Source organism: Solanum dulcamara, chromosome 5 (genome assembly GCF_947179165.1).
Source record: "Solanum dulcamara chromosome 5, daSolDulc1.2, whole genome shotgun sequence".
NCBI lineage: Eukaryota > Viridiplantae > Streptophyta > Magnoliopsida > Solanales > Solanaceae > Solanum > Solanum dulcamara.
Genome location: NC_077241.1, coordinates 452,803 through 596,573, shown reverse-complemented (window position 1 = coordinate 596,573; position 143,771 = coordinate 452,803). Strand labels below are relative to the sequence as shown.

At 34.2% G+C, this 143,771-nt stretch overlaps 16 protein-coding genes and 1 pseudogene across 21 annotated transcripts; 10 read left to right on the top strand and 7 right to left on the bottom strand.

Moving 5' to 3' along the window:
• Positions 1-33,673: 33,673 nt before the first annotated feature.
• LOC129888644 (uncharacterized) lies at positions 33,674-34,909 on the bottom strand. Its single transcript, XM_055963589.1, has one exon. It carries the CDS (start codon positions 34,864-34,866, stop codon positions 33,814-33,816), a length of 1,053 nt encoding a protein of 350 aa, XP_055819564.1. The 5' UTR covers positions 34,867-34,909; the 3' UTR covers positions 33,674-33,813.
• A 5,586-nt stretch (positions 34,910-40,495) lies between these two features.
• On the bottom strand, positions 40,496-42,358 carry LOC129888317 (protein DETOXIFICATION 18-like; the record flags this gene model as incomplete). Its single annotated transcript, XM_055963318.1, has 6 exons — positions 40,496-40,690; positions 40,821-40,939; positions 41,063-41,301; positions 41,500-41,556; positions 41,639-41,725; positions 41,931-42,358. Coding segments are annotated over 6 exons (1,065 nt in total), but the record flags the coding sequence as incomplete, so codon positions are not given.
• A 1,377-nt stretch (positions 42,359-43,735) lies between these two features.
• On the top strand, positions 43,736-46,099 carry LOC129889661 (protein STRUBBELIG-RECEPTOR FAMILY 2-like). The gene is made up of 6 exons (XM_055965064.1): positions 43,736-43,865; positions 44,353-44,438; positions 44,537-44,784; positions 45,217-45,348; positions 45,429-45,612; positions 45,791-46,099. Exons 1-6 carry the CDS (start codon positions 43,736-43,738, stop codon positions 46,097-46,099), a joined length of 1,089 nt encoding a protein of 362 aa, XP_055821039.1.
• A 1,298-nt stretch (positions 46,100-47,397) lies between these two features.
• On the bottom strand, positions 47,398-58,136 carry LOC129888640 (serine/threonine-protein kinase BLUS1-like). 3 transcript variants are annotated; one of them, XM_055963585.1, is made up of 22 exons: positions 57,633-58,136; positions 55,114-55,368; positions 54,900-55,024; positions 54,759-54,803; positions 54,437-54,518; positions 53,956-54,024; positions 53,657-53,827; positions 53,516-53,581; positions 52,914-52,982; positions 52,739-52,810; positions 52,366-52,427; positions 51,469-51,747; positions 50,838-50,968; positions 50,625-50,719; positions 50,405-50,464; positions 50,137-50,238; positions 49,914-49,965; positions 49,757-49,809; positions 48,551-48,615; positions 48,408-48,459; positions 48,047-48,146; positions 47,398-47,944 (listed from the first exon to the last, which is right to left on the bottom strand). In XM_055963585.1, the coding sequence occupies exons 1-21, from the start codon at positions 57,795-57,797 to the stop codon at positions 48,078-48,080; spliced, it is 2,139 nt and encodes a 712-aa protein (XP_055819560.1). In that variant the 5' UTR covers positions 57,798-58,136; the 3' UTR covers positions 47,398-47,944; positions 48,047-48,077. The 3 variants fall into 3 exon arrangements, with proteins under 3 accessions (XP_055819560.1, XP_055819559.1, XP_055819561.1); XM_055963584.1 differs by having other exon boundaries at positions 48,035-48,146; positions 57,633-58,132; XM_055963586.1 differs by lacking the exon at positions 57,633-58,136 and adding an exon at positions 56,231-56,320 and having other exon boundaries at positions 48,035-48,146.
• Positions 58,137-61,869: 3,733 nt separating this feature from the next.
• On the top strand, positions 61,870-63,455 carry LOC129888641 (methionine gamma-lyase-like). Its single transcript, XM_055963587.1, has 2 exons — positions 61,870-62,691; positions 62,777-63,455. The coding sequence occupies exons 1-2, from the start codon at positions 61,947-61,949 to the stop codon at positions 63,394-63,396; spliced, it is 1,365 nt and encodes a 454-aa protein (XP_055819562.1). The 5' UTR covers positions 61,870-61,946; the 3' UTR covers positions 63,397-63,455.
• Positions 63,456-63,666: 211 nt separating this feature from the next.
• Positions 63,667-67,120, top strand: LOC129888643 (ubiquitin-60S ribosomal protein L40). Its single transcript, XM_055963588.1, has 5 exons — positions 63,667-63,898; positions 64,002-64,088; positions 64,383-64,485; positions 66,769-66,835; positions 66,931-67,120. Exons 1-5 carry the CDS (start codon positions 63,796-63,798, stop codon positions 66,955-66,957), a joined length of 387 nt encoding a protein of 128 aa, XP_055819563.1. The 5' UTR covers positions 63,667-63,795; the 3' UTR covers positions 66,958-67,120.
• Positions 67,121-81,505: 14,385 nt separating this feature from the next.
• LOC129890293 (transcription factor MYC3-like) lies at positions 81,506-83,335 on the top strand. Its single transcript, XM_055965865.1, has 2 exons — positions 81,506-82,115; positions 82,545-83,335. The coding sequence occupies exons 1-2, from the start codon at positions 81,518-81,520 to the stop codon at positions 83,312-83,314; spliced, it is 1,368 nt and encodes a 455-aa protein (XP_055821840.1). The 5' UTR covers positions 81,506-81,517; the 3' UTR covers positions 83,315-83,335.
• A 3,918-nt stretch (positions 83,336-87,253) lies between these two features.
• LOC129888639 (probable lysophospholipase BODYGUARD 3) lies at positions 87,254-91,352 on the bottom strand. Its single transcript, XM_055963583.1, has 4 exons — positions 90,489-91,352; positions 89,793-90,121; positions 89,449-89,648; positions 87,254-87,730 (listed from the first exon to the last, which is right to left on the bottom strand). The coding sequence occupies exons 1-4, from the start codon at positions 91,057-91,059 to the stop codon at positions 87,400-87,402; spliced, it is 1,431 nt and encodes a 476-aa protein (XP_055819558.1). The 5' UTR covers positions 91,060-91,352; the 3' UTR covers positions 87,254-87,399.
• Positions 91,353-93,915: 2,563 nt separating this feature from the next.
• On the top strand, positions 93,916-96,922 carry LOC129890291 (GDSL esterase/lipase At5g41890). Of its 3 annotated transcripts, none has more exons than XM_055965862.1 (5): positions 93,916-94,213; positions 94,695-94,825; positions 94,911-95,168; positions 95,791-96,049; positions 96,643-96,922. In XM_055965862.1, exons 1-5 carry the CDS (start codon positions 93,949-93,951, stop codon positions 96,879-96,881), a joined length of 1,152 nt encoding a protein of 383 aa, XP_055821837.1. In that variant the 5' UTR covers positions 93,916-93,948; the 3' UTR covers positions 96,882-96,922. The 3 variants fall into 3 exon arrangements, with proteins under 3 accessions (XP_055821837.1, XP_055821838.1, XP_055821839.1); XM_055965863.1 differs by having other exon boundaries at positions 93,917-94,213; positions 94,926-95,168; XM_055965864.1 differs by lacking the exon at positions 94,911-95,168 and having other exon boundaries at positions 93,919-94,213.
• A 932-nt stretch (positions 96,923-97,854) lies between these two features.
• LOC129888638 (beta-carotene isomerase D27, chloroplastic) lies at positions 97,855-99,327 on the top strand. Its single transcript, XM_055963582.1, has 6 exons — positions 97,855-98,371; positions 98,441-98,533; positions 98,611-98,672; positions 98,769-98,875; positions 98,950-99,045; positions 99,130-99,327. The coding sequence occupies exons 1-6, from the start codon at positions 97,973-97,975 to the stop codon at positions 99,180-99,182; spliced, it is 810 nt and encodes a 269-aa protein (XP_055819557.1). The 5' UTR covers positions 97,855-97,972; the 3' UTR covers positions 99,183-99,327.
• Positions 99,328-99,436: 109 nt separating this feature from the next.
• On the top strand, positions 99,437-101,233 carry LOC129888637 (protein CANDIDATE G-PROTEIN COUPLED RECEPTOR 7-like). The gene has a single exon (XM_055963581.1). The coding sequence runs from the start codon at positions 99,693-99,695 to the stop codon at positions 101,016-101,018; it is 1,326 nt and encodes a 441-aa protein (XP_055819556.1). The 5' UTR covers positions 99,437-99,692; the 3' UTR covers positions 101,019-101,233.
• A 424-nt stretch (positions 101,234-101,657) lies between these two features.
• On the bottom strand, positions 101,658-103,337 carry LOC129890290 (NAC domain-containing protein 12-like). Its single transcript, XM_055965861.1, has 3 exons — positions 103,071-103,337; positions 102,674-102,963; positions 101,658-102,448 (listed from the first exon to the last, which is right to left on the bottom strand). The coding sequence occupies exons 1-3, from the start codon at positions 103,240-103,242 to the stop codon at positions 101,855-101,857; spliced, it is 1,056 nt and encodes a 351-aa protein (XP_055821836.1). The 5' UTR covers positions 103,243-103,337; the 3' UTR covers positions 101,658-101,854.
• Positions 103,338-105,737: 2,400 nt separating this feature from the next.
• On the bottom strand, positions 105,738-108,315 carry LOC129890289 (laccase-15-like). 2 transcript variants are annotated; one of them, XM_055965859.1, is made up of 4 exons: positions 108,228-108,315; positions 107,271-107,693; positions 107,034-107,162; positions 105,738-106,943 (listed from the first exon to the last, which is right to left on the bottom strand). In XM_055965859.1, exon 4 carries the CDS (start codon positions 106,717-106,719, stop codon positions 105,892-105,894), a length of 828 nt encoding a protein of 275 aa, XP_055821834.1. In that variant the 5' UTR covers positions 106,720-106,943; positions 107,034-107,162; positions 107,271-107,693; positions 108,228-108,315; the 3' UTR covers positions 105,738-105,891. Both variants share the same exon structure in this region, with proteins under 2 accessions (XP_055821834.1, XP_055821835.1).
• A 5,837-nt stretch (positions 108,316-114,152) lies between these two features.
• On the top strand, positions 114,153-118,521 carry LOC129888636 (pentatricopeptide repeat-containing protein At5g64320, mitochondrial). The gene is made up of 2 exons (XM_055963579.1): positions 114,153-114,585; positions 116,128-118,521. The coding sequence occupies exon 2, from the start codon at positions 116,278-116,280 to the stop codon at positions 118,438-118,440; it is 2,163 nt and encodes a 720-aa protein (XP_055819554.1). The 5' UTR covers positions 114,153-114,585; positions 116,128-116,277; the 3' UTR covers positions 118,441-118,521.
• Positions 118,522-124,855: 6,334 nt separating this feature from the next.
• On the bottom strand, positions 124,856-126,009 carry LOC129888634 (photosystem I reaction center subunit N, chloroplastic). The gene is made up of 3 exons (XM_055963578.1): positions 125,631-126,009; positions 125,133-125,258; positions 124,856-125,054 (listed from the first exon to the last, which is right to left on the bottom strand). Exons 1-3 carry the CDS (start codon positions 125,913-125,915, stop codon positions 124,965-124,967), a joined length of 501 nt encoding a protein of 166 aa, XP_055819553.1. The 5' UTR covers positions 125,916-126,009; the 3' UTR covers positions 124,856-124,964.
• Positions 126,010-127,705: 1,696 nt separating this feature from the next.
• Positions 127,706-129,857, top strand: LOC129888635 (soluble inorganic pyrophosphatase PPA1-like; annotated as a pseudogene).
• Positions 129,858-138,455: 8,598 nt separating this feature from the next.
• On the top strand, positions 138,456-140,334 carry LOC129890288 (B3 domain-containing transcription factor NGA1-like). The gene is made up of 2 exons (XM_055965858.1): positions 138,456-139,621; positions 140,119-140,334. The coding sequence occupies exons 1-2, from the start codon at positions 138,658-138,660 to the stop codon at positions 140,166-140,168; spliced, it is 1,014 nt and encodes a 337-aa protein (XP_055821833.1). The 5' UTR covers positions 138,456-138,657; the 3' UTR covers positions 140,169-140,334.
• Positions 140,335-143,771: the final 3,437 nt, after the last annotated feature.

Sequence of the window (143,771 nt, the reverse complement as noted above, 5' to 3'; positions counted from 1 at the left end):
GCAAAATCGCCTAATTTCTATTGGGTCGCCAAAAAAATTTTCCTTAACCCCTCTAAAGTGTCGTCGGGGCTACTAGAGTCGTTCCCCAAGTAATTACGGATGATACTATGGAAAAATCCAAGAAATTTTGACTCGAACCCCTGGAACCTAAAAAATCGATGCACTAACACACACTAAAAACTGGCAAAATCAACTAATTCATATAGCGTCGCCAATAAAATGATCCTTAACCATCAAATGTGTTGTCGGGGCTACTGGAGTCATTCCCTAGGTCATTACGGATGCTTCTATGGAAGAATCTAAGAAATTTGACCCAGACCACCAGAACCAAAACAATCGATGCGCTAACACACACGAAAAACTGGCAAAATTGCCTAATTTTGATTGCGACGCCAATAAAATGCTCATAAACTCCTCTAAAGAACCTCCAGGACTATTGGAGTCATTTCCCAAGTCGTCAAGAGTGCTACTATAGAAGAATACAAGAAAATTTAACCTGAACCCCCGGCACCTAAAAATTCTATAGGTAATACACACGAAAAACTGGCAAAGTCGCCTAATTCCTATTGCGTCGCTAGTAAAATGCTCTTAAATCCCTCTAAAGTACTGTCGGGGCTACTGGAATCATTCCGCAGGTCATTATTGACGCTAATATAGAAGAATCCGAGAACATTCGACCCGGACTCTCGGTACCTACAAAGTTTGTGGGCTAACACACACGAAAAATTGGCAAAATCGCCTAATTCCTATTGCGTCGCCAATAAAATGCTCCAAAACCCCTATAATGTGCCGCCAAGGCTACTGGAGTCATTTTCCAAGTCTTTACGTATGCTACTATGGAATAATCTAAGAAAATCCGACGCAGACACCCGGCGCCTAAAAAGTCAATGGGCTAACACACACAAAAAACTGGCAAAATCTCCTAATACCTATTGCGTCGCAAATAAAATACTTTTAAACCCTTCTAAAGCTCTATCGGAGCTACTGGAGTCATTCCCCAGGTCGTTAAGGATGCTACTATGGAAAAATCAAAGAAAATTTGACTCAGACCTTTAGTACCTAAAAAATTCATGGGATAAAACACACAAAAAACTGGCAAAATCGCCTAATTTCTATTGTGTCGCAAAGAAAATACTCTTAAACCCCTCTGATACCCCACCGGGACTACTGAAGTCATTTTCTAGGTCGTTACGGATGCTACTATGGAAGAATCAAAAAATATTGACCCAGACCCCCGGCTAACACACATGAAAAACTAGCAAAATCACTTAATTCCTAATGCATCGCTAATAAAATGGTCCTAAACCCTACTAAAGCCCAACCGGGGCTACTGGTATTGTTCCCTAGGTAGTTACGGATTCTAATATCGAAGAACTTAAGAAATTCCGACCCAGACCCCCGGCACCTAAAAACTCTGTGGGCTAACACACACGAAAAATTAACAAAATCGCCTAATTTCTATTGCATTGCCAATAAAATGCTCCTAAACCCCTCTAAAGTGTAGTCGGGGCTACTGGAGTCATGCCCTAGGTCATTACGGATGCTACTAATAAAGAATCCAAGAAATTTCGACTCGGACCCCTGGAACCTAAAAAATACATGGGCTAACACACACGAAAAACTGGCAAAATCGACTAATTCATACAGCGTCGCTAATAAAATGATCCTTAACCATCAAATGCGATGATGGGGTTACTGGAGTCATTCCCCAGGTCGTTACAGATGCTTCTATGGAAGAATCCATAAAATTTTGACCCAGACCACCAGCACCTAAACAATCCATGAGCACACACACGAATAATTGGCAAAATCGCCTAATTCCGATTGCAACACCAATAAAATGCTCCTAAACCCCTGTAAAGCACCGCCGGGGCTACTGTGGCCATTTCCCAGGTCATTAAGAGCGCCACTATAGGAGAATCTAAGAAAATTTAACCCGACCCCCCGGCACCTAAATATTCTGTAGACTAACACACACGAAAAACTGGCAAAGTCACATAATTCTTATTGCGTCGCCAGTAAAATGCTCCTAAATTCCTCTAAAGCGCCGTCAGGGCTACTGGAGTTGTTCCTCAGGTCATTATTGATGCTAATATAGAATAATCTAAGAAATTTCGACCCGAAGCCTCGGCACCTAAAAGGTTTGTGGGCTAACACAGGTGAAAAACTAGCAAAATCACTTAATTCCTGTTGCGTCGCCAATAAAATGCTAATAACCCCTCTAATGTGCCACCAGGGCTACTAGAGTCGTTCTCCAGGTCATTACGGAATCCACTATGGAAGAATCTAATAAAATTTGACCCAGACCACCGTCACCTAAAAATCTTTGTGCTAACACACACGAAAAACTGGTAAAATTGCCTAATTCCTATTACATTGCAAATAAAATACTTCTAAACCCCTCTAAAGCACCGCTGGGCTACTAGAGTCATTTTCCAGGTCATTACGGATGTTACTATGAAAGAAGCAAATAAAATTCGACTCGGACCTCTAGCACCTAAAATATTCGTGGGATAAAATACACGAAAAACTGGCAAAATCGCCTAATTCCTATTGCGTCGCAAAAAAAATATTCTTAAACCCCTCTGATGCCCCCACCGGGACTACTAAAGTCATTTTATAGGTCGTTACGGATGCTACTATAGAAGAATCAAAACAATTTGACCCAGACCCCCGGGTAACACACATGAAAAACTGGCAAAATCGCCTAATTCCTGTTGCATCGCTAATAAAATGGTATTAAACCCTACTAAAGCCCTGCCGGGGCTACTGGTGTCGTTCCCTAGGTAGTTACGGATGCTACTATAGAAGAATTCAAGAAAATTCGACCAAGACCTCCGTCACCTAAAAAATCTATGGGTTAACCCACATGAAAAACTAGCAAAGTTGCCTAATTCTTATTGCATCACCATTAAAATGCTCCTAAATCCCTCTAAAGCATCGTCGGGGCTAATGGAGTCGTTCCCCATGTCATTACAGATGCTACTATGGAAAAATCCAAAAAAATGCAACCCATACCCCCGGTATCTAAACAATCTGTGGGCTAACACACACGAAAAATTGACAAAATTGTCTAATTCCTGTTGTGTCGCCAATAAAATGCTCTTAAACACCTCTAATGCGCTGCCGTGTATATTGTAATTGTACCCCAGGTCGTTACGGACGCTACTATGGAAGAATCAATGAAAATTCAACCAGTCCCCTTAGCACCTAAAAAATCCATAGGTCGACACACACGAAAAACTGGCAAAATCAGCTAATTCCTTTTGCATCGCTAATAAAATGCTCCAAAACCCTTCTAAAGCATCTTTGGGGCTACTAAAGTCGTTCTCCATCTCATTACGGATGCAGCAATGGAAGTTTCCAAGAAAATATGACCCAGACCCCGGCACCTAAATAATCTGTGGCTAATACACACGAAAAACTAGCAATGACGCCTAATTTCTATTGCATCACCAATAAAAAGCTCCTAAACCCCTCTAAAGTGCAGCTGGGGCTACTGGAGTCATTCCCTACTAAGGAAGAATCCAAGAAATTTCAACTTGGACCCTTGGAACCTAAAAAATCAATGGAATAACACATGAAAAACTGGCAAAATCGCCTAATTTCTATTGTGTCGCCAATAAAATGCTCCTAACCCCCTCTAATGCACTGCTAGGGCTAGTGGAGTTATTCTCTAGGTCATTAAAGATGCTACTATGGAAGAATCTAAGAAAATTAGACCCGGACCACCGACATCTTAAAAATCTGTGAGCTAACATACACGAAAAACTGGCAAAATCGCCTAATTTCTATTGCGTCGCCAATAAAATGCTCCTAAACCCCTTTAAATCACTTCTGGGTCTACTGGAGTCATTCTTCGGGTCGTTACAGACTCTACTATGAAAGAATCCTAGAAATTATGACTCGGACCCCTGGCACATAAACAATCTGTGGGCTAACACACACGAAAAACTGACAAAATTGCCTAATTCCTATTGTGTCGCCAATAAAATGCTACTAAACCCCTTTAAAGCACTGTTGGGTCTAGTAGAATCATTCTCAAGGTCGTGACAAACTCTACTATGAAAGAATTAAAAAAAAATCGACCCTAACCCCCGGCACCTAAAAAGTTTGTGGGCTAACATACACCAAATACTGGTAAACTCGCATAATTCTGATTGCGTTGCTAATAAAATTCATCTAACCCCCTCTAAAGCACCATCGGGTCTACTAGAGTCGTTTCCCAGGTCGTTACGGACGCTTCTATTGAAGAATCAAAGAAAATTCGAACTGGACCCCCTGCCCCAAAAACTTCTGTGGGCTAACACACACGAAAAACTAGCAAAATCGCCTTATTCATATTACATCGCCAATAAAATGCCTTTAAACCCCTCAAAAGTATTGGGGGGCTACTGGAGTCATTCTCCATGTCATTATGGACGTTAATATGGAAGAATCCAAGAAAATTCGACCTAGACCTTCGGCACCTAAAAAATCATTGGGCTAACACACAAAAAAAACTGGCAAAATTCCCTAATTGCTATTGTGTTGCCAATAAAATGCTCCTAAACACCTATAATACGTTATCGGGTCTACTAGAGTCGTTCCCTACGTTATTAGGGATGCTACTATAAAAGAATCCATGAAAAGCCGACTCGGACCCCCGGCACCTAAAAAATCAATGGACTAACACACAAAAAAAACTCACAAAATCGCCTAATTTCAGTTGGGTCGCCAATAAAATGCTCCAAAACCCTTCTAAAGCATTGTCGGGGCTACTGGAGTCGTTCCCCAGGTCGTTACAGATGCTGCTATGGAAGAGTCCAAGAAATTTCGACCCAGTCCCAGGCACCTAAATAATTCGTGGGCTAACACACACGAAAAACTGCTAATGTCGCCTAATTTCTATTGTGTCGCCAATAAAATGATCCTTAACCCCTCTAAAACACCGCCGGAGCTATCGGAGTCGTTCCCCAAGTTGTTATTGATGCTGCAATGGAAGAATCCAAGAAAAGTTGACTCGGAACCCCTGCACCTTAAAAGTTTATGGGCTAACACACACTAAAAACTGGCAAAATCACCTAATTTCTATTGCGTTGCAAATAAAATACTACTAAACCCCTCAAAAGAGATGTCAGGGCTACTGGAGTCATTTCCTAAGTCGTTATGAACGCTAACATAGAAGAATCCAAGTAAATTCGATTTGGACCCCTGGCACCTAAAAACTTTGTGGGCTAACACACATGAAAAATTGGCAAAATTACCTAATTCCTAATGCGTCTCCAATAAAATACTCTTAAACACCTCTAAAGCACCGTTGGGCTACTAAAGTCATTCCTCAGATTGTTACGGACCCTACTATGAAAGGATCCAAGAAATTTTGACTCAGACCCCCGGCACCTAAAAAATCAATGGGCTAACACACACGAAAAATTAGCAAAATCAACTAATTCATATTGGGTTGCTCATAAAATGCTTCTAATCCACTCTAATGTGTCGTCGGGGCTACTAAAGTCGTTCCCTAGGTCATTAAAGACGCTACAAGGAAGAATAAAAGAAAATTTGACCCGGACCCCCGGCACCTAAAAAATCTATGACCTAAAACACACGAACAATTGGCAAAATCGCCAAATTCCTATTGCGTCTCCAATAAAATGCTCCTACACCCCTCTAATGCATCTCTGGGGCTACTGTAGTCATTTCCTAGGTAGTTACGAATGATAATATAGAAGAATTCAAGAAAATTCGACCCCGACCCCTGGCACCTAAAAAATATGTGGGTTAACACACACGAAAAACTGGCAAAATTACCTAATTCCTATTGCATCGCCAATAAAATACTTCTAAACCCCTATAAAACACTGCTGGGACTACTGGAGTCATTCCCTAGGTCGTTACGGATGCTAATATTGAAGAATCCAAGAAAATACACCCCGTACCCCCGGCACCTAAAAACTATATGGGCTAACACACACGAAAAACTCAAAAAATCACTTAATTCCTATTGCATCGCCAATAAAATGCTCCTAAACCCCTCAAAAGAGCCACCGATGCTACTGGAGTCATTCCCCAGGTTGTTACGGATGCTACTATTGAAGAATCCAAGAAAAAACGAACCGAACCCCCGACACCTAAAAAGTTCTTGGGCCAACACACAAAAAAAACTGGCAAAATCTCCTAATACTTATTGCGTCTCCAATAAAATGCTCGTAAACCCTTCTAAAGTGCCGCCGGGGCTACTGTAGTCACTTCCCAGGTTATTACAGATGTTACTATGGAAGAATGTAAGAACAATTGACCCGAACCCCTAGCATCAAAACAATCTGTGGGCTAACACATAGAAAAAACTGGCAAAGTCGCCTAATTCCTATTGCATCGCCAATAAAATGCTCCTAAACTCCTCTAAAGCACTGCCGGGGCTACTAGATTCATTCCCAAGGTCGTTACAAATGGTAATATGGAATAATTCAAAAAAATTCACCCAGACGCCCGGCACCTAAAAATTCTATGGTCTAACACACACGAAAAACTAACAAAATCACCTAATTTCTATTGCGTCGCCAATAAAATGCTGCTAAACCCTTATAAAAGCGTCGATGGTGCTATTGGAGTCGTTCCCCAGGTCATTACAGACGCTACTATGAAAGAATCCAAAAAGAAATTCGACCCGGACACCCAACACCTAAAAACTTCATGGGCCAACACACACGAAAAATTGGCAAAATCACCTAATACTTATTGTGTCTCCAATAAAATGCTCCTAAACCCCTCTAATGCGCCGCCGAGGCTACTGGAGTCGTTCCCTAGGTCATTACGGACGCTACTATTAAATAATCCAAGAACATTTGACCCGGACCCTCGACACCTCAAAAATCCAAGAACATTTGACCCGGACCCCCGGCACCTAAACAATTTGTGGGCTAACACACACGAAAAACTGCTAATGTCGCCTAATTTCTATTGCGTCGCCAATAAAATGATCCTTAACCCCTCTAAAGCACCGCCGGGGCTACTGGAGTCGTTCCCCAAGTTGTTATTGATGCTGCAATGGAAGAATCCAAGAAAGGTTGACTCGGAACCCCTGCACCTTAAAAGTTTATGGGCTAACACACACTAAAAACTGGCAAAATCGCCTAATTTCTATTGCGTTGCAAATAAAATACTACTAAACCCCTCAAAAGAGATGTCAGGGCTACTGGAGTCATTTCCTAAGTCGTTACGAATGCTAACATAGAAGAATCCAAGTAAATTCGATTTGGACCCCTGGCACCTAAAAAAATTGTGGGCTAACACACATGAAAAATTGGCAAAATTACCTAATTCCTAATGCGTCTCCAATAAAATACTCTTAAACACCTCTAAAGCACCGTTGGGCTACTAAAGTCATTCCTCAGATTGTTACGGACCCTACTATGAAAGGATCCAAGAATTTTGACTCAGACCCCCGGCACCTAAAAAATCAATGGGCTAACACACACGAAAAATTAGCAAAATCAACTAATTCATATTGGGTTGCTCATAAAATGCTTCTAATCCACTCTAATGTGTCGTCGGGGCTACTAAAGTCGTTCCCTAGGTCATTAAAGACGCTACAAGGAAGAATAAAAGAAAATTTGACCCGGACCCCCGGCACCTAAAAAATCTATGACCTAAAACACACGAACAATTGGCAAAATCGCCAAATTCCTATTGCGTCTCCAATAAAATGCTCCTACACCCCTCTAATGCATCTCTGGGGCTACTGTAGTCATTTCCTAGGTAGTTACGAATGATAATATAGAAGAATTCAAGAAAATTCGACCCCGACCCCTGGCACCTAAAAAATATGTGGGTTAACACACACGAAAAACTGGCAAAATTGCCTAATTCCTATTGCATCGCCAATAAAATACTTCTAAACCCCTATAAAGCACTGCTGGGACTACTGGAGTCATTCCCTAGGTCGTTACGGATGCTAATATTGAAGAATCCAAGAAAATACACCCCGTACCCCCGGCACCTAAAAACTATATGGGCTAACACACACGAAAAACTCAAAAAATCACTTAATTCCTATTGCATCGCCAATAAAATGCTCCTAAACCCCTCAAAAGAGCCACCGATGCTACTGGAGTCATTACCCAGGTTGTTACGGATGCTACTATTGAAGAATCCAAGAAAAAACGAACCGAACCCCCGACACCTAAAAAGTTCTTGGGCCAATACACAAAAAAACTGGCAAAATCTCCTAATACTTATTGCGTCTCCAATAAAATGCTCGTAAACCCTTCTAAAGTGCCGCCGGGGCTACTGTAGTCACTTCCCAGGTTATTACAGATGTTACTATGGAAGAATGTAAGAACAATTGACCCGAACCCCTAGCATCAAAACAATCTGTGGGCTAACACATAGAAAAAACTGGCAAAGTCGCCTAATTCCTATTGCATCGCCAATAAAATGCTCCTAAACTCCTTTAAAGCACTGCCGGGGCTACTAGATTCATTCCCAAGGTCGTTACAAATGGTAATATGGAATAATTCAAGAAAATTCACCCCAGACCCCCGGCACCTAAAAATTCTATGGTCTAACACACACGAAAAACTAACAAAATCACCTAATTTCTATTGCGTCGCCAATAAAATGCTGCTAAACCCTTATAAAAGCGTCGATGGTGCTATTGGAGTCGTTCCCCAGGTCATTACAGACGCTACTATGAAAGAATCCAAGAACAAATTCGACCCGGACACCCAACACCTAAAAACTTCATGGGCCAACACACACGAAAAATTGGCAAAATCACCTAATACTTATTGCGTCTCCAATAAAATGCTCCTAAACCCCTCTAATGCGCCGCCGAGGCTACTGGAGTCGTTCCCTAGGTCATTACGGACGCTACTATTAAATAATCCAAGAACATTTGACCCGGACCCTCGACACCTCAAAAATCCAAGAACATTTGACCCGGACCCCCGGCACCTAAACAATTTGTGGGCTAACACACACGAAAAACTGCTAATGTCGCCTAATTTCTATTGCGTCGCCAATAAAATGATCCTTAACCCCTCTAAAGCACCGCCGGGGCTACTGGAGTCGTTCCCCAAGTTGTTATTGATGCTGCAATGGAAGAATCCAAGAAAGGTTGACTCGGAACCCCTGCACCTTAAAAGTTTATGGGCTAACACACACTAAAAACTGGCAAAATCGCCTAATTTCTATTGCGTTGCAAATAAAATACTACTAAACCCCTCAAAAGAGATGTCAGGGCTACTGGAGTCATTTCCTAAGTCGTTACGAATGCTAACATAGAAGAATCCAAGTAAATTCGATTTGGACCCCTGGCACCTAAAAAAATTGTGGGCTAACACACATGAAAAATTGGCAAAATTACCTAATTCCTAATGCGTCTCCAATAAAATACTCTTAAACACCTCTAAAGCACCGCTGGGGCTACTAAAGTCATTCCTCAGATTGTTACGGACCCTACTATGAAAGGATCCAAGAAATTTTGACTCAGACCCCCGGCACCTAAAAAATCAATAGGCTAACACACACGAAAAATTAGCAAAATCAACTAATTCATATTGGGTTGCTCATAAAATGCTTCTAATCCACTCTAATGTGTCGTCGGGGCTACTAAAGTCGTTCCCTAGGTCATTAAAGACGCTACAAGGAAGAATAAAAGAAAATTTGACCCGGACCCCCGGCACCTAAAAAATCTATGACCTAAAACACACGAACAATTGGCAAAATCGCTAAATTCCTATTGCGTCTCCAATAAAATGCTTCTACACCCCTCTAATGCACCTCCGGGGCTACTGTAGTCATTTCCTAGGTAGTTACGAATGATAATATAGAAGAATTCAAGAAAATTCGACCCCGACCCCTGGCACCTAAAAATATGTGGGTTAACACACACGAAAAACTGGCAAAATTGCCTAATTCTTATTGCATCGCCAATAAAATACTTCTAAACCCCTATAAAGCACTGCTGGGACTACTGGAGTCATTCCCTAGGTCGTTACGGATGCTAATATTGAAGAATCCAAGAAAATACACCCCGTACCCCCGGCACCTAAAAACTATATGGGCTAACACACACGAAAAACTCAAAAAATCACTTAATTCCTATTGCATCGCCAATAAAATGCTCCTAAACCCCTCAAAAGAGCCACCGATGCTACTGGAGTCATTCCCCAGGTTGTTACGGATGCTACTATTGAAGAATCCAAGAAAAAACGAACCGAACCCCCGACACCTAAAAAGTTCTTGGGCCAACACACAAAAAAAACTGGCAAAATCTCCTAATACTTATTGCGTCTCCAATAAAATGCTCGTAAACCCTTCTAAAGTGCCGCCGGGGCTACTGTAGTCACTTCCCAGGTTATTACAGATGTTACTATGGAATAATGTAAGAACAATTGACCCGAACCCCTAGCATCAAAACAATCTGTGGGCTAACACATAGAAAAAACTGGCAAAGTCGCCTAATTCCTATTGCATCGCCAATAAAATGCTCCTAAACTCTTCTAAAGCACTGCCGGGGCTACTAGATTCATTCCCAAGGTCGTTACAAATGGTAATATGGAATAATTCAAGAAAATTCACCCCAGACCCCCGGCACCTAAAAATTCTATGGTCTAACACACACGAAAAACTAACAAAATCACCTAATTTCTATTGCGTCGCCAATAAAATGCTACTAAACCCTTATAAAAGCGTCGATGGTGCTATTGGAGTCGTTCCCCAGGTCATTACAGACGCTACTATGAAAGAATCCAAGAACAAATTCGACCCGGACACCCAACACCTAAAAACTTCATGGGCCAACACACACGAAAAATTGGCAAAATCACCTAATACTTATTGCGTCTCCAATAAAATGCTCCTAAACCCCTCTAATGCGCCGCCGAGGCTACTGGAGTCGTTCCCTAGGTCATTACGGACGCTACTATTAAATAATCCAAGAACATTTGACCCGGACCCTCGACACCTCAAAAATCCAAGAACATTTGACCCGGACCCCCGGCACCTAAACAATTTGTGGGCTAACACACACGAAAAACTGCTAATGTCGCCTAATTTCTATTGCGTCGCCAATAAAATGATCCTTAACCCCTCTAAAGCACCGCCGGGGCTACTGGAGTCGTTCCCCAAGTTGTTATTGATGCTGCAATGGAAGAATCCAAGAAAGGTTGACTCGGAACCCCTGCACCTTAAAAGTTTATGGGCTAACACACACTAAAAACTGGCAAAATCGCCTAATTTCTATTGCGTTGCAAATAAAATACTACTAAACCCCTCAAAAGAGATGTCAGGGCTACTGGAGTCATTTCCTAAGTCGTTACGAATGCTAACATAGAAGAATCCAAGTAAATTCGATTTGGACCCTTAGCACCTAAAAAAATTGTGGGCTAACACACATGAAAAATTGGCAAAATTACCTAATTCCTAATGCGTCTCCAATAAAATATTCTTAAACACCTCTAAAGCACCGCTGGGCTACTAAAGTCATTCCTCAGATTGTTACGGACCCTACTATGAAAGGATCCAAGAATTTTGACTCAGACCCCCGGCACCTAAAAAATCAATGGGCTAACACACACGAAAAATTAGCAAAATCAACTAATTCATATTGGGTTGCTCATAAAATGCTTCTAATCCACTCTAATGTGTCGTCGGGGCTACTAAAGTCGTTCCCTAGGTCATTACAGATGCTACAAGGAAGAATAAAAGAAAATTTGACCCGGACCCCCGGCACCTAAAAAATCTATGGCCTAAAACACACGAAAAATTGGCAAAATCGCCAAATTCCTATTGCGTCTCCAATAAAATGCTCCTACACCCCTCTAATGCACCTCCGGGGCTACTGTAGTCATTTCCTAGGTAGTTACGAATGCTAATATGGAAGAATTCAAGAAAATTCGACCCCGACCCCTGGCACCTAAAAATATGTGGGTTAACACACACGAAAAACTGGCAAAATTGCCTAATTCCTATTGCATCGCCAATAAAATACTTCTAAACCCCTATAAAGCACTGCTGGGACTACTGGAGTCATTCCCTAGGTCGTTACGGATGCTAATATTAAAGAATCCAAGAAAATTCACCCCGTACCCCCGACACCTAAAAACTATATGGGCTAACATACACGAAAAACTCAAAAAATCACTTAATTTCTATTGCATCGCCAATAAAATGCTCCTAAACCCCTCAAAAGCGCCACCGATGCTACTGGAGTCATTCCCCAGGTTGTTACGGATGCTACTATTGAAGAATCCAAGAAAAAACGAACCGAACCACCGACACCTAAAAAATTCTTGGGCCAACACACAAAACAACTGGCAAAATCTCCTAATACTTATTGCGTCTCCAATAAAATGCTCGTAAACCCTTCTAAAGTGCCGCCGGGGCTACTGTAGTCACTTCCCAGGTTATTACAGATGTTACTATGGAAGAATGTAAGAACAATTGACCCGGACCCCTAGCATCAAAACAATTTGTGGGCTAACACATAGAAAAAACTGGCAAAGTCGCCTAATTCCTATTGCATCGCCAATAAAATGCTCCTAAACTCCTCTAAAGCACTGCCGGGGCTACTAGATTCATTCCCAAGGTCGTTACAAATGGTAATATGGAATAATTCAAGAAAATTCACCCCAGACCCCCGGCACCTAAAAATTCTATGGTCTAACACACACGAAAAACTAACAAAATCACCTAATTTCTATTGCGTCGCCAATAAAATGCTACTAAACCCTTATAAAAGCGCCGACGGTGCTATTGGAGTCGTTCCCCAGGTCATTACAGATGCTACTATAGACGAATCCAAGAACAAATTCGACCCAGACCCCCAACACCTAAAAACTTCATGGGCCAACACACACGAAAAATTGGCAAAATCACCTAATACTTATTGCGTCTCCAATAAAATGCTCCTAAACCCCTCTAATGCGCCGCCGGGGCTACTGGAGTCATTCCCTAGGTCATTACGGATGCTACTATTGAATAATCCAAGAACATTTGACCCGGACCCCCGACACCTAAAAATTTCGTAGGCTAACACATACAAAAAACTGGCAAAATCGCCTAATTCCCATTGCGTCGCTAATAAAATACTTCTAAACCTCTATAATGCGCCGCCAGGGCTACTGAAGTCGTTCCTCAAGTCGTTACGGATGCTTCTATTGAAGAATCCAAGAAAATTCGCCTCAAACCCCCGGCACCTAAAAACTCTGTAAGCTAACACACAAAAAAAACAAGAAAAACCACCTAATTTCTATTGTGTCGCCAATAAAATGCACCTAAACCCCCATAAGAGCGCCGTTGGTGCTACTAGAGTCGTTCCCCAGGTCATTACGGATGCTACTATGGAAGAATCCAAGAAAATTCGACCCGAACCCTCGGCAACTAAAAATTCTGTAAGCTAACACACATGAAAAACTAACAAAGTCGCCTAATTCCTATTGTGTCGCCAATAAAATGCTCTTAAACCCCTCTAAAGCGTCATCGGGGCTACTGGAGTCGTTCCCCAGGTCATTACAGACGCTAAATGGAAGAATCCAAGAAAATTTGACTCGAAACCCTGACACTTAAAAAATATGTGGGTTAACACACATGAAAAACTGGCAAAATAGCTTAATTCATGTTCCATCGCCAACAAAATGCTTCTAAACCCCTCTAATGCACCACCGGAGATAATGGAGTCGTTATCCAGGTCGTTACGGATTCTACTATGAAAGAATCTAAGAAAATTCGACTCGGACCCCTGGCATCTAAAAAATCTGCGGACTAACACACACGAAAATCTGGCAAAATTGCCTAATTTCTATTGCGTCACCAATAAAATACTTTTAAACCCCTCTAAAGTGTCGTTGGTGCTACTGGAGTCGTTACCCAGGTTACTACGGATGCTACTATAGGATAATCTAAGAAAATGCGACTCGGACCGCCGGCACCTAAAATATTCGTGGGCTAACACATAAGAAAAACTGGCAAAATCGCCTAAATCTTGTTGCATCACTAATAAAAAGATCCTAAACCCCTCTAATGAGCTGTCGGGGCTACTGGAATCGTTCCCCAGGTCGTTACAGATGCTACTATAGAAGAATCCAAGAAAATTCAACCCAGACGACCAGCACCTAAAAAATCAATGGGCTAACAAACACGAAAAACTGGCAAAATCGACTAATTCCTATTGTATCACCAGTAAAATGCACCTAAACCCCTCTAAAGCACCGTCGGGGCTAGTGGAGTAATTACCCAAGTCGTTACGGAAGCTAATATGAAATAATCCAAAAAAATTTGACCTGGACCCCCGGTACCTTAAAAATTCATGGGCTAACACACAAGAAAAACTAGCAGAATTGCCTAATTCCTGTTACGTCGCCAATAAAATACTCCTAAACCCATCTAATGAGTTGTCGGGTCTATTGGAGTAGTTCTCCAGTTCGTTATGATTTCTACTATGGAAGAATCCAAGAAAATTTGACCCGGACCCCAAGTACCTAAAAACTTTGTGGGCTAAAACACACAAAAAACTGGCAAACTCGATATTGTGTCTCCAATAAAGTGCTTTTAAACCCCTCTAATGCACCACCAGGGCTACTGGAGTCGTTCCCAAGGTCGTTACGAATGCTACTACGGAAGAATTTAAGAAAATTTGACACGGACCCCCGGTACCTAAAACAATCCATGGGCTAACACACACAAAAAACATGTAAAATCAACTATTTCCTATTGCATCTCCAATAAAATGCTTCTAAGCCCATCTAATGAGCCGTCGGGGCTACTAGAGTCATTCCCCAGGTTGTTACTGACGCTATTATGAAAGAATCCAAGAAATTCACCTCGGACCCCCGGCACCTAAAAAATCCATGGGCTAACAAATACAAACAACTGGCAAAATCGACTAATTCCTATTGCATCGCCATTAAAATGCTCCTAAACCCCTCTAAACACCGTCGGGGCTATTGGAGTCATTCCTCAGGTCGTTATAGATGCTACTATGGAAGAATCCAAGAAAATTCAACCCGAACCCTTGGCACAAAAAATATCCGTAGGCTAACACACACGAAAAACTAGCAAAATTGCCTAATTTCTATTATGTCACCAATAAAATGCTCTTAAGCAACTCTAAAGTACCGTCGGGGCTACTGGAGTCGTTCCCCAGATCATTACAGATGCTACTATTGAAGAATCCAAGAAAATTTGACTTGGACCCACGACACCTAAAATATTTGTGGGCTAACACACACGAAAAATTAGCAAAATTACCTAATTTCTGTTGAATCGCCAATAAAATTCTTCTAAAACCCTCTAATGTGTCGTTGGGGCTACTAAATTCATTCCCTAGGTCGTTACAGATGCTACTATAGAAGAATACAAGAAAATTCGACACAGACCCCCGGCACATAAAAAATCTGTGGCATAATACACACAAAAAACTGGCAAAAATGCCTAATTCCATTTGCGTCGCCAATAAGATACTCCTAAACCCCTCCATAGAGCCGTTAGGGCTACTGGAGTCATTGCCCAGTCATTACGGATGCTAACATGGAAGAATCCAAGAAAATTTAATCCTCCCCCTGTCACCAAAAATATATGTGGGCTAACACTAATGAAAAACTGGCAAAATCACCTAATTCCTATTGCATCGCCAATAAAATGCTCCTAAACCACTCAAAAGCGCTGCCGGTGCTACTGGAGTTGTTCCCCAGGTTGTTATGGACGCTACTATTGAAGAATCCAATAAAACGCGAACCAAACCCCCGGCAACTAAAAAATTCTTGGGCCAACACACACAAAAAACTGGCAAAATCTCCTAATACTTATTGCGTCTCCAATAAAATGCTCCTAAACTATTCTAAAGTGCCGTCGGGGCTACTGAAGTCGTTCCCCAAGTCGTTACAGATGTTACTATGGAATAATTCAAGAAACCTTGACCTAGACCGCTAGCATCTAAATAATCCATGGGCTAATACACACAAAAAACTGGCAAAGTCGCCTAATTCCTATTGCATCGCCAATAAAATGCTCCTAAATTCCTCTAAAGTACAGCCAAGGCTACTGGATTCATTCCCCAGATTGTTACAAATGCTAATATGGAAGAATCCAAGAAAATTCACCCCAGACCCCCGGCACCTAAAAACACTATGGTCTAACACACACAAAAAACTAACAAAATCACCTAATTTCTATTGCGTCGCCAATAAAATGCTCCTAACCCTTATAAAAGCGCCGAAGGTGCTATTGGAGTCGTTCCCCAGGTCATTACAGACGCTACTATGGAATAATCCAAGAACAAATTCGACCCGGACCCCCGACACCTAAAAACTTCATAGGCCAACACACACGAAAAATTAGCAAAACCACCTAATACTTATTGTGTCTCCAATAAAATGCTCCTAAACCCCTCTAATGCACTGTCGGGGCTACTGGAGTCGTTCCCTAGGTCATTACAGACGCTACTATGGAAGAATCCAAGAACATTTGACCCGGACACCCGGCACCTAAAGAATTCGTAGGCTAACACATACAAAAAAATGGCAAAATCGCCTAATTCCTATTGCGTCGCTAATAAAATACTTCTAAACCTCTATAATGCGCCGCCAGGGCTACTGAATTAGTTCCCCAAGTCGTTACGGATGCTTCTATTGAAGAATCCAAGAAAATTCGCCCCGGACCCCCGACACCTAAAAAGTCACTAAGCTAACACACAAAAAAACTAGAAAAACCACCTAATTTCTATTGCGTTGCCAATAAAATGCTCCTAAAGCCCCATAAAATTTCCAGCGGTGCTACGAGAGTCATTCCCCAGTTCGTTACGGATGCTACTATGGAAGAATCCAAGAAAAAATGAACTGGACACCCGGCACCTAAAAAAATTCATAGGTCAAAACACACAAAAAACTGGAAAACTCTCATAATACTTGTTGCGTCGTCAATAAAATATTCCTAAACCCCTCTAAAGTGCTGTTGGATCCACTGGAGTCGTTACCCTGGTCGTTACAGATGTTACTATGGAAGAATCTAAGAAAATTTGACCCGAACCCCCAACACCTAAACAATCCGTAGGCTAACACATATGAAAAACTCGTAAAATCGCCTAATTCCTATTGCATCGTCAATAAAATGCTCTTAAAAACTTCTAATTCACCACCGGGGCTACTAGAGTCATTCCCCAGGTCATTATGGACGCTTCTATGGAAGAATCCAAGAAAATTTGACCCGAACCCTCTGCACCTAAAAAAATTGTAAGCTAACACACATGAAACACTGGATAAGTCGCCTAATTCCTATTGTGTCGCCAATAAAATGCTCTTAAACCCCTCTAAAGTGCCATCAGGCTACTGGAGTCATTCCCCAGGTCATTATGAATGCTAACATGGAAGAATCCAAGAAAATTCGACCCGGAACCCCGGCACCTAAAACATATATGGGCTAACACACATGAAAAACTGGAAAAATAGCCTAATTCCTGTTCCGTCGCCAACAAAATGCTTCTAAACCCCTCTAATGCACCGCCGAAGCTACTGGAGTCGTTCTCCAGGTCGTTATGGATCCTACTATGAAAGAATCTAAGAAAATTCGACCCGAACCCCCGGCATCTAAAAAATCTATGGACTAACACATACGAAACATTGGCAAAATTGTCTAATTCCTATTGCGTCGCCAATAAAATATTTCTAAACCCCTCTAAAGTACCATCGGGGCTACTGGAGTCGTTATCTAGGTCACTCGGATGCTACTATGGGATAATCTAAGAAAATGCGACCCAGACCCCTGGCACCTAAAATATTCGTGGGCTAACATATAAGAAAAACTGGCAAAATTGCCTAAATCCTGTTGCATTGCCAATAAAAGATCCTAAACCCCTCTAATGAGCTGTCGAGGCTACTGAAATCGTTATCCAGGTCATTACAGACGCTACTATAGAAGAACCTAAGAAAATTTGACCCAGACGACCAGCACCTAAAAAATTAATGGGCTAACAAACAAAAACAACTAGCAAAATTGACTTAATCCTATTGTATCACTAGTAAAATGCTCCTAAACCCCTCTAAAGCACTGTCGGAGCTAGTGGAGTCGTTCCCCAAGTCATTACGGACGCTATTACGAAATGATCCAAGAAAATTCGACCCGAACCCCTGGCACCTAAAAAATTCATGGGCTAACACACACGAAAAACTAGCAGAATCACCTAATTCCTGTTACGTCGCCAATAAAATACTCCTAAACCCCTATAATGAGCCGTCGGGGCTACAGAAGTAGTTCCCCATTTCGTTATGGATGCTACTATTGAAGAATCCAAAAAAATTCGACCCGTACCCCGAGTACCTAAAACATTTGTGGGCTAACACACACGAAAAACTGGCAAACTCGATATTGCGTCTCCAATAAAGTGCTCTTAAATCCCTCTAATGCACCACCGGGGCTACTGGAGTCTTCCCTAAGTCGTTACGAATGCTACTATGGAAGAATTTAAGAAAATTTAACACGGATCCCCGGTACCTAAACAATCTGTGGACTAACACACACGAAAAATATGCAAAATCAACTAATTCTTATTGCGTCTCCAATAAAATGTTTCTAAACCCCTTTAAAGAGCAATCGGGGCAACTGAAGTCGTTCCCTATGTCATTATGGATGCTAACACGGAAGAATACAAGAAAATTCAACCCAGAACCCCGACACCTAAAAAATCTGTGTTAACACACATAAAAAACTGGCAAAATTGCCTAATTCCTATTGCGTCGCCAATAAAATGTTCCTTAACCCCTCTAAAGTGCCGTCAGGGTTGCTGGAGTTGTTCCCCAAGTCATTACGAATGCTACTATTGAAAAATCCAAGCAAATATGCCCCGGACCCCTGGAACCTAAAAATTTTGTGTGCTAACACACACGAAAATTTGGCAAAATTGCCTAATTCCTATTGCGTCACCAATAAAATGCTCCTAATCCCCTCTAAAGTGCCGTCGGGGTTGCTGGAGTCGTTCCCCAAGTCATTACAGACGCAACTATAGATGAATCCAAGAAAATTCGATCCAGACCCCCGGCACCTAAAAATTCTGTGGCTACCAAACACGAAACACTGGCAAAATTGACTAATTTCTATTGCACTGCCAGTAAAATGCTCCTAAACCCCTTTAAAGCACCGCCTAGGTCGTTAAGGACGCTACTATGAAAGAATCCAAGAAAATTCGACCCGGACCCCCGGCACCTAAGAGAATCACCTAATTTCTGTTGTTTCGCCAATAAAATGCTTCTAAACCCATCTAATGAGCCACCGCGGCTACTGGAGTCATTTCCCAGGTCATTACGGATACTACTATAGAAGAATCCAAGAAAATTTACCTAGGACCTCCGTCACCTAAAAAATCCATGGGCTAACAAACACGAAAAACTGGCAAAATCGACTATATCCTATTGCATCGCCATTAAAATGCTCCTAAACCCCTCTAAGGCACTGCCGGAGCTACTGGAGTCGTTCCCCAGGTCGTTATGGATGCTACTATGGAAGAATCCAAGAAAATTCAACCCGAACCCTTAGCACAAAAAATATCTGTAAGCTAACACACACGAAAAACTGCCAAAATCACCTAATTTCTATTATGTCGCCAATAAAATGCTCCTAAACCACTCTAAAATGCCGCCCGGGCTACTGGAGTCGTTCACCAGGTCATTACGGATGCTACTATTGAAGAATCCAAGAAAATTTAAATTGGACCCACGACACCTAAAATATCTGTGGGCTAACACACACGAAAAATTAGCAAAATTACCTAATTCCTATTGAATCGCCAATAAAATGCTTCTAAACCCCTCTAATGTGCCGCTGGGGCTACTGAATTTGTTCCCTAGGTCATTACGGACGCTACTATGGAAGAATACAAGAAAATTCAACACGGACCCCTGGTACCTAAAAATCCGTGGGATAATACACACAAAAAACTGGCAAAAATGCTTAATTCCATTTGCGTCGCCAATAAAATGCTCTTAAATCCCTCTATAGAGCCGTTAGGGCTACTAGAGTTATTGCCCAGGTCGTTACGGATTCTAATATGGAAGAATCTAAGAAAATTTGACCCGCCCCATGGCACCTAAAAAACATGTGGGCTAACACACATGAAAAACTGGCAAAATCACCTAATTCCTATTGCGTCGCCAATAAAATGCTCCTAAACCCCTCTAATGCACCGCTTGGGCTACTGGAGTCATTCTATAGATCATTACGGATGCTACTATGGAATAATCTAAGAAAATTTGACCCAAACACTTGGCACCTAAAAAATCTGTGGGCTAACACACACGAAAAACTAGCAAAATCGCCTAATTCTTAATGCATTGCCAATAAAATACTTCTAAACCCCTCTAAAGCGTCGCCGCGGCTACTGGAATCGTTACCCAGGTCGTTACGGCTGCTACTATAGAAAAATCAAAGAAAATTCTCCCTAGACCCCCGGCACCTAAAAAATCCATGGGCTAACAAATACGAAAAACTAGAAATATCGACTAATTCCTATTGCATCTCCAATAAAATGCTCCTAAACCCTCTAAAGCGTTGTCGGGGCTACTGAAGTCATTCCCTAGGTCGTTACAGATGCTACTATGAAAGAATACAAGAAAATTCGACCTGGACCCCCGGCACCTAAAATGTTGTGGGTTAATACACACGAAAAATTGGCAAAATCGCTTAATTTCAGTTGTGTTGCCCCTAAAAATCCCCAAAATGTTGTAGAAGCTCCGTCGAGGCTACTAGAATCGTTCTCAAGTAATTACGTACGCAATTAAAGAAAAATACAACAATATTCGACCTGAATTCCCAATACTTAAAATATCTATGGGCTAACGTACAAAAAATTGGCAAAATCGCTTAATTCCTATTGTGTCTCCCATAAAATGCTACTAAACACCATAGATTAATGGATTTGTTCCCAAGATTGCTACGGACTCTACTAAATAAACATCTAATAAAATTTGAGCCACACCCCCACCACCTAAAAACTTTATGAGCTAACACACGAAAAAATAGCAAAATCTCCTAATTCTTGTTGCGTCGCCCCTAAAATATTCTTAAACATCGTAGAAGTCCCACCGAGGCTACTAGAGTCATTCCACAGTTTGTTACGGACGCCATTAAAGAATTAGCCCATACACAAAAAATTAACAAAATTGTCTAACTCCTGCTACGTCGATCTTAAAATGCTTCAAAACGCCGTAGAAGCCCTCCAGGGCTATTGGAGTCATTTCCAAGTCATTACAGACGCTACTAAAGGAGAATCCAAGAAAATTTGAGTTAGACCCAGGCACCTAAAAAATTCAAGGCTAACACAAACGAAAAAGTGACAAAATCGCTTAATTCTTATTATGTAACACAAAAAATGCTCCTAAACACCGTAGAATCCCCGTCGAGGCTACTGAAGTCATTCCTAGATCATAACAGACACCACAAAAGAAGAATCTAATAAAATTCAACTGGACCACTGGCACCTAAAAATTCGTAGGTTAATACACACGAAAAACTACTAAAATTGCCTAATTCCTGTTGCATCGCATAAAAAGCTTCAAAACACCATAGAAGCCCCGCTGAGGCTACTAAAGTCGTTCTCAGGTTATTACGTATGCAATTAAAGAAAACTACAAAAAAATCGACCTGAACTCCCGGTACCTAAAATATATGAGGGCTCACACATAAAAAACTGGCAAAATAGCCTAATTCCTTTTGCGGCTCCCCTAAAATACTACTAAAAACCGTAGAAGACCCTCCTGGGCTAATGGAGTCATTATCCATGTCGTTAGGACACAACTAAAGAACAATCCAAGAATATTCGAGTGATACCCCCGACACCTAAAATATTTGCGAGCAAACACACGAAAAACTAGCAAAATCTCCTTATTCTTATTGCGTTACCCCTAAAATACTCCTAAACATTGTAGAAGTTTTACCAGGGCTACTGGAGTCATTCCCTAGGACCTTATGGACTCCATTAAAGAAGAATCCAAGAAAATTCAACCCGAATCCCCGGCATCAAAAAAACTCTATGGGATACCACACACAAAAAATGGACAAAATAGCCTAACTCTAATTGCATCGCCCTTAAAATGCTCCTAAATGTCGTAGAAGCCCCGCCAGGGCAACTAGAGTCGTTCTCAAGTCATTACGGACGCAACTAAAGAAGAATCCAAGAATATTCAACCCGAACCCCCAGCACCGAAAATCACCTAATTTCTGTTGTGTCGCCCCTAAAATGCTTCTAAATATCATAGAAGCCCTGTCGGGGCTACTAGAGTCATTCCCCAAGTCGTTATAGACGAAACTAAAGAATAATCTAAGATAATTCGACCCGTACCCCTGGCACCTAAAAAATCTTTCTGCTAGCACGCATGAAAAACTGGCAAAATCACCTAACTCCTATCGCGTCGCCCCTAAAATACTCCTAAAGGTCGTAGAAGCTCCGCCGGAGCTACTAGAGTCGTTACCCAGGTTGTTACGTATGCTACTAAAGAAGAATCTAAGAAAATTTGACCTGGAACCGCGGCACCCAAAATATCCGTAGCTAACACACATGAAAAACTGGCAATATTCCTATTTTTTGTTGCATCACTCTTAAAATGCTCCTAAATGCTGTAGAAGCCTCATCGGGGATACTAGAGTCATTCCCAGGTCGTTATGGATGAAACTAAAGAAAAATCCAAGAGAATTCAACCCAAACCCCGGCATCTAAAAAATCTGTGGACTAACACACACAAAAACTGGCAAAATCGCCTATTTTTTGTTGTGTCACCCCTAAAATGCTCCTAAATGTCGTAGAAGCCTCGCTGGGGCTACTAGAGTCGTTCCACAATTCGTTACGTATTCTACAAAATATAAATCTAAGAAATGTCGACCCTGACCCCTCACACCTAAATAAATGTGGGCTAACAAACACGTAAAATAGGCAAAATCACCTAATTCGTGTTGTGTCGCCCTAAAATGCTCATAAATGTCATAGAAGACTTGATGGGGATACGTAAGTCGTTCCCTAGGTAGTTACAGACACAACTAAATAAGAATCCAAGAGAATTTGATCCGGACCCTGGCACCTAAAAAATTTGTGGGCTAACACATGAAAAACTGGCAAAATTGTCTAATTCTTGGTGTGTCGCCCCTAAATATTCTCCTAAACACTGTAGAAGCCCCGTCGGGGCTATTGGAGTCATTTACCAGGTCGATACAGATGCTACTAAAAAAAGAATACAATAAAATTCAATCCATACCCCCACCTAAAAAATCTGTGGGCTAACACACATAAAAACTAGCACAATCGTCTATTTTTTGTTGTGTCGCCTCTTAAATGCTCCTAAACACTATAGATGCCCCGTCGGGGCTACTAGAGTCTTTCCCAGGTCGTTAAAAACTCTGATAAAAAAGAATCCAAGAAAATTCGACCTGGACCCTCGGCACCTAAAAAATCTGTCGGCTAACATATACGAAAAACTGGTAAAATCATCTAATTCTTATTGCGTTACCCCTAAAATGCTCATAAACGTTATAGAAGCCCAACCGGGCCACTAGAGTCGTTCCCTAGGATGTTATGGACGCTACTAAAGAAGAATCCAAGAATATTTGACCCGAACCTCCGGCACCTAAAATATCCCTAGTCTAACACACTAAAAACTGATAAAATTGCTTAATTCTTATTGCGTCACTCCTAAAATTCTCCTAAACGCTGTAGAATCCCCTCCGGAGCTACTAGAGTCGTTACGGAATCTATTAGAGAAGAAACCAAGAAAATTCGGCCCAGACCACCGACACCTAAAAAACCCATGAGCTAACACACATGAAAAACTGGTAAAATTGTCATATTCTTGCTGTGTCGCCCCTTCTGGTAATTTTTTTATTAAACATATATGTGACCCTCCATAAGTTTCCAAGGAATCAATATGTATAGACTAGAGACGATCCACGGCGTATTCATAAAATTTAGGGGCCACATAATCGAAATTAGATAATTTTCTCATTTTTTGTGTGTGTTAGCTTATGAATATTTTGATGAGCGGCTTTGAGTCAATTTTTTTTAAAAACCTATATGGGACCCTCTGTAAGTATCTGGGGGATCATTAGGTATAACATCGACACGATCCACGGAGCATACATAGCATTTAGGGGCCACACAAGTAAAATTAGGTAATTTTCTCATTTTTCGTTCGTGTTAGCCCATTAATATTTTGGTGAACTGACTTCTAGTAAAAAAAATCTGAACCCTATATGGGATCCTCCGTAAGTACCCGGAGATCAGTACAAGCAGTCTTGACACGATCCTTGATGCATTCATAACATTTAGGGATGCACAAGCAGAATTAGGCGGTTTTCTTATATTTCTTGTATGTTGGCCCATGAATATTTTGTTGAACTGCTTCCGGTCAATTTTTTTCTGAAACCTTTATGGGAACCTCCGTAATTCCTAATATATTTTTACGTGCAGTATCGGCACGATCCACACCGCATTCATATCATTTAGGAGGCGCCAAGCAGAATTAAGCAATTTTTTCATTTTTCATGTGTATTAGCCCATTAATATTTCAATGAATTGGCTTTCGATTAATTTTTTTATGAAATCTTTATTGGACCCTTCATAAGTATTCGGGGATCAATACTTGCATCCTCGATAGGATTCACGACGCATTCAGAACATTTTGAAGTAGCACAAGCAGAATTAGACGATTTTCTCATTTTTCACATATGTTAGCCCATTAATATTTTGGTGAATTGTCGCAGTCAGTTTTTTTTTTGAAACCATTGTGGACCCGCAGTAAGTACTATGGGAATCAGTTCGTGTAACGTCGGCACTATCTATGGTGCATTCATAATATTTATGGGTCGCAGAAACTGAATTAGATATTTTTTCTCATTTTTTGTGTGTGTTAGCCCATGAATATTTTGGTAAACTGCTTTTCGATAATTTTTTTCCTGAAATTTTTATGGGATACTTCATAAGTACTCGAGGGATCAGTACGTGCAGCCTCGGCACGATCCACAGCACATTTATAGCATTTAGGGCCACCAAGCGGAATTAAGCAATTTTCTTATTTTTCGTGCGTGTTAGCCCATGAATAGTTTGGTGAACTGGCTTCCGGTCAATTTTTTTCTGAAACCTTTATGAGACCTTCTGTAAATACCTAGAGAATCAGTATGTGTAGCTCAGAATGATCTACGGTGCATTCATAACATTTAGGAACCGCACAAGCAAAATTAAGCAATTTTTTAATTTTTCGTATGTTTTAGCCCATTAATATTTTGGTGAACTAGCTTTCGCTCAAAAAAAATTCAAATCATTTGGGACCCTGTTTAAGTACCCGGGGATCAGTACTTGTAGTTTCGATAAATACATGACGTATTCATACCATCTAAGGACCGCACAAGTGGAATTAGGTAATTTTCTCATTTTTCATGTGTCTTAGCCCATAATATTTTGGTGAACTGGCTTCCGATCAAAAAAAATTCGAAACCTTTATGCGACTGTAACATCCCCTAAAAACGTTGTATACGATGTTTCAATTTTTGCCTAAACATGATACAGCCTCTGTATTTTGGTCATAACTTTTCATAGGAATATCCAAATTGAGTGATTCAAATTTCTGGGTAACCACAAGATCATTACCTACAACTTTTATGAAGACCATATTTTAAGATTCGGAGGTTAAGTAGGTCAAATAAATTAATCTTTGTAAGGTAGGATGCTGTGACGGAAATGAGTGTTTATAGAAGAAAAATCATATCTCACTGTAGGTTTATCCAAATTGGTTGATTCTTGAACGATATGAAACTAGACTTCCATATCTACAATTCTTATGAAGACACCAAATCCTAATAAGGAATTTATCTTATTCAAACGTAGCTCCCAAAAAGAGTATTCTGTCAAAGATAACTCATTTCACCTACCATAGAAAGATCTAGATACATTTGACATCACTCATGACATAAATTGTCCTCCATTTAACATCATCCATGACATCAATATATTCCACTAAATTTTCAGATTTTTATTTATAATTATTTTATTTATTGTTAGGTCATCTTTCCCACCTATAAATACCCACCTTATTTCCTCATTTTATTCATCAAGCTTTCTCAAGCAAATCTTCTCTCTATACACATTCTCAAATATAGTTTTAGTTCTTAGTAGTGAAGAAATACTATTCCGGTGATTCATATATTTCGGGTAGTACACAAACGTTCCGGCAAGGAGAGAAGCTAGGACTCAAGAGTGTTCATTAAGTCTTCCGGTACCAACTAAAGCTTCGGTTTCCAGGTATGTAAGGCTTCAATGAGAGTATTCCTTCCACTCTCATGTCTAAATTATTTTGATTATATGATAAATTATATTTATTTTCTCTAATCTCTACTCTAAGTTATGTGGGTATTTATCCATGGGTTCTTCCACCCATGTAGTCCAAAAACTCTTTCAATTAAGTCTCTTGATTTCAAGTAATATTTTCTTATGGTAATTCTTAATTTTACTTAAAAATATGAATCATGGTTAAACTAATGATTATTGCTCTATTTTGATGCAACATAATTTCATATGTATGAATTGATGGTTTACAAGTAATTCTTTTATTTATCTATTTAAAGGTTCTTGAAATTCATGGTGGGTTGTTTAAAGCATAATTTTTAATTAATGGATTTCAAAGTATTTATGTATATTTATTTACATACATATTTACAAGTTGAAGTGATTTGAACCCACTTAGTTTTACTATGTTTTTAATAAAGTTTGACTTGAAAGCTTTGACTCCAAATAAATATTTATGAAAGTAATATCTATGATCAAAAAGGGAGTCTTATGAAATGAAAGAATGATGAAATGATATGAATCATGGATTCTTTATGCAATAAGGACAATTCTTGCATATTTGAATTATCAAATGTTTTAATGAGCTATTCTACCGAATATGATGTTTGAATTCTCAAGTTATATGCTATGAATATTTTGAAGTATTAAACTATTCCGTGGGATTGACTTAGCACCGAATGAGGCATTGAGGTGGGATTCGGTAAGGGAATCCTAGTAGCAACCCCTTGTCTCATTAACTATGTGCCAACATAGGAGCCCTTGTAGGCTTAGGCTAATGGATCCATAAATAGCCCTTAAAGTTAAAGTTAAAGAAATGAATGAAGTTGACAGAGTTCTACCTGGCAAGTAGTCTCCCCGGCCAACGTAGGGGGTTATATTGGATTCCATGTAATAGCTCGCATGGTCTTAAATGTCGGTTATGGTTAGCTTCCCACAAAATGAATGTTTTAAAGGATATCCATATGATTTATTATGCATGTATTACATTATGTTCCATATTACATAAATGTTATAATATTTTCTCAATGTTCATGCATCCTTACATACTTAGTACATTCAAAGTACTAACGCATACTCTTTTGCCTACATGATATCACCATGTAGGGATCGGTGCTCCTCCTCGTTCTCCTCCACGTGGCTAGTTGATATTCCATCGAAGACTACTTTTGGTGAGTTCCCATGTTCCGGGAATAATACTCCTTTGTCTTTCTAGCTTATGATATGTTAAGATATTTTATTATGGCATTTCTTCTATTATGATTGAGGGTGAGCTAGGAACTTGTCTTAGCCCCATTAAATCTAATAGTTAGAGGTATTGTTGGACATATGTAAGTTGAATATTTATTATTATGATTTCCGCTTGTCTATTTATCATCATTACCTATGAAAGGCTAAAAGAATGCTAAGAGGCTTGTTTGAGGTACTTTCGGGTTCCTCATTCGCTATGTCACATCTAGGCCCTAGGCTTGGGTCGTGACAGCGACCCTCCGTAAGTACCCGGGGATCAGTTCGTGTTGCATTGGCACGATGCATGACGCATTCATAGCATTTAGAGATCGAACAAGCGGTATTAGGCAATATTTTATTTTTCGTGTTTGTTAGCTCATGAATATTTTGGTGAACCGACTTCTAGTCAATTTTCTTCTAAAATATTTATGGAACCCTTCGTAAGTAACCGATAAATCAGTAAGTGTAACCTCGGCATGATCAACGACGCTTACGTAGCATTAAGGGATCCTCTGTAACGACCTGGTACAACAATACGTATAGACTCGGCAAGATCCGCATCATTTTCAAAGATTTAGCGACCAATCAAAAGAAATTAGATGATTTTCTCAGATTTTTGTGTGTGTTAGCAATGCATTTTTTTGGTGATATTGCTTCCTGTCAATTTTTTTGCAAAATATTTATAAGATCTATTATAATAAGTTGGGGGAACAATACGTGTAGATTCAACATTATTAGCGTCATTTTTATGGCATTTAAGCACTAAAGAGGATTTAAGCGATTTTCTTAGTTTTTTGTATGTGTTAAGTCATGAATGTTTTGGTGATAGCGCTTCTGGTCAATTTATTTACAAAATCTTTACAGGATCCTCGATAATGACATGGGAGAATAGTACGTGTAGTTTTAGCTGATCCGCGTTATTTTCGTAGCATATAGGGACGACCACTTAATAGAAATTAAACGATTTTCTCAATTTTTTGTATGTGTTAGTCTATGAATTTTTTAGTGATATGACTTTCGATCAATTTTTTTTTGCAAAACCTTTATAGACCTTCTGTAACAACCAGGGGGGACATTATGTGTAGTCTCTTCATGATACATTAAGGAGCCACTCAACATGAATTAGATATTTTTTTAAGTTTTTCGTGTGTGTTATCCATTAATTGTTTTGTGATATGACTTCTCATCAATTTTTTGTAAAATATTTACAGGACCCTCCGTAATGATCTGGGAGAACAGTGTGTGTAGTCTCAGCATTATCCCCGCTATTTTTTAGCATTTAGAGATAACGAAATAGGAATGCAGAGTTTTTTTCTATTTTTCGTGTGTATTAACCTTTGAATATTTTATAAATATTATCATTTGAAATTATTTGACACTGTAATTTATAGGACCATTTTTAATTACCTATTGAATGATATTAATAATTTCTATAAGATCTACACCACTTTTTTAGTGTTTATGGATCATGAAACAAAAATTCAATATTTTATCTTAATTTTTGTGTTAATTAGCTTTTGAATATTTTGTAAATATGACCGCTCGAAACTTTTTGAACCCATATTTTTACGATCATCCGCAATTACCTATTAAATGATATTTTATAGTTTCTATAGGATCCACGCCAATTTTTTTAATCGTTTAAAGATCACGAATTCAAAAAAATTCTCAATTTTTCGTGTGTATTACTCTATCAATATTTTGTAAGTATGTCCGCTCGAAATATTTTGACCCCAAATTTTGTAGGACTATCCGTAATTACCTAATAAATTATATTCATAATTTTTGTAGGATTCGTGCTCCTTTTTTAGCATTTCAGGGTCACGTAAAAGGAATTCAAAGTTTTTATTAATTTTTCGTGTGTATTAACCTATGATATTGTAAATATGACCGTCCACCAGAAGTGTTTGACTCCTAATTTTTTAGGACAATCCGTAATTATCTAGTAAATGATATTCATAGCTTCTGTACCATCCACGTCACATTTTTAGCATTCACGGGTCACGAAACAAGAATTCAATATTTTTTTAGTTTTCATGTATTAACTTTTGAATATTTTGTGAATATGAGTGTACGAAACATTTTGATCTCATATTGTATAGGATCACCCATAATTACTCAGTGAATGATATTTATAACTTCTATAGAAATTCATGTCATTTTTTTAGCGTTTCGGGGTCACAAAATAAAATTTTGATATATTTCTCAATTTTTAGTGTGTATTAGCCTTTTTTGGGTCAAATACTCAAATATTAGCCTTTGAATATTTTTTAAATATGACCGTTTGAAATATTTTTAGGAATATCCATAATGACCTAGTAGACCATTTTCATAACCTCTACATGATCTACGACATTTCTTTTAGAATTTGGGGGTCACAAAACAAGAATTCAATATTTTTCTCAATTTTTCATGTGTATTAGCGTTTGAATATTTTATAAATATGATCGTTCAAATTTTATTTTTTTAAGGATTATCCGTAATGACCTAGTAGACCATTTCCATAACCTCTACAGAATCTACAACATTTCTTTTAACATTTGTGGGACACAAAATAGGAATTCAATTTTTTCTTAGTTTTTTGTCTGTATTAGTTCGTGAATTTTTGCGATATGGCTGACTAGCTATGTTTGGCCAATATTTTTAGGGCCACCCATAATGACCTAGTGAATCATACCTATAGCTTCTAAAGAACTCACGCCACATTTTTTGAAGTCACGAAATAGAAATTCAAAAATTTCTCATTTTTTTGCGTTCGCTCATAAATTTTTGGGTATAAGAGCTTGTTTGGATAAGCTTTTTTTAAGGTGTTTTTTTAAAAGTTGGAAATCTCATCTTTTCACTTTCAGCTTTTTAAAGTTATTTTGCCTTAAAATGAGTGTTCAAAAGCACTTTCTTCATTTACTCAAACGTCATAAAAGAGCTTAAAAGTTATTTTAACTTTAAAAGTACTTAAAATAAGTTTATCCAAACAGGCTCTAAGACTGATCGGCTATGTTTGGCCCAAAATTTTTTAGGATCATAAGTAATGACCTAGTAAACCATTCTTATCTATACTATATTAAAAGCATGAATATCCTTAATAATATTGATTGAACTTTTTGCCATTCATTAAAAAAATTCGCTTTAGATAAAATCGTCTTTTCATCATTTTCCTTCAATTATTATTAATTATTGAGTAAGAATAAAATTTCTAATGACAAAAAAATAAAAAAATAAAAATACAAATAGGTTATTTGAGATAGAAGTCTTCTAAAATTAATTTTATTCTAAGACAGTGCAAAGAAAATTATTTGAGATAAAATAAATCTCCTAAAATTACTTGTACTCTAAGATTAATATTTTTGGTTAAATAACAAGGAAAAAAAGTTGCTAATGAAATCATTGTTGGTATAATAATGAGGCCATATTCGTATAGGTTTAGTTTATGAACCCATGTTATTTTGGTAAATTATTTATGGAATAAAAATAAAAAATTCCATATTGAAGTATCTACTTTTTGGAGAATTTTTTTTTAACTTTTATAAATTGAGTATTTTTTCTTTTATTATATAATAGATAAAATAGTCATTTATTATGTTATTTAATTATTTTTTAATATTTAACACTTTGAAATCAACTCAAATTCAAAAAATATGTTTTGCTATAGGTAATGGTTGAATTTCCATATATAAACGTGATATTCTGAATATGAAATCAATTTAAATTAAAATAATATCCTTTTGTTGGACCAATCTACATCAACCAAATAATGATTTTAAATAAACACACAATTCTATATTACATAGGATTTTAAATATCCAAATAATATTTTCTTTATTATTAGATTCTTACCTCTTTCTTTTTTCGTAGTATCCATAATTAGGATTCTAAATAAACAACAACTCTCTATTACATCGGACTTTTAGTTTATAAACATATTTTCTTTATATTTGCTTTTTTCCTCTTTCTTCTTTTGCAGTATATATAATTCATTGACCATAATTAGTAGAGTTTTATATAAACACATAATTCTACCTTCTTCTTTCATTGCTTATAAAAATAGATATCACATGTTTTTATTGCGTTGTTCGGATTTGATTTTACACTTCTTCGACATATTTGTAATTTTGGCCTTTTTATTCAACTTTAGTTTGTTGAGTTTTCATATTAATTTTCATAATGACGTTCTAATTATGCAATTGAGGCTGCAAGTGATATTAAACATTAATTTTAGGTTAAGATTTGAAATTTACTTTCTAGGCATATCTATTTTATTTGTGATTCAGTCAACAACTTCTTATTTTCATCTTCTTTATTGCCTCTTTTAGTTGATAGCACATAAACTACACAATATGGAAGTAAACACATGCCTTTTGCTTTTGATTTAAACGAGAGAAATTTAAAGGTATGTTTATGTAGTATAATTTTGTATTACTTTAAATTTTATTTTATAGCTTAATAGACATTTTGTGAATATTAACTCAATTAATATCTTATTACTATTTCTAAAAAATATATTTTAAAAGTGAAAAATCTCATTAACATGTTTGTATATTTTAAAGTTATTTATTGTTAGAAAAGATCAGGAAAAGGTAGCGAAATAATACTATTATTTTTTTGATATTTTGTGTTCTTTTTTTTTTTCAATTATGTTATAACAACATTATTCTTCATTAGTGTTTTTTAGGTGGCACTATTATTTATCGAAATCAAGCTAGCTGAAAGAGTAAAATCTAATGTAAGTATATTAGTTTATATATATAACATATAATGTAAAGTCTCTTGGTAGATAAATTTCAGTTTTTATCCATTGCAGCTTTGGATTGTAATCTTTTGAATTACCAAAATCCTTTCTGTTAATATTAATTTGTTACAAGTAGTTGTGTTATATTATTATGTTCATATATAATGTAGCTTGTTTTTCTCTTTACCTTATTGTTTAGGCTGTGTTTTTGTGTATCAATACTAACATAATTTTGACTTTGGATATTAATGATGAATTTTGTTCACTATATTTAATTTGCTCTTAATTGTTAATGTGATGGTGAGTTATCATGTTCCTCTTTAACTAAACTTTTTATCTTAAACTTTTTATGTTATTCTAAAAAAAAAATGTACTTAATAATATAGCCCACACACAATAAGTTATTATTTATATATATATTTACTATCAATTAACGCAATACACGCGTGTAAAACACATACACTTAACTAATAGTATTTTAATGATCCACACCTCTCTTTTTTTAATATTTAGGACAAAATAAAAATTGAGGATTTTCTAAAGTTTTTTTTACCCAAATTTGTCTAGGATTATTCATAATGACCTAGTAGTCTATTCCCATGAAGTTTTGGGAATATAATTGATCGAATCTTTTTGATATTAATATCTTTTGGACCAGTCCATCTATAATGAGTAAACGATATTCAATTAATTCATGAATTTTTGAAAATATGATAAACAAATCATTACTAGAATCAAGACGAAGCAGAAAATAAATCTTCCAAAATCTACGACGAAACCGAGCAAAGGGACTTTATGATGCTTTTGATCCCTCAACCAAACTCATTTAAAACTTGTTCAAATCCTCTGTAACCTCCCAAACTTGTCCAACAAAGAAGCAGAATTTAACCAGCTAGCTAAGTATCACTTATGCTCTTATCGATTCCGATCAAGTTGAATTAAGCCCTATATATGTTATTAGTTACCCATTTCAACTATTAAAACAATCATATGGAAAAATCAGGGAAAAAACGAAAAAAGAAGCAATCAACCAAAGTGTTGATGAGACAAAGAGAATAAAAAACTTGAGCTACTCCCAATACTCAGAATCAAGAAAAAGCAGAAAATAAATCTTCCAAAATCCGAAACCTAACAAAGTTCAATTCTTTATCCACTCAAGTACTTCTCTTCACCGTCTTTCCTATCCTTTTGATCGTTATCATATTCAGACCCATCACCATGCTCATATTGAACTTCATACCTTCCACAGCAGCTATTCTTAAGTATTATACATGATGTAACCTATCATGCCGAGACTGATTGACATACTCAAATTCTCCAACAAATAAGTAGAATTAGACTAGCTAGCAAATCAACCAATTTCAACTACTAAAACATTCAAGGAAAGATCAACTGAAAATGAAAAGAGAAGCAATCAATGAAGGTTTTGCTCAGAACATAAAAAGGCTCTATTGCATAAGTGGTTGAAATTCCAAACTTAAGTTAATCCCAAGACTCAGAATCAACAAAAAAGCAGAACATAATACTTCAAAAACTAGCATGAAATCTAACAAAGTTCAAATTTTTACTCACTCCAGTACTTCTCTTCACCATCTTTATGATCTTTTTGATCGTCGTCATCTTCAAATCCTTTAACCAAACTCATCTTAAACTTCTTCACATCCTCCACAGCTGCATTTCTAAACATCCCAATATCTACTGCTCCTGAAACCATATGGTACCCTCTTGATTTCAAATTCTCAGGACTATCATGGGGCATTGCAAATCCAGATAAATACGTCCCGCCGTCAACTGGTTTCTTCTTCAACACTCCCTTCTCAGCTACATTCATCATCTCCTTCACCTTTTTATTCCCTGGATCCCACAAGTACCCTAAACTCGCACTCAAATCCAATGGTCCCATTTGAATACAATCAACCCCTTCAACTGCTGCAATTTCTTCAATCTTCTTCACCCCGTCTACACACTCTACTTGACACATGATCAGTAGATCATCCTCGTAATTACTCAAATACCCTTCATCAATTCCGTAGCTCGAAGCCCGAACAACCGTGTGAGCAGATCCACGTACGCCATTAGGCGGGAAACGACAGTAAGACACAGCCTTTCGGGCTGATTTTGGGCCGTCAATCATCGGAAACATAATGCCCTGCGGACCGAGATCGAGGGCTTTTTTAGCCCAAGTAGCGGAGGATTCCGGGATACGGAGGATAGCTGGGGTTTGAGTAGCGGCTAATGCATGAAGACAAGGGAGTGCATCGGAGATACCTCCGTGACCATGTTCCATATCGACGACGGCGAAGTCGTAGCCGGCGAGTCCGGCGATCTCAGCGAGGGTTGGAGAGAAACTGAGGAGGAAAATACCGTAGAGGGTTTCGCCATTTTCCAAGCGAGTTTTGAGGGAGTGTGTCACTTCGGCGGAAGCGGCGGTGGCGGACGAAGATCGGCTTGGTAGGAAGGGTTTGAAATTTGGGTTTATGGTTTTGAGGGTTAAGGGTTTTGGAATTAGCGGAAGCAGAGTATGGAAAGAAGGAAAAATCGGCGAATCCGAAGGGAAGGATTTCCTAAGAGTTGATAGAGATGAAGAAGAGCAAGAAACACCGGCCATGGCTGCCATTTTTGGTGTCAAGAGTGTTGGTCAATTGGTACGAATAGGATAATATATAGTACCAGCTTACGTCGAGTTAAAATACTGATTTATATATTAAAAATGACTATGTAAATGAATTAGAGGAAATGTGGTAAAATTAATTTATTCTTGTTAAGTTTAAATTTTAAATCACTTCATTGGTAAAATTAATTTATTCTCGTTAAGTTTTAATTTTAAATCACTTCATTGAAATAATAAAATTGATAATACTATTCTTCGTTGAGATAGAAAAAATTATCATAGTATTATAAAATAAACTAACCTAATAAAAAAAAATAAAAAAGACAATAAGAGAAAGAGAGAGTTAAGAAGATATTAATGCGTATTATTTTCATTCTTTGGCATGGCTATTTATAGCCAAATTTACAAAGTTAAAGGATGAATAATTGAATAGGGTAAAAGGTGATTAATTGGGTTAATTGGGTTAGGGAAAAAAAAGATTAATTGGATAAGGGAAAAAGGGTGAATGGACATCCACCATATTTATATCATAACACTCTTCATTGGATGTCCACGTGTAATGTGTCTCATTAAAATTTTTACAAAAGACAATATATATATAGTTATCCTGAATACTCATAAATATTGTGCCTCATTAAAATCTTAGTAGAAAAAATCTAGTGGAAAAAAGCCTAGTGAAGAAAAAAAGAGTACATACATCTGGTAATACGCCTTGAGTGTTGTCTCGTTAAAAACCTTACTAGGAAAATTCAGTGGAACAAAATATTGGTTAAGAAAAAAAGAGTACATCGCGTATTTTACTCCCCTGATGAGAACATCACTTAATATCTCGAAGACGACACATTCCAATTTTGTATCTCATTTTCTCAAAGGTTGAAGTCGGCAATGTCTTGGTAAACATATCTGCTAAATTGTCACTTGAACGAACATGTTGGACATCTATTTCACCCTTCTTTTGAATATCATGAGTAAAAAAAAATTAGTGAAATATATTTTGTTCTGTCTCATTTGATGTATCCTCCCTTCAGTTGAGCTATACATGTAGCATTGTCTTCATACAATATTGTTGGAACGTCTCTTTTTAAAGAAAGGTCACACGTTTCTTGAATGTGTTGAGTTACTGATCTTAACCAAATGCATTCTCGACTTGATTCATTAATGGCTATTATCTCTACATGATTTGAGGAAGTGGCAATCATAGTTTGCTACCATAGTTTACTTTTTTGAACGTCATGATATAGCTGTACCACTACACGTAAATAAATAGCCTGTCTGCGGTCGATCTTTATGGGGATCAGACAAATATCCTGCATCTGTATAACCAATCAATTGTGACGTGGATTCATTTGAATAAAACAATCTCTTATCATTGGTCCATTGGAGGTATCTGAATATATGCTTAATTTCACTCCAGTGTCTTCGTGTTGGATAAGAATTAAATCTTGCTAACAAGCTTACAGATAAAGCTATATCTAATCTAGAATTGTTAGCAAGATACATTAATGCACCAATTGAACTAAGATATGGTATGTCAGCACTAATAAGTTCTTCATCATTTTCATGAGATCAAAACGGATCTTTATTAACATCAAGAGATCTCACAAACGTTAGGGTACTCAATGGATGTGATTTATCCATATAAAACCTCTTTAAAATATTTTCAGTATATGTTGACTGATGGACAAATATCTAATTTGCAAAATGTTCAATTTGTAAACCAAGACAAAATTTTGTCTTTTCGAGGTCTTTCATTTCAAACTCTTTTTTCAGACATTTTACTGCCTTTGAAAGTTCTTCCAAAGTTCCAATAATATTCAAATCATCAACATATATTGTTTTTATGATAAACTCATATTCAGATCTTTTCATAAAGACACAAAGGCAAATTGGATCATTTATAAACCCTTCTTGTAGCAAATATTCGCTAAGATGATCGTACCACATGCGCCCTGATTGTTTCAACTCGTATAAGAATTTTTGAAGCTTTATTGAGAAAGTTTCTCAAGAATTCTTGTATGCTTCAGACACTTTGAATCCTTTGGGAATTTTCATTAAAATATCGTGGTCTAATGAGCCATATAAATAGGTGGTGACCACGTCCATTAGGTGCATTTCAAGCTTTCCATGAATTGTCAAATTCATTAGATACCTGAGGGTAATTGCATCCACCACAGGAGAATATGTTTTCATATAGTCAATGTCAGGCATTTGCGAAAAACCTTGGGCTACAAGTCATGCTTTATATCTTACGACTTCACCTTTTTTATTTCATTTACGCACAAAAACCCATTTGTACCCTACTGGCTTGACACCTTCAGGTGTTCAGATTATTGATCCGAAAACTTCATATTTTCAAGTGAAGTTAACTCTGTTTGAATTGCATCCTTCCATTTTGGCCAATCATTTATCTATCTACATTCATCGATAGATTTTGATTCAAAATCCTTATCTTGTTGCATTATTTCAATGGCAACATTATAAGAAAAAATATTATCGACCATAATATCATTTCAATTCCACCTTTTTCCTGTCGAGACAAAACTTATTGAGATTTATTCATTTTTATTATTTTCAGGTACTTAGACCTCCTCGGTGGTATCACCATTCATTGTGTTTCTAGGCTCTTCTTGAGCAATTGCCTCCAAATTATGATCATCTTGATCATTTATTCATTTTCTTTTTCAAGAATTTTTATCTTTGGAACCAATTGGTCTTCCACATTTTAAGGGTGGCCTAGACCCAATTGCCTGAATAAGTTATCCTACCGAGAAATCAATTCAAACTTGAGCATTAACAGCTGGGATATGCGATTTAGTAACCCGTGGAAGGTTAGTAAATGCATTCGGTAGTTGATTTGCAATATTTTGCAAATAAATCAACTTTTGAACTTCTTGCTCATATTGATTTGTTCGAGGATCTAAATAAGATAGTGATAATGAGTTTCAATCTATTTCATTTTCCAATTGCTTATGTTCTCCCCCTAATGTTGGGTATACTGATTCATTAAAATGACAATCAGCAAATCTTGTCATAAATAAATCTCCGGTCATAGGTTCCAAATATTTTATAATAGAAGGAGACCATACCCAACATATATTTCAAACCTTCTTTGGGGACCCATCTTTATGCAATGCGGTAGAGCAATTGGGACATATACCGCACATCCAAATATTCTAAGATGGGATATATTTGGCTCTCTTCCAAAAGTCAACTGTAATGGGGAAAATTCATGAAAATTTGTTAGCCTTATGAGCACAAGTGCTGCTGCATGCAAAATAGCATGCCCCATACCGAAAGAGAAATTTTGCCCTCATTAGCAATGGTCTAGCTATCAATTGGATGCATTTAATCAATGATTCTGCTAGACCCTTTTGAGTATGTACATGAGCGACCGGATGCTCAACTTTTATTCCAACCGACATACAATAATCATTAAAGAATTGAGATGTAAATTCACCAACATTATCACGACGAATTGTCTTTATTGCATAATATGGAAATTGTGCTCTTAACCTTATAATTTGAGCTATCAATCTCGCAAAAGTCATATTGCGAGTTGATAATAAGCACACATGTGACCATCTTGTAGATACATCTATCAAGACCATATAATATTTAAATGGTCCAAATGAAAGGTGAATTGACCCACATGAAAGGTGAATTGACCCACATATATCACCTTGTATACATTTCAGAAATGCAGGGGATTCAATCCCAACCTTAGTTGCTGATGGTTTAATAATCAGTTTTCCTTGAAAATAAGCAACACAAGAGAATTTCTTAGATTGAAGAATTTTCTAATTCTTCAAAGTGTATCCATGTGAATTCTCAATAATTTTGCGCATCATATTAGACTCGGGATGGCCCAACTGGTCATGCCAAATGATAAAATCACTAGATTCAGTAAATCTCTTATTTACTATGGCATGTGATTCAACAATACCAATATTTATATGATACAATCCAGAAGAAAGTGCAGGTAATTTTTCGTGCACAATTTTCTTCTCCGCATTTATTATAGTCATATAAAGGTATTCAACTTTTTCTTCATTTGCAGTATCAATATGATAGCCATTTTGGCGAATAACCTTGAAACTTAACAAGTTTCTTTAAAACTTACTACAATACAATACATTATCAATTACCAATATCGTTCCTTCAGGTAGTAATAAGGCTGCTCTTCCAAGGCCTTCAATCAATTTTGTACTAACGGATATTGTATTGACATAGACCTTTTTCATAATCAAATGACAGAAATATTTCTTTTCTTTTATGAGTTGTGGCACTATCCAAAAGACACATATCTCAATTACTCATCTTAGATCCAATTGAAGATTGAGAAATTTATTTATCTTCATAAAATAAAAATACATTATAAGAGATAAAATAAGTAACAATATTGTTAGAAAAACATAAGTCCTCTCTTTTTTCTTTTCTTTTAAACGTAAAAACATGATAATCAAAAGTACATAAAAACGACAACATATTGTAAGTCATATAGTGAAATTAAACATCAAATACAATCCCTAAAGAAGTCTTCAACCTCCAAATGAGTAATAACATTGAGGTCATTAAAATCGACATCCTTCAAAGCCAGATTTGCTTTAATATTATCATTATGCGAAGATCTTGCGTCAACATTATTTTCAAACGCCAAGTGTGACTCTATTCGAGCATTAGAAGAAGAGGCACCACCTCTATTTGTCTTTCTTTTGAAGGAATTTTGATAAAGTCTTATAAAATGCTCAGGCGTCCGACATTCATTTTTCCAGTGGCCTTCTTGAAGACCACTTTGAGAACTCATATTGTTCTCCCTTTTATGTTGACCACTATCACGACGATTATTATATCGCCTTCTGTCATTGTCACGTCCAAGCACATTATTGTGACCTTTTTTTATTTTATCTTCTTTTAGACTGGCCATGTGCTTCTACCACATTTACTTTCGATAACGGAGCAGTTTCAGTGGGACGGGCTTCATAATTTTTGATTAAAAGAGCATTATGTTACTTAGCCCTAGAAGACATGAGATCAATTCAGATTATTTTTGAAAATCTTTTTCACGGTATTGCTGCTGTAATATCACATTAGATGCATGGAAAGTAGTTAGTGTCTTTTCCAACATGTCTTCATCATTTATAGTTTTCCCACATAATTTTAATTGGAAAGTTATTCTAAATACATCAGAATTATACTCAATTATAGTTTTAAAATCTTGAAATCGTAAGTGCATCCACTCATAACAAGCCCTTGGCAATACCTTTGCCCTGAGGTGGTCATACCTCCCTTTTAAACCTTTCCACAATTCCAGTGGATCTTTCACTGTCAAGTATTCAACCTTCAGACTTTCATCTAGATGACAAAGGAAAATTATAGCCTTCATTTTATCCTGACTTGATGTTTTATTTTCTTCGATTATAGCATCATCAAGACCCTTAGTGGTAAGGTATATTTCAGCATCAAGTACCCATGACAAATAATTTTTGCCAGAAATATCAAGTGCCACAAACTCCAATTTTGACATGATGAAAACTGAGATACAAATTAATTTAAAAATAACAAGAACAAGGAACCTTTGTCCGTGCATCAAAAAGACTATCGCAATTTCAGTCGTAATGAGACTGTCCCTATCACTACCCTTCATCAAGCTCAAGAAAGACTATACAAAAACTCCAACAGTGGCAACATGAGCAGATTAAGCTGAAAGTTCACTTTCTCTATTGATATTTGTTGAGCCCTCTAATTTTTTCCATGATCTGGTCAATAATGTCAGTAGCAATAAGCCAGAAGTTTGGCAAGCTAGTCCACATATCAAGCCAATCCATAAAGCCTGCATCATATTTTTATGAACTCACAATTCAAAAAATACTACAATAAGTTCAAGGTTGAATTCATCTGAGTTAAAATCCTGAATCTGTCTACACGATAACACACATAAAGCATGGCTGCACTTGATTTACCTGAGCATGTAGGCTGAACTTGAAAGCAACAAGACCTGCTATTGGTATGCCGATGAAATAGAATGCTGCCAAGTCGATGCATACAGCACAACGCTCCCACCCGCATCCTCTAACCACCCCTGATCAATCCAATGACAAGGTTATTAAACTTATTTTGAATGTCAAAACTAATATACATATATATATATATATATATATATATATATATATATATCCGCATATTAAAGAAATACAAATCTGACCTGATAAATTTCCTTGAGTGAATTCGAGTATGAAAGATATTAAAAGAAGAGGTACCATGGAGACAAATTTGTTAATTATCTCCGCGCTATCACTGAAGAAGCCAGCCCAGGCAATATGATGATTCAATAGAGCCAAACAAAGAACATATACTAAAACAATAGTCTGCTTGAAAGCAACAGCCACAACATGTTTAGCTCCGTCAGGATTTCCAGCTCTCAACTCCTTTGCAACTCTGGTGCTGCATATATTATAAGAAGAGGATTTAACTTGCAGACATGATTTATAATGTAATACTTCCTCCATATCAATTTGTTTGTCTTAGTTTGACTGAGTACGGAGTTTAAGAAAGTAAAGAATACTTTTGAATCTTGTACTGGTCTTAAGCTAAAGATATGTATAATGTATCAAGATACTCTCTAATCTTACAGTAGATTACCTTACACCTACACTTGTACCGGAAAATAACATGTGGGCAATGGCTTGGGTATTTACACTGAAAAGTCGCAACCAAAAAAAATTGTCAGCCTTGATGAATGTGAAAATGTGATATATGGTGTAAAGCAAAGAAACTTTACCTCATTGCAATTATGGAAATAGATGTTTCCGGGTTTGGCATCAAACCAGCCAATAACACAAGAATCTCATAAGTGCAGTACTCCAAACTGTGCATATACATGTACATCATCATCAACAACGACAATAATAGTGTAATTCCACGAGTGGAGTCAGAGGGAAGGATAGAGTGTATGCAGACTTTACCCTTAGTAGATAGACAAATTGTTTTTGATAGAATCATAACAACAACAAAATGGAGAGCAGTACACAACATAGAGAAGAAAGAAGAGTAATGACAACGTATAGACTCACTAGACGATGGCAGCAGAGGGCAAAGCCAATTTCAAGTTAGTAAGGATATGATGAAATGGCTCGAATGAGAAACTGTAATCCCAGGTGATATGTTTTAGTGCATTTGAGAAAAACATGAATAGACCAAAGATGATGAGTTGAATCCAAATGGAAATGGATGTTGCTAATGATGCTCCTTTTAAACCAAGACTTGTCCAATGAACTAAACCATAGGCAATAATAGCAATGTGTATAAGTAAAGATAGGAGTGAAAAGAAAAGCATAGGGTCTAAAATTGATTGTGCCCTAAGAAATCTCAAAACATTTTGCAAAAAACCATATCCAAACAATCCAGGTATAAGAAACTTCAAAAACACTCCTGCTTCTTTAGCAATGTGATGATCCTGATGAAATAAATGAATGAGAATTATATCTGAATACCACCAGAGAAGAGTAAATTATGTAAACAAACACAAATGTAGACCTTATTATATTGGGGAACACCGAGTACCCATGAACGATAGATGGTTAAGAGTTAATAAACCCATGGGTTATTGACTTGTCATTTACACAAATGCCCCCTATTTTGGATAGTCTTTAGGTTTTGTCATCCAACTTTGTGTTCATTATTTAAAAATCATTTAAATTTATCTCACCTATCACAAAAGTAACTTTGTTAAAATCCAAAATATGAAGTCTCGTCGAGTACAATTATAAACTGATAATATTTTTTGTAATAATATTGTTTTCTTGTGTGTGTAGCATCTTTGCATAAATTATAAGACTGTATAATTGGTTCGTTGATAAGGATTCTTGGTCATTTTTTCATTGAGCTACTCCGATCAAGCAGCAACAACTCAACCGACTAGTAATAATATTATCTGTTTTGAGCCTAAACTTGCACGGCCTTATATATATATATACTAGTTTGAGAATGTGTGTTGCGAGTTTATCTAAAATACTTTATATAAATTTTATATTGCAAATGACATATTTTATCTCCTTCATAGCTTTTTATTAGATGATTGTTATGTTTCCACTTTTTAATATTTGTGTGAGGGGAATTAAACACCGTTAACTTCATAAACTTTGTAGCTTTCACATTATATAATTGATCAATAGAAGATAGCCATCCACATCTATTCTTGGGTTACGTTTGATTTCCTTATCGTTTACTTTCAATTCCACTTATTTTTGAATATCTAACTACTTCAAAATTTCATCATTTCCTAAACTTGAGAGACATAGTTAAAATGTGTGACTGATATTTGCTCGACTGACCTTTTAACCTTGTTTTTGCACATTTCTGTTATAACTAATACTAACCGTTTACTCTTCATTTTCACTTTCACGAGATAGTCCATTTTTTTTGAAGAGAAGGCTTTCTGGGTAGGCATATTCTTTTAATTTGTTCTTTGTGATATGGATGTGATTAATTCATACATGCATATAATCATTTTGATTGTTAGATAGTTTTATCATCTGTTCTTCGTTTCTTTTAATGGTGAGTTTTTGTGTTTAATTCTGTGTGATTATCTGATTCATATTTTTCCTGAAGGATCAAATCTCACTGGAGAGATCAACACTTGAAAAGAGCCTGTAAGATTAATTCTTCGTTGTTTTAGATTTTGTTCTATTCTCGAGTCCTGACATTTGTTATATTGATGCAGAAATCTGCATTCTGGAGAATCTTATAATGATGTAAGATATATATTTCTTGTTCTTTCTGATTTTCTTTTCCAAGCTGATCATGATGATCATTTTAGTCCTGAATGCTTTCGAAATTGTATAAACAACTTATGGCCCTACTTGCCATTTAATTAATTATGTATTTCGTAATAATCAGGATTGAAACTCTACTGAGCAAACAAGAATTCATTCCTGATTGGACTGGAAAACAAACAGTACTGGACAACATGAGTTCATTGCAGTCTCTTCCAATTAGTGCACCTCAAGGTTAGAGCATTTCTCATTTTGTCTATTACTGAAACTATACTAGATTAAATTTTTTAGGTTACTTTCGAATAACAATTTTGTTGATACAATCTTTCCTATGTTCTTGGACAATTATGAAGTAGTTGTGTGTTATCCTTTCCCTACTTAAAAACTGTTAATTCTGCATGTTTGTTGTAGTAATTCATCCAGCATTAATGTTTACCCTCTACATCTAGTATCAAAGTTGAGGTTTATGAGATTCTGCTATCATGAGTCATAAAATCTCTTCTCCAGTGAAATAGCTTCTGTGAAAATTATCCACATTTTAAAAGAGTTTTTCTTTGTTTGTTTTGGCCTTTTGTTTTCCCATTCACCACGGGTTCTTTAGCTGCTCAATACGATAGCCTCGATTCCTCCAGCAGTCCACTAATTTCCTCATGGAAAATGTCAAAAAGAAGAAGTTTGTCCAACAAGTGCAAAATCCCAATATGTGTAAAATTCTATACAGTGGCCACAAGCCACTTCAGTCTTGTAAATCTGCTTGGTGAAGGAACACTTGTTATTATTTATAGATCAAACATACATCATGGACAGGTATCACCTAAAAGCTTTTTAAGAACTTTGTTGTAATTAACAAATGAATGTTTTTTACAAAGTTTTCGTACTCTGCTTGCTTCTTTATTTTGTGCAAGATTCTGGCTGTTAAGAGTACTGTAGCCCTCTCCATAACTGATGAAGAACAATTTATGGAAGTGACGCGAATCACATCCCCTTTGAAACACTCTAATATCGTTGCACTTATTAGCTATTTTGTGGGGCATGGAAACCACCTCCTTGTGTATGAGTACATACGGACTGTGACACTTGATGATGTCCTGCACAATGTATTGTGCATGCCTCTGACTTGGAGCCTCCGAATCTGCATTGCTCGGGCATTGAAGTAAGTACACAACACTTGCTTTGTTTATACTCGCAATCTTCTATTCACCTGCAATAGTTTTTGCACCATGGCTCACTTTTTTGTAATTATGACTGCAAATATAGTAAGGTGGATGAGGATGAACTTTTGCTTGCCTTTCGTGTTTATCATGGCTTTAAATAATTCAGCTACTTACACACGTTATGTGTGCCTCCCACCATCCATAGCAGTCTAAAGGCTACCAGCATCTATCTTAACCATTGTACTTGTGATTGCAGACTAACTACCTTAAAACCACTGGCCAGCAACGGTGCTCTAATCAAGGTACACTATTGTTTTCACTTATAACCTTTCTTCACTCATAACTGTTATGAGAAATGGTAAGGAGACTAGAAAAAACACAAGTTTTTCCAGATACTCACAACCAATTATTGTCCTTGTTAATGTTGCAAGACAAGCTTCCGCAGACAGTGGAAATTATGTGCCTGAGCATGTCAAACAGGGAAGTGACAATCCAAAGGCTGATATCTCTTCATTTGGTGTGCTGCTTGTTGAGATTTTAACTGAAAGGCAGCCTTTTGGCAGGTTTATATACAATTTTCTCAAAACTAGTTCAAAACCATAATCTTGTTACTAATGTTTCATTTTTCCTATTCCTGATGCAGTTCAAAACCAAAAGGAAAGCAGTCACTGGTGGTGTGGGCTTCTTTCAAGCTTCATGACAGTGAGTCTTTGTTGGATATGGCTGATCCAATCATAAGGAGAACAAGTTCCACTGGGGTTTCTTCATCTTCTGAAGGTACTATCTCCCAAGGTGCAAAAACAGAGAAAGAAGAGGACAAGAAGGAGGTAGAAGAAGAATCACAAGAAACCCTGGATGAAGATATCAACAAACTGATCAACAGGGAGAAAAAGACAAAGAAGACGGAGAGGAAAAGGAGGAGGAAACCAAAGATGAAAAGGGAGAGGAGAAGAAGAAGAAGAAGAAGAAGAAGAAGAAGAAGAAGAAGAGGAGGAGGAGGAGTAGGAAGAAGGAGAGGAGATACAAGAGGAAGAAGAAGAAGAAGAGGAGGATATAGAAGGAGAGATAAAGGAGGAGAAAGAGGAAGAGATACAGCTGGAGGAGAAAGAAAAAGAAGAACAACAATCACTGCAGATTGAAGTTGAAAACAATGCTGGTGATGCAGGAAGGGAAGAGGGGGGAGAGGAAGAACAACAACAAGCACTGCAGATTGAAGTTGACAACAATGCTGGTGATGCAGGAAGGGAAGAAGAGCGACCACATTGGCTTCGTAGAAATTTTTCCCTAATAGCTATTGCTGCTTTCGGGATATAATTTGTTGGAGGAACAATCAATTACTTCACTCAGATGTATCTTGGAAAAGGTATATCCTTTCCAAACTGGTAGAATCACTGTTATGATCGGCTTGGTGTGTTGTGTATGGGGTATTGTGGAGGTGATGTTTGGTTAATTAGAGGTTAGGGGAGAAGCGGCATAGTGTCATTTCTAATGTCCCGGACGAATATTCTCTTTTATGTTGTTCCTCCTCTTATGTCTTCCTATTTTCCCCATTCGTTATGTGTTTTTCATTGGGTTGATCTGAAATAAATCTAGTTAAACTCTTATGGTGTAATCTTACTATTTGCCCACAACAGCATCAAACAGATTTTCCCCGACAGAAGGCATATCTAACGAACAGCAAGCAAAAGATCACCTTCCTTCACCAACACATCTCACGTAGTTTCTTTTTTTGCCAACCATGCAGCAACTTAGCTACCTTGAGAGAAGGAAGATAAAAGCTCAAAGTATCGCATCTGATATCAGTATCTAACAATGCAAACCAAACGAAACGACGGAGCTTAAATATTTCTTTGTGCAATGAAGTTTTCATTTTAACCTACCTACTTTAATGCTATCTTTTATACTTGACACTTCTGGGCTTCTGGCTCTCCCATCCTATAGATGTCTTCCAAACAGATCAAAGTTACATTTAGCTCAGTGCGAGCTGAGTCAAGTGAATTTGATGGCAGCATATTAATCTAATATCATTCATCAGATTGACTATCTTACTCAAGCACAGAATAAAGCAACACCAAAAAGATGAAGCTTATTCCTTCAGAAATAGACAATTCAGGTAACAGTAATTCCATACAATAAAGAGCCACTCTCAAAGAAATGAAACCATTATCTGACCTTCTTTGGCAGTCTCCACCAACATTACAAATAACCACTCATTCCATGGTTAAAAAATCAAAATACGGTTCTACCAAGACGTGGTAGAAAAAGGACGAATGCGGGAAAATGATGATGGCCCTTGAAGGTAACTGATGTTCATCTGGTTAGATTCAACTTAAGAGAAAACTTTGGTCAGAGGCAAAAGTAACTTGGCTCCAAGGGAAACTAAAACAGTAAGTCAGACTTAATCCTTGAACCATTACCCAAGATGAACTTCATCAAGATTGAAAACTAGCCTAATACAGAGCGGTTGAGAAACCGAAAGAAGTAAGAACATAATGAGCACCCACTTTTCAACTTGGTAAATCATCATCTTATATTAGACCACTTTCCACTAGTGTTTACAATGTCAAAGACAGCAGTATCATGACAGATAATTTGATTGTCACACATTTCCGTGTTATCAAAAAGATAACAGGTACACACCACGATGTCATTACACGTATCCGAATTATACAATGTAGTATTTATAAAGTCATCACTAGTACCATACTTGCCAAAATGCAAGGTCAAAAATACGGCTTGAATAGTGATTTTTAATAAGACTTACTATAAGCATCTGTTTGTGTCACTAGGTATACAATATAAACAAAATTACAGCTTAATGGTGCATTCAAATTACAGAATAAAGTAGCTTTCGCCCCAGAACCCTCCGCAGCTGGGCCCCCACCTTAGGGGAGACCGACCAAGAGGGTCTGCGCATCACAAGGACTATAGTATTTTCCAGCATAAATAAAAATAAACTTCTGGCACTGGAGACATGGACTGCACAGAAAGCTTGTTTTCAGCTCGCACTCACTAAATAAATGAAGAAATTCTCTACAAACTGATGATCTTGTTTATTCATCAGTTGGAGCTGGATTATTCCACATTGAGCTTCTATTCATCGATGAATTTTTCCAGCCATACGAATAGTGAACTCGGCTCTGTCCTATATAACTCAATCTACACAACCAAACAAATGTGTCTGAGTTGGGCATTCAACTTGGATTAAAGAATTTAAAACTCTGGCAGCAGTAAACATCAAACAGAAACCTGAATATACACATTGTTAATACTTCAAGGCGATCTTTCAGCATCAAGATTCAGATTCTCTCCTGTTCCAATCTTCCCCCTGACTTGACATGGCATTTAGCCGCTGTTGCAACTGGCAGCAGTAGAAAATCATGTTATGAAATGAGAATGCAATAAGATACCGTGAAGAAACCTTTATCCCATCCCTCTGTGCTTCCCTTCATTTTTCCTTCAACCTTTTTTTTTGGAGGTTTGTTGAGAGAGAATGCCACTGGTGATCCTAATCCTGATAGAATTTAGTTCGTAGTCTCTCTTATAGTTTATTTCATTTTTTTCAATCCACTCGAAATGTTAGATGACCTATTTGCATTAAAGAAACCGATTAGGTATTCACCTGCATGTATTTAAGCTTTTCAGTAGTTAATTCATCCGTCAAGCTACTCATCCTGCACAATTGAGGTAAGATCAGTTTAGGGAAAGGTCTGTATAAAAGAGAAGCATGACAGTAAAGTTGATCTGAGTCCACAGCTAGCTCACCTAGCTTGAAGCTCGGATATTTTGACTAGCAGCATGCGCTCCCTCTCAGAAACAGCTATATCAACCTGAAAAATAGATGAAACTCTGAAATCTTGACGAAAATGAATGTGACAACAGACGATTTGATGACTGGAATGTCTTGGTAGTATCCAAGTAATAAATATAGAGATATACATGATGAAATACTTCAAAAGTACTTAATATGAATACTTCAAGGCACTGAGATTAAAGTTCATACGAAATTGTCAGCAGCAGTTACCTAATATATCAGTTAATTTAGTTGCTTATGGAATAAAGGCTAAATGAAAATCAGGTAAAAGATGAAATCAAACAACTGCTGATAGAATCTATAGAGTAATTGGTCACAGAGGTATCACAACTACTGTGGGTGGGGTGCAGGGGTGGGGCAGGGTGGGGTGGGGTGCGGCTGGGTGGTAGCGTGGGGGACACCCACCTGTCAAATGATACATTATGCTATGTACTGCAATGCATTTGCCATTACTAATAAAACGTCTTCTCTTCTCTGTCATTTGTAATAACAGTGGTCTAACACTTGAAGTTCATTTGTGAGTGGTACGAATATCATTAAAAGAAACTTGAAATATGACGGGCAGATATTTAACAAGTTAAGCCAAATTTATAATCAATAAGACGGTAAACAGATTATCCAATAATCCAAAGTTTTATCTTACTTGTTTAACCAGCTATTTAGACATCATTGAAGGAAATCAGAGCATTATATCTGGTTGCAAACTCTAGTTGGGTTTAGGATGCGAACGAAATACTTTTAAAGGGTAAAGATAAAAAAGGGGCAAAACAACTCTAATAAAATGAAAGGGTGGAAAAGATGGTATGAGTTGTACCTGACCAATTATCAGGGAGTTCGTTGCCTTGAATACTATGTCATGAGTACAAGGAAATTCATCCAAATAATTTAGAAGCGCGTGCTACTTGGGTATATTCATAGTAGTACAGTTTAAAAGCATGAGATAAGACATCTATAGTTCATTATACAAGAAACAAAGTTTTTAGCTAGAGACCTAACTACTGGATGGTGTTGCTGTCCTGCGACATGAGATGGAAAATCTTGAACATGAGCACAATTAACTTGAAAGAAATCAATTTCAGTTTAGTCATTTTTAAAGGGCATATAGTTTCTACAGACTCTTCCGAAAAGCATATTGTAGAAAGCAGACATGTACTTACACATCCATTATTCTCTGCAACACACTGTTGAGACGACTTTCCATGTTGCGGAGCTGAGATAAACCAAGAAATTCAGAGTATTGCAGAAACCATATTACCATTAGAACACGTGTTCTCTACACAATAAGATTAGACATATCTTAAGATTTTTACTCACCATCTCCTGCCTCGGATGGTTGCAAGCTACTCAACAGATTCGCAATTAGATCCTAGTAATAGAAAACAGTAGAAAGAAGGAGAGATTCACTTTTCAATAAGTAGAAATAGGAGTCTGTTAAAAAAATGGATAAGGGACTTTTTATTCTTCTGTTTTTTTATTAGGAAAGGAAGGCATACTGAGGAAGTAGTCTTATATTCCTACCATAAACTTGACATATTACCTGTTGGATTGATGTCTGTTGAAAAAGATTTTGTAGGTGAGGCATCAGAACTGAGGCAGGAATATTATCAAGGCCAAGCTCCTTTGGTATTCGACTGGGAGGCTGAAAATTGATGAGCAATATCCTACCATTAGATCCATTAATTCTTTTTCTTCTATTTTGTTTCAACTTGTTTAAGAAAAATGGAGCTTTGATATGGGGAAGGGAAGTTTTTTATTTTCTCATATCATTTAGCCGTGGTTTTTAAAGAAAGGACCAATTCACAAACCATCAGTTTAGATTCCAATATCCAGTCTCCAACACTAGCAGTCTTCTTCAATTGTGACCCCTGGAGATCAAATGGATCTTATGTCAAAGATAGTACAGGATGTAGATTGTCTTGTGTTAAAATATAAGGCAATGCTACAAAGCTTACTCGACAAATTGTGGAGAAACTGTACACGATGCAATATCTTAGCATACATATTGTTTTAACAGAAATGGCATACCTTTACAAGATCTACATTTTCTGATGTCACAGAAAACCTCCCTTTTATTTGAACCAAGTTGGCCGTGGACTTGTCATCCGAAGAATCTTTGAAACCTGGAGAGAAATAATAATTATTAGCATAAAGCAAAGTCCAGCTTCAGTTGACATGTGACTGGACAAAGACTATCCCTATAATACACAATAAAACAACTTGTGCGGAATGCATTAATACCCCCAGATGAGTTAATTGGGGCTGATTTACTATTTGCTGAAGCTCGGTTTGGAAGCATTAGAGGGCCACTAAAGCTGGGCGCCCTTCGTACTTGATGAGCTTTTTCTGCTTGTTGGTTTTCAATCTTACTTCTGTTGCAGAAGCACAAGTGCACAAGTTACATGAGACTAAGTTCTCATTTAGATAACATGGAGCAAAAGTGCAAATAAAAAGCATCTAAATTTAACAATTTATCATACTTGCTACGCACAACGCAGTGAGAAAACACAACAGATAACATCCTATTGAACTAATCCCTAGTCTCAATATTAGCCTCATTAAGAAGTTACCAAAGCGCTAAACATAGACTATGAGAATTCTTTATCTGTTAGTATTCTTTTTTTTTCTTCAAAATAAATGGAGTAATTATCTGATAAAGAAATGGATAACTGACAAGAAAGATGGAAAGAAGACCAATTTCGAGCTTATGGTTCGGAAAGCTTCAGGCACAAGGTAATTTCGATAAATTTCTTTCGGCATAACAGCTGATTACATAAACTGATAGAAACAACTATTTGTTCCGGAATCATCAGATTTAAAATTGCCTTGGTGAAACACACGATACAGTAGATTAAACAAAACAGTATAAGACCTTTCAAAGTTTCCAGCTCTTTCTGATGCCGAATGACTTAACTCAACACCTGGCATAAGTGGTCCACTCTGACTTCGACAAGCTTTTGCTGTTTGACATTTACTCTTGGCTTGCACTGCATCTTTATCTGAGGTAAGGGGTGGCAGCTCTGTTTTTGATGAATTCTTCCTCAATCCGCCTTCCTCCTGATGGTCGGAATCCAGTTTATTACATTCCAAGTCTTCTCCCTTCTTTCTCTGGCATTCAGCTAATCTCACTTCACCAACACTTCCTTGCTCACTGGAAACAGAAAGTATTGAGGGAAAATTCAATAAAAATTGACTGACATGACAATTACTTATGATGATATATAAAAGAAATGGTAGTGTTTCTCATATGATACCCAATCTATCATATTTGATGTTGATGACAACCTTTCTCATATTTTCTCCTGGAGACAGACATGCTTATGCTACCTTTGAGAAAAATAATTATTGTCGACAACAGAAGATATGAACCCCTAGGAAAATACACATCATTTATGGAAGAACTCGAGCTCATTAATATTTGACGTTCAAACCATGATCAGATTTCCTCACTGCTATTTAATGCTACAAAAACATCAGAAACTAACTTGGTATTTCTTCTACGATTTGTAAATTACAAGTGACTGACTCATAGTTCACTTTGTTAAGCTTAAAGAACTCAAGCTCATTAATACTTGAATTCAAATTATGATCAAATTTCCTCATTTCTAATTAATGCTACAAAAACTTCAGAAACTAACTTGGTATTTCTTCTACAATTGGTATATTACAAGTGACTGACTCGTAATTCTTTGTCCTCGCCTAACTGTGTAACATGGAGTAGATACAAGGGTAATTTCTACAGTCGCTGAAAAGAAAGTGTCGTATATACCTGGAAATGATATCTTGTTTTAAGGATGATTTTCCAGCATTTAGAGCAGAAACTGAATTCTCCTGCCAATATACAAACATTCTCATGACCGGAGATACTAGGGAGCTAAACTAGATCTTTAAAAATCCAAGAATGTATTACTATTTGTTGCAGATACAACAACAACCCAGTGAAATCCCACAAAGTGGGGTCTGGGGAGGGTAAAGTGTACGCAGACCTTACTCCTACCAAGGTAGGACGGTTGTTTCCGAAAAATCTTCAGATCAATAAAAGCATAAAAGGAGGTTTTGTTGCAGACGAATAACTTGAAAATATAGCTCAAAAGGTTTTTTTAATATAACTCAAAACTGCATAAAATAACATTGCTAAGGACCTTGTAGTTCATATAAGATTTTATGCTTTCATCTTCTTCCCTAATCTCCGGTATTTCGTCATCATCTTGCACCTGCCACAGTGAAAGTGAAGTCAGTCTTTTTTGAGTTCAGAAAACACAAAGAACAAGTTGTAATTATCTCTATCACTTTCTAGATGTCTTTTCATGTACATACCATTGAAGCTTGAAACTTCAAATCCTCCAGATCAAAGTTCCAGGCACTAACACCTCGTTGGTATTCACTCTGAAAAGAGCACAGAAGATATTAGAACAGAACAAATATCAAAGGAGTCAACCATCCTGTTTATATTTAATTTTAGGAGCCACTGGGAGAGAAATTAAGAAATTATACGCTAAAATTACTAGTAGGCAAAAGCAAACCACCTCAAAAGGACAATTTCTTTGCTATTTATGTCAAGAATTGCCCTAATCTTAGGCAGAATACACGTATGCAACCATTTCAGCCAAGAACATATAGCAAAAAGAACAGAAATTAAGCTTCAGATAACAAATAAATGCATGGCACTGAAGAGTGCCTTTCTCAGCCTTTTTTGGCTAAAATCAAGTGTAGCATAAACACAAGAAACTGAAGATGGTCTAGCTTATAAGGCAGAAAAGTACCAAAAGAAAAGCTTCAACAGAGCTTTACAAAGAGAGCAGCAAAGTAGCAGATCTCCCCTTTTTGGGAAGTTGAGAACAACATGACACAACAAAATGCCATCAATCAACAAGTGCCTGAAGCAGTTCCACAGGAAACAAAAAACAATTGCCTCAAACCTGTGATATTGCTTCCTGCTCGGATGAAGGCATTTTCTTCGAGGCTAGTTGTGCAGCATCTTTAAGCTGCAGTAGTTCCGTCAAGGAAAAGTTAAACGATGCTAAACAGGAAAAAACTTAGAACTGACCAATATGAGATACCTGGAGGATTTTTACTCGGCTCCCTAGCGATGGTAAGTCGGCAAACAGTTTCTTTATAGAAAGCTCGGAAGGCTTAACTTTTTTGAAAAAAGTGTGCTTCAACAATTTTTCAGCAGTTGGCCTTTTAGTTTGATCTTTCACCAAGCACATTGCAACCATTTCCTTGAATGACTGTTATAGAATTAAAATGTTTTGGATTTCATACATTAAAAGAACACAAGCATTGAACCACACTCTAGAACAAGATCATCAAAATATATCTATCATGTAAATCAACCAGTGCAAACTAAAAAGACTACCTTTGAGAATTTCTTATCACGGTCATAATCAAGTCCAGGAGGAGCACTGTTTATGGTCATCAGCAGAACCTATCACAGAAGAACCAAGGTCTCTAAGTTCATGTAACACATGTATAAGCATATCACTTGAAAATATATATATATATATATATATATATATATATATATATATATATATATATTATAACAACTTGTATTAACAGTAAAACTCTGCTACAAAAGAGGCTGAGTTGTGATCTTTACAAACAAAAGTATAAGGGCGCACCTAACAAAAACTTGCACTTTTCCGATTAAATCTACCAGTTCTCCTATCTACCCCGACACATTTTTTTACACCAAAAATAGAAAAGACTAAGACAATTCATCCTAATTTTCTGAATAGGACTGCTAGTGTGCTCAAAATATCTAGAGTTCTTTTCCTTCCATATTATCCACCATATAGCAAAATGATTATTCTTGAACACTCTTGAAAACTATATACCTTCATTGGAGGGTACTTCGAAAATGGTGCATGACCATGAGCCAGCTCTAAGGCAGTTATTCCAAATGACCAAATGTCAGCCCTGTAGATGGATGATGAAAAAGTCATGCCTCTCAAAATGTAAAGCAGTCCTGGTAATTATCAGAAATTCTCTCTGAAACCATAAATAAATAAATATTTTGGAAGACATATCCACACAAATGTTTTACTTGGTCAAACAAATTGTAATATTTTAATCAAAGTTCAATATCACATCTTAACAAGGTATGCAAATGTGTGCGGTGCTACAGCACCAAGTTTATACAGCGACAAGAAAACTCACTTGAAATCATATCCAGTTCCAGGCTGCAAAACTTCTGGTGCAATCCTACAAACTCAATTGAAACAACAATGAGAAAACAGAAAACATTCAAAGAAACAAAGACCGTTGGCGAATCGAGTAGTAAGATGCTTATATACTCACCAGCATGGAGTTCCTGTAAAGGTATTTCTAGAGCGCTGCCTGTCACCACTGTCAAACATGCATGCAGAAACACCAAAGTCAGCGAGCTTTACTACCCCATTAGTGTCCAGCAATATATTCCCAGCCTGGAGTGACACCAAATGTCAGAGAACAAACACAAATATCACCAGTTGAGGAATCAGCATCAGGAGGGAACAACAGTTCTAATAAAAACCTTAACATCTCGATGAATGTGCCCATGTTGATGGAGATATTCCAAAGCCTTGAGAGTATCTTTCAAGATAGAACCAATAACAGCCTCCTCAAATCCATCTGGATATGCTATCTTCATGAGGTGCAGACAAGAACCCTCGGCCATGAAGGGCATCACCACCCAAAGGTAGTGATCAACAACGAATGAACAAAATGCTTTTATTAAATTTGGATGGCCAATTAAACTCATTGTTTGAGCTTCCCTACGAATATCATCCTGTGAAAAAAGTATAATTTGTTTTCAAAAAACGTATAGAAACAAAACTATACACAAATAAAATTGTAATTTTACGAGATTGCTTTAACATGACACCTTAACTGCAAACCATAAGAAGTCTTCCTTTGCAGCGTTTACTCAAAAAGGCAAAATGGTGTGTTTTCCAAAATTGGTTTTTTAGTCAGTAAATGAAAAGCAAAAAGTGTGTGCAACAACAAAGAACCAAAAGTCAAGGAAAAGTATAATGCCTCAACTTATAGAAAATCTGACAATCTCCTCTTTCTTTTTGGTAGGGGGGAGGGGATCAAGTATCAAGAGGCACAAATGTGGCTGTTGTTATGACATGGAATGCAAAATTTTAAAATTAAATACCACATATATCGAGCAGCCTATTTCTTAAGATGATGGAAAGGAAATCTCTGTATGAAAGATGGATACATCAAACAGAAATTTTGCAAGAAACTACTGCCCAAGTGTAACAAGGGCATACCCTTTTTTGCACTTTCGTACCAAGCAATAGCTTTAAGTGTCACAGGGAGGAGGTCCAACTGTAGTTCCTTAATTGAGTATGGATAAGAGTCCAAATGGTGAACATCGAAAGTAGAGTAGATAGAATCTAATAGCAATATATCATAATGAGGATCAAGTGTATTTTTCTATTTTTGAAATGGTAAGTATTACTATAAACATAATAGCACAAAGATTTTGCCTGATACATCCCAAAAAAACAAAGTAGACTCTGACTATCTATGTAAAGATTCTATAAACTGTAACATGAAAAAAGAATCAAGTATTCATGTTATGATATAGTGAAGTTGAAAATGGAAAATGGATTTTGCAGAGATTTTAACCCGAATGATACCTTAACTTTATGAGCAATCTTGGTCCAACTGATGGAAACTCCCAGAAGGAGCATATAGAACTAATGCAAATGTCATCTCTTCCACGCATCCAAGCTAAATAAAAATCACAAGCAGGCCCAATTTCATTTTGCTCCTCAATGGCGGTATATTTTTATTACAGATAAACTCTACAAAATTTATTGGAAGTGATTCTCTTGTTTGGATTATTTTTTTTATGTGTGACTAGTGCTATAATTGGAGGACAAAATGAAGCTGATGAAGATCTCTATTGTGGTCACTGTAACCTAGTCATGTCAAAACATGGGGATTTCTGTCATTTATAATGACATTTTATAGCACAGAATTCTTTATCGAAGATGCCAGTTCTGTAGATAACTTCTATAATGCTTGAAGATTCCGGCCCTGAAGACAAGAAAGGCTAATTCCAAAGAGCTTATTCGTCTAAGACATCTTTACCGAAAGAAAAAAAAAGACTGAGCTTCATTACTCAAGAGGTTTCATTGAAGATTATAGCTATTCTTTCCAGAGTGCCCTCGAACTGGAAGAGAACAATGGAGATTAAAAGTAATGTTATTCAGATAGGCATAGTAAACCTGAATCTTCCAAAGGAGTTCAAGAGAAAAATAGATAACATCCGAACCTGCAGATATTAGCAGCTCCAACCACTTCAGATATGAACTAGTTAAATAAACTATATTTCAAACTCTGTCGCATTGCCCCAAAGTCGTGCATTTTGTATACTATTCCAAAAGTAGATCTAAGCCAGCACATAAGTTAATATGACAACTACACCCATGCAAATTTAATGATTCAACTAACAGTTATCACTTGGAACTCTTAGGAAATGAAGCTTGTTACTTAAGCCTCTTGCACACTACAACAATAACACACTACAAAGTTGAGCCCATTTTTTAGCCAAAGCTAAGAAGCAAACCACAATTCCATACTGAAAACTTCTAGCCCTCATTTCCCCCAAATCAAAAAAAGAAGCCTTCATTCAACTCTGTGATCTAAATACACCAAGTTGCAACCCAATCCACTCCGAAATACTTATACATATCTACACAAATCATTTAGCAAAACATCAACTAAACGAAAACCAATTCAGAGGCAGATCCACTATACAGAGAGATGATTCCTGAACGGATGCAGTCTATTACTTTCTCAATTTTTCTATTTTAGATGATCCGAGCTTCGAAGAGCGGGATCGATTCTACCTACTATAAAGAACTACATCTACTTCGGAGTCAAATCAAGTCAAGTCACATTCAAACTCAATTCCACATACATAAACAACATAATTACACCTAATTTTTCGTTTAATAACATCAAAAATCCACTGTTTTCAAGCTTCAATGAATAGAAATTAATTAATTCAGCATCGAAGAGATAAGAACAAACCAGATTGCTATTACAGCGATCGAGATCCAAGCACTTTACTGCTACAACTTCATTGAAGGGTATATAGATCGTTCTATACACAGTTGCACTTGCTCCATATCCAACTTCTTCTAGAATCTTATAATCGCTCGGATTCACCGAGTAACTTTTCTGACCGCCGGGCATCGGAAAACCACGAAAATCTGATCGGAAAACCAGTTTGAGTTCACAACACTTGATGAATTGTTTTGAAAAACGAAATTATTAGCTTTCGTTCGATATTATTCAGAAATAATATTTGATTTTGGTTTCTTCTTTATTTTTTGTTATTTTATTTTTATTATTATTTCAATTTTACGTGTTATCGGTTGACAGCCATGAGAAGGGAAGCTTAGGGAGCGGAGGAAGACGTACGGGTTATGAAAATTGGGTCGGGTCGGACCTTTAGTACTGCAAGTATGATGACGTGGAGAACCGTACGGAGGTACAGTACGAATACGGGATGATGACGTGGAGACCCGTGCGATGGTACAAATACGAATACGGATCCGGGTACTTATGCTGACTTGGAGAAATGCATTTAGCTTGTGATGATGATGATGACGACTATTTTTGTTTTTATTAAATTTTTCTTGTTGTTAGATTTTTTGTTTTTGAGTGACACTCCACCAAAAGCTGTCGATATTTTTTTAATTAATTTTCTTGTTGTTAGATTTTTTTTATTAAAAAAAAATATTATAAGAATAAATTGTCACTTTAGTTTCGTTTACGGAAAAAAAAATGACAATTAATTTAATAAATCTATTTATTTAAAGAACAGATAGAATTTATATGTTTTATATTCTATAATTTCAAAAGATTTGACGTAAATCTTAGAAATCTGACAATATTTCATTTAGGTTAATATACTAAATCAAAAAGATTAAATTAAAATTGAATGCTAATATTAATTGTGCTGAAATTATTTCTTACATGATAATTAATTTAGTGAATTAAAAACAACAACATTGCATAATTGATTTCTAATGAATCCTATCAAACGAAATCTTAGTGTGATATTGTAGCAATTTTAATCTCCTCCACATCTTTGCATTCTTTGGCTAGCTCTAGGTAAAAATGTCAGCCAAGTAATTGGCACATGGGCTGGACCACCCATACAATTTAAGTTGTCCTTTAATTTCTAGCTACTCTTTTTATTTAAACAGTAACATGTCATAAGCCTCATTTGCAGTCTACAAAATTAATATTATGGCTAGTGATCTGCAAAAATCAATTCATGAAGATGAACGTGCCGAAGAATGCTACAGCCTTATCGTAAATCTCCTGCAAGACTCCGGATTTCCAAAAGGAGTGCTACCACTTAAATACCTTGAAGAATTTGGCTATGTTCGCAAAACTGGATTCGCTTGGATGAAACAAAAAGCCCCTTACGAGCATTATTTTTCTTCAATTAAAATGCTCGCTAGCTACGCGATGGAGATTACTGCATACGTCGAGAAAGATATATTACATTTTATTTCATATAAAGATTTAAATTGTTGGAGATAACCTAAAAAAAAACTTTGGGTGTATGTTGTTGAGATGAGCATTAATAAAGATTAAAACAAGATTTATTTAAAAACTTCTATGGGAATTGGAAGGTCTTATCCCATTACTGCTTTTATGACTGATGAGGAAAAGGGTAAAAGTTAACGCTGGATAAACTTATTTTAAGTATTTTTTAAGTTAAAATAGTTATTAAGCTTTTTTATGGTGTTTTGGTAAATGAAGAAAGTCCTTTTGAACACTTATTTTAAGACAAAATAGCTTTAAAAAAACTGAAAATAAAAAGTTGGAATTTCCAATTTTAAAAAAAAACTTATCCAAACAGGCTTTAAGTATTGTATAAGATTTGGTTCCTCTCTATTTTGTGTTATCTTCTTTTTCTTCAAGTTCTTACTTAAACGAAAAACATATTTCTTTTTTTGAAATTAATGATTTGAATTTAATGAAGGAAAAAAAGTTTATAAATATTCTTCTTTCATCTTTTGGTCTAAAAATACTTCCAACTTATTTATTTGGCTCAAGCATACCCACGTATTGAAAATGGTTCAAAAATATCCTCCCTCCACCTTTTGATCTAAAAATACTCTCAATCTTTATTTTTGATTCAAGAACACCCCTCTTTTCATCTTTTAGTCTAAAAATATCATCAACCCAAATTTAATTAAATTGAATTCTTTTACTAATTAATTAATTATTTTATTTGTTCTAAAAGATAATTTTTTTCAGCTCGGTACCTAAAGATCGATCATTTCAAAAATTAACAAAGATTAATGTCTATTAATCACACATGCAAATATATGTTCTTTTTATGAGCCAAGTTTTTTATTACATGGTTTTAAAATATGAAGAAAGAAAAGAAATAGACACATGAAAAAGTCAAAGAATTCAATATTTAGATCATATTTATGTACATAACAAATAATTTTAATATATATATATATAATGTAATCTTTTGATACACCAAATGACAATATTAATTAATTTGTACACCCTCTTTGTGGATAACACATATATGCAAGATGGATTTAAAATTTAGATTCTATGAATTCGATCAATCATTTGAAGTTCTTCACATAATTCATTGTATTTTTTTGATTTATGGCTTATATCGAATATTTGTTGTAATTTTAGTGATACATAAATTTCATAGACCTAGGATATATGGCCAATTACCTCATGGAAAGATCGATGTGCATAGACCAAGTGAGTAGGGATGCATTTTATAATAGATCGCTTGTGGAGCCTGATAAATCCAGGTTTGTATCATACTCTTCTAAAGAAAACAATACTATAGCAAAACATGAAATTAGATATGTAATGTATCGATAATTCCTAACTAATCTATTGTCAAAACATCTTGGCTAATTGGTTTTTTTTTATAATTCATTGCTAATCAGTAGCTAAATAGAATTAGCATGAATTTTTTACAGTTTAACTACAAATTTATTCCTCGTAAATTTCTCATTTTCTAGTAATCAACGTCATAGCTAGCTGAAAGGGGGCCGCTTTATAGACCTAATTTGCGACTCTCTAAATTCTAACAAGTGATGGCCATATCCCTATGCCAAATAAAAATCAAAACTTTTAAATTTGTGGTCTTAAATATAAATTTAAATGGCTATAAAAATATGTCATTAAACATAAAATAAGAAGTTTAAGGTCAAATAGTTTATAAATAAAAAAGATATTATACTTTATCTAATGAATTAATAAGGAAATAATTTGATACAAAATAAAAGAGTGTAAAATTAGAGAGTAATATATATGAGTTAAAAGAAATAACATATTAATGCAACAATTTCATGGTTGAACGTTCAGTAATTAATTCGATCGAAAATTGTGTTATAGAGTTAGATCTTTTTCAAGTGGCACCTATTCTAATTTCTAACTTGAGAATTAATTGAGAAGAAATTGAAAACTGCACCCCAAAAAAATTCTTTGCAAGTTTGGCAGAATAGTGAAAAATTCTTTTATATTAACTATGCAAATTCTAATTGTAGGTACCAAACTATAATGCAATCTACCATATATTGCATGTGAGAATTATGTATACATCTCTTAATTTCTCTTTTAGGTTTATACTTGCACGTAAGAACCATTAGAATTAGCTATATTGTCAAGCAGAGGTGGCAAATCGATTCATTCAAATCTATCCAACATATAAATTGTACAAAATTCATTAAATATTTATACATTTTTAACAATAAACCAATTATTATTTTATATTAAAACGATTATTCAAGAGCTTGATCAAAAGCCTCTATATACGTACCATCAATAAAATACTATTATAGTAAGACTCATAATTTGGCTCCTAACCATCACGTTCGCCTTTGTTTAGGAATGAAACCTATTTTTTCATTTATTTTTTTTCTTCGGATATCTACACACACAACATCAAAAACAGAAAAATATAAGTAAGTAAACCAAAATTCGAGAGGCTTTTTTTCAAATTTTTTTTCTTATAATTCATTACAAATATTATTTTAGTTGTATATGACTTTTTTCACAAGAATTATATAAAAACAAGTTATATATAAAGCTTGCATGACTATTATGAAGATTTATCTAGTGAAGTTTGATTTGATGATATAAAAAATATTATTGAACAAAACTTATAGCCTGTTCGCCAAGCTTTTAAGAAGTTATATAATAATTGAAATGTTTAATCAAATTTTTTTTGAGATACTATATAATGCAGTGTGTTGTTCTATACCATTCTTCTATCCTTCAGCGGGAAACGATCGCATTTATCTTTCAGTAAAATCAAAGTGACTTCATCTTATATTTATGGCGGGTAAGTCGGAACAAAACGCTGTCGTTTTAGACAAGCAGAGACCGGCGGAGGCTCAAAAACCAATGAAGCACCACCTCATATTGGAGGATCCAGCGGCGGCGTTAGCAAATGTCCGCCATGAATTCGGCGAGCACGGCGGCGTTAACATGTCCATCGAATCCTCCATTACTTTCACCGTCATCGAGCCGGAGAATTTAAGCCGAATGTTCGCCGGCGAAGTCGGACCTGATCACGATTTCTTCATCTATAGCCGTCACTTCAATCCAACCGTCCTCAATTTGAGCCGCCTCATGGCGGCTCTCGAGGGCACTGAGGCTGCTTACTGCACGTCTTCTGGTATGTCGGCGATCTCGTCGGTGCTGCTCCAGATTTGCAGCTCCGGCGATCGCGTAGTGGCTTCGCGTTCGTTGTACGGTGGGACATATGCTTTACTCGCGCATTTTTTGCCGAAGGCGTGTAATATAACGACGTCGTTTGTGGATATTAGGGATTTGAACATGGTTGAGGAAGCAATTGTGGAAGGGAGAACGAAGGTGTTGTACTTTGAGTCAATTTCTAATCCGGCGTTGATGGTTTCCGATATTCCGGAGTTATGCAGGATAGCGCACCATAAGGGCGTAATTGTGGTGGTGGATAATACATTTGCTCCGATGGTGATTTCTCCGGCGAGATTGGGCGCCGACGTCGTAGTACATAGCATTTCCAAATATATTAGTGGTGGTGCCGATGTTATTGCAGGTAAAGTCGATGTATGTAACTTAAACTAGTTAAAATTCTGTGTGTGTATCAATAGAAATTGAACATTATTTTATTTTGTACACAGGTGCGGTTTGTGGACCGGCAAGTCTGATTAACTCCATGATGAATCTTCGTCAAGGGGCACTTATGCTACTAGGCCCAACCATGAATGCCAAGGTTGCGTTCGAAGTTTCACAGAGACTTCCTCACTTGGGCCTAAGAATGAAAGAGCATAGTAATCGAGCTCTTGTCTTTGCTACTAGAATGACCAATCTTGGGCTCAAAGTAATTTACACAGGCTTAGAAAACCACCCTGATCATGCCCTTCTCAAGTCCCTAGCCAATAAAGACTATGGCTATGGGGGAATTTTGTGTGTTGACATGGAAACTGAAGAAAGGGCTAATAGTTTAATGAATGTTTTACAAAATTGTACTCAATTTGGGCTTATTGCTGTGAGTTTGGGTTATTACGAGACACTCATGTCATGTTCGGGCAATAGCACAAGTAGTGAAATGAACAATGAAGAGAAGGAATTGGCTGGGATTTCGCCTGGATTAGTGAGAATGTCAATTGGCTATAATGGTACATTGGAGCAAAAATGGAGCCAACTTGAGAAAGCATTGTCCCAAAATGCAATAGAAAATGACCTTACAGAGATCTCTGAGACATTGTTTCGTAGTGTTATTTTCCCTCGTGATTTATAATACTACAATTATCTCCCTGTAACGATTTATTTAATCTATGATCATTAATTTGAAACAATTAGAGCCCAACTAATTTGTCCTTTTTCAATATTCCCTTTTGATATAATTGATTTGCTAACATTTTTTTTTACAAGAAACACAATACATAAGCTAATTATTATCTTTAATAAATTGATCTAAATAGTTGTCAATCCAATCAAACGTAAACAATGAATTCGATCCGCTATTTAGTTAAATGTCCCATTTATCTTTTGACGTATGGACTATGTTGGGTCCTCATATTCTAAAAGTTTGGCCCAAAAGCCCAGCCATTCCGAGCCGAACGGGTTTCAGTCACCACTAAACCCTACATATAAATTTTTGTCAGCTGTGGGGAGAAGCTGAAGGAAGAAGGCGAAAATGCAGATATTCGTGAAAACTCTGACCGGTAAAACAATTACTCTGGAAGTTGAATCCAGCGATACCATCGACAATGTTAAAGCCAAGATACAGGACAAGGAAGGTATTGAAATATCGTGTTTTTGAATGTATAAGCTTTTCTATTGGCGTAATTATATGATTGTTTTTGTATAGAATTTGTGCTTATATGTTTTTCGGTGCTTCAGGAATTCCACCAGACCAGCAAAGACTGATTTTTGCTGGTAAGCAGCTCGAGGATGGCCGCACTTTGGCTGACTACAACATCCAGAAAGGTCAGTGAGTTGTGGCTAAGCCTATTTAACATTCAATTAATAGAATTGTAAAATTTAACCAACTTAAATAAAGAATAAAAACTACTAATTGTATCTATTAGCACAAAATATGTGCATGTGCGGAACCAGAATTATAAAAAATATATATAATTTTAACTATGTTTAAACAATGTAATCTTTCGTTTCCGCCCATGAATATGAGTATTAGCTGGTTGAGTCAAAATTAATAGAGATGTTAAGATCACAGATGTGAAAGTTGAATGATTTGATTTTTTTTGTATTTCATAAATGCAGAATCAACTCTACATCTGGTGCTGAGGCTCCGTGGTGGAATCATTGAGCCATCGTTGATGGCTTTGGCTAGGAAATACAATCAGGAGAAGATGATATGCCGCAAGTAGGTTTCATGATAAAATTATAAGTAGCTTTTTTTTGGGCTATCTCTTTCATTATGCTTATGAAGATAATAGTGAGTGCTAATATTTTGCACTTGTGATATATTGGGAATCTGACATGCAGTTTTAACATTGTAAACTATTATTTGGAACTCCTAGAATGAGATTCCCCTTAGTAGCAATGTAAGTAAGGAGTATTGAGAGGACAATTTGTGGATTAAAGCAGATAGTGCTTGAGTAAGATGATTGTTACTGTTCAAGTGTTATCTTGGATATTTGCCTTTAGGAGAAGAGGGGAGAGAAAAACATGTTGTCAAAGTATTTCCCATAACATAAGTTAATTAAACATTAAAGATACAAATATTCATTCCATGGTGTTGCCCCTACCTCACCCCCACAAAAAAAATTGTGACTCCATTATATCGTTGGATATGCTTTTAGATAGTATGCTTGGCAATTAAATATAAGTACATTCTCAAGTTTCTAGCAATTGAATACAAGTCATTAAATCTCAAGGACAGGAAGTAAAACACTTTTGAGTTATAATTGTGAATACAAACTGTATTAATACACGATATTTTGAAATTATATCAATATGTGATTCATATGATTTGAGTTGTTGCATACTTTATGATCAATGTGTAGGGTTGTACTCGATGAGAGGCTATATACAGATGTATAACGTTTTAGCTCACACAACACACTGGTGGCATGATCTTCTTCCTCTGATGATTGATTGTGGAGATCAGATGATAATATGTTTCTCATTTCAGATGAGCACACCGATTATGTGTGAGTGGAAGATGTTAGAAATTAGAATTCACCTATAAGGGTTGCTTTTACGAGCCTACTAGGGTAAATATATAGCCCGAGTTTATTCTATTTAAGTAAATCTACATTGTATGACAGAGATCTACGAGAGAGAATTCTCACCCTATAATGACCTTATGTCATTGCTTATGCGACATAAGTCGATAGCTTTGTTACCAATGAAATAATCATTAACACATTAATCTATACAAAGTAGGCAAGAAACAAGAACTTTAGGGTATTCGTGTAGTGGATGCAAATAATTTAGGATGAACCGCGGATGGAATTACTTGTCCATGCTGGTTGTCATGGTAAATTGGAGTAGACTCTTATGTCACAGTCCAGACCCAGTTTGATTGTGAGAGTAGAGAACATGGAAAATTTGAGAGTTCTATCTCTTGTACATCTCTAAGTCGTACATTGTAGGTGTACTATCGAATATATGTACCCTAATGTGTTTTTAGAGCACCCCATATGGGTGGACTCTAATTTCCAACATTTGAGTCCCATTCTTATACAATCCTTTCTTTGTCTCCACTTCCACCAACCCTTGACCTAGCTCTTGTCTCTTTCTTTCCTTTTCTTTTTCTTCCACCTCCTCCCCCTAACATTATCTTCTCCTCGCTACACCACTGTCCCATAATCTCTATGCTCAGCAGAATTAAGCCACCACCCCATAGTGTTAGAAATTATGTTCTTTTAAAATTTATTGGAGTTAGTTTTCATCTTTGGATCTCTGTGCTTTTCCCTACAGTAGCAACATTGTAGGCTAGATTTTCACCTAATTTGTCATGTTCAAATGATTTCATAAACATTGAACTTATCTAGCAATTGCAGATGTTCCATGTTTAGTTGGTGTTATTGTTTTTCTGGATACTTTGTACTATTTGATTTGGTAAAAATTGTATTTTTATTGTGTTCTGCTCATAGATCATTTTCTTCTACTCCGCCCGTTCAATTTGTTTGTCTTACTTGCCTTTATATTGTACCAAAGATGCTAAACTCCAAGATTCTAGCATCTGCCTGGGTTTCGATGGTTGTCACATTGCATCCAAGTTGCTTCACTACTCGCAGAGTTGATGGATTGCTGACTACTAATGATTGCAGGATTAAAGTTTTTAGTGTTTGCTTGCAAGGTTTCCAAAATTTTAGTATCACACTCCTTTTTGAACATTTCAGAAATTTTCGGTTGCTCCTTAAGTCTGTCAAAGTTCTTGCAGGTTGAGATAGACCTACTTTGGATGTTCATTGTTCAAAGTGGGTAAAATTCAATGGACCAAATCTAGTGACTTTGCTTGTTTATGGCCCTAGCAAAACGAATTCTTCTCTTTTAACATGCTGATATCTAATTTTATGTCGGTTATTTCCATCTGACCGTTAGCTAATAATATGCATTATCATCATGCTTTCCTTGTTCTTTTTCTTTCTCCTCCGATAGTTGTTTCTAATGCATGCCTTGTTAAAAAAATCTAAAGGTGCTATGCTCGGTTGCATCCTCGTGCTGTCAACTGCCGCAAGAAGAAGTGTGGACACAGCAACCAGGTTAATCTCATCAAATACTTATATTTTACTCTGTTTCCTTTGATAAATTGACATTTGATTTAGCTAACAACAATGATTTGTTTTTGGCGATGCAGTTGAGGCCTAAAAAGAAGATCAAGTAGATGCTGAATTCCTATTGCTGCCGACTTGTAGTTGCTCGGATTTCCTTATCAAAAAATATTGTACTTGGATTTATTGTTGGCTTTCCTGTTCTATTTACCCTTTAGAGATTGATTTGACTTGTATTTGGAAGGTTTATGAAGAGTTTTTGCTACTTTGATAGTTCTTGCAGGTTCCCAATTCCTTTCAATTAATTAGCTTTACGTTCTTTAAGATCAGCTCAGTGTCAATGTGCAATTCTCAGGCTATGTTGTGAGATCAAAGCAAGTAGCACGTAGTCATTGCTAATTTGCTATGTTGTTTATGACCTATCAACACACTTATCTTTGTTGCTGTTGTACTAGATACGAGGGAAATAGTCATGTATTGCAGATACGTGCGAATCACATTAGTTACATATTATTCATTTGGTCCATGAACATGCTGATCATCCGTGCTTGACAATCTGATGATGATGAAACAGTTATGTTGATTGACAATCCATTGAATAGTGTATCCCAGTTATGATATATATTCTGATTCTGATTACTGAATTCACTAAAATGTGCTTATTTCCATGTGCTACGACATGAATAGAATCTAGTGAATGTAGAGGTGTAAGTGTAACAGACTTTTGACTATATATTACTCCCTCCGTTCCAAAATAGTCATTTTAGTGGAAACAAATTAGTTCAAAATAAGTATTATTTTAGAAATTTCAGATAAAAGTTGGTATGTTTTTTCAGTTATATCCTTACCCACTCCATCTTATTAATAATGTTTAATTTTTAAAAGATGTTTATTAAATAGAATAGTTTAGTAAAATACATATTATATTTATTGATATTTATGAATGTGATTTTTACTAGGATGACATTTATTTGGAGATGGAGGGAGTACTAAAGAATTAGTATAGTAGATTGAATCTAAGAAAACTTCTTTGCGTTTAAATGCAACTCGCTTAATTTGCTATATCTATATTCTCTCTTCTCCCTCCATTTCAAATGTAGAACTAAAATTTTTACTAACAGAATTTAAAATATAGCTCCTAGAGGCATATGTTTTAATACCAATTTATAATCATCGAAGGTTATGATGCGATGGATAATATTAGTTTGCTTTGTTTCTAAATTTTCTCATTTGTTTGATAAAAAAAAAAAGAATCTTCTCTATCTTATTATTACTCAATATTAATTAATATAAAATATAGTGTAGTTGAAATATGTGCACAAAAAGGAGTAGCACTAAGTATTATTTTAACTTTTCAACTACACCCAGAGTCCCAATACACCTTTTCCTAACTAACAACTTTATTATTGGCACATTATTCCCAGAATGATTAGAAACGTCCAAACTAATCAAAATGTTGATTGTTGTGCTTTCTGAATTCATTAATATAACTATATTTAATGTTTTTTCATTCTGTCATTCATTATCTTAATTTTAAAATAAAATGCTAAATTAAAGTGATGATAGCGATAGTAACACATCTGCCTGGCTACATTGCTCTAGTGTACCAAAGAACTTGGGGCTCCTTATAAGATTTTGACAATTCTTTCTCTTTTGAATTGGTTTTTGATGGGGTATTAATTAGGTCAGTAGTGGAGTCACATATTTATAAGGGGTATCGACTGCCTTGAAGCAAGACAGAGGAGTTTGATCAAATTGGGCGTGGAACGACTTTTTTAGATTCTTGGTTTTAAGGCAATAGAAAGAGAGAAGGAAAAAAACTCCTGCCCCAAATTAAGGGATTCGACGACTTCATCAAAAATTTCATTGTGTAGCTAGGTAAAAGTATTCTAACATTTATATACATGTATATATATATATATATATATATATATATATATATATATATATATATATATATATTAATACTTCTATTGGCTTCTACGCGATTTTAATTCTTTATATTTTGACATTTCTAAATTGAAATTCTGGCTTCACAACTGAGTTAGGTCTTGCAAGGCCTAATTTGATATGATATTAGAACCAAATCCATTAGGTCCGATGTGGGGCACTAAACCGTATGGAGTATATGGATCCCAAATAAAAAAAATGTTCAAATTTGGGCGTGAGGGGGTTGATGAGAATGATCCCACGTTAAATCGAGACAAAGACTTAAACTTCTTATAAGACTTTAACAATTCTTATTCTCTTCGAGTTAATTTTGAAGTGTGAATTATGACTCAGACTTTAAAAAAGAATGACAATTTGTTTTTAAAAGGAGTAAAGGACAAATGAATAGCTAGTTACAGCTTGCAAAAATTAAGGCATAGTTTGTGTATGTGAAAGAGTGGGTAGAAAACAATGTGAAAATGTATAGAAATAAGAGAAATGAAGTCAAAAAAGTAGCTTTGGAAATTTCATGTTTTCCAAGTCACAAAACCATATGTCATAACTAATCAATTAATAGTAGTAGAAGTATTAAATCACTGCAGCATCTTCACCTCGAGTCAATGGTAAATTAAACAAACAGAAAATTCTACTATTCATATTAAGAAATTAATCCAAAATATATAAATCAAGTCGTGTCACATGTACTATAGATTACAATTTACATAATTCTAAATGTATGTGGTGTTTCAATTTCAAATATATATACACATCATTTTGTTAGTTAAATATAAGCTAACCATTTATGTTATTTGAAACGTGAAATTCACAAAATATTAATAGTTCAAATATGTTTTTTATTATCAACTAATCTTAGACAAACTATGAAAATTAGGATGGTCAATTAAAAATAATATGTCTAAAAGCTAAACTATGTATTATAAGTGTTGAAGTAGATTCAAATTCCAAAACAATCTTGTCATGACCAGAATAGGCCAAAGCAATCAAGTGGCAAGGATGTTTCAATAATTAGCCTAATGTGCCATTGTGCACACACAAAACTTTAGGGTAGTGGGGGTGGGGGGTTCCACAGTAAAAAGAAAAGAAAGGTAGCAATGACAGAGTTAAAAGGAAAAACATGAAAAAGGTTAGCTACTCTAAAGTCTATACTATAAATTTGAATGAATGAATTGTGTCCATCTTTCACTTTTCATGTTGACTCCTTAAAAGTTACACATCGTCTATTGTCTAAAAAGATGGGAGTATCTACTCTCTATAACTTCAAAATTCACCATCCAACGATGCGTATCATGGATAGAGATGCTTTTTTTTTAATTAGAGATTTTGAATTCGAGTTTTATATATAGAAAAAATCTTGATAGGAAGCGCTTCACTTCGAATGGAGCCTCGACGCGAATTCGAGTATAGTCGAGCTCCAATGCGGATGTCTGACATCTAGCGAGAACAAAAAGAAAGCAAACACTTCAAAATTCATGACCAATATATATCATCCTTGATACTCACTCTGGCTCATATTAGATGAGTACATTTTATTTTACATGGTGATTAAAAAATCATTTACAAATTGTTCAACTTTACTATTTTGTCTTTGTTCATATTAATTAGCCTTTGAAAAAAAAATTCTTGGATCTTCAAAATTTATTTAAACTTTCAAAGACCATATTGTTTGTAGAGGTAAAATAAATTTTTTTAATTAATTCTATCATAATTTAAAAAATTATTAAATAATATGAGATAAATATTTTTAATAAAATATTCATCTAATATGATACGAAGGAAGTACATTTTATCTTTTCCATTTGGTAATTTATAGGCCATCACATTGATTAGTCTAGCTTCACATTTTATCATTAATTAATGTTAAATCACACAAATATCTATGCAATATTTTCAATCACAAGTTTCAAAAAAAAAATCATCCTTTTTAAAATTTTCTACTCAATCAAACATCACCACATAAATTGAATGTTTTAGTAGAATGTCTTTTTTTTTTTAACATCTTTTCACATGGCATGTTTTAGTCAACAAGATTAAAAGACATTTTTATACATTTGATATAACTTTAATTTAGAACTACAAGATTAAAAAATTTCTTTATTTTCTTAAATTCCATGTCAAGTCAAATCAAATAATTCTTTTTGAAATGAAAGGAGTACTTTAAACATAAGTTTTTATTTTTATTTTTATTTATCATTTTTAACATATTAAAGAAAAATAATTTTTTATTTTACTTTCAATATTAATTATTTAATTTTTAAAAGTAAATCTTAAGAGCCAAGATTATACATTATTTTTATTTATTTATTAACAAACGTGTAAAATCTAAAATGAATAAGTAAAAGCCAACTTGAGAAAAGTATAATAGTATCAGTAAATGAACAGTTGTAAAATGTGTATGTCTTCGAAATTTTCCCCCGCAAGCTTAGAAAAATGAAGTTACACTCTGCACGAGGCTTCCCTTTTTCTCATCTTACCCTCTTTTTTTTTTGGTTGCTATTTTTATATTTACAAAAATATAATTTTATGCTTCTTTTACCTAAAACATGTAAATTTTTGCACATCTTATTTGTCATATTACTACGTAAAAGATTCTTTTATTTTGTTTGCAAGTTTAGTTTTTACCCAATCTTCTTCCTGATATTAGTATTTGTCATTTCATTGTCAAGTTTACGTATTTATGTCATGACTTAATTCTTTGAGATATACATCTACTTCATTCTTTCTAATTCCGACATATCACATTCGTCTTAATTTATTTGACATATATTTATATTTTAGAAGTCAAAACAGTTTTTACTTTACCGCAATTTTTAATTTTTAATTTGAAAATTCAGAGTGAATTTTAAATTTTTAAATCAGTACTAAGCCAATCTTATATAAACGTATTTTTTTCTGAAGTAGTTCAGATAAACACCCTCCCTCTCACTTGGATCCACCACATAAATAGTAAGATGGTAAATATATATTAAATATTAAATATTTTAAATTAAATTTCTAACTTCGCAACTAATAATATAACATCGTGCGTGGTTAATATCATGTTGGGGTAAAACGAGATTGAGACATAAAGAAAGAGAGTTATTATTTTTTTTGGAAATTGGTCGTGGTCATTTCAGGATTCAAATATAACTTGTTATAGTTGTAGGCATCATGGCATATTCTCCCTATTACCCCGATTATTTTTACTTATCCACTTTATACTTTACATATTTTTTATAAAATAATGATTAATATAAATATTTTATCACAATATTTATATTAATTGATATAATCTTATGTCTTAAAAAATACGTAAAAAATAATAATTCATATATTAAAAATGATAAATAAAAAATTATTTTTAAAATATTGAACAACTATAAATGAATGGAGGGAGTATGTTGGCTATGCTTTTATGACTTACTTTTGTCCTTTCTTTCTTTCCTCATCCTATATTTATTAACCCATTCATTCATTCATTCTCACACAATATACTTACTATACTTTCTTTCATCTACCATTTTTTTTTATAAATTTTCTTCTCCCATATATCTGTATATTAATACAATTCACAACAATATGAAGTAAAAGAAGAAGAGAAGGAGGAATTAACAATTTTTGTTTTGAGGGGAATGTTGTTTGGCTCGAGGCCACCAACTTCATCTAATGTGTACAATTCTTGTTAGTGTCGTCGGACCAGGCTTCATTCCCCCCAAAATCTCGCTTCCTCTTACAATCACACAAAGGCGATTTCACGATTTGAATTCCACGAGGTGAGATTTTTCTCGCTCAATTCATTGTACTTTTGAAATTATAGCTCAAACTATAATACTAATTTGCTGAATTTTAGTAAATTTTCTCCATACATATATATATTTTTAGTATGTTAAAAAAAAGGAGGGAGTGGGGGGGTGGAGGGTTAAAACTCCCCTCTAATCTCGTGGATGTAGGTATGTATATATGAATCTGTTGAAGATTGTGACAATTTTATCTAAAATGTTAAATTATTAATTAGATAGAATACATTTTTATTTATTAATTATATTCTCAATGTGTCTCCTCACATGTATGCGTAATTTTCTTTATAGGCCAAACAAATGGTTATAGATAACACATACACTTTTATTTTTTTAATATATTTTCAATATGATCATACAACTTTTCTACAGTAGGATTACATATGTTCGTTTATGCCCTTCAGTTCTTTTTCCATTGTGTTCCACACTTCTTGCTATAAATGTAGTATCGCAAACATAAATTTTAGTATGTCTAAGATTTAATAATTTTTTTTATTTATATAGTATAGTATTAGAGTACTTTTTATTTATACGATATAACTTTCTACTGATTACCCATATTATGCCACTATTGTTATATATATTGATTGACTTTTAAAAGTATCATCATTACATTCATGATGATCATTATTCTTGTTAGGGTTTTCTTTTAAAGTTGCCACACGTGAATTAGATTTCTTGGGGAAGTCTATGAGTTTATAACACAATAATAGAAGCATTTTCTATATATAGTCATGATAATATATCACGTTCTTATGTCATTTTTGCTTTTTTTTTCTTGGTGATAAAAATATGATAGACTCAAATAAAAATAAAGTCTGGCGTATATTCTATTCTTTTTCGACTTTATTTATATTGTCTACAAGATTTAGTGACATCATGATCACTCAAAAGATAGATTGACATAAAAAATTTCTTGAAATGAAGAAAAGGTTAAATTAAGGGAGGTGAAAAGAATATATCCATTCTAAGCTTTTGCAAAGGCTAGCGTACGTTTTGAGAATAGTCAGAGAATAATTTTTCAAAAGCTCTTTAAAATTGTGTTTGAGAAGTTACACATATAAAAAAGGAAATAAATAAACAAATTATCCCATTTGCACAGCAGGCCCTTAATAAGATCATGATTCATAACACTACAAATAAATATTTATCTTGATTTAAACTAAAGTTTCAAGCGTTCTTATTATTTTCTTAAATTTTATGTTCAGTTAAATAATGTCATATAAATTGAAATAGAAGAAATTATAATTAAAAGATTTGTTTGATAGAAAATACATTAGGTTAAGTTCAAATTTTAAAGTTTGAATAATATATATAATAATATAAAATTGTATAAAGCATTTGTGAAATAATTAATGCTTTAGAAATGGAGGGAAAGTAATAGTGATGAAGTGATCCTCTTTCTTCAAATGGAAAATGACTTTCCTAATATATATAGAAAAAAATTTTGCGAATGTGATTTCTAGTTCATTGTTTTTTTCATACTAACTTATAATCTATTACCCCAAATCCTCGCTACCCCCATTTCCCATCTTAATCCCAATTTCTGAATTACATATAAATGATTTTGTGATAATATTTTTACTTATTTTCATAAAAAATATTTTCATAGAAAATATAGTACATGCACGGATGCTAAGGTTACCTAGAATTATGATAGTAGTTTTCATATATCCTTTCCATTTTATGTTACTTCACGCTTGTTGATCTGATACATTCCTTAAGAAAGTTCTAACTAGAGATATATTTTTATTAAATCAATTTTATTGAAGATGTTTTGAAACTCCAAATTTGACTATTACCACTTTATATAATAGTTATTTAATATATTAAGGGTAGTACGACAAAAAAATGATAAAAAAAATTCTTGATTTGCTATATTAATGGACAAGTAAAATAAAATATTTTTTTTAATATAAAAGTCAAGAGGCTCTTGCAAGAAATCTGTGGACAGGCAAAAGAACTTGTTGTCCGTCAGGCAGGAGCGTAGGACGAGCTGACCACCGGTAGCGAACGCTTTTGCAAAGATTTGAAGGTAGACTCCCTGCCTTCCAAAGGTACCGGACAGGCCAGACGCAGCAGAGCGATGATCGTAAAGGCGGATTGAGCCAATTTTTTTTTTCTGAACAGTCTCAACGTCCAAGCTAAACAGGAAGCGAACTCAAAGCGGGTCCGTCTATCATGACTTCCAAAAAGTATTGAATGATTCCGAGCTAGATTTTGATTCTAGGCGGGGAAGATTTTCTGAGTAAGGACATTAAACTCTCGGATGAGACTAAGTAGCTATCGACCGTTCCCTCCCCTTCATCAAACTCCGATTCATATTTTTTATAAAGAAATCTCTGATCAAGAATAAATCAAGAGCTGATCCGTTGCCAATTTTAAATCAAAAGAGAAAGAATTACGTTGTAAAGTGAAACGGTGTACGTAGTATATTTTTAATTGTTTTAGAAAAGTAATTCACACACACATTGTCACCTTTTCCCATTTTCAGCTTAATTTATGCTGGAAAACTTTACATTCCACAACCCGGACAAAAAAAAAAGATTTTCTATCCCCCTCCCTTTTAAAATATAACACTTACAATATTAAATAAAAATAAATAAATATAGAATATTATATATATATATATAAATACTCCTCATAATCATCCCCCTTTTAAAATTTGTCACACTTTAGTTTTGCAGGAAGAAAATTACGCGAAGAATAACCATCATATTTAACTTTTTTTTTCCTTTTTGGGAAAACCATAAAAGAAAATTGAATATAAGTAATAGATGCAATATTTTTCGTGCTTAAAGTTGTACATAACTTTGTGTGTCTATATGTTTATATAGACAAACAAATACAATGTGTTTGTGTAACAATTGTTATTTTAGTTTTTATTCATTTTTATGTTTTCTCTTTAATGGTTGTAGATTTGTGGTTTTTATAAATAATAAATATAAGAAGGGGATAAATTGGACTATTACAAAAAATATATATATATATTTGCTGAGTTTAGCAGCACAATCAATAGCTACCATTATATAACAAAGAGAGGTCAGCCCACTTGCAAAGCCCATTTCAAATTTTAATGAAACTCTGTTGGGGATGAATAGGATCTTTATTTAAATTTTGTCACATTTTAAAAGATGGGAAAATTGCGCGAATAAGCAAATAAATATTAATTACTTAGTTAACATAGCTATAATTTAGTTCCACTAACATTCGACGTTAATTACTATTTTATTTTATATAATTCGTGCGTTTGTATAATTTGAAATTTGTATAATGTAATTTTGTATAATATAATTTGTATAACTGTTTAAATTTCAGATGTGTGTATTTGTATAAATTCGTTATTTTGATTTTATACAAAAATAACTCAATTGAATTTATTTTACTCTTATAAAAAATTATTTACTATTTATTTTTATAAGACTAATCAATTTTATTAGGAGTTTATTATATTTTAAAATTTTAATATTGGTTACTATTATTTTATATAGTTATTTAATAATAAAAGTAATATTGAAATATTAAAATAGATAAATAAAATAATAAAGTGAAAATCATTAAATGACAAGAATAGCCCTCAATTCAATATTAATTAAAGGAAGCACATACGTTGACGGCGACGTATGTGCTTATTCCCTTGTTTTAATAGTTAATATTCATAATCGATGCATTGCATGAGCAGCCTTTAATTACCATCAAGTGATGGTGACACGGTTTTTTTTTATAGGTAATCCTTCACTGGCAGGGTTGAAATTTAATTAGTTAGGTTCTATGTTATAATCATTAGATTCTAAAATTCAAAGCTAGTGTGAAGATTAGTTTCTAAGTTTCATATTTCGAGATTTCTTGTATTAAGAAAAAAAAAAAAACTAACGCAACATGCCTGCTTCCTAGATTAGGGCAATTTAGTTATTTTGTATTATTTTTTTAATATATTATATATTTAAAAATTACATAAAAAATATTATAAATGACAATAATTAACAATTTAAAATATTTAAAAGATATATAAAAACTCGATTAACCCTCGAAATTCTATTGGTGCCACATAAATTGGGATAAAGGAAGTAACATATATTATTTGAAATGACTAAAAAACACTATAAATCATAATAATTAACAACTTAAAAGTTTAAATGACATAAAAAATTAGGCTGAATTTCGAAATTTATCAGTGTCATATAAATTGAGATAGATGAAGTAACATATTTTATTTGAAACTGACGTAAAAAGTATTATAAATCACAACAATTGACAACTTATAATATTTAAAAGACATATAAAATTTGGTTGACTCTAAATTTTTTATCAATACCACATATATTGAGACAAAATGAGTAATATGTATTAACTAAAAAATATGTAAAAAGTACTACAAATCAATTAATAATTTAAAATATTTACAAATCATAAAAAACTTTAATAGACTCTCAAAATTTCATTTGTATCACATAAATTGAGAGAAAGTGAATAACATATATTGAGCTCGTGCTAGCACAGAATCCAATGTCTAGTACTACTACAATTGTCAACTAATTAACAAAAGAAATCTCAATGAAATTATGACAACGAGAAATAGAAGACAATCCATCATGATTTTCAAATGTAAACACACTCTTTATCTCACGATTTAATGATGGAGCATGATTAGAATTTTGATACAAAATCCAAAATTTCAAACACAATAAAAAATGCTTACAGATATAATTAATTAGCAGCCTGGAGAGAATCAAACATTATATGATTTAAAGAGACAAACAAGGTTTGATTATTGGTTAGCAAAATTAGTCAATTATTGACATATTAAGAAAAAAAGTTTAGGACATAAATTGAATATCAATTTCCACTTTTATCTTTTTAGTTATTCTCAAACTATTCTTAAAAATATAAATAGTTCAAAATAAAATCATATATATGAATAACAAACTCTCTTGAAATTATGACCTAGAAAATGTGAATGAGAGATAAAAATAAAAGAAATTTCCAATAACTCTCTTGGGCTTTGAATAATTCACTGGATTTTGCAAATTAATTAAAGGGGTATATCCTATTTTAATTGGGATCATGCTTTTTATCCGGGAAATGGTCAAATTTGTCCTTGTACTATACCCCTTCGGTCTATTTTTACTGATCCAGAAAACTAAAAATAGTTGTTCAACTTTAATAATTTGTTCAGTTTGGAAAATTAAGAAATAATTTATCACTTTTTGTCTATTTTATCCTTGCTATTAATTAATACTATTTATTTTAAAATATTTAGATGACTTATAATTAATAGAGATGATATAGTAAAACTATTCCTTTATTTATTGTTTCTTGAGGAGAGTGCCAAGTTAATTTGTTTTTCTCTTTTATGATATTTTTGGCCTATTTATGCCCTTACTGTTAAAAAAATTATTTTATATTTATTTATTTATTTGTAGAATTATACTGATATTGTTATTGTCGTATTATAAGTAACAACCCACCTAGGCGCCCTCTACTGCATGAGTATGAACGTTCTTAGAAATAGTTATATTAGAAAAATAATCAAGTTCAATGAATGATTTTGAGCTATGTACTATCATTTGAAGAAAAAAAAACAAGACATAAACCAAGCAGCCCACATGAAACATATTGATTAAACAGTTAAATCCGATTATTTTATGTGTTCCCTTACATGAGACACTACTATGGGGATAATTGATAGGATCTGATGCTTATACTTATCTTAATTAGTAGTATTAATTATTAGGTTAATAAATGTGTTTGAATCTAGCAATCCCCCTCCAAAAAAATAAATAATATTTCAGATATATATTTGTACTTTAATTTTTAATATTTTTATTAATCTGTTCAAGTTGAGGGTTTATCAGATACAGTTTCTCTATCTCTATGAGATAAAAATAAAATCTGCGTACAATCTATCTTTCTTAGACCTCATATATTAATATATTAGTATTGTATGTCTAGTTGTTCCGGTTAAATTAATCGACCAGACAACTTTTTCATTTTAATGGAAGCATTGGTGTCACTCTCAGGATTTTCAGATAGTCTTCAACTTTAATAAATTGTTTTTCTTCTCTCTTTTTTTTTTTTGAAAAAAAACAATCTTAAAAAGCAATTAATACACTAATTCAGACACATGCATATAATATATCCACAGTGTGGGTACAGTCTAACATGCATAATTCAACGAATTATATATACACATAGAAAAGGGGAAAAATTCAACGAATTATATTTACATACAGTGGCCAAGCAAAGAAAGTGGTTTTGTGCATCCAAGAGTGTGACCAATTGGTTGATAAAGTGGTTGAGAATTTTAATGTTTCAGGTTTAAAATTCAGCGGAGATCAAAAAAATATTAGGTGATTCTTCACATATGTTCTAGTTTTGGTGGACAGAATTACCTGATACCCGTTGTTAATGAGAGGTGGCAGGTGAAATTAGTCGATGTGCGGAACAGCTGGTCTGAATACCACAATCATAAAAAAAAAAACTACTTTTACTCAAGTATATCTTTAACGCATCTTCTTACGTTTAAACATAATTTCTTTTAATGAGGTTAACACGTGAAAATTCTGTCTGATTAATTTATTTACACGATAGAAGTCAATTTTCAAAACATGATGGTTGGGGACCCCCCAATTTTCCTCTTGTTGATTAACAAAGATAACATATTCCTTAGTCATAGAAAATGGAAATTGTCCCCATATTTCAGCTTTAACATAAATCATCATACCTTTTGATTTGATTGAAGTTGATTTTTTTCTTCTTCTTCCAGAAGCACTATACTAGTTACACTTTATTTTTTAAAATTAATTATAAATCAAGCTACGTAAGTTCTTGGTATATATATTGGTCATGTAAGAGAATAATTAGTTAGTTGAATGAAACACATCCCAAAATCGACAAGAATCCTATTATAGATTGAGTGGACTAATAATAAGGAATAATTCAGCATGCCCTATATCATTAGCAACTTAATTAATTATATCATCAAGTTGCTAAATCTGAAAAAGTTGGAGCATTAATATATATTTTTAATTGAGTTAGTGAAAATGAATGCATTAGATTTCTATGGAGATTACTGAAAAAAAAAACTGGATTTGGACGGAACAATTCAAGGAAAGAGAAAGGAGATAACATGATGAATTTAATTATTAATTAAAATAATCATGGACGGAGCAAAGTGAAAATGCATCCATTCACATAGAATTTAATTATTAAAATAATCATGACGCTACTAACTACTCTCAAATCAGAAATAATATTCAGAAGAAAGAAGAATCAAGTAATATAAAAAATTATACTCATAAATATTCATCAATAAAATCTCTGTTTCGTGCCACGCAGTCTAAGTCCTCCAAAGACTTCTTTTGTGAATTGTTGTTTGTATGATAATATATTTTTTATTAAAAATTACATTTATAAATATAATTTCTATTTATGAATATATTATAAGTTGAATTTATTTGCTAATACTTATGTTTATTTATATTTTGATTTCTTTTAAAATGTCCACTCCACTACTAATTAAATTATATATTTTTAATTAAATAGTTTATTACTCACTTAAAAATTATATTTTATAGTCAATTAACATGTAGATAACTTTAAAATGTAGATAATTTTAATAATAAATTTTTTTACTTTAATAAACTTATTTATTTTAAAGTTAAATAAGATGAAAGTTTTATTTTTAAGCTACATAAGATGTAAATTTTATTGAAAGCTAAATAAGATGGTAGTTTTATTTTTAAGTTAAATAAGATGAAAGTTTAATTTTAAAAACACACGGCACAAATGCATGCACCAAATATTTAAGTTAAATAAGATGACAATTTTATTTTTAAGAATGAATAACTAAAGCTTGCAAAGAAAATGTAAAAAATAAACTAAATAAGGTAGAGGGTATTTTTGTAAACAAACTACTTATTCTTAGAAATTATGCAAAGAATACAATTTTGAATATGACAAACCAAACAAGCATAAAAACTACTCTCATCATAATTTATCTCAACTAACATAACTTATCCTACCATAACTAATCTCATCATAACTTGTATCCAAACCAAACCAAACGACCCCTTAATTGTTCAATAATTGACATTTAAAAAAATTATACTGTCTACGTAGTAATTTTTTTTTTCATATTTTATTTTTTAAATATAAATTTTAAGTACTATACAACTTAAAAACCAGACGCACTAGGAAAAGCAAACACAAGGCGCAAATAAATAATTAAGTCAGGGCACTTGCATACCTTTTTTGTTTTAAAGGTCTATTAAATACGCGTATGAAATCAATTATTGCTAAAAGATTCCTCCTTTGGCTTTGTTAGTGCAATAATTTGTTATATTCCCTCAAATTCTTCATATATAATTATAATGTTTTCTCCTTGTACGTATCAAAAGTACTTCTTTTAGGACTATAGAAACATATTATTAAAGATTAAATAGCAAATTCAAAATTTAAAAAAATGAAATTTAAAAATGTGTCGCTCTTTGTTTTAAAAAAAAAACCAATCACACTATTTTCTTATTTTATTTGTTTGAAAAAGAAGGATACACACCTTTCTAAATTTGAAAATCATTAAAAATTTTCATTTTACTTTTAATACCAATCTTTTATACATACACAAATGATATGTTATGTTTAAGACCAAATTCCAAAAGTATTATAATAAAAATATTATTACTCCGTATAATATTATATATTTAAGATAACAAGTTTAATTATATTTTAATTAATTTTAAATTTTGTGTCCGATCAAATTATATCATATAAATTGAAACAGTAAAGAAAGAGAATATATAAAATGGAATAAAGGTTCATAAAAGGAAAAAATCTAAAATAATGTTAAGACCACGTGAAAATGGTGCCACTCCTTCGATTTGCACGTATATTTAAGTCTTGACTAACTTTCCAAAAAATAAAATAAAATTGTAGTAGTTGAAATTTGAAAATGGAAAATTTAATTTCTACTTCATCAACTCCTTCACAGCCAAACTCACTTCAAAAAATCCTTCAATATGTAATCGACAATCGTCAAGAATGGTGGGTTTATGGCATATTCTGGCAAGCATCGAAAGACGTGAATAATCGTCTCATTTTATCTTGGGGCAATGGCCATTTTCGCGGAACTAAAGACACAGGTTCCTCGAAGACAGACCATGGCCAATATCATCAGCTTCAGAAGAAATTTGGTTTCGATGGTATTAATGATACTAATAATAACGTTACAAATTTAAAGTGGTTTTATATGGTATCTATGCCACAATGTTTCGTGGCCGAGGATGAACTCGTTGTACGAACTTATGCCTCGGCCTCGCATGTGTGGTTAGCTAGTTATTATGAATTGCAACTTTATAATTGCGAAAGAGCTAAAGAAGCTGATTTGCATGGAATTCGTACGATTGTGTGTATTTCTACACCTACTGGTGTTGTTGAATTTGGTTCCACTGATGTTATTCAAGAAAATTGGGAATTTGTTCAATTCATTAAGTCTCTATTTGGATCAAACAATAACATGAATACGACTTCTCATCTACCCGTCAATCAAGGTACGTACATACATATTTCGACCTTTGATGTAGCATCTGATGAATTATCTAGTCGTTTTTTAATTTATATGTTTCATTTAAATCGCACTATACAAAAATTAAGAAAGAAATGAAGGCTTTTGACTGATATAAAAACTCATTAGTCTCTATTTGGATCATACAATAACATGAGTACGATTTCTCATCTACCCATCAATCAAGGTATTTCGAGTGAACTTGATTTTGTTTCAATTACATTATGTGATCATTTTAAATTTGAAAGATGATAGAATTAATTAGTACATTTTTAACTATTTAAGTATATTATGTCTAAACATGCTTCTTTACGTGAGTTTGAACATTAATTCTGTTTCACAGTCTTATTTAAAAGGTTAAATTTGTTCGAGAAAAATACACTTTTAGTTAATTAATTACATTATGTCTGAACAGTAACATTGAGAGATCATCAGAAGGTTGTAAAAGATGGATCACCCCAACAAGAAGATAGAACAATGAAGCAAGAAATGTCTATCAAAAATCTAATAATTGAATCGGGCGATTCAGATTTTGAGAACGATGACTCTTCAACGATGAACAATGTTGTCAATCGGTCAATAAAACGAGGAAAGAAGGCTGATTCGAGCAGTATAGGACGAGAAATGGCAATGGATATTCACGTAGAGGCTGAGAGAAAAAGAAGGGAAAAATTGAACCATCGATTCTATGCTCTACGGAGCGTAGTACCGTACGTGTCCAAAATGGACAAAGCTTCATTACTAGGTGACGCAGTTACTTATATCAATGAACTCAAAGCTAAAATCAAAAATTTAGAATCTAAATTAATCGAACCTCATAAAAAACCTATACTTATGGAGCAACACGATTCTCATAGTGCGTCTTCCGTTGTAACTGATGGGGCAAACAATAAGTCATTATTTTCAAGGAGAGACATTAACGGGGAGCGAAATGGGATGGAAATCGAGGTGAAAATTATAGGATCGGAAGCTGTGATTCGGGTTCAATCTTTGGATATGAATTATCCATGTACGCGATTGATGAACGCGATGAAGGAACTAGAATTTCAGATTTATCACGCAAGTGTTTCCAGTGTTAAAGATTTGATGCTTCAAGATATCGTGATTAGGGTTCCTGAAGAGTTTTTAAATGAGGAAACGTTGAAATCCGCTGTCGTTACAAAACTAAGTGTTATTGAGAATTAATTTGTACGTACTAAGCATATATTATTCAGTTATTATTTGTGTAATTTAGATCATAATATATATATATATATATATGTATGTGTGTTCGTTTTTCTTTAATAAGCATGTATAGTAAAAAAGAATCATCTCTTTAGTTTATATATACATGTAATAAAGAAGAATAATCATTAATAACAAAGTGCAAAACAGAATTTATCAGTCCAAATTACGGATTACATGTGAAGAAATTGGTTCTTACGTATAAGTTACTCCCTCCGTCCCATATTAGATGAGCACCTTCTATTTTATAAGATCATTAAGAAATCATTAATAGATTGATCAACTTTACTATTTTGCTATTTGTTCATATCAAAGCAATAAACATAGAGTGTAGAAATAACTAGGATAGAGAAAAGTTTACATTCAAAAAACTAGTAATGAGGTAAAAGGGATTTCTATTAAAAGGGATTTTTAATTTTATTGGACTTTCTTTATGTAAAATGGCCCAAGAGAAATAATTACAATTAAAAGGGAAAAAATTGGCAAATAACTTACTTTTCTGATCACTATTTAATTTTGGAATAATTATCTTTTTAAGGGCTTTTTATAAAATATTTATTGCTTTAAATATAATTTTTATTTATTATCTTGATATATCGTATTTAAAAAATATTTACCATTTATAGTCACTGTCCTATGTATTAAAAGTGAATTATATATGTAATATCTATATGTATTAAAATGTATTATACTTGTTTTGCTTTAAAAAAAGAAGCACTATGTAACTAAAACAAACTATGCATGTAAATTGTAATATAGATATATTAAACTGTGTATAAAAGTAAATTTTGTATGCAATATATATGTATGGTAAGCGTCTCAAAATGTATTAGGCTTATTTTGATAAATAATCAGCACTATATATTAAAAGTAAATTATACTTGTATTGAAATTATATAGTTATAAATAATAAATATTTTCTAAATATGGTACATTTAGGTAAATTTCCATTTAATCATTAGCCAATTCTTAATGTTAAATTAAATTTATATCAAAATATCTCTAACTAAATACGAAAAATACCAAAAAATTATTTTACTAGAACTAGAACATTTCTTTAACCTCCAAAGGTGGAGATTAGGAATTGCCTAGTCCATATATTGAATATTGATAGTAGTGAAAATACATAATTGGTGTGTGTTGGATTTTTGTCCAAATTACCCTAGAAATAAGAAGGATGAATAATTCATTCTTATATGAAAAATTCTCCACGCAAAAATAACGTGTGTTTGGGCCTGATAATTTAGTATCTTCTAGGAATTATCTTGGAGTTCAAAATCAGAAGTTTGAACTCCACATTTTAAACTTCGAGAAATTTATAAAATGATTCTGTTTTTTTATATGTAAAAATGAAAAATTCTGATAAAAAAGACATAAAACTAAAAATATATATGTAAAGGATTATAAAACCAAAAATCGCCTAGGATTTTGATGTACCCTAGCTAGTATAATTTTTGTGATATAAGGCTAGAGCCTCCTTCCTTTACTTTAATAGCACTAATTGTAAATAGCTTTCCTTTTTGCTATTTGAGGTGTATGATAAACAATTATCCTACTAACTAGTTCTTTGATTGACTAATTATTATGCCGTCTTTAGCAAAATTAGGAATGTAGGTTTGGTTTATGTCGCCTTCTTTATATTTTTCTTTTTGTTATTATACTTTTTTCGTCTTTAATGACTTGACACATATCTTAAAAAATAATAAATAATTAGAGTAATATTATTATATTATTCTTTGAATATATCATATTTAATTAATTGATTTTTTAAATTAGAAAAATATTATTGAATATTTAATTTTAATATAATAAAAAAATAAAAATGGACGAAAGGAGTAATTAATATACGTGTTAAGGCTCAAAGTCAAATCCCACATCAGTACTCTAGAAAGTGAAAATCTGAATAAATGATTTTTTTTAAAAAATAAGTGCCTTGAAATTTGAAGAGGTACCATAAGTGGAATAATCCTTTAATATTATAAATAGGGTGCTTGATTTCGTTATATGCCCTTAAATGATCATCACTTAATTAAATAATTTTTAAAATTAAGTTATAGTTATTTGCTTCCTTGAAAGTTGGATCGCATTAGAAAATAATGGAGGCAAGTAAAACTATTGAAGATAGACTCCTTGACTTCTTGTTAGAAGTCACTTTTAACTCACTGCACCAAAAATAATTTTTAACCACAATCAATTTAACGATCATAGCTTAATTATCATTAAAAATATATTTTAAAGGCAATTAACATTCTTTATAAATATTTTTAAATCTAATAACAATTAACTATTGTCAATAAAAATTATAACTCTCTTCGTTAATGTACATATTTGTTACCGCTAAAAATTATTTTTATTATAGTGATTAGGGACGTACAAGGCAAATCGATAAACCGTATCAAATCGACAAACCGAACCAAACCGGAAAAAAAACCCGACTAGTAATTTGGTTTGACTTGGTTTGGTGTTTGGAAAAAAACCCCGACCATTATAGGGTTGGTTTGGTTTTAACTAAAAAAGTCAATCCAAACCCAAACCGACCCGATTATAGATATACTACTTTTAAATTATGTTATACATAAAAATATTTATTAAAATATAATTTATAAATATTTTTTTTAAAATTTTTCATAATTTTTGTTTTCTTTCTTACATTTAGATTTGGACTTGAGAAGCCCATCTAAATAATATACAAAAAAAATCCATCTTATAAAGTTAAAACTTCAAACAGTGTTCTGCCTCCATCTTATTACATAAATGTACTACATTAAGAAAATATTTACTATTTATAACAATAATATTTTTTTTCACTAAACACTTATAATACAATTATAATACAATTTTAATACATATTAGCGAGAATAATTTATAAAACTCATGTAATACAACTTTTATTCATGAATAATTTATTTATCACATACTTTAATACATTTATAATACATTGTGTCAATTTCTTACCAAACAAGTATAATATATTTTAAAATACTTATAATACATTTATATTACATGCACAATTCACTTTTAATACATAGTAGATATATCATAATATTGCTAGATATTGCTATAAATCGTAATAAATAAAAAGTATCACTAAAATCAGTAATTATTTATTAAAAAGTATTTTTTCTAGTAATTTTTCCTTGATATTTTGTACTAGAACTCTTTTTAAGAAGCACTGCTCTGTGCTTTTTATTAGATACTATAAAAAACCCGAGAAATCCGAAAAAATCCAAAAAAACCCGAAAAATCCGAGAAAAATTGATATCGAAAAACTCGACTTTTATTGGTTTGGTTTGATTTATAGATTTAATAATCCGACACAAATAATTTGGTTTGATTTGTAAAAAATCCGAATCAACCCGATCCATATACACCCCTAGTAGTGATCACTTGATGGTGCAAAAAGTTTATATGCACAGAAATTAAACTCTAAGAATTTCAGTAATAAGATCACCTATTTGTGCACCTCCACTGGCCAATGCATCTATTCTTCAATTATTTTCCACCATGTTATTATTAGAGTACTATATAGTCTACTAATCTTAATTTCTTAGCTGGTATTAATGATGAAAGAGCTATTAATAGCATTGCCAACTATAAGGTCTTTTTTAGCCACGGCATCCCAAATATATATAGAGCTCTCATCTATTTCTTCACTTTATTATATATATATATATATATATATATATATATATATATATTTCATGCATGGATTTCTTAAATCGAATAAAATTACATAAAAATCTACTGTTTTATTATAATAACAATCGTAGGCAACATTTTTAATGGATCAAATTAAGGTCTGATAAATCTAAGAAAATGAGATGTTCACACATTCCAATAATGATAGTACTGATATAATATATTTTGTGGCCCCATATCAACCCAAAATAAATAAGGAAATGAAAACTAGCCCAATAAAGCTTTCACTATATCCAAATTAATTTTGCTTCATTGGATATCGTTTTTAACTTATGATTTTTTTAAAAAAAATGATGGTACGTACGTACATAACGAGTAATGACATTTTGTTTAGGATCTTGAATTAATCAATTACTTATGGAATTATTATTCCAAATTTCTTCAAGTTCTCTAGCAAATGCTTGTTGTCTTCCTACAACAATGGTGATATGATCTTTGTTCTTGACAACGTTAACGCGAGCACGAGGAATTCTGGACTGTACGTTGTAGCTGCATTCAACGGGGATAAGCTCATCGTCTTCACCGTGTATCACTGTGACTTTGCATTTTAGACGATTTTTCACCATGTCTAAGTATCCTTCTATTTTTCCAGCAGTACCACAAATGATGTTGTGTAGTGTATGCCATGCTGCATTGTGTGTGTGACAGCAGAATCCATCTACTAAGTATGTTTTTATCCTGTATATATTTAACATCGATCGATCATTCTCACGATAAGTAAACAAGATATTAAAATAAAAAAGGATCTCGATGCATGACGCATTTTGTATTTACTTGGTCCAGGGTATTGGATGTTATATCACATATTTTTTAAAATTCTAACACGAGAGTGAATGATCTAACATTGCGTTCAAGAAACTAATGCTATAGAATAAAAAAGAGATTCATGACTAGTACAAGTTCTATGTACTTATACAAAAGATATTTATGCAATCACTTACTCATAAAAATTTACAGATGAATTTCAATAATAAACATTAGTAGTTGGTAAGTTTGTAAAAATAAGTATATATCCTATTATAATATGTTAAAATAATACCGACAATATAGATCCAACAAGTTTTTTTTTTCCATGTGATTCTTGTAATTCCACTGTCCTACGTTATTATTTGGGTCAATGGTCAAGAACCGACTTGGCTGACAATTTATACGGATTGATTAATTATAGAGAATGAATGCAAAGACAACCAATCACAAATCAACCATTAATTGTGACAAAAATAAGGAAATAATCTTTTATGATCACTTATCAATTGAATAAAAGAAAATAATTCTTTCCGATTTTATAAAAATAAAAATCTCTAATAAAAACAAACGATATAAGATAATCTAACTAGGTGGCATGAATGACATAATAAAATGTTTGACCAAGAAAAGAAGGATGGTCATGCCCAAAAAGGAGGAAAACCAAAACAGAAAAAAAGGGAGTTGTAGCAGTAGATGCAAGTTGGTGGGGCGTTGTTTGATTTAAGCAACCTCCATTATATCATTTTTTTTTGGCATGGACACTTATTAGAAGCAATGTATAGAGTTATGAAGGAGGTTGTTGTGTGTTGCTTCCTAATTTAATGCAAGGATATGGTGTATTGGGTGTACAAATTAGCTTTCACATTGGTAGGAAAAGAAAAGAAAAAAAGTAGTTATATATAACTAAGGTGTATTAATATTTTTATCAATGAAGTCTTTTAGTGTTATCAATAGTGCATGCATGGTCCAAAGTGAATAATATCATATCATGTAAAGAACAATTTTGGATTGACTTTACTCAACTTTGTAAAGATATGATATCTGACCCTATCTAACTCAACCTCAAAAACTAGTTTATAAGGAGAGGTTTGTCCAAATCTATATAAAGAGACCAATTTTCCATCCCTCTACCGATGTGAGACTTCTTAACACTCCCACGCATGCCCATACCTCAACTGGAGCGTGAACACTTATAAATGGGGCCCAACATCAGTGAAAAATAAATTGGGATGAATCTGACTCTGATATCATGTAAAAATATGACACCTGGGCCTAACTCAATCCCAAAAGCTAACTCATGAGGGGAGGTTTATCCAAGTGCATATAAGGAGACCAATTTCCCATCCCTCTACTGATATGAGACTTTTTAACAAACTTAAATTAATAGGTTTAAGCTAATGAATCCGCCGTATTGTACCTTTGCCGTCCTTCAGCCCCTCTCCCACCCTTTCTATCTATCATTAGAAGTAGGGCGGGTGGCGTACCGTACTAGTATGAAGATTATAAAGTGATGCATAAGGTAGTTTGGACAATAAAACCTAATTAAATTAGAGATTTTGACAAAGACAAAGGGATAACAAAATATATGGTTAGTGTTGGTAGGAAAAAAATTGCACAATATAAACATACACACACAACACATAACACACCTGTTTCTGGTGAGGAGTTTGGTGAGAAACTCCCATAAGCGATGGTTCTTGCAGATGAGTAGACAAATAGTTCGGCTAACATGTTCATACCAACAAGCTAGCGATGCCCCAAAGGCAATCACTGGCCATACTCGTCTTGGCGCGATTCTTCTCATCATATACTGCGTTGCTTGTTCTCCCTTTGGCGTTGGAAAATATGGCTATCATTTTGTCATAACAAAAGAAAAATAAATGACATCAATCACTAATAAAGTCGTATGTGAACTCCTTTAATATTATGAGGTGGATTTGAGATTTAAACTTTATTACTACTAAGGACAAATTTGGATATGTTGGTGTCTTACCGGTGCAAGTAAAGTGAGGGATTTAACTAAGCCAGGATGCTTTACAGCGAGTGCCAACGCCAATATGCATCCCAATGAATGTGCCACAATGTGGAAAGATTTCACCTTGTATGGCTCTAACACTGATTTTTCAATCATGTCCAGATGCTCTCTTAAGGTGTAAAGTGATTCATTTGGCTTCGGACTTCTTCCAAATCCTAGTAGATCCACTGCAAATAATCGATACCTCGATTTTGTAGCCTTTGAAAAGTTTGGAAACAGTGTCTCTGTCCAAAATTCTGATGATGATATGAACCCATGTATGAAAATCACATTTTCTTGTACGTTCTCTGTATTTTTATTAACACAAATAAAATACGTTAAACTATCACAAAGGTACTAATTTTGTTCAAGATAAGTGTCGTTTTAGTAGCATTATTACTTTTTATTTTTGAAAATGGAAATGGGGAGAAAGAATAAATTCAAGTAGTCAACCAACTGAATTACTAAAATTTCTTTTAGTAACATTGGCTATTTGACTAAATTACTCGTTATATTTCCTCAAATTACCTTTCATCTTGAGTAATAGTAGATTTTGAAAAAATAGTAATGAAGGCCTTTTTGATTTTCTAAAGCGACACAGATTCTGTATCAAATTGATTTGGTTAAAACGACACTTATTTTAGGTGAGAAGAGTAGTTTACTTATCATACATACCTTTGGCACCATCAACATGTACAAAAAGTGAATCTTTGCAAGAAGCAGTCCAAGAATTACAAGTTTTACAATCACAATCCGACCATCGTGGAATGGAATGTGATTTCTGGCCACCAATTTTGCCTTGCAGCATTTCGACAATGGTTGAGTTAACAGTGAAAGTTGAGCGCAGAGTTCCCGTTTTCAAAGTTGGGGCATTCTCTAATTTAAGCCTTTTGAGCTCATTCACTGTGTATTTCGACACTTCAGATACTAGCGAGGATCGTGTGTACAGTGTGTCTGATATCTCTTCTAGCTGCAATTTATTGCGGCTAGAAGAAGAAGAAGAAGTCAGACACACAATCTTGGTCTCGGAGACCATGATTGTGCCACCGCTCATTATGGCTTGTTTAGCTGACGAGCAGTAACAGGACTTCCACTCTGCTTCGACTATAAAATCAATTACTCTGTAAGTATAACATAGCAAAAAATCAACAACGTCAAGGACTGTGAACACAAAGAAGCTGATGACTTCATTCAATATTCTGCCCGCCATAGTGAATGTTAATTTGGTGTTTTTCATTATCGACATATTAATTTGTCTGAAAAGAGTGAAATTGGAGGGTGTCAAGATTCACAAAGATTGTGTTTTTACCCTGCTTTGGTATGTCACAAAGATTATGTTAAAGTTCCTAGTGCCATTAGATGTTGCAAAACAACTAATGACACTAAGAATACAAATACAAGAAAAAATAATAATCTCACAATACCATAAAAAGGAAACGTATTATGTTGAGAGAAGTTAAGCAAAATAGAATACATATATAAAATGACAACAAAATGTTGTTTGTTTGGATTTTATTGGAGGGAGGATAACGTGTGGGTTTGGGTTGTTCTCTCTTTCAAAATTTGGTGGGAGGAAGAAAGAGGGATAGACAAATATAGACACGTAAACAAATGAGTGAACTATTAATGTTACATTGAAAAAGTTTGCTAGAGACTAACAAAACAAAGTTTGGTGGTGGTTGAACCTCTCAGAGAATAACATTAGGATATTATGCAGATAGGAGAAATGCAACTACCAACAAACTTGTGGTGTAGTGGTAAGTACTCATTCATTCTTAATTAGAGGTGTCTCGAATTCGAGTCCCCTGGGTACAAAATCACCTTTGTTAGGGAGCATTTTAACCCCACAATGTTGGACTTTTTTGTGCGAATTCAAATTTAGTCGAGCTCCAATTAGGATACCGTACACCGGATGAAAAAACCAAAAAAAGAAAAAAAAATGCTACTAACTTTTTTTTTTGCCTATTATTATTATCATTACCTGCTTTGAAGTTAGATTAATTAAAGGAGGGTAAAATGATTCCTATCAATGGCCACTCCATTTTCAGAACTCGAAACTAAGATATTTAGCTAAAGAGGAAGGAGTACTTGTTACTCGATCCACCATAATCTTTGACCCATAACAACATGTAATTCTTCATAATAAATGGTTTAATTTATATATAACTTGAAGAATATAGTGATAGCCTATTATAACCAATTAAATCGTTCTCTACATTGTTAATGTATGTATAACTTAGAAATACATATTGGAATCTATTTTGTTAGTTAGAATGATGTAAAGTGTTTCTACAAAAATTCATTCCAATAGCTGTAATAAAATTAACTTATGAGCTTAGGTTATCCATATAAACACTCACATTTTATCCAAGGGAGCACTAAATCGCTATGACTTGTAGCATAAACTTAGACAAGTTGGAGAATATAAAACATAAAGTTATTCTTACAAAATAACTTAGTATATAGTAAAATTCTTAGATGAACAAGTTCAAATGAACCACTTGCGCCCTTAAAATAGTAAAGGGTCTTGCTAATTTTATTTTTTGAGTTTTCCACTCGGTGTTCAGAGTCCGTGGAGCCCTAACTAAACTTGAACCGAAAACCTTTGATTAAGGGTGAAGCAGTCTCATCACTACACCACAATTCCACGTTGGTTTGCTAAAGTTTTGTAAACAATGGGATGAGCCCTCCAAACCTGCTTGTATTAATTGCTAAGTATCCCCAGCCACATGAATTGGCAGTTGCCATCCCCACAAACTGCAAAAGCCAGCCCCACACAACCAACCCGACCCAAGTTATAAATATTGTAGCTTGTTGACTTTAAAAGGTTTCATTTTGTGAGGAATCTAGAAGCAATAATAAAACTATTGTGTAATTTATTATATTTCAAGGGATCGAGTTGTAGATCAACCATTGATGCTTATGTTATAGGCCACTGCCTATACTGTTACTCCACTCGTCCATCACTGAACCCTACATAAATACGGAATACTTTGTGCAAGAGACTCTATTTTATATCCTGAGTTATATTTTTCTTTTTTTGTATAACATGATGGGAGTACAAAAGTTTTAAATGACTTTCTTATGGTACTTTTCACAAAGATCTTTTACTATTTCTATTTCTCCTCTTAGATAATACTTCCTTAGATACATTTTATGTGATTTTATTTAATTAAACACGTAATTTTTAAATAATAGACTTTTGAAACTTGTAATCTTTACGAATCATGCTCATACTATAACGTAGGATACAATCGATGGCACTTATTGCTAGATTTGTATGAAAGCAAAATATTGGGAGAAAATAGAGAGTCTTGCTCTTTAATTAATTTCACAAATTAAAACTTGTTCACTTATTTTCTTGTGGTGAAGAGGGAAGCTGAATGTGAAGGGGTCCTGTTTATTAGTGTTTTAGGCAACTACTGGATCTCACCAAATTCTACCTTTTATTAATGGCAGGTAGCTAGCTAGACAATTTGTTTGGCTCCTGAAAGCAACTTAACTGTTCTCACATCATTGCCATTTTTTTTAAATAAAAAAATATTATTCTATCAAAGTATTTCGAAAGTTTTGTTAAAAGCTGTCTTTTTCCATCCAATATAAATATAAATATTTTATTACTTCGTCAATAGTATTCGATTATGATGGATTGGTGTGGGGTGGGATGAATGGATTTTTCAATCTTTAATAAAGCGTCTCAAGTTTTAAAGGTGAAATTGAGAAATTCTTGATATAAAGTGTTTATCTCTTTGATAGCTCTTACAAGGCTTGAATTTAGATTAACCAGTACTAGCTAGATATCTAGAGGCAGATCCACAGTTTAACCTATGGGTTCATGTTAATTTAGTAATTTTTGCCCAAATTCTAACATGACGTTAGATATCAAATTTTGAAGATCATAATAATGACCATTTCAAATAGCTTCACATATGACGTTGGATATAATAAAGTATCAATTTCATAAGATTACAATGACCATTTCAAAGGTACTAGTACAATGTTAATTATTTTAGCAAGTCATGCAAAGTGCCTGACATTTTACCACTTCAACAAAATTATTTAGGATATATTTATATACTTGTTGATATTTATATGATTCTTGTAATATATAGTAATAACATAGTATATAGAAACAATGTACATCCTTCATGATCTTGCAACTTTCACTATGACAATACTAATATTGATCATTTTCCAAATGTTTGATGTATTGCCCTTTTGTTCCTCTGCTTCAACTGCTACATTTGTGTTTGGAGATTCCCTGGTTGATGCTGGAAACAACAACTTCTTGTTTAGCCTCTCCAAAGCTAACTCTCCTCCATATGGCATAGATTTTAAACCTTCCCAAGGCAAGCCCACCGGAAGATTCACCAATGGTCGCACCATTTCTGATATTATTGGTAATTTTGATACTTAGCTTTATTCATATTATTCAATTTAAGTTCTATATACTGATCAGAACGTAAAAAATATTTTGAAATCAAGTCACTTATAAGCTAATCACATGTAAATTTCTATGATAGGCATCATTTCGTGGTAACTTGATAAAGGTAGGAATTAACCTTGCAATTACTTGTTAAAAAGTTCGTAAGGCTTGTTGGAAAACCCGTTGTCGGACAGGAAAATTCTTACATTGTTGAGGGATAAATAAATTCGATTTTCTCAGTGACCATAGCTTAAAACCTACCCCTCTCATCCCAATTTATGTGACACTATTTGATTGAGCACGAAATTTTATGTGGCTATAAATCATCTGATTTAACAGTAAAATGAGAATTTTAAAGTTAAATTATTTCTATTTTTTTTTAAAAGAACAAACTAAAAAGGGTGTGACAATTAGCTAGATACCTTGTTGGTCACTAAACAATCTTTTTATTTTAGGTGAAGCTCTTGGAGGTAACTCATTTCCTCCACCATATTTAGCACCAAATGTGGAGTCAAATGCAACACATATTGGAATTAATTATGCTTCAGGTTCTTCAGGAATTTTGGATGCAACCGGAACTCTTTTTGTTAGTACCAATCTATTTATTTTAACATGTTATAGCAGGTAAAAATATTTTAAAATTCCGATCGATGAGTTACTAGCAATAATAGTGTATATTGTTGCAGATAGGGAGAGTGCCATTAAGTGAACAGATTAGCAATTTTGAAGAAAGCAGAAGATACATTGTGAATTCAATGGGAGAGGAAAATGCAAAGAAATTCTTAAAGAAAGCAATGTTTTCTATAACAATTGGGTCTAACGATTTTATAAACTATTTCCAACCATCTATCCCTTTTATGAGTGATGAAAAGGTTTCTCCAACCATATTCCAAGACTTCCTAATTTCTAACTTCTCTATGAACCTTCAGGTGCGTTTCAATTTGTTTGTCTGGTTTTATGGTGACACGAAATTTAAGAGTTGTCAATTGGAAAGTTAGAATTAAAGAATTGTCAAAAAGGAAAGAGAAATATTAATTTTGAAATGAACTAAAAAAGAAAAATAAGATAAACAAAGAGTAACAAAAGGAGTATTGTATTTTTTCTTTCCAATTTATGTGTGAACATTTTCTTTTTTTGAGTCTATTGCAAAAACAATACTCTCCATCCATCTCAATTTATGTAAAGAAAATTGAAGTACGAGATCAAAATACTTGATTTTTGATGTAAATTTGGTTCGTAGTTCGAAAAATAAAATTTACAGTCATATTTTTTTTCAAAATACTTAAAAATAAAAGTTTGATAAGTTGTAGTAAAAAAAAAAAAACTGGTCGACTCTCCAAATGTTTATACCTTTACTTAAAATGAGACGGAGGGGCAGCAATTTTCTGAATTTGAAAAACAATTTAACTAAAAATTCACTTTTTACCTCTAATAAGTTTCAAAGCTTTTAAAAATACACACACACAAATTATATATGTCATCTTTAGGATCATAAATTTGAATAAGTGTTTTAGCTAATTTTCTAACCTTTTTTTAAATAATTTTTTTTAGCGACTGCATAAATTAGGGGCTCGAAAATTTGTAGTAGTTGGAGTTGGACCTCTTGGATGTATTCCATTTATTCGTGCTATTGGATTAATATCAAAGGGTAAATGCTCTGTGGAGGTAAATACATTAATCAGAAACTACAATAAGAAACTCAAGATGGAGCTACATCGATTGAACAAAGACATGGAACCCAAAGCCATCTTCATATATGCTAATTCCTATGATGTTTTCAGAGAGATCATTTTAAATTATAAACAACATGGTACGTCTTTTTGCCATTGAATTGTGTGACCATCTCATTTCAGAATGTTAGCGTATACATAGTACTCTTTATTTACAACATTATGTTTTTAATATGACGTGTGGGCTTGGTTGTTTTTTAATTTATTTTGAGTTGTGCACATGCAAATTCATTATAATGGATGAGGGTGAGACTCGCACTCATAACTTGTTACCTGCTCTATTAACATGTTGAAGTAAGATTGACTCATCTAAAAGTTGGTCAGACACTTCAACACCATTAACTAGAGGCAAATCTAGCTTTAAAGTAGTGGATTTCTGAATTGCTCAGACACTCCAAAAATATTGTCGCACCTATATTGGATCCTTCAAAAATACACTATTTTTTAAGGATCCGGCACGCAGCTGATGACAATATTTTTGTTGAGTCCGTGCAACATAGATGGATTCACGTGAGCCCAATAACTTTTGTCCAAATTATGTATTTGTATTAAGAAAATCAATAACTATTGAACTAGAAATCCAATTTTTATCATATACTTCAAATTCTGAATCCGACCCGATGAGCGTTTAATCATTTAATAACATTAATGTTTTGTTTTGTGAAATTTTTAGGATTTGAGAATGCTGATGCACCATGTTGTGGAGGATATTTTCCACCATTCGTTTGTTACAAGGGGAAAAATGGGAACACAAGCTCTGTGATGTGTGAAGACAGAGGAAAGTATGTGTTTTGGGATGCTTATCATCCAACAGAAGCTGCTAATGTTATAATAGCTAAAAAATTCTTGTATGGTGATCCTACTGTAATTTCTCCCATTAACATTCTTCACCTTCACAATTATGCTTCCTAGTATTGGAAAATAATATATATTACTTACACTTGTTGCTACTACTTATCTAATTTGTTTAATGTAATTAAGTAATTAAAGTGTTGTGATTGCGTATTTTAGCTTATGAAAAAGAATTAGGTCCACTTATAAAGAACATGTCGAAGCATAATATAATTAAGCAATTGATATTTTCTTTTTGTTGTTATCGAAGCTTTTAAATGAAATTGTCTGCATAGTTGAATGAATTGCTTAAGCTCTCATCCTCAAAAATGACAAAAATTGAACATGCTGAGTTGGAATTAGTAAAAGAGGAACAGTATATTAATTACACCAAATATTAGTGAATGTGAGTGCTAGTCAACTAGATGTTTAGCTGTTGGAAGTTGCAATTAAATAGCTCATTTAAAAGAAGAAAATTAATACTCCATGTGTTATATAGGAATAAAAGTGTCATTTTTCTAACAATTTTAAGTTTTTTTCCACAAAATTCAGGATTGTTTGATCAAATATTGTTTTATTATTAGGACTCAGATATCAATCAGAGAACCTATAGTGGTTGGCTGGCATGTGAAAGATGACCTGCTTTAGTGTCACTAATTTATTTCATTTATTGCCCTGTTTCTGTTTTTCTTTTCCCCAATCTATTTATCAATTTTCACACTTAAACATTGTGTTACGGACTGATTTAAGAGTCGAATTTATCATTATCTAAATTGTATGATTCGAGGAAATTGTTGTGGACATGCGGTATGAGTGTGCATATACAATTAGAGGTCGTTATAATCATAGCGATCATACGTGGAAGGAATAAGATTAACAGATTAAATTATTTTGGTAATATATAAAAAAAAAGAAGTGGAGATATGGGTGTATCGAACCCCATATCTCTCACATGTGAGCTACATCCCCTTTTTGATAAAGTGAAACTTTAATTATTTAATTTCTTGTGAAAAAAATGAGAGGCTGCTAAACACTTTTAGGTAGATCACATTTATGTGGTCACAAGTTGTTGTGTGCAATATTGAGCATTGCTTGGACTGTGGAAGTCACACGATAATGCATCGACTAAAACACTGAGAACACATAGCTAATTGTAAATTCCGTGCTAATTCATGGTGCTACTTAGCCCATCTTTCATCAATTATACCTTTTATCGCTCACAAAGTCAAAGCCAAAGCCAAAGCCAAAGTGAGAGACGACGATGTGTTAAAATTGGTATCCGATGTGGGATAGCGGAGCCATCAGGGAAACCAGCACCATTAGGCCAGAAAACAAAGTACAATGATGGATTGTTTGAGAAGGCATTCATGGCTCTATTCGCACGAAAGATGGAGAAGTTTGGTGCGAATAAAAAAGAGTCTGATGAAAAGAAGAAAGGTTGGTTTGATTATAATTACGATAGTTTTGTCGATGTTTCGAGGAAAGTAATGCAGGGGAGGTCACGGTTGCAGCAGCAGCAAGTTGTTCGTGAAGTCCTCATGTCTATGCTTCCTCCTGGAGCTCCTGCTCAGGTACTAATTACTAATATTTATACTTGTAAAAAGCTCAATTAATTCACATATGTTTGTTGGATGCTGCAGTTTAGGAAATTGTTTCCACCAACCAAATGGGCAGCAGAATTCAACGCTGCGATTACTGTGCCTTTCTTCTTCTGGTTAGTTGGTCCTTCTGAGGTAAATTAATCAAACTACATATTGTATTTTGAATTTTGTATATTTACTAGCTTCTCATTACTAATTTTATGAATAAGGTTGTGGAAGTGGAGGTAGATGGGGTGAAACAGAAAAGTGGAGTTCACATAAAAAAGTGCAGGTAGTAGGAATGTTATTTTAATGTGACAAAAATAATTGTGTGACTTTACTGTTATAAAACGAAAAAAATAATATGAATTTGTTTATGTTATCGAAGGTATTTGGAAAACAGTGGGTGTGTAGGAATGTGTGTGAATATGTGCAAAATACCAACACAAGACTTCTTCACAAACGAATTCGGACTTCCATTAACAATGAATCCAAGTAAGTGTTCTTCTACATTGTTAGGCTAGATCACTTTTTGGACATGGAGTAGTATATATAACATTGTCTAACAGATTTTGAAGACATGAGTTGTGAAATGGTTTACGGACAAGTACCACCGCCATTTGAAGAAGATCCTGTCTCTAAACAACCTTGTTATGCAGACATATGTAAGTTTGACACACTTAATTCCTTCTTTTTGGGGAGTATATGACTAGTTACTCGTCACAAATAAGTTATATTTATCTGCGCAGGCACCATTGCAAATCCCAGCTCAAATGTCTGTCCAAAACTCAGCGCTAGTTAGATGAAGATGGTGGAAAATTTTAGTATAGCACATGCCTTTTTTGCATTCAAGTCCAATATACGTATCCATACGATCAAGAATATATATATATGTGTGTATTTATATGTAACACTTGTAATTATACATTTGTTTCCGGAAACACTTTATATAAAGTACAATGTCAAAAGATTGAAATATATGACACTATTTTACTTTTATTTTATTTTAAAAAATGAATATTTTACCTAATCTAATTTGTGAATAATGTTTAACATTCTCCTGTTGACCATGGATTTCGAACGGGTGACACAACTGAAAAATAGTTTTAGCCTCATACATCCAACTAACTGAACTAAACATAACTGCATTTTCCTATTCCTATTTTCCTTAGACAATACTAATTCCATTTTTCAGAACAGAAGGAGAAGTACATTTTGTCTCTTCTCTTTCTTAAACTCCGTATACTACACACAACAAATTAAAATAGTATGTAAATATCAAGAATTCTTTGCTATTTTGATCGATCCAACAATGTCGTTCCCAAAAGTTTTCTTTCTATTATTCCTTTTCTTTGTCACATCACTGTTTTATTCGCCTTCTCTAGCTGAAATCAGATCCTCTGAGGTTCGTTCTGATGATCGTCCCATTATACCATTCGATGAATTTGGATTCACCCATCGTGGTAGATTGGAACTCAATGTCTCAAAAATCTCCCTTGGTGTCCCTAGCAATCCTGCAAGTCTTGATCTCTCCAAAGTTGGATTCTTTCTATGCACTCGCGATACGTGGATGCATGTTCTTGAACAAATTGAGGATGCTGAGATCACCTGTGCAGTCCAATCTGATATTGTCAAACTTGTCTACACATTCGACAAACTTCGTGACAATTCCTCTTTCGACACACTTTTTATGGAGACGGATGCTGATCAATATTCTCTTGTGTTTGCTAATTGTTGTCCCCAATTAAAAGTTTCTATGACCGTTCAATCTGCAATGTACAATCTTGATGCTAAATCAGGAAATAGAGACTATCTCTCTGCTGGAAAGGCCATTTTGCCTAGGATTTATTTCGTGTTTTCGCTTGTTTATTTCTGTTTGGGCATTTTTTGGATATTTTTGTTGTTGAAGAAGCGACTAACGATTCACGCGATCCATTTCTTCATGTTGGCTGTAATCATATTGAAAACCCTGAACTTGCTGTGTGAAGGAGAGGATAAATCTTACATTAAGAGAACGGGTAGTGCTCATGGATGGGATGTACTGTTTTATATTTTCAGTTTTTTGAAAGGGATTATGTTGTTCACGTTGATCGTGTTGATTGGGACAGGGTGGTCATTTCTCAAACCTTATTTGCAAGATAAAGAGAAGAAAGTTTTGATGATTGTGATACCACTTCAAGTTGTAGCAAATATAGCTCAAGTTGTGATTGATGAAGATGGGCCTTATGGGGATGAATGGGTGACATGGAAACAGGTGTTTTTGCTAGTTGATGTGATTTGTTGTTGCGCGGTTCTTTTTCCTATTGTTTGGTCAATTAAGAATTTGCGTGAGGCAGCTAAATCTGACGGGAAAGCTGCTGTGAATTTGATGAAATTGACACTATTTAGGCAGTACTATGTCGTGGTTATATGTTATATTTACTTTACAAGGGTTGTGGTCTATGCTTTGGAGACGATTACATCGTATAGGTATCTATGGACTAGTGTAGTGGCAGGGGAAGTGGCAACTCTTGCTTTTTATTTGTTTACTGGATTTAAGTTCAAGCCCGAGGTACATAATCCGTACTTTATGATTGATGATGAAGAGGAAGAGGCTGCTGCTGAGGCGTTAAAGTTTGGTGACGAGTTTGAATTGTGAGAAAAATTATTCTTGAGATTACATGATCTCATGATCAGTTTTGAAATGGTTCAAGTGATGGTGACTATATATTATAGTGCACATCTTGTAGATCAGTTTTACTTTGAAGTATTGTTTAATTTAATTTCTGTGTTGTCAATTTTGTGTCTCTGTATTTGTATAATTAACTTGAGCATTTTGTCTGGAAAAGAACAACTGCTCATCTGTGAATTAAAGTTGTAGCATTTGATATTCTTTTTTTTTTTCCTTTGAAGCATTTCACATTCGAACGTGATTTTACAATTATTTGTTATCTACAAACTAAAGATTTATTCAATATGTTAAGTCAGATTCATAAAATTATAAAATATAAACAACAAGAGAAAAAGATAAAAAGGTTTTAGAGGGTTATATAAAAATCAAGTATACATGGGATCAAATTGTCAACAATGTAATAATGAAGAAAAGGACGACAAAATCAGATGAATTATAATATATAAGCCTATCAACTATATTATCAAAAAAGAATTTTCATGTGCTTAGCCTATGAAAAAGAACTACAATATGCACACATGTACTATATAAATCAATAAATATGAAATAGTTAATTATACGTATCACTAAGTTGTATATAATTAAGCAATACAATGATCATGGGGGACAATGTTTAGTATGTATTAGGAACGTTAATACTCAAAATAGTGTACATCGTTAATTATACGCATCACTCAAAGTAGCATACTATCCTCTATTGACCTAAAGTAGCATACTATCCTCTATTGACTTAGAACTAGGCTCGTACGTTCTGTTTTGGATATAGTATACTGTTATACAGTACGTGTTTATCTTAGTATGATTCATACGGAGAATTGACTTAGTGGATCAAAGGTTGATGATGATTGCGTATAGCTCCAAAATTCAACATCATCATCATTGGATCGAGTAGTATTATTGTTGGTTGGTACTTGGAGATGGTCATTAAGTTGAGAAGCCACCAGGGCTAACCAGTCACAAGTAGGTTCAATAATTTTTCTATCAGCCTCCTCCTCATCCTCTTGGTAATTATTAATCATGCAAGAATAATGTCGATCCTCTGTTCCTGTTGACATGATGATCATCTCATCAAAGCTGCAATCTTGATGATGATTTACCAGCTCTGGAAGGTGTAGGAAACTACCTTCAATATTATTAACAAATTGAATGTTTGTGTTGTCGTTGTTGTTGTTGTTGACCTCCTGGATATAGCTGTTTTTGGTTTCATGTTGTTGTTGTTTGCATGATCTTCCCATGTACATGAGTATTTGATCAAGAACACCGTCATGATTGCTTGAATTCTCATGAATAAGTGTTTTAGACACAGCAGAGGAGCTTTGAGGGATTTCAAGAGCACTCTTCTTCTTGAAAACACGGCAGACCACCCAGCTCTCTTCCGGAGCAGCTGATTCTGAGGCCTGGATGTTCAAATTAAATGAGTTTAACTTACATCAACAGTAGATCAGATATATATTATTACGGAAATTCATCATAAATAGATAAGTCTTACAATCCTCCTCATTTATTCGGATTTGAGACCATTATACTGATGGTGACCCTCATAAAAAGTACTTTTAATTTTCATAATCTTAAAAATAAGACAAGTTATATACTACATGATAGGTAAGATTGAGGGTACGTACACAAAAGTTGAGGGCGGCCTGATGTTGGGGTGTGGAGATGTCGTCAAGGCGATATTCATGCATGATCCAATCTAATTTGAGGCCATGAGGGGCACGTCCTTTATAAAAGACTAGGGTTTTTCGCATTCCTATTCTCTTAGAATTTCCGTATATCACTTTGTCTCGACCCGTAGCCTTCCAGAATCCAGCAGCAGTGGCACGATTGGTACGACTCCCTGACGGATACTTCTTGTCCTTATGACTGAACAAGTACCAATCATTTTGTGGTGTCGATCCTATTTTGCACTTTTCTGGCACATAATAATTAATGTGATTTTCAGAATCGATTAATAGTTACTAGTACTCTCTCTGTCTCAATTTATAATGACATATTATTGATGAATACACTAGGTCTCACCTTGAATGTCCCATGGTTCGATTTTGTTGAGGTCTACTTCACGGATTACGTCAAGATCAATTTTTTCGTTAGCGATCTTTTTTCTCAAGTAATAGTGAAGGAGCTCTTCCTCAGTTGGATGGAAACGGAAGCCAGGAGGTACTTGTGATTCACCATTTACGGATAGATTCATGTCTTCGTAAAGATAGTTGGCTAGACTAGGAGAAGAGGGACAAGGGAAAATTGGCCTTGGTTTCCTTAAATGGTGTAGAGAAGAGAGTTAGAAGATTATTGAAGAAGTGAGGTAAAAAGGGAAGAGGGGAAACACCATCATTTATATGCACAACAAATTTGGTTCCAAAAATGCATGAAAAGGTTTGGGGGGAATAGTATGACTTGCTATATTTATTTATTTTTCATTCAACTACTTACCATTTGAGTAACTCTTCTTATCTGTTTTACTATATGTAATTATTGTTAAATTTAGATCTTAGACCTAATTCACATTCTAAAAGAATGCTCAAAGGGAAGAGAATTGTCCAAACCTTATAAGGAGTCCACCCATTTCATTAACTATCAATGTGAGACTTTTGTCATTCTGCTTTGGGTGAGATGAGTCCTGCTCTAATAACATGTAAACTAGCTCAAAGAAAAAATGATTGTTCAGCCTTTATAAGAAGTCCTCCATTTCATTAAGCACTAATGTAGAACTTTTGTCATTCTTCAAGATTAGTTTTGGCGACAAAATCAACCAAACCCATAACAATTAAAAAGAAAAATGTAATTAAGTAGACTAATAGGCCAGATCAAAAGGGTAAGGTTGTGGGCCCTACTTAGGTAGATTACAGGGTCCCTCAATGGTGGGGGTAACCCTGCTTCAACAAACTATGACCCCCGACCTTAAAATCTCTTAGAAAAGCTCCCTTGAAACCACCAATATCTTAAGAAAATCTCTCTTCCCCTCTCTCTTGTTTTATTTTATCTTTAACATATGATATTCGATGTTTATTGTTCCGATTAATTAAAATTTATATTGGTGTGAAAAATTCATTATAAAGGAAAAGCGTTTCTTCCTATTATAATTTTTTTTTTTGGACAATTCTCTTCTTACGAGCTAATTTTTGGAATGTGTATTAGGACCAAAATCAAATTTGACCAGCAGAGTTAATATCTTTTGTGATGTAGTTTCACAATGGCTCAAATTCGAAATCACTAATTAAGCGCAGAAGGATAATATCCATCACGTCATACATATTGTTGGTGATTGTCTGTCTCTTTCTACATCCATCTCTCACTTTACTCGTGGAACTAACACCAAAGACAAGGAGAGATAGAGAGATGGGGTCGAAGCATTGCGCTTTCTAAATTCATGATAGTTTATCACATTATTATAGAGAGGGTAATTAATAAAGATACATATTTCCTTTCATAGCTATTTCCACCTTCGTTCCGATTCAGTCACTGCATCATCATTTTGTTGACATCACATTCTTCATAAACTTTCTTGGTAAAAAAGATTGATCTAATTTGATTTGATACGAAATTTTAAAAAAATAATGATTCAATCTTATGATTATAAATTAAAGTTACATTAAATATATCAAATGTCCTTTAATCTTCTGATTTTAAATATGTCGCGTAAAAAATTAAAATTAAAATATTATCAAAAAAAGAAAGGAATAATGAAACAGAGAGGAGTATATATTATCATATTCATCAACAATAGAAAAGGGGAAAAGGACAAAAGATTATGATGCTCAATCGCTCCGACATAGTTTGGCGAATAGCGCATTGACAAATTAAGTATTGACGTATATTGATGATTATGTGTGTGTTTATTTTCAACTTTATCACAATCACAATGTATTAATTAATAAGAACAACTTAACACACCACTGAATAAGTCTTAAGCTAGCACTGAGAATTAATTCTGTTATGATGTCCATTCACCCTTAATGATGTTCCTCTCTTTTTCCTCTCAAATTCAATCTCTAATCATTGTCTTTTGGAGCCATTAAATTGACAATCCAACCACTTCCTTTTTCAAACGTTTGAGATTTCAACTTGAAATTTTATGATTTTTGGTCCATTTTATTAATCACTAAATCACATTTTTAAAGTGCTGATTTTACTATTTTTATGGTACGTGACATCTATTTCTTTTTTTTTTATATGTTTTTTATATTTAAAAATGATTTCGGGTGAAACTTTCTTATATTTGTCCTTACTGAAATGCACTAAGAGAGGAGGGAGTATTACTTTCACAAAATTAGCTCACAGCTAACTAATAGTCTAGAAGACTAATTGATTCTACTAGTAGTTGTAGTTGGTTAGTTGTTGACTTCTTGCTATTGATTTTACTATTTACCATCCTAATTGGAATATTAGTGACGTTTGTTATTTCATATTAATTTAAGCTTTGTGATATGACATAGTATGACGAGACCATCCATAGATAAAAATAACCATGAGGAAATTAATATATATATTTGGAGTAATGTATTAACTATTTATCATTTTCAATACGATGTTTGCATAACAAGCAATGAATTATCATCACAAATACAACAAACTTGTAGTGTTCATCAACATAACAACCAACTATTTGGCAACTAATTTTTACATTTTCTAATTAATCAAACAATGTTAATAGTTAATACAGTAGGTAATCAAATTTCAATGGGCTACTTCTTGTTGAGCGGCAGCAAAAGTTAGCACGGAGGCATGTCCAATGGACGTGGCAACAACTGTTCTTCAGGGGTTTCGCCTTCTCTCACAATGAATACCGTGTCCATGCCCCATGACAAATGACGTTCTAAATGGCAATGCATAAACCAAACTCCTAATGAAGCATAGGAAGACAGAGAATAAGTAGAGAAGAAAAAAACACCAAATTTTTAATTGTACTAGTAAAAAGGTGGAAAAAAACGGAGACTTGCCCGGGGTTGTCTGCTTTGAATCTAATGGCAGCCCAACCCCTTTTAGGAACAGCAACAGTGTTCTGTCGAGGAGGATCAACAAGATTATAGTTCAGAGGATCCAAACTCTCGTTGAAATTTCCGAGTCCCATTCCAACAGTATAGAAACTAAATCCATGAAGATGCATTGGATGGTCTATGCCAGTAGCCACATTAGTCCCCTGAAAAACAACCTCAACTGTCGGGTTATATTTCAACACGACTACATGTGTTCCGTTTTCTGGTACTTCTAATTGCAAAGGCAGGATATCCGCGGTGTAATTAAATAAATATGGTGGAAACATTGGAAAATTCTTCCCTAAAGGTACGCCTTTTACATTGTAATAGTAGGATTCTAAGATGTCAATGGTTGGAGCGACAAAGCTTATGTTGTTCATACTTGCTGAGAATCGCGTTCCATTAGGTCCTTGGCATGTGGAATTGGTGCCATTTATAGGACAAGGGTATGTATTTATTGAAAGTGTTGAGATCAACCTCTCTTTCACTTCAATCGGTACGGATATTGGGTGGTCTTTTGAATCCAAACTTCTAATACTAGCACTAAAATTAACAGCTGCTAGAGTATCATTATAACTAGGTAAATAAGGCGAAGAAGACAGATCAAAATATTTTCCTTTGTATTCCACTATGGCCGTGGCGGTTGTGTTGTCAAAATTGACATTGACACCACTGGAATAAGCTCTAGCTGCCATGTAATATCAATCGGGCTTTTGGTTAGCCTCCAAAATACAGTCATAGGTTTGTCCAGGGCTTATTGTGATAAAATCCCTTGACAAGGGCTTAGTGTAGCTTCCATCTGTTCCTACTACTGTCAGCTTGTGCTCTGCTACTGCAAAGAAAAGCATTTCATTCATCGCAGAATTTATGATCCGAAGTAGATTTGTCTTGCCATACTCCACCTCTAGCTTGAACGTCTCTGCAAAATACAGAAAATAGGAAAGGTCACAAACTGAAAATCACAATATCGACAACACAACCTTTTGTTTCTTCTTTACAATATTCTTACCATGCTCCGAGCAAGGGTAAACATCTCCTGGCTGACCATTTATTGTGTAGGCATCAGAATCAATTGGCTCACCTCCTGAGGTAATAAATTGTTCATATACCAACATAACATTTTCCTTCCACCACTCCCCTATGAATCAAAATAAGACAATAGGTGATCAAATTAAATCGGAAACAAGATTGTTTAATTAACGAAGGGTTAGTTCAGCAGCAGGTTCGGGGAAAGGATAGTGAGTACCAAGTTTGGGATAAACAACAATGGCACCATGAACCGTGGCTCGATCCCATTGGCTGTGTGCATGCCACCATAAGGTGCCTTCCTCATCCGAAAAGATCAACATTTGCCTGAATTTTGAACCTGGCTGGATTGGGCATTGAGTTATGTATTCCGGTCCATCTGACCATGGATGTCTAGGTTGTTTTACTCCATACGTGCAAATGTTCAAAAATTTTAGAATTTATATTCCAAATAATTAAACTTAAAAAATTCCAAATATGTATAGTAACACCAGTGAATGGTTATGTTTGATTTCCCTTGATTGTAGACATCCACAATGACAGTTTCTCCTTTATGAGCATAAATTGTTGGTCCTGGAAATTGTCCATTCACAGTTAAGATGATCTTTGATTCACAGAGCCTTTGAAATGAAGCTTCTTTCACCTGTAATGTAACATTAGCCAATATTAAAGAATCCTCACAATCTCACATCTTACTTTCGTAGGCACAGTTTAATTATTGTATGAGTAGTACTAATATTTTATTAATCTTCTTATTGAATTTGAGTATGCAAGTTATCTCTTTAATATACAACTATACAAGTAAAACGACTCTGTTGCTGTGGAAAAATCTTCACATAAACAGGGCATATCATATGGCGACTAGGGATTCACGACTAATTGTTTTTACTTGCGACCTTAGGGATGTTGCAAGTACTTCCAATCATGAATGTTTTCTTTTGTGACAATGCCTGAGGGTTGCCACAAATATACACATTTTGTTACGACTAAACATGCCACAAAAAGTAAACAAATACGGGAAAAATAATAATCATTTTAGGTATCACAAAAAGTGTAATTTCTTCTAGTAAAGATTCAAAATATAAAGAATAGACGATGTAAGAAATATCACAAGTACTTAATATATAGAATGCGTAGATCATGTTTAACAGAAGTCTTTGAGGGACAAAATAAATACTGTAAATTTATAATGTTGAAGGGAAGCCTGAGTATAGTGGAAGCTGATTGCAAACATGAATGCTAGAATACATGCTTTTAGAACCTTTCTTGCAACATACAAATTGACAATAACCTTCATCATAATTTTCACAAAAAAAATGTTAAGATGCTGTACGTACTGCGTTAATTATGGGTTATCTCTTGTTAAGATATTCTTAATTTATAGATTAATGCGGAAGTGTACAAATAGTATGAAAAAAGTTTTAGCTGCTATATTACCTGCATTTGAAGATGATTAAGAGTAGTAATTAAACAACTAGCGCTTGTTCAATTGAGTTAATGATATAATTCGGGCATATAACTTCAAGTGCATTGTTTTATCTGTTTTGAGTTTATATGTTCCTGAATTGAAAATGCTTCTGTTTAACTTAAGACTTATTACTAGCCAACCTTATGTGAATTCAGTTGAGTATTTATAAATGTAGCTCACTTTCATATTTCACTTTGCAATGCCAACAATCTTTTTTGGGCAATGTTTGAGTCCATTTGAAGGAAGATGGTTAATTAGGCTTTCTTTAGTTCTAAAGAATATCCAATTTTCACATCTTCATATTCTCCATATTTAAAAAATAACTACACGCTCGTAATAAGTGGAACTGAGTAAAAAAATATTAGAGCAGATAGCTTTAAATTTCATTGCTAGTGTAAAAATTCGTTACACTAGTAATGTATATAATTAGATCATGACTGAAAAATATGTCTTAATTCATAAACTCATGTTTCATTTCCAGAGTACCTTGAATCATGATTTTTTTTCTTTTCAAAAGGAAACGTGCTTTTACTATTGTGGAATTTTCATAAATAGCTTAGTCCTAAAATTTAATAGGCCGAAATAAATACAGTTTAGGTAATTACATTCCGTAATTGTAGCTATAACAGCTGTTTGTACAATTCGCATATTCGTTTGTATAATTTGCTGTGAATATACAAATCCGTTTGTATAATTCGCTAACAATAAACAAATAGGGTAAGTATATACAAATTATGTATCTATACATTTTAGGAATTTTGCAGAACTTATATAAACCAAATGTAGCAATATTATAATTATATACATGCTAGGGTAAGCACATACAAATTCTGAATTTATTCAATTAAGAAATTCTAAATTTATACAAATAAATTCTGAATAACTATAACTATGTATATTAATTACTGAAAAAGTGTTAGCGAAAACATGAAAATAAAAAGAACAAGGAAGAACAATAATATTTAACGTGGTTCGGATCAAAATGATCCTACGTCCACCAGAGAACAACTGCCTTTATATTAACAAAGAAATGGGAGAGATCCCAAATACAACTAAGAGAATTGCTCTATGAATTCTCTACTCTTCTAATGTATTTTGCAAATGCCTTAGAATATGAGAATACAAGAGAAAAATATTTTTGAGGTGTTTTTCAAATGAATCAAGAGCTACCTATTTATAGGAATAAATTCTTGGTCTTGATGTCATTCATGACATCATATTTTGTTATGATATCAAAGTTTACCAAACTTTCACCTATTAAGTTTACCAAAATTTCACATAACTTTCACCTATCAAGTTTCCTACATTAAGACTATCTAAAATCTTGTCAATTTTAACAAAAAGGTTAGTGCGAGTAGAAATTAACTTAAACTATACCTATGTATGTTAATTAACTAATATATGTTTGCTAGTTGGTGTCATTTTCCCTTTACTATTTGATACAAGTCATCTATCTCTAAACTCTTTAGACATTATTTTTGAACTTTAATACTTAAAATATCACTCAATTTCTATTTCGTATAGTCTATTAGACCTAATACAAAATAATCTTAAACTGAGTTGAAATGAGGCTGCAAGCTCTGTTTTATAGGAGTCCAGTGAAATCGACCTATATGCTTTTCCCAGGACTACAATTGCAAGAATATAAGCAATGAAGATGAATAAATTAAAAAGAAAATGGATGGTAATTATTTGTCACTGTTTCTCTGATCGTCGTCTACACTTTAAACATAACAAACCTTTCCCCAGTTCCCCATCATATGATGAAATTGGGATGTCTAATTGAAAGTAGAACAGAAATAAAGTTGTTACCTTGTAATCCCCGTGAAGATGAAGAGAAGGAGGAGTTATTTGAAAGTCAAAATAAATTGAAAAACGTAGGAGATATTTTTTTGGACTAAGCAAAATGACCACTTTACCCTTGATCGTTCGAAAGAAAGAAATAGCACAAGTAAAAATTCCTTCTTCCGGTTCTCCCTTCTCTGTTTCCTTCCTTCATTCCTCCTCAAAAGCAAACGGCTCAGGTATGCAACTTTTTCCCCTCTTTGGGTTTCTTCTTTCATTCTCCCCTCTCTGTGTTTATTACCAAACTTCTATACATATTTTGTTCATTTAATTACTAACATTTGTTCTAATAGCTAACGTTTGTAAGCCAATTAGATAATAATGATTAATGGGTTTAAAGTGTAATGACCGTTAGGTCATTTTGAGAACGAGTCCTACTCCATTCATACGAGATTCTTCCTGTAAAATTTTAATGGGTTATTTGGACTATTCGATAACTTCGGTTAATTAGTTGATGGATGATTTTAAATAATTAATTTAATTGATGGGCTACATTGTTAACTTATTTAATATCACTTTTCTTATATTTATTAAAATAGGTTAGTAGGGTTTTTTACTTTAGTACCGTAATTATTTAGAAAAAGCAGAAAATAAATAATAATAAAAGAAAAGAAAATAAATAAATAAATATATATATATATATATTAAAGGGCAGCCCGGTGCACTAAGGCTCCCGCTATGCGCAGGGTCCGGGGAAGGGCCTGACCACAAGGGTCTATTGTACGCAGCTTTACCTTGCATTTCTGCCAGAGGCTGTTTCCAAATATATATATATATATATATATAAAATCTGATGGCATTAAGCCATCAGATGTGAGATAAAGCAGTGGTGGCGTGAGAAAGCTGAATGCAGAAACAGAAAAAAAAATACGGAGGAAGAAAGAAAAGAAAGGGGAAAAGAAAAATAAAGGAGAAGAGGAAAAAAGAGATTTTCATTCCAAAGCGTCAAGGTAATTATTCTCATCCTTTCCATTAAAATTTTATGTGATTATGAACATATTTTTAAGGTATATTGGTGGAGAAATAATGCTGAAATAAGAAAATATGATCCTAAGGTTTTTCACATAAAATATTGATTTAGGGGTCGAATAACGATTCATTTTAGCTGAAATTTAACATGTGAGTTTATTTTATCATGAGTGAACATAATCAGAAAGAAAATTTTAGATTTGACTTCAATGACTTGAGATGACTTTTTGACTCAATTTTTTATCCGAAAATAAATATAGCAATATGGGTGTCATTGAATTCGTATTCTTATGAAGATTATGTATTTGAACAGATTTTGATCGTTAGGAAGCGTTATGAAATGCTCAAAGTTTTAAAGTGATTATTCAATTTAATTGAGGTTTAACCCTAGTTTTGAAATTCAGAAAATATGGGAGTTGACATGTTGAGTGGCATCAAGATTAAGAACTTGTTTATAGATTTGCTTAAATTTTTGGGTCTAGGCTAGACATATGGTAATAAGGGTGTTGTTAGTTTCGAAATCTTATTGTGATTATTTATTTGACTAGATTACATTGATTTGGAGGCCCAATGAACAGGGAAGACTCAAGTCCCGAAGTGATTGCTTGATTAATTAAGGCAAGTGAATTTCTAAAGCTTAGTTTAAGCTTGTAGATGCTTGTATTTCCGTGTTATGTGTACTGAGGAGTAATGAGAATTGAACAGGGTTATTAACTGTATGATTGGCCTTAAAAATGAAGATGAGGGGTATAAAATGGTGATCTAATGACATGTATTGGTGGGATTGATATGTTGTAATTTTGGGTTTATTTTGGACATGTGAAATGACTATGTTGATGTGAGATAGAAAAATTATTGTTGTTGTCATATTATTATCGTGAATTATTTGAATATGAATTGATTGCATTGGTTCTGACATATTGTGTTGAGACTAAAAATAATATGAAACAAAAGGGGTCGGGCCACACGCTCTGTGGCAGGTATTATGAAACAAAAGGGGTCGGGCCACACGCTCCGTGGCAGGATATGTATATTGAGGAGACGGGCCACACGCTCCGTGGCAGGTTACATGGATAGAAATGTCCCCCATGGGTTCCGGACTGTAATTCAGAGGATGTGTATCGATAGGACAGACATGCATCATCTCATTACATTGCATCACATTTTGTTGATATTTGTGAATTCATGTTACCCATTTATTGCTCTGTATATGTTGAACTTGACTTGATATGAATCATTGATGAGTATTCGTGGACTGTATTACTGTTATTATTGTACAAGTGTAGAGTCTCAATTGGGTCATTGTTTAGTATGCCCAAGCTTGACAATAGCTGTGGATATTTTGGATTTGTTTTATGCAGGTTGTAGTTAAGGAGATTCGATTGGGAGGATAAGAGTACTTGTACCTATTGAGTTTTGCTTAGTTTTAGTTGTCCACTTGCTGAGTACCGTGTTGTTTGGTACTCACCCCTTGCTTCTACACTTGTGTAGGTTGTGAGCCCAGACCTGCTTGATCTCCTACTGTTTTCTACTACATCCGAGGCTATCATTTCGAGTGTTGAGGTAGCTGTTACATCCATCTAGCGGACATCTCTTACTCTTTAATATGTTTTAGTCTTATTCTAGAGACAAAGAAATTGTGACTGTATTCTCTTTCGTACTTCGGTAATGTATTAGTGGCTTGTACACATGACAACCAATCTTGGGGGAATTTGAGTTTGTTTTATGTGTTTTTGATTAAGTTAAATTTTGATTTATTTTGTTTCCTTCCGCATCTACTTTCCGTTGGATATTAGGCTGGCTTGTTCGGTGGATTGAGATGAGTGCCATCACACCCGGATTTGGGTCGTGACATAAAGTTAAAAAGATTAAGAAATTTATGCTGAAATTTTATGAAATTCTTAATTCTCTTCAAGAAAGTCAAATTTGTCGTTAACGTTTTTCTAATAGGTCGTAATGATCAGGTAACCAAATTGGTAGTTGACAATAACTAATTTGGAATTTAAATATTTAAAAATTTCACCCCGTATAAAAGGAGTTGTGCCTGGCACGTCTAAAGGTTTTAATTTGCATTGCGTTAAGAGTATGAGGGAAAAGAAAAGAGAATGACTTGGGAACCTTATCGAAACCTATTTAATTAATGGCTGTACTCCAAATAGTTTCTTTTATGATACTTCTATGTAGTTTGATATTTAGCTGACTAATCACTCCCTTTTGGTTCAATTCTTCAAATTTATTTAGTAGGATGTATGAGTTTAATTTTCTAGTTTATGCGATCAATCATAGCTTTCGAGAGGTTTTGGTCCTTGATTAATCTAGAATAAATTAAAATGTAGTAAGAGTTTTTGAAATGAAATTACGTAAAACGCAATTTATATCTATATAAAGTTTGGTACATAAAAATTTGATATGGCACCTCTTATCATCAGAATACACAATTTTTCCTTTACCTCATTTTTTTTTTTGATTGTTAACCTTTATTGTCCTATTTATGTTCTATATATAAAAAACTGAAGAGACACTTATATATTCACTTCTACTAATAACACAGTTACACCCTCGTCTCTTCCTCATCCTCAACACGTTCTAACAATTGTAGTGCTCGATCATAGACATAGAGAATAAAATAATAAAAAACATACAATTCTCTTTTGGATAAACTATTTTTGGCAATTCAGTATACACACTCAAAATGATAGATATTATCTTTATTAAGATAGTTCACTACTATGTGAAGTACGAATAATTTATCTAGCTTTTAAATTAAAAAAAATATAGTACACACAACATCTAATATTAATCGAGATGTATTTCGTCTCAATGAATAATAATTCTCATTGAAAACTGACGCTCCCAGCGTTTCACTCTTTTACGAAAACAAGGGAACTAAAGTGTCCAAAGGATTTGAGTTTCAGTTCATACATCATCACACCTTCAATTATAACAAACCAGCCCCAAAGACTATACTCCTTAACGACAAACTTTACCGCCTTCCTCCGCCCCACCTCACCGGCGACGGCCGCAGTGAACTCACCTCTCCCAAAATCCACCCAACTATATTCCTTAAACCTAGTAGCTTCTTCTTTTCCTCCATAGAAAATTTCCACAAGAATAAGCATCACAGAAAAAATTAAGGAGGTACTAGAAACCCACAAAATTAAGGCTTAAAATCTTCAAGATTCAGAGTGGGGTTTGCAATTTGGATTGAGTTTGGAAGATTCAAAGAGTTGGAAATGCATAAATGCTTGCTAAGGTAAATATAATTTGTAGTTGCTTTCAGCATTTCTTGGTTTCACAGATAAATTGAACTGTTTCCTTTTTCGAACTGCTTTGAACTGTTTTTCCTCGAGCCTGTCTTTTAGAAACAATCTCTCTGCCTAGTAGATAGTAGTAAGGTCGTACATCTACCCTCCCAAGACCCCACACCCCACTTTGTGAGATAACATCGGGTATGTTGTTGTTGATTGAAACAGGCTTAAATGGGTTAAAAGGGATTTATCGTGTTGCGGTTTTATAGGCTTGTAGAACTACTTTTTGGGTTTTGAAGTGCTGCTTGTATCTGTTTGATTTCATTAGGGAAGTTGAAATAGTAGAATAATGTCATTAGAAATAAAGGGTGAAAAGATGGAATTAGAATCCTCCACTTTTTGTTGTCATATTCAAGTTGAGCACAGATTAACTCATACATCTTTGGGCTTAGTTAAACTTAGGTTCAATCTTTATCGGTGTAATATGGAAATACAACAACATATTAACTGCTTGAGTGTTGAGGGATTATTTGCTTGATGTGGTCATGCATCAGCAAAGAAAAGGAAAGGAAGCATGTCAATGTAAAGGAAAAAGATGTGGTCAATACTAGAATAGTTGCCGAACAACAATCATTATATCAGTGGCATAGGGAGAGGGAGAGGGATTAAAGGTAGCACCTTTAAGGCATTCAAACTTTGATCTAGCTATCAACCATGACAAGAAACAACAGAAGTAACCATAAGAAATAAAGCACGAAGGACTGCTCGAAAGATAGGAGATTTAGTAGAGAAAGGACCTAAAACAGAGATCAGGATGTTGCTGAGAGTAAGAGATTCTTCGGGGAGATGAGAGCATGATGTGGTTGAGCCTTGATTATTGCACTTTATGAAAGGAAAAAGAGTTGGAAAATAATTTTCCTCTTTGTGATCTGAATGGCATCAGAACTGATGGAAAAGAGTTTGGGAAATACTCTATTTTTGCTATTTTTTTTCTGTGAAAGAAAATGATTTTTTTGCTTGGTATTGATCCTTTCCCTTTCTGAGTCATCATTTGCACGAAATTAAAACTCTAGGTGGGCAATGTGCTGTGAATTTGCAATCATCAAGTTAATCTTTTGGTGAAATTAACAGGTTTTCCTCTCTTAGAAAATCGTTTTTTTTGGACAATCGTGGTTGAACGTGAATGGAATTGGATTGGCAAATTGAGTTGGATTAAGATTTGATATTGAATTGTGGTTTGTGAACTGAATTTACCAGAGATTGATGCTATCATTCATTTTGTTCACTTTATAAAAACTCATCTGAACGATTGTGAAGTAAATTATGTTCGTAATGATAGTTTGATACTAATTAACCATATTTTGTGATTGTTTTTTATTTGTATTTTAAGTATATTGTTTGGTTTTAAGTCGTTATGACTGGTAAATGCTGTGGAGCAGTGGGACCCTAATTCCTGTGTCTGCTCTTTCTATTAAATTTATTTGAATTTTTGTAATGCACATTATCAATCTGAAGTTGGTGTTTTGTCTTATTCTTGAATATTTTAGGAAAAGAAATGTCTTTGCTTGCAATGACGGAGCTTAGATTTGGTTACTGATAAACCAAATTGGAGAAGCTATCATGACAATTCTTGAAGACGTTCTTGAATTACATGTAATGGCTGAGTTCTGAAATTTCTGCACTGCCCATTTGAAGGTATGCTAAAAAGGTCGAAGCTTTTAATTCACATATGTGAAGAGGTAGGATCTCTGACTAGGAACCCTACTTTTGCATTTTGTACTTGTGTGACTGATGACAAGTGTGATAATGCTAAAGTCAGGGGCGATGGGTCGGAGTCTGAGAATGAATGGGAAAGATTGCTTAAGCCTTTTGACTTCAAACAACTCCAAAGATCACTCAATAAAATTACCCCGTATCAGCTCAATAAATTATTGGCACTGCCTTTGGATGTACCAACATCGATGGAGCTATTCGAGTGGGCCGGTAGCCAGATGAGCTATTGCCACTCATTTGATGTCTACTATACTTTGATTGATAAACTTGGTGCTGCCAAGGAATTTAAGATTATAGATAGATTGTTATTACGGATGAAAGATGAAGGAATAGTTTTCAAAGAGTCCCTCTTTATTATGATAATGAGGCATTACGGAAGAGGTGGTTTACCAGGGCAAGCAACTAGAATACTTTTGGATATGTGGAATACTTTCTCTTGTGAACCCACATTTAAGTCATACAATCAAGCGTTAGATACTCTGTTAGCTGGAAATTGTCCCAAAGTTGCTCCAAATGTATTTTATGAAATGTTGGGGAAAGGTATTTCTCCTTCTGTATTCACTTTTGCTCGAGTGATACAAGCATTATGCATAATCAATGAGGTAGACTCTGCTTGTTCACTTCTCAGAGACATGACAAAACATGGGTGTGTACCAAATTCAGTTATTTACCAGATTCTTATTCATGCACTTTCAAAGTCTAATCGGGTAAATGATGCGTTGAAACTTTTGGAGGAGATGTTTCTTATGGGTTGCATACCCGACGTCAATACTTTCAATGACATTATCCATGGGCTTTGCCGAGCTGATAGGATTCATGAGGCTGCAAAACTGGTTGATCGGATGCTTCTTCGAGGTTTCACCCCTGATGCTATAATTTATGGCATTCTGATGCATGCTTTATGTCGAACAGGGCGAGTAGATGAAGCAAGGGTTCTTCTCAACAAAGTACCTGAACAGAATAATGTCCTCTTTAATATGTTGATCAATGGCTATGTGACTAATGGACGGTTTGATGAAGCAAAAGCCATTCTGAATGAGAAAATGTTGATTAAAGGTTATCAACCAGATGTTTATACATACAACATTCTAATTCGAGGTCTTTGCAAGAAGGGAATTTTGTGTTCGGCTCATGAAGTTGTAGACGAAATGTCATCCAAAGGTTGCCAGCCCAATGCAATTACATACACAACCTTGATTGATGGCTTCTCCAAGGCTGGCCGTCTACAGGAAGCTTATGACCTTGTTACTGAGATGTCAGCAAAAAGTCTCAGCCTAAATATAGTGGGTTATAACTCTCTTATATCAGCTTTGAGTAAACAAGGAATGATCCAGCAGGCATTAGAAATTTTTGGTGATATGTCAAGCAACGGATGTAAACCAGACATTTTTACATTCAATGCTCTGATTTTAGGCTTTTGCAAGATTGACAAGATGGATGAAGCTTTGGGGATATACCGAGATATGTTCTTGGAAGGAGTTATTGCCAATACAGTTACCTACAACACTTTGATTCATGCTTTCTTGAGGAAAGGTAAAACCCAAGAGGCGCTTAAGCTTGTAAATGATATGTTATTCAGAGGATGCCCCCTTGATGAGATCACATACAATGGCCTCATAAAAACACTTTGCAATGATGGAGCAGTTGAGAGAGCACTGGGACTTTTTGAAGAAATGATGAGAAAGGGAGCAAAACCTAATCATGTAACGTGCAACATCTTGATCAATGGCTTTTGTAGAGTAGGTAAGGTTCAAAATGCCCTTGAGTTTCTGAGAGACCTGATACATCGTGGATTAACACCTGATATAGTCACATATAACAGTCTAATAAATGGCCTTTGTAACAATGGTCGAATTCGAGAAGCTCAGAACCTCTTTGAAAAATTAGAACTTGAAGGAGTCTGTCCTGATACTATCACTTATAACACCTTGATTTCTTCCTATTGTAAAATGCGCATGCGTGATGATGCTTACACCCTGTTTACTAGAGGCATAGCTGTTGGTTTCATTCCCAATAATGTCACATGGTACATACTAGTTAGAAATTTTGTTCGAAAGAGTTATGAGTCAGTTACTACTTTGACTTAAATTATTCAATATGAGTAAGAACTGACATTTTTGAATAAGATTATATTCGTGTTGTTGTTGTTCTTATTTTTATTGATCTTTTGTTGTCCATTAACATATTTCAGAAAATTGTCTTGTGATCAAATGTCTTTATGTTACCAAATAGACGACCATGACATTTTACGTTATATGCTTGTGTCTTTCTTTTTCCTTGATGCTTTTGATTCGTATCTTTGAGGTCCAGTAATAGAAGAGTTCTTTGTGATTTTGTGCAAAGTATCTTGTGAAACTTGAACTTTTGTTATAGCTAACATTGTTTAGCTAATATGAAGCAAGCCAAGGATAATTATTGGGGTAAACTAGAGCAATTTTTTCTGTCCTGATTTTTGGCTGTTACTAAAGAATGCAGAACTGATTTTTCTGCGTGGATAGTTGTATTTTATTTGGGATGTATCAGATTGTTCAATAAGACAAATTACATAAACATATGGTCTACCCTGCATGGCCTGCATTTTCATCGAGAATTAACCTTTTGGGCAGTGTCTGCAACAGTGTTAGCTTCTCTATAGCAGTGAGCAAAATAGAATTGTCCCTTCTCTTTCAAATCTTCAATCTTTTCTATGATGCTCCTAATTTGCCAGTGAGAAGTCATTTTCTTGTTGATGGAGTTGATCACAATCATCGAGTCAGATTCAATTATAACATTCAGGATCCCATTGTTGATGCACCAGTTTATACCAATTAGAATAGCAGAAGCTTCTGCGAAATTGTTGGTACAATTTCCAAAAAAGATCTAAAAGCCATGACCAAATTCTCATTATGATCTCTTAGACATCCTCCTCCTCCACTCGCTCCAGGATTACCCTTAGAGCATCCATCTGTGTTAAGCTTGTAGTCAGGTGGTTTAGCCCATTTAATCGGAATGATTTTTAGAATAGGTTTGATCCTTGTCAACTTTTCCATGAGGGGGTTCCAATCAAAGATATGAGGAAGGTTAAAGTGAACTCTTACAAGGAGCAGCATAGAATCTTTGATAAGGTTAATAAGCCTATAGGAGAACGTCTTTTCTTCTTCATATCTGAATGCACATCTTTTCTTCCAAATTTCCCAACAAATATCCCAGATTCTAGTAGGTTGCTCTCCTTGAAAGAAAATATGTTCAATGTATTCAGGCTTAGGTGTTTTGCAACAGTGGCAATTCGAAAGGCCCGTGAATCCAAACTTCTTAACTGCATCATCAGTAGGAAGTCTTCTATTAAGGAGTCTCATCATGAAGAATGAGACTTTGAATGGAAGTGTTTTGTTCCAAATTCTTGAGGCAGTGAATGTAGAACTTCGAAATTGCTTGAGATTTTCCCATGCAGACCTGCAAGAAAAGTTACCGGCATTAGTAATAGTCCATATAGGATGATCTGATACCTGTTTAGTTGGGACACTAATGTTGGTAATTCTCTCAACCCATTCTGCAGGAAAAGCCTCTGTTAGTTTATTGTGATCCCAGGCATTATGTTGAGTAAAATCTCTGACTTTTTACATATTGATCTCCCCATTGTGAGCTATTCTAGCTAATGGACCTTGTCCTATCCAGTTGTCCCACCAGAATGAAGATGATCTCCCATTTGATATGGGCTTCAGCTTCTTCTCTGATTTCCATCAATCTCTTCCAAATGTGAGATTGTCCACGCTTCCAACTAAGTTGATTGGGATGTGCTTTGCTGCAATATTTTGCAACCAAGAAGTCCTTCTAAAATTCCACCAAGCTTTAGTTGAAAATGCTTTGTTAATGTCATGAATAGAACGGAAACCTGCACCTCCTTGTTCAGTGGCATAGCAAAGAGAATCCCACTTGAACCAATGATGCTTCTTTTCTCCGTTAGTGTTCCCAAAGAAATTAGCACATTGGTTTTCCAAAAGAGTAAGAGTGGACTTTGGGGGATTAACAGCAGAAAGAATGTGCATTGGTATGGAATAAAGAACAGCTTTAATCAAAACTGCTTTCCCCCCAAAAGACATCATCTTTCCGTTCCAACCCTGAATCCTTCTAGAGACTGGGGCAGAAATGTCATTGAAATACTCCACCTTCTTCTTTCCAATGTAAATTGGTGCTCCAAGATAAGTAAAAGGAAAATTACCCTTGACAAAGCCAGTGAGCTTGTTAATATCATTAGCCACTGATTCCTTGGCTTTAGGATGGATAAAAAATTGAGACTTATGTTTCAGAAGAGGTAGGTGGTTTGGACATGTGAAGAGGAGAGTCTCAAATGCACCAGTGCGGAGATGTGAGAGGCTGGCCATGGATTGTTTCAGAAGAGGTAGGGGTAGGCCGAAGAAATATTGGGGAGAGGTGATCAGACAGGACATGGCGCATTTACGACTTACCGAGGACATGACCCTAGATAGGAGGGTGTGGAGGACACACATTAGGGTAGAAGGCTAGTACATAATGGTTTTATTCTCCCTTATTCGTAGGCGTATTAACGCACTATGATTTCTTGTACTCTGATGTATGCTATTTATGGTATTTATGTTATTATCCAATAATAATATCTACTGTTTTTGTGCTTTGATTATAATATTGTTTGGACCGTTTTCGTCATCTACTTATTTATTCTAATATTCTTGTCTGACCTTTTTCTATGCTTTTATTGAGCCGAGGGTCTTTCGGAAACAGCCGTCCTACATTGGTAGGAGTCAGGTCTGCGTACACTTCACCCTCCCCAGACCCCACGATGTGGGATTTCACTGGGTTGTTGTTGTTGTTGTATGTTGATTAATCACCTGGCCTGACATGTTAGTATAATCATTTAGACATTATATAATAATTTGAATTGAAGTACTGTCAGTTGAACTGAAAAGGATGGTATCGTCAGCATAAGTTAAGTTAGTGGTACAAGGTCCCTTTTTACACATCCCATAAGATTTGAAGTCAGGAGAACGAGTGATACCATTAAGCATTCTAGAAAAAAATTCTGAGGCTATGACAAAGAGAGATGGAGAGATAGGGTCTCCTTGTCTTAAGCCTCCAGAAGATTTGAAAAATCCATATCTAACACCATCTACGGCCACTGAGTACCAAACATTGGTAATCAATCTCTGAATGAGCTTAATCTAATATTCAGACAACCCAAGTTTTTTCATGATTTGCCAAAGGAACCTCCATGAAACTCTTATCATAGGCTTTAGACATGTCCAGTTTAAAGATGACATTTAAACCCTTCTTGTCTCTGGTCATGTTATGCACCATGTCTTGTGTTAACATGATGTTATCAGTGATGGCTCTACCTTTGATGAATCCAGACTGATTAGGAGAAATGATTTTAGGAAGAATAGAAGTCAGTCTGGTATTAAGCAATTTGGAAATGATTTTGGAGGAAACATTTGCAAGGCTGATAGGTCTAAGCTCAGAAAGAGACTCAGGGTTGTCTACTTTAGGAATCGTGACAATGCAAGTGTGAGTCATGTATCTAGGTAAATCATTTCCAGAGAAGAAATAGCAAACCATATCCAGTAGATCTTGAGCAATGATGTCCCAAGAATCCTGGTAAAAAGCCAGCGGTAACTCCGTCAGGTCCAGGAGCAGAGTTTGGATTAAAAGAAAAGACAATATCTTTCAGTTCTACAATATCAGGCACTCTGGTAAGATGATCATTATCCTGCTCGGAGATCACACTTTGAATACAATCCAAGCTCCTAATATCCTTAACTGAAAAGATTCTCTTAGAAAGTGACAGCCTCCCGGCTATCTGATCCTCATCTTCAGTCCATTGTCCTGACTTGTCCTTGATCCTGTGAATATTAAGCTTTCTTCTTTTTCGATTGACCGAGGCATGAAAAAATTTAGTATTGAGATCACCTTCTTTAGCCCATTGAAGGTTTGCTTTCTGTCTCCAATATGATTCTTGAATTTTCAGGTGCGTTGTCAACTCTGCCTTCTTCTTGTTCAACTCAGCTCTAGATTGATCATAATTAATGGTTAAACAATTTATCTTCTAGAATGACAATCTCATTTTCCAATTGTTTTGTTTCCGTAAAAATATCTCCCAAAATACTTCTGGACCAAATCGAGAGTTTAGAGCATGTCTATATAAGCTTCTGATGGAACTTCCAGAAAGGGTCTCCAGTGATATTCCTGCTCCATACCTCTTGAACGATACTATTGTACCCATCTTGTTTAGTCCAAAGATTCAAAAACCTAAAATACCTGATAGAAGGAGCTTTGGCGGTAGGAACTCTGATTAGTACAATCCAGAGAATCATTGCAAAATAACCAAATTTTGTTGTTGATATTGTTGAATGCTTGAGAGAAGCCCAAAGTTCTTTTATAATTGTGAAGCTTGTTACCCTTAGCTTTAGGCCCCAAAATAGAGTTTTTGGCCAAAATCATCCTTAAACTATACTCCAAGCTTAGATTACATATTTAAAATATTATTCTTCGCAAAAAAACATCCTCCAAGTATTTAAAATTTAACAATTTTCATCCTTCTGCTAGAATTTTTTAGAAAACTAACAAATCCTACAGAAATCAAGTCACCCATTTGTATTTTTATTCTAAAATATGCCAAAAATATTATCGTGAACTTTTTGGACAATTGAGTTTAACATTATGCAAAATCTTTTAATTCATAGTTTTTTCCATTTATTTTTCATGTGATTTAATATTAAAAAATTACCAGTTGAAATATGTTTCTTCTCAACTGAATCTTCTTAAGCGGTGTTTGTAGGAGACTTCCACTTCTAATAATGGAGAATGAAACTCAAATGCGAGACATAATCAGAATTTTGATTAAAAATTCGAATGCGAGACATAAATAAAACTTTGATCACCTTAATATCATATTGCACCGAAAAATTATTGATCTAACTACAATTTGACTTTAAAAAAGGTGAAGATAATTAAGCTCCATCTTCTTTCCGTTGGTAAAAGAGAAGAAGAGCAGATCATGTATCCTCACACCTTCCTAACATTTTTTGTTTTAGTAATCAATGGTGTCCACGATTTTTAATATTCTTTTTTTAGGAGCTTTTTATAGAAGATAACGAATTATGCAGAAAAACTTTTTGTTCACATGAATTGCACATGTTTTTGTAGGATCCCTTAATTTTTTGACAATATCTAACTGAAGGATGAAAATTGTTAACTTTCAAATATTTGGAGGACGTTTTCTGTAAAAAAAAAATATATTTTAAGGATGTAATTTAAGTTTGAGGTATAGTTTAAGGATGTTTTTGACCAAAAACTACTCCAAAATAGCTATAATAGAAATATTATTGGACACTTTTAGGAATTTCAGTCGATCCATATAAGTGTACTAATCATTGAGTGGTGAGTATTTGTGCTGAGAGCTTAACTCTTGATCTTGTGTTTGGGGCAGATATAACTCCTCGGTTGACATTGTGATTGACCGAGGGATGTGCTCTTCTAGGAGATAAGTTATGCCTTTTTGTGATTTCTTCAAAAGCTTGTGAGACATTGGGGTCAGAATCATCATGAGCGCTAAATGTATTCATAATATGATCTTCAGATTCTTCTTTGCCATCTTCACCTTGGGCTTCAATCTCATCATCACTAGTATATGCTTTCTCCTCTTCAGTGTCCATGTCTATATCTGGGGGTTCTGTTTCTCTTTCATAGTTAACCATTTGTTTCATGTTGGGAATGTAGTTATTCTGAGATTGTTGTGACACAGTTCTTGCAGGACTAGTGGGACTGCTATATTGAAGATTTTGGAGATCTTTCTCAGGAGATTCAAAATCGTTTGTTGCTCCTTGTTTGATAATGAAATCTGAGATGAGACAGATCATGATTTTTAAAATACGTGTGTTTTTATTTTCTGTTCTTTATTGTTCTTGCTGTAGTAAGGGACCAGATTGAACGATAGTTGTGTGAGCTTACAGGCCATCACTTAATTTTATAGCTATTAGTAAAAAAGATCAATTCTACATACGGTTATAGAGTTGATTAAAAACAATAACTACACACTCATAATAACAGTAACATGAAAAATAGTACACCATACAACTTTAAGCAATGTATATAATTAGATCCTGACTGAAAATATTTTACTGGAAATTTGGCTTACATCATAAATTCATGTTTCATTTCCGGAGTACCTTGAAATATCACTCAAAGTGTTATTTCATGTAGTCTATCGAAAGTAGTGAGGGGAGTTAAGCTGGTCGACTCTTTGCCTATGACTATAATTGTACACATGTAAGCAAGGTTGCTACAGATACTACCTACTTTTTGGTGGCGACTTCTTTCCTTATCGTGATCGCTACAAAATTTCAAATTCGTCACAAATACATCTTTGGTGGAGGCTTTTCTTTGTATTTGTGGACAAAGGAGACTGAAATTAGAGGTATAATTCAAACATCTGCTAGCTCTCAAGAGGCAGATTTCAAACAAAACACTGGAGAATTAATGAAGATGAATGAATTAAAAAGAAAATGGATGGTAATTACTTCATTCTCAGTGTCACAAATAATAGATACATTTTCAGAAAGGAGGAGTATGCTTAAGAATACAAAAGTCTTCTAGCAAAGCTTCACCATTTCCAGAACACATTAGAACCACACTTGTATTTGTCCTTGCCTTCGCACTCCAATGCCAAGTCGTCACTTATAAATGGCACTTTCTGAATTTAATTTGTAAACACACAAATATTAGCAGCATATCATTTAATTTGTTCAATAAAAAGGGTTGAAATTATTACCTTTTGCTTGGCTAGGTCTTGGCATCCGGTGAAGTTCTCGGGGAACTTGCAAGTTCCAAACTGAACAGTGTATGCCCTTGCAAAGTTTGCACCACTTGTCGCCAACCTCTTCTTGTCATTCAATTCCTGTATATATCGAAAAACACGTTTCTTATAAGTTATGTAAAATTAGTTCATGGCCTAACTCACCCAAAAGTTCGGAACCACCCATCTAATTAGTGAGACTTTTTCATTTTTTAACAAGTTATGATCCGGAGTAATAATATATATATTCGAAAATGAAAGGGACTAATTAATACTCTCTCCGTTTTAAAAAGAATGACTTAGTTTGACTTGACACAAAATTTAAAAAAATAAAAAACACTTTTGAATCTTGTGATCTTAAATTAAAGTAATGTTAAATGTTTTTAATCTTATGGTACTAAACATATCAGGTGAAAAACTAAAATTAAAGTGTGTGCATTTTTTTTAAGCAAACAAAAAAAATGTCATTCTTACCTTGTTGGCTTTGCTTTTCTCAAGATAGTCGTCGATGACGCCAGCATTGGCAGAGGAAGCAGTGGTGAAAAGGGCAGCAGCAAGGCCAAGGAGAGCCACTCTTCTTCCGGCTGCTATTTGGTCATTGTCCTGGTTAGAGGATTGTTGTTGAGCCTTAATGATGACTGGCAATTTCTGAAGTGATGGGGAAGCCATAGAAACGGCATATTTTGATGTGAGTTCAGATGAACCCATGCCAGACACAGCATAGCTACATGCCAATACACTTGAGTTCATTGCTGCCATATTCTACTATAATCTTGGATCTCAATCACGATTTTTTTTTTAATTTGATACACTTTTTAATTATTTGTTTTGGTGATGGATTTTGTTATATTGTCAACATGGATAGTGAGTGTAATATAAAGTTGTGGTAGGAGTGTGGATAAGGTGAGATTGCCTCACTCCCTATTGGCTAACTTGGTTTCTTCTTTTAGTATGCATCCACATGTGTGGTGAACATGAGCCATTAAGAGTGGATCAATATCTGAATAGGCATAATGCATAACCGCATCTCTTATCTTGACATCAAATCATATTTATGTTGTTAAACTTTGAGTATGCATAGTTAGTCACTAAAACTTGTATAAAATTAAATAAATAGACATATTCTTTCTACATGGTGTCCGACATGATAATTTTGTATCCTACATGGCGTCCTACGTATATTATGTCACGTGGGATCCGTATGTCTATTTGCTCAATTTTATATAAATTTATGTGCCTACTTGTGCACACCCAAAGTTGAATGACATAATATCAATTGAATTCAAGTTAAAGGGCATATTTATGTATTATGTCATCCGAATATATGTTTTCTTGGAATTTATATTCTTCTGCAAAGGCAAACCCAAAAATTTGAAGATTCTGGATACACTAATTGACTTATAATAAAAATAGTAAAATGGAGTGTTGGCCAGGATCAACCCCTGGTTGCAGGCAAGGGCGGCGCCATTATCTTCGGCGAGAAATTATACTAACCCCAGGTTGCAGCCTTGTAGGGGTAGATTCTTGGACTTACACCAGCGGACAAGGTGCATTTCTATGCCCTCTAAGGTTGCACTATTTGTTTTCCGAAGTTAACGGCTGCACATGTACCCCACTTATACATGTGGATCTGCCTTTGTCTGGCTGTTGAATCAATAGGTAAATAATTGTGCATTTCCAAGGGATGTTCTCCTACTTTTTTAATTAATGTAAAAGTAAATAACGACAAATAAAATAATTGAGAAGCTAATTAAAATTTAATCTATGTAATTTTTAAAACTTGAGATCTTAAACATGTCCTTATAGTATTTACATACCATAATATTTGCCTTATTTTAAAAATTTTGAAACTTTTATCTTAAAACATGTCATGACTAGAGGTGTGACTATGAAAAAATCTCATTACACTAGTATAGTTTATAGGCATGTACTTATTCTTTTTTTAAAAGAGTGCTACAAGGAAATAGTATGAACAGAAGAAATATTATTCATCATCTTTTCTGTAAATATATACGTAATTAATTTCAAAGGAAGTTAAAGACAATGGTCCAAAGATCTCCAATTTGATGTTCGACATCTTTTTACTAATTTGAACCATGTAATCAATAGCTTTTTAGTGTTCATGACTTCATGTATTATAATTTACACCTATAGTTATTTTCAAGTAGAACAATGTGTGAACTGTGAAGTGGCCGCGCTAATCTGAAAACAAATTAATGGAAGATACTAAAAGAAGGAAATTAAAGGGCAGAGGAAATTAAGGCTTCAATGTAATACCCAACCCACGCGTGGGTGCTTTTAAACTTAAATATCACAATAACAATAATCACATTACGAAACTTCTTGATCCCCAATTAATTCGATTCATTTCATATACATACATATCTCGATCGTGTTCTTTCTTTCTTTCTTTGAGTCCAAGGTACGAAAGATATCAATCATTTGAGTTAGTTTTCACTTCCGCTACATTAAAGTCTTACTCCATATGATACATTTGACTAATTATGTAGTTTCAATCTATTTTTAGTACAGTAGAAAGTAGAAACAAGATGAGCAATGAAAGAGGTGCCCCTCGTTTGAATGAGAGGATCCTTTCATCTTAGTCCAGACGATCTGTTGCTGCCCATCCTTGACATGACCTCGAGATAGGTACACGTTTCATTTTTTTTGATTCTTCAGTGTTTTCATGTACTAGCTATTTGGTCTCATTCTGCTTCTTCAATGATCGATAGCTATATATGTACTAACGTTTTCAATGTTGTGAGTACACTAAATTAATTCACTCCGTCATCCCGTGACATATATATATATATACACATTGCATCAATCGCTTTACAGGTAATTGAGATAACAAAAGGAAGAAAAGTTAAGTATCACGTACCGAATGCTAGCTCTTACCATATTGTAGATATATCTTAATCCTTTTACGCGTATATATGACTTGCAGGTTGATCGAGAGCTATATTCATCAGTAGTTTACCCTCAGAACTATGGCTTCATTCCTCCAACGCTATGTGAAGATAGTGACCCCATGGATGTATTAGTCCTCATGCAGGTTCATTTCTTCACAAAAAACAGAGCAAACAGGGGACATATATACTATATAATTGAACAAAAATGTACTTTTTCCCAACAGGAACCTGTCCTCCCAGGTTGTTTTCTTCGAGCTAGAGCCATCGGACTAATGCCTATGATCTATCAGGTTTCTAATTATATTTATCCTTACAACTAATAAGGATCAAATTAGAGACTAATAACAAAAAATAATTCTTAATTTAATTATATTCAGGGAGAAAAGAATGATAAAATTATAGCAGTATGTGCTGATGATCCAGAATATCGCCACTATACTAACATAAATCAGCTTGCCCCTCATCGCTTAGCTGAAATTCGCCGATTCTTTGAAGGTTGTATGCTCTTTTAATTAAATTATATATTTATTTATGTGTATCTCTCTATATATATGTGCAAGTGACAATTATTTATGTTAGACAAGAAGAATGAGAACAAAGAGGTTGCTGTTGATGAGTTTCTCCCATCAAATACGCAGGTTTTAATATTGAAGGATTGCACTTGAGGGAAGTGATAATGCTATGGTGAGAGACAAATGTTAAAAAAGGAATGAGACCATACTATAGAGCTATCCCTAGCTTTATAATATGAGAACTTTGGAGAAGGAGGAATAGAATGAAGCACGAGGGAAAGAAGACATCAATTCAGAGAGTTATTCATAATATTATCAGAAACATTTTCATGATGATTTAAATGTGGAAGCCTAATATGAAATGTCCTAGTAATTGGCTAGATATGATTAAAGAATTGGAAGGTTATAGTCCCAAAATGAATCTAACAAGAGTATTGTGGGATTTTCCACCAGTAGGACGGCTAAAATACAACACAGATGGGGCTTCGAGGGGAAATCCATGTATAAGCTCATATGCCTTTTGTTTGAGGAATGAAAGTGGGGATTTACTGTATATAGAGGGAGCTACTATTGAAAACACCACTGACACTGTAGCAGAGGCGAAGACGATTCTAGAAGCATGTAAACATATCAGGCAAGAACAACACAATAATATAATCATTCACACAAACTCTGTGCTATTGTACAAGATTCTAGAAGGAAAATGGTCATGTTCCTGGATAATCACAGAGATGGTGACAGAAATCAAAACATCCTTACAGGACAAACAACATACATTCCAGCACATTTTCAGGGAAGGAAATCAACTAGCAGACTACTTGGCAAATATTGCAATCGATAAAGGAGGGTGGAACTACCAAGATTTCAGCTGTTTGGAAGTAGCAGGAACTACCAGTTATAAACTAAAATGTCCCTATTTAAGAGTTACTCCAACAAATGGATAGAGAGGACAGGGAGGTTCAAAGTGTTAAATGTTTTGTTTTTGGTTGTTTGTTTATTTCTTTCCTAGTCGATTGGGCCATGTAGAAAATGAGCTTTGTCCGAGATGGTGTAAGGTAGTGTTTATACTCATTACTTCATCAATAAAATACCAAAAATTAACCAAAAAAAACCCCATCAAATACTGCTGTTGAGGCCATCCAGTACTCTATGTAAGAATGTAACAGTTGTCTACATGCTACTACTAATTATATATGTTCAAAAAGAGGTTTACATTCGTACTACAGTTGTGCAGGGACCTTTATGTTAAATATATATTACAGACCTTGAGGAAGTAAACTCATGTTTCATATATGGGAAGTGAAAATAACAACAACAACATACTCAGTCAATTCCCACAAAATAGAATTTGGAGAAGATTGAGTGTACGCAGACCTTACAACATATACGGGAAGTGATATATCATTTAAATAGGAGTAATTTTGTTTTACTGCCATTGAGATGTGCATGCTAAGAGGGATCATCTTCTTGATTATTATTTTTTTTTACCTTTTTTCTAAATCAATGCTTGTATCTCTTTTTGGTGTATATTAATCTCAAATTCCAATCTTGTTTGAGTTAAAATTCTCTTCAATTAATTACCCTTTTTTGAAATAAAAATAGATTGCAAAGTTCAACATTTGGAAGGGTAGTTAAACAACAAGAGATCAGCAATGGACCAACCTCAGATGAGCCCAATAAGAAAAAGAATCCATTAGATGGGCCCAATACGATGGTCATTTCCACAAATAACATAACATTAATTAGAGGAGAAACTACTAGACATGCATCCATATCATATATATTAATTCTATCTATACTTTTAAATAATTATGTATTTTACTACTAAATAAGAGTTTTCTACTATATATTGAGGAAAATACACGTAGATACATGTATTTTTGCTATCAGATACACAAAAATAGGGAGAAAGGTGAGTGAAATAGGGAGAGAGACAAGCGAGATAGTCATGTATCTCAGATACATGCTAATCACACTAGATACACACTACGCATATGTAACACCCCCAAAAATTTTCCCTAAGATTCGGACCTTTCTTGTATTCGTGTAGGGTCGAACTCAATTATTGTGAAGCGTGGGCATGAGTTAGGATAAGTTCCTAAGTAATTAAAGAGTGTTAGAGGTGATGTGGGGTCATAAGGGATCCTTAGAGCCAAGCTAAGTCCAAATGAATTCGTCTTGGGTAAGTTGTATAAGGAGTTTGTATAAGGGTCGACTTCTAACGACCATATCGTTTGAAATATGATGATCTGGATGGTCCACGACCTATTAAATTAAAGGTCGTCGAGTCTTCTTTCCAACGCCACCAAGAGTATAATTTTTGGAGTTCGGAGTCAAAAGATATGACGATCCTAAGACGGACGGGTACTGCAAGAATTTCAGGCCTGAGCGGTGACTGCAGGAAACCTAGGCTTGGCGCCGCAGTGGCGCGACGCGCCACTATCGTGCCAGGAACAAGCCTCAGTAGTTTGGTCCCTGGCGCGGCGCGCCACTAGGAGATGTGCAGGGTTTTTAAGCCTATTTTCCAGAATCCAGAAAATATGGGCTTGGCGCTGTAAGGGCGCGACGCGCCATTATCGCGCCACAAAACAACCTCAGTAGTTTGGTCCTTGGTGCGACGCGCCACTATCATATGTGCAGGTTTTAAGCCTAAATTCGACTTGGCGCCGTAGTGGTGCGACGCGCCACTATCACGCCAGGAGCATTTTTAGCCTATTTTCCAGATTTTTGGAGAAAGGGCAATTTGGGTATTTTCCCAAATTATATATACACCATCCTTGGACGTTTTGGGACCATTTTTCAGTCCCTCTCTCTCTCTCTAAAAGCCCTAATATTTTCCCTCTCTTCTTCTTCTTTTTCTTCTCCAAATCCTTCTCCAACAAAGGGTGCCTTCAAGAGTTTCAAGGATTCAAGCCTTCCATTGAAGACCTAACATCAAGGTTTCTTCAAAGTTTTCAAGCGAGGTATGTAAGGCTAACCTAAAATATGGATTGAGTTCTTTCATATGCCCATGTATGTGTTGGATAGGAGTTATGAAAGATTTGAACTTTTTAGGATAGTTTTCTTGAAACTTTTCCTAAACCCTAGAATATCTTTATGTACTAGAAATTGATGGATGATTTCATGACTTGATTATTAAATAGTCAACTTTTATATTATTGACTACAAATGTATCTTTGTATATAGATTTATAGGTATTGACGATATTCTTGAGTTGAGTTTTGTTGAGAGTATGGATTCATGTTTCATTCACATGAACCCAAGATGAGATTTCTTTTGTCATAATTGTCTTGAGGTTGAGGTGGATGGTTTTGTGTACATATGTATTGATTGGAATGAAAAGAATGAATTGGATAATTAAGAATGTCCCTTTGTTTCTATAAATTTAACACATGACTAAAATAAGGATTTTGGAGTAGATGTTTGACGATTAATGTGATGATGATGTTTGATAATGATGTGATGATAATAATTGATAATGATGTGATGATAATAATTGATAATGATGTGATGATAATAATTGATAATGATGTGAATGATGATGTTTGATAATGATGTGATGATAATAATTGATAATGATGTGATGATAATAATTGATAATGATGTGGATGATGATGTTTGATAATGATGCGAATGGTGATGTTTGACGATGGTGTGAGTGATGATGTGAATGGTGGTTATTTACCATATGCAGAATAATTGATGAAGAGGTTATGTTGATGAGGATGTTGTGTGATGAAGTAGATTAGAGTCTAATGTGATTATGTGACATGTGAATTGCATAATTCGAATTGATTGGAGTCTTATGAATGTTTTGAAAATAAATGATCTTTTGAGAAGGAGTTTTAAATAAATGATTTGTGAACCTTTTTGCATAAACTATTTATACACTATTTTGGGTCTAAAGAATGATTATTTTCATCTATGATTTAAAAAGAGTTTAAGCATGAGTTGAGTTTGAGAAGTATTTTAATTATTTTTGAACACGAGTATTTTGAGTATAAATGAGTTGAGCATTTCTACTTTAAAAATGTCGATTTTTGAGATTGAGTCGAGATTGTATAACTTTTAAAGAGAAGAGTTTGATGATTTGAGATGAGTCAATTTGAAAGAAGGTCCAATGAGGCCAGATTTGAGTTGAGTTTTGAAAAGAGTCTAATGAGACTTTTTGAATATCTTACTCACTTGATAGATATGAGTATATTGAGTCTTGGAAGGAGTATCGAGCACCGAATTGGGTAAGAGTATAGTCCATACTCGAACTAATAAACTACGTCGCCAAACGTAGGAGGGGATGGAACCGTTAAAGTCGGATGCTTCCCATGGGATCGAACCGTTAAAGTCGGATGTTTTCCATTTTATTGTCCTGACATTATAGGACTTGGTTGGATTGGATCCATGATTGGTTGAGCGTTCATACCCTGGAAAAGTATGGACGGACGTGGCAACAATGTCGAATTGTTGTACTATCACTCGCTCATATGGTGATAGTTGTCGGTTAGAGAAACTCCCAAATTGAGTGGATTATGCATGATATGATTGGTTTGACTATGATTGTATATGAGTGAGTTGAATCGTAAAACATTGCATAATTTAATTTGCATATTTATTGAGTTGAGTCCTTTGAGTTGATTGTTGAGTTGATTGTGTACGATTGGATTGGATTTGATGATGTGTGATAGATTGGATTAGATGATATGTGATTTGGGTTGAATAGAATGGTATGTGATTGGATCAGATCGGATGGTATATGATTGGATTTGAACTGTATTGTACATGATTGGATTGGATTGGATTGTATGGCGTGTGATTGGTCTTTGTCTAAATGTATTCTTACTTTAGACTTATGATACTTTGACTGAGTCTCTCTTATCTTTATGATTTGAGATATTTGAACAAATATTATTCTTCCTTGAGGTATGTTTCATTCCGCCATATTACATACTCGTACATTCCATGTACTGACGTTCATTTGGACCTGCATCATTTCATGATGCAGAGACAGATTTAAGAGATCGTCAATAGAAGCACCATTGAGGATCTATACACACTCAGCGTATTGGTGAGTCCTTTCCTACATCCGGAGGACATCGCCTATATCATTTTTGCATCGAGTTAGCCCTTTTCATTTTGATTTGAGGTAGCCATGAACATGTCATTGGCACCAATTAGATAGTAGTGATAGAGGCTTCATAGACTAGATAGTAATGGGTCGATTGAGTATTTCGTTCCTTGAATTATTCTTGTCAACCTATTTTTAAATGACAAATATCGGAGTTGATTTGTTGGCCCATGACCTTTATTCTTTGAGTTAGATTGACGATTTGAGTTGCCCGCCAAATATTCTCTTTATTTTAAGTCTTCCACTGATTGAATGGATGAACGGATGTCTGATCAGGCTATATGGTTCGCTTGGGAGCCAGAAATGGTTTCTGTGTGCCGGTTACGTCTAGGGTACCCTTCCGGGGAGTAACAGAATGTATATATGTATCTGGTGTGATTCGTATGTATCTGAAATCCCAAATACATAGGAGAGTGGCAAGCAAGATGGGAGGGAGGTGAGCAAGATTTGTTTATGTATCCCAGATACATGCGAATTCACTTGAATATAATGTATCTAGAATAAATTACATCTAATTTTGACCCTATGTATCCCGATATACATGTATCTGGACGTATCTGGATGTACCAAAATTTGATAATATTTGTAATATTGCAAACTGAAGTGTATCTAAGTAATTAGCTCCTAAACTAGTGAGATTTTTGTACGTTTCCCTTGATTAGAAGGCTTCAAGAGTCAAGGCATAACATGCCTCGTCTAAATTCTAGTCCATATTAAGTAAATTGTTGTGTAGTTCAAAATAAATTATTTTTTTAAAGTTCAAGTGAATTATTGAGACTTTTTTCCCTCCATATTTATCCTTCCTTTTAATGAGATTCTTAACTATTTTTTTGGGAAATAATTTAAGAATAATAGTAAAAAGTAATCTTTAATTTTATTTCCAATAATTGAGTTAATATTGTATCTAGTTATATGGATATTAATAAGAGTTGGCATTGATTTGACAAGTACGTACCATAAGCCCTTTTACTTGAATTAATTAATTCATTCAAGAATTAATATTTAAGCCAAGCCACTTACATTGGAGTACTTGAATAATTACATTAACCCATTGTGATGTGATTTTTAGGTACCCTTATTGATCATAAAAACCGTGTGCATTTAATACTACTAACAAGTCAACTCAATAATGACTTCTTTCAACTAACGTACTATTGTTGTTCAAAGAATTAGCAATTTATATATATAGTGCCACCCGGTAGGATAGAACAGATCCTCACTTTTTAGTTTCTTTAATTTGGAATATATATACTACTATCTTTATATCGATCAAAGAAGAATATAATACTATCAATAAAATTCTCAAACTAGCTCTTATAATATAATTTGCACCATTATATTGTTTTTTGTTAACTTAGAGGTGAAATATTTTAGGTGTGTGATGTCGTAGTTTAACATAATGTTGTACTATTTCTGTCTCACCCGTATATATATATATATATATATATATATATAGCACTATAGGGCTATAGGCTACGCACCACCTACGTACCTTAGCTTGCCCAATTTCTCAAAAACTTAATTCAAATAATTGAGTAGATAAGAGCATCAAAATAATAATTATACATATGGAGAGAGCTTAATTAATTAATATCCCTGAATAAATCAACTACTTTATTTAGCCTACATAGGATAAATATTATAAGTTCCTTTTCACCCTAGCTAGTCACTATTTTGTCCACTAGCATTTCATAATCTACATCAAATAGCCTCTTTTAATTTTATATATATATAGGCACGCACAACAGATGGAATGAAAAAGTTACCTTTATTGAACACTAACGACATGTCATCGTCAAATTAAAACACATCTGATCCAATTTGAGACCCTTGCATCTGGTATCACTGTATTTAATTACCATTAAATATATTTTTTAAAATAATTAATACTCTTTATAAAGATAATTGATCAATTATTACTGATAAAGGCTTTAACACTTTTTATTAATAATAAATATAATCCCCAATATTTTCAGAATTTGGTCATATATTCCTCTCAGTTCCGTCTTTGTCTCATACATGCATCTTTGAAAAATTAGTTCAATACCCATTTGGTCCAGGGTATTTATCTCCTCCTATCCCCCCCCCCCCCCCCTCAAAGGGCCTCTTTAATATATATTCTTTTATATAATCAAGGAAAAATGACATATTATCAAACTTTGATCAAAGACTTATTTATGTCATTCGTTAAAAGTTTGACTCATTTATGTCATTTTCGCTTTGATGACATATTTGAACCTTTTTCATTTTAAATAATAATTTAGTTAATGACGTGACCGAATTATAATTGACCACGTGTTCAAAATAGTTTTGCAAAACGAAAAATATTTTTAGTTTACAAATAATGACATGAATAAACTTTTTCTCAGACGAAAATGACATAAATGGGTCAAACTTTTAACGGATGACATAAATGAGCCTTTTCTCAAAGTTCGATGACATATTTGAACCTTTTCCCTAAAATCAACAAGATATTGATTCTTTTCCCAATTATCCCTTATTTAAGTAAGTAATTTTTTTACGTAATCAAGAAAGTATATTAAATATATACTCCCTCCGTTCAATCAAGAGTTAACTCTTTAACCGATATTTCTTTTTATGTCTTTTGATTATTTTAAATTATTACATATTGTGATTTATGTTATTTTTTGACGTAGTTTTCAAATATATAAATTTTGTTCTTGAAAATAACTTGAAGCCTATATGTCCAAATTCACGGTTAAAGTTTAAATATTTGAATCTCAAAATTCTAACTGTATCACATAAAGTGAGACAAAAGGAGTAATATTTAACCTTGTGCCATAAACTTAAAAAAAAATGCATGAATTATATGGGGTATATAGTTAGGTTGAAACTAGAGCATGCAAACTCTTTCATCTTTTCTCATTCTGTTTAGGTGTGTTTGTAGAGAATTAATTTCTAGCTAGATGGGTATTTCAGCAACTAGGTGGTCCTCTCTGTAGCAATGCAACATTAATGAGTCCACTCATATATACCTTTCCATTCACCTAAAATATATACTATGTTTTCAAGATAAATTTTTAAAAATAGCTCAATACATTAATCTTTCGCTATGCACGGAATTGGGAAAAGACATATTATTGTAGAAGAAGTAGTACGTAAAAGAAGGAAAAAAGGTATTTGGTCCCCAATCTACTTATTGAATAGATTTATCCCATTCTCTATGTGCATTGTCAGTCCACCAATTGCATTAATGATCACAATATTTTCGCATTTTTTTCCTTTTAGTTAGGTTTATTAAGCTGTTTATATTTGGTATTTGTTTATTTTTTTTAGCTGTTACCTTTTTTTGGGACTTTGGATGTAACCATTAAATTTAGAAGCTCATGAGAGTGATAATAATACCGCTTGAAAGATAGATAAGAGACGACACTGTTCACTATAAGAGGTTGTTTGGTTGGGAGATAAATTATGCTCATGTTATTTTTTAATGGATGATTGATTTGTTGTATTAAAAATAATATGCATTGTATAATTTTTTTAATAAAATTCTTATAAATCCGTTAACCAAATAATCCAGTAATAATATAACACATTAACAATTTTTAAAAATTTAATTTATTGATCTGTTCGATTTTTACAAACCCCTAACTACAGCCCATTAAATGAGCAGATTTAAGTGCAATGTGAGAATAAAACATTGTACGGTCTTTCCTGCAGTGACGTGGAGTAAATAGTCCAAAACATTTTTGATCGGTACAAGATTATATATTGCTTGGAGGAAAACCTTGTGTAATGTAAACTAAAACCGATGGACTTTTACTAATTAATATTATTCATTTTACCCATAACCCTCTCTCCGAGAATCAAACCCGCGACCATGGGCTCAATCACAAGTACCTTATCCACTGATCCATAATCTCCATTTGTTAAGGGGATGCAAAAATAATATTTGTACATGAATAAAAAAAATTACAGTATATATATATAGTGCAATTTTCCGACGAAGGGGGTTCGGTTGCCACCCCTCGCACCCCTGTAGCTCCGCCCCTGGTACTACCTACGTACTTTGGCAGAAAATTATTACTAATATTATCTCAACTGCAGCTAGTATCCAATGCCTACTTACCCTAATTATATAAGATAATTATATATAGGCTAGTTGCATAAATTAGGAAGAGAGTTAGAGAACTGATTAGCCTCTTGTTTCATAGGCCTTAGGCAGAAATGAAAAATATACCACTCCACCAGTAATGTCCACTGTTATAGTGAAGATCCATATATATGTAAAATAAATAACATATAGAAGTGTATTTTGATTTAGAGAGAAGTATTGAAAATATCGGTGAACTTGACGGAAATTATTAGTTTCGTCCACAAACTATTGACGGCTTAAAAACACCTTTCTATTTGACTAACTAAACTTAGATACACCTTCGATCTGCCACATGACATAGCACGTGGTCTCAAACTCTTTTAAGAACATGAGGCTTTTAATAAAAAGCGAGAGAACTGTTGAAAATACCCTTAAACTTGGAAAAAAATTAGGGGTGTATTTCACTCGTGTTGAAAGATCAGAGGTGTATTTAAGTTCAGTTAGCCAAGTAAAGAAGTGTTTTTAAGACTGTTAATAATTCAGGATGAAACTAATAATTCAGACCAAATTTAATTTAAGAGTGTTTTCAATACTTTTCTCTTTAATTTATATATACATAGGCTGATGAGGAGGACAAGGACAAGCTCCTCGGGAACCAATCAGATTATTGGTAGGGAAGGAAGGAGAAAAAGAAAGAAAAATTGCCTAACTTGATAAGATTATTCCAGGAAAATCACCACTTATGATATGAAAGTTATCATCATCTCTTTAGCTGCTTAGGGTTTTGTGTGAGAGCTCTTTCAAGTGATCTCAACCCTAGAACCATTAATTTAACAGAAAATTGCCCTTTTTTTTCGTTTCAAGACATCATTTTCTAGATCTTATACCAAGTTTGGTCATGAATTTCTTTGGTAGTAGTACTAAACAGGAAGAAGCATCCTCTTCTTATCACAACCAACAGCAAAAAAGGCCCAGCAATACGGAGCTTATGTTGATGGATTTTTCGCCTGCAGAAGAACATCATGCCATGATTGAGAGGGAACATATGTTCGATAAGGTAGTTACTCCTAGTGACGTTGGCAAGCTCAATCGTTTAGTCATACCCAAACAGCACGCGGAGAAGTACTTCCCTCTTGATTCCTCCAGTAACGAAAAGGGGGGACTCCTATTGAGTTTCGAAGACAGTAATGGGAAGCCTTGGAGGTTTAGGTATTCGTATTGGAATAGCAGCCAGAGTTATGTAATGACTAAAGGATGGAGCCGTTTTGTGAAGGAGAAGAAGCTTGATGCTGGAGATATTGTCTCCTTCCAACGTGGAGCTAGTGAATTGGCTAAGCATCGTCTCTTCATCGATTGGCGCCGCCGTCCTCATGACATCATGAATAATCACTTTATGTTGCCGCATCATTTTTCTGATGGCCGGATCTTCCCTTTACAGCCTTACCCAACAACATATTCTCATAATAATAATAATTTGCTGCTGGAAGGAGGTAGCTATATGGGTCAGGCTCCGAATTGTTATAATCCTCCACATAGCTACATGTATGGAATTGGCAACTCCAGTACTAGTCCTAATTACTACATGATGAGCACTAGTAATAGTACTGTGGTAAATGCAAACCCTTTCAATAATGGGATAAGATGGGGAGATTGTACTAGTCATGTTGTGGAGCCAAGGGTGTTCGATTCGGTGCCAGTGGTTCAAGGTAAAGTGGAAGCAAAGCGATTCAGGCTGTTTGGAGTGAATATGGACTGCCCCATGGATCACCCTGACATCTCCTCTATCCCCAAAACAACAACAACTACTACTTATTCTCATTTTAGCAACAAACCAATGCCCTCTGAAGAATCATCTGAAAAAGGCAAGTCATTCGATTTGGATATTTGAACTCCCGTTACTATATTTCTAGAGCAGAATCAATGTGCATATAATAATGTTTTTCCCCACCCGGAATGGACCAAATTACAAGTAAGGAAGAAAAAACATTAAAAGTATATATTATGCAAAGGAGGACGAAAATAGCACATTCAGTGCAATTCACAGATGTTTATGACAAGTCTTTGAGATAGAAAGATTACTGATTTCAGGTTCAATTTGTGTATATTTAATACTACTCTACTTGATATTATTGCTAGATCCTCCCAATGCTGGTCATATTATTTTTGATTTCTTAAGCGCAGGACATGATTTGACCCTCATTATCTAACTTAGTAATGCCGCAGTTTTTCTTGATGACATATAAAAACATAGAGGAGACTAGACCAAATATACACTATGGATTGGGAGCCTTATTTCTCTTTGATTTAATAGCCGTATCCCAATATGCTAATTTTCCAACAATAATTTTATATGGTGCAGCCCAATCTCATATCAGGCTGATGAACGATAATGGCCATGGAAGGAATTGATCAAAGTTGAGGTCTTTTTTAAAATTGAATTGTGGGAGTATGTTATTGTTGTTGGAAATTAGGTATTCTTCTATCATGTACCTAGTCTATATCTTATTTTAGTTCTTTTCTTCCCCTCTTTCCTAGTACATGAATAATAGATTATAGTAATATTAATTTTCTAATACATCAACTTTCTTCTTTTCTTCTTCCAAAACAAGGTTTACATTTTTAACAATCCCCTTGAATCTTGTGGAAGGAATTCACAAAATATTCTTCTATTTCTCAATTCTTTCTTTCTCAATTTTTTTATGATTGCACATCAACATTCTTCTAAAGAGTTTGAATGATTTTCATCCCCGTCTTCTCAACTTCTAATGATCTTCTCAAATCCTCATGATCTTCTTAGAAAATGTTTCCTTCTTGATATTAAAGTTGTCATTTTTACTGATTGTGTTTTAATAGGTGCATCATTAGTTTCATCAAAACATTTCTCTTTACCAATGCTCTCCTCTTTTGGAAATTTCTTAATAGCATAATGAATTTTTCTTCATCATTTTCTCAATCATCATATTTATTATAAAAAACTTTTTAGGTTTTATAACAATATATAATATTTTAGAAACGTTCAATTCTTCAGGAATCAATTCTTTAACACTAGATAATTTTTCATTTTCTATTAAGATTTTTAGAATTTTTAAATTCACTAAAGTCCCGCAAGAGAACCTTGCTCTAGTAATCACTAATTTTCTCTTCAAAACAAGAGGAGAAAATGGTTCTTCTTTACTTCTCTGTATTTCTTTATCAATTCATGATTCTCTTTGAATATAAGTGGACTTCTAATGACTTAACTTACATTTTGGCTTATGTACATAGGTATTTACAAGTATTCTTCTAAGTTGTATAAAGTCGAGGGCATATATCTTAATTTAATTATTTTCTTCCCCTCTTTTCTAGTAAACGAATCATAATATTAATTTCTTGTATATGAACTAAGAAAGTTCATGCATCAGCCAAATCAACAACTCTTTTCTTCTTTCAAAACATGGTTCACATTTCAATAGTAGTTGTTTTTTATTTTAAAAAAAATTATTTGGGGAAAGAGGAATGGACAATGAAGGAGGAGATTATAAGCTGGAGAATCGAATTCTCATTAATAAAATAAAAATTTAGATAGTCAACTATCTGCTTTAAGCCACATACATGCCCCTCCTCCTGAAATAATTGGTCCACTTTAATCATCGATCAATTGACTCTGAATAAACTCCACTCCCGACATTATTTGAAAGCATTACAATTCTTGTATAAAAAAAGTTTCTTAAAAAAATGCGTAATTTTTAATTTTAAATAACAAAATAATGCTTCCTCCTACAATTTGAGATCCCAACTCTATAAAAGCTTTTCATTACATAATTAATAATTAATATTTTTTAATATAGAAATATAATGAATGGACTAAAAAGAAAATAGTGAGACACCACGAAAGGAGTATTTAATCTCTATTAGGTTTCATGGATCTGAGCTAATTGTGTGTACTGATAATGTATAATGAGACACATCCATATGCGAGGTCCACCCAGCTAGCTAGTCTCATTTTAATTAATAATATAGGAATAGGATAGGATAGGAGTAAGCAATAATTTATTTATTACATAGATATGGATCATACGTTTTCCAACTTCATGCCTACTTTGAAGCAAAGCCAGCTAACCAGATTAATTAAAAAGTCCATAGATATTATTGTTGACATGGCACACATCATATATATAAACTATAAAGAGTAGGCCGTTCAAAATGAACTGAAATTGATAACACTAATCAAAAAAAAATTATTGGTTTATTGATAATAGATTATCGGTTTAGTGGTTTTGGTAACAGTTTTGATTATTTTTATTATCCGGTTATCGATTTTTAACGATTTGAAGTTTTTTTTTAACGGATTAACCGATAAATCGAAAGTAAATTAATAAATTATATTTATACCATTTGGTATATAAATTCATTGACTTAGAATTTAGTTTCATATTTGTATTTTTGGTTGTTTCGAACTCTCAATTATTCTACAATATTCAAGTATTTGCTTTTGAGCAAGATGCGATCTGTCAACTCATGTGCAATGTTCATTTGGTTTGTCACCTTGTTTTAAAGTGATTTTCTTTATTTTTTTGATCAAATCTTAAGTTAATATCTTAATGATTCTACAACAATTTAATATGTATACATATTGATAACCGATAAGTCGATCTGACAAACTTCAAAATCAAACTGAATCAGCCGATACGCAACCCTGATAAAAGAAAGAGTGATGGCAAAAAGCTAGCTTCTTACTACTAGAGTACTTGGGTGGCAGTTAGTGTGCTGGTTTCTGGGCAGACAAACATAACTAAAGCAAACAAATTAACTTTATTAGTGATGCTTTAAAATTTAAAATTTGATTATTATTTCCTTCGTTTCATATTAATTGAATTTGTAAAGCAATACATATCTATTAAGAAAAATATTTAGGACATAAATTAAATATCACTTTCCACTTGCGATCTTTTAGTTATTTTTAAATTATTCTTAAAAATATAAATAATTCAAAGTAAAATCATAAATATGAGCAATTAACTCTCTTGAAATAATACCCTTGAAAACGTAAACAAAGGAATAAAATGGAAGAAATTTTCAACAACTTTCTTAAACTTAAAACAATTCACTTATTTTATACATCGAAAAAAGACTCAACAATTTAATTAATATGAAATAGAGGGAATATTATTCATATAATTATTTAATAATAAAAAATAATAATATGAAAAAAAAGTGATAAAACTCTTTTATTTTATTTGGTAAAATGTATATATTGCATTGCAGCAGATCCTGGAAAACAACCAAACTCAAAGCAGTTATATTTATTTATAACAGTACGAGCAGTGATAGCAACTGTTCGAGCTACGTTCCATATATAACAGCCGTAAAGATAAAGACGAATTATCATATTATGGTCCAAAGTTAATTGGTGGGCCTGGCTACCTATCAACAATAGTGATCATCATCACATACACACACAAACCCAATTGTTTCGTCCGAGTTTTAACTGAATGAAAGCACGCCGGCCTTCAAAAGTTTTATCTCCGAATACTAATTAATGCTTATGTAAAGTATCAAGAATATATCTAATTTTTTAAAAAAATTTCATATCTATATTATTGATAGTGTGAGGAAAACAGTAGTGATTTGAGTTATATATGGAAATGGCACAGACTGATTGTGTTCAGAATAAGTAAACCAAAAACAGTAAAGTAGAAATACTTTTTAAAATGGAAAAAGAATTATCTAAGGCACATAATTCATTGTGTATCCATAAGAAATTTAATTTCATCATTATACCTGTGATTGTTGATTATTTCTTAAAAAATTAACGATACCTCAAACTTCAGTAACTTAAGCAAACTCAAAAATCAACAACGAAATCACACAAAGACTTTACTTTGCTTGTAAGAAAATATATTAAAAAAAGAAGAAAATTTGATTCAGGAAAATGAGAGAAAACTCTTTAGTATAGCCAACAAAAGGTAGTATGAACATGTACTTATTGTGTTTTATCGAAAAAGTCACAATCCTTTGGATTTCAATCAATTC

Coding starts and splice junctions, on each gene's coding strand:
- LOC129888644 (XM_055963589.1), bottom strand. CDS start 34,866: ATGGCAGCCATGGCCGGTGTTTCTTGCTCTTCTTCATCTCTATCAACT.
- LOC129889661 (XM_055965064.1), top strand. CDS start 43,736: ATGTATTTCGTAATAATCAGGATTGAAACTCTACTGAGCAAACAAGAA. Junction 43,866..44,352: donor TCCAATTAGTGCACCTCAAG/GTTAGAGCATTT, acceptor AATTCTATACAG/TGGCCACAAGCCACTTCAGT. Junction 45,613..45,790: donor AAGAAGAGGACAAGAAGGAG/GTAGAAGAAGAA, acceptor GAGGAGGAGTAG/GAAGAAGGAGAGGAGATACA.
- LOC129888640 (XM_055963585.1), bottom strand. CDS start 57,797: ATGCCCGGCGGTCAGAAAAGTTACTCGGTGAATCCGAGCGATTATAAG. Junction 54,804..54,899: donor TTTACAGGAACTCCATGCTG/GTGAGTATATAA, acceptor TTGAGTTTGTAG/GATTGCACCAGAAGTTTTGC. Junction 48,147..48,407: donor AAAAGCTTAAATACATGCAG/GTGAATACCTAA, acceptor TACTGCTGCCAG/TTGCAACAGCGGCTAAATGC.
- LOC129888641 (XM_055963587.1), top strand. CDS start 61,947: ATGGCGGGTAAGTCGGAACAAAACGCTGTCGTTTTAGACAAGCAGAGA. Junction 62,692..62,776: donor TGGTGCCGATGTTATTGCAG/GTAAAGTCGATG, acceptor TTTTGTACACAG/GTGCGGTTTGTGGACCGGCA.
- LOC129888643 (XM_055963588.1), top strand. CDS start 63,796: ATGCAGATATTCGTGAAAACTCTGACCGGTAAAACAATTACTCTGGAA. Junction 63,899..64,001: donor CAAGATACAGGACAAGGAAG/GTATTGAAATAT, acceptor TCGGTGCTTCAG/GAATTCCACCAGACCAGCAA. Junction 64,089..64,382: donor TGACTACAACATCCAGAAAG/GTCAGTGAGTTG, acceptor TCATAAATGCAG/AATCAACTCTACATCTGGTG.
- LOC129890293 (XM_055965865.1), top strand. CDS start 81,518: ATGGAAAATTTAATTTCTACTTCATCAACTCCTTCACAGCCAAACTCA. Junction 82,116..82,544: donor TCATCTACCCGTCAATCAAG/GTACGTACATAC, acceptor ATGTCTGAACAG/TAACATTGAGAGATCATCAG.
- LOC129888639 (XM_055963583.1), bottom strand. CDS start 91,059: ATGTCGATAATGAAAAACACCAAATTAACATTCACTATGGCGGGCAGA. Junction 90,122..90,488: donor ACATGTTGATGGTGCCAAAG/GTATGTATGATA, acceptor ATAAAAATACAG/AGAACGTACAAGAAAATGTG. Junction 89,649..89,792: donor CCCTCACTTTACTTGCACCG/GTAAGACACCAA, acceptor ACAAAATGATAG/CCATATTTTCCAACGCCAAA.
- LOC129890291 (XM_055965862.1), top strand. CDS start 93,949: ATGTACATCCTTCATGATCTTGCAACTTTCACTATGACAATACTAATA. Junction 94,826..94,910: donor ATGCAACCGGAACTCTTTTT/GTTAGTACCAAT, acceptor TAGCAATAATAG/TGTATATTGTTGCAGATAGG. Junction 96,050..96,642: donor TTTAAATTATAAACAACATG/GTACGTCTTTTT, acceptor TGAAATTTTTAG/GATTTGAGAATGCTGATGCA.
- LOC129888638 (XM_055963582.1), top strand. CDS start 97,973: ATGGTGCTACTTAGCCCATCTTTCATCAATTATACCTTTTATCGCTCA. Junction 98,372..98,440: donor CTCCTGGAGCTCCTGCTCAG/GTACTAATTACT, acceptor TGGATGCTGCAG/TTTAGGAAATTGTTTCCACC. Junction 99,046..99,129: donor ACCTTGTTATGCAGACATAT/GTAAGTTTGACA, acceptor TTATCTGCGCAG/GCACCATTGCAAATCCCAGC.
- LOC129888637 (XM_055963581.1), top strand. CDS start 99,693: ATGTCGTTCCCAAAAGTTTTCTTTCTATTATTCCTTTTCTTTGTCACA.
- LOC129890290 (XM_055965861.1), bottom strand. CDS start 103,242: ATGAATCTATCCGTAAATGGTGAATCACAAGTACCTCCTGGCTTCCGT. Junction 102,964..103,070: donor CGAACCATGGGACATTCAAG/GTGAGACCTAGT, acceptor ATTATGTGCCAG/AAAAGTGCAAAATAGGATCG. Junction 102,449..102,673: donor AGGCCGCCCTCAACTTTTGT/GTACGTACCCTC, acceptor TTGAACATCCAG/GCCTCAGAATCAGCTGCTCC.
- LOC129890289 (XM_055965859.1), bottom strand. CDS start 106,719: ATGGCAGCTAGAGCTTATTCCAGTGGTGTCAATGTCAATTTTGACAAC.
- LOC129888636 (XM_055963579.1), top strand. CDS start 116,278: ATGCTAAAAAGGTCGAAGCTTTTAATTCACATATGTGAAGAGGTAGGA.
- LOC129888634 (XM_055963578.1), bottom strand. CDS start 125,915: ATGGCAGCAATGAACTCAAGTGTATTGGCATGTAGCTATGCTGTGTCT. Junction 125,259..125,630: donor AGAAAAGCAAAGCCAACAAG/GTAAGAATGACA, acceptor CGATATATACAG/GAATTGAATGACAAGAAGAG. Junction 125,055..125,132: donor AAGACCTAGCCAAGCAAAAG/GTAATAATTTCA, acceptor AATTAAATTCAG/AAAGTGCCATTTATAAGTGA.
- LOC129890288 (XM_055965858.1), top strand. CDS start 138,658: ATGAATTTCTTTGGTAGTAGTACTAAACAGGAAGAAGCATCCTCTTCT. Junction 139,622..140,118: donor TGAAGAATCATCTGAAAAAG/GCAAGTCATTCG, acceptor TATATGGTGCAG/CCCAATCTCATATCAGGCTG.